This window comes from Felis catus, chromosome A1 (assembly GCF_018350175.1).
Source record: "Felis catus isolate Fca126 chromosome A1, F.catus_Fca126_mat1.0, whole genome shotgun sequence".
Classification (NCBI taxonomy): domain Eukaryota; kingdom Metazoa; phylum Chordata; class Mammalia; order Carnivora; family Felidae; genus Felis; species Felis catus.
In genome coordinates, this window is record NC_058368.1 from 235,268,036 (window position 1) to 235,401,100 (window position 133,065).

Consider the following 133,065-nt stretch of genomic DNA (forward strand, 5'->3'; position numbering starts at 1 on the left):
ATACGGGATGGTGACCAGCCTCTGAGTTACCTAAGCCACACTGCGCTTCCTACCAAAGCCTGGGTCAAGCTGGAGACCCTGCAAGCTTGCAAAGGCAGAAGACAAGAAGGAAAGGCATAGCCGTTCTGAAAAGGAGGTGGTTTTCAACAAAAGAAGATGGGGTGGGCTCCAAATAGGAGGAGGCAGGGCCCTGAAGGTCAGCTTCATTGCTTCCACCTGCCTGCAGACCCCACCTTGGGCTCAGTCCCCTGTCATCCTGTGGTTAGATCTGACCGTCACCTACACGCTCCAACCCTGCCTTCTTTTTTGGTGCTGCTAGGAAAGGCAGACTTCAGGGTTCCAGAATCTTCCAGCAACTTGTCAATCCCACAATCAAATTCACAGGGTCAAGGTCATTGCAGAAAAGCAGAAGCCATTCCAACCAAGACATTTTTTTACAAAGGAGAGCAGGTGTGTCCAGACACTCAGACATTGGACATCGTTTCTCCTGCTCATTGCTATGGTGCAACAGCACGTGAACGTGTTTTGGGCATTCGCCAGTGTTAGAAGACTAACTGAGGCCTACTAAAAAAATTTAAGAGCTTATTTGAGCAAAACAGCTCATTCGGATTGGCAGCATCCAAGCTGGCAGGTAGAAAGGAGATCTGGGGCGCTGTACAGAATTAAAGATTTTTAAAGGCAGAGGTGACTGGAAACAAGGAAGTTCTACTGGCAAAAAAGAAAAGCAGGTTGGCTATTGCAAGGTCACCTTCCTTTAGGGAATCGAAGGAGTTGTAGGAAAGGGAAAAAAAATCCTTTCTACCCGACAAAATCCTTCCATCTGGTCTACTAATTTGATTTGCATGAGACAGGTTAACAGGAGGAAAAAAGCCAAAGTTTTATAACATGTGCTCGGAGACCCAATGACAAAACTGGGACCCAAAGAAGTGACCAAGGCACCCAGTTTTTATGCTTTTTAGACAGACAATAAATCTGGGAGGAATTGATAAGACAAAAATAACTTAACTTTAGGAGCTTTAATTAGTAAGGAATTCTAAACAGAATTTGGGCTGGGGTAGTAAACTAGTAAAAAGTAACAAAGGGTGTTTATATAGCTTTCGGGCTGTAAGTTCCACATCTCTGGCGATCAGGGTGTCTCTTTACCTCCTGGTACAGGGAGGGTGCCTTTCACACGGGACATTTATTTCCTGCTTTCTGGAGGCAAAGTGGGGGGCACAGTGTTCTTTTTGCACTGGCTGTTCTTAAGTATCTCTTAATTCAAAAATAATTAATCAATATGTCAGAGTGGTGCAGTTTGGGGCAGGTCTTGGACCCTACAGGTGTATCAGGCAGATTGCCTACCTAGTGAAAATTAAGCGACTTCTGACTGACTTATTTCTGCTTCCATTTCTGAGAGCCCAAACTTCAAGTCAGTCAGTTCTCAGCTTGGTGACATGGGGCTCAGCATAAGCAACTCCGTTTTGAGACTGTTGTCTTGTTTTTGACGGCAGCCTGGGTTATTTTCTTTGATTGGAAGCAGGGTTTAAAAATCACCATAGCCAATGGAAGCTATCCAACCCTTAAGAAAAAATAATTTCCATCTTAAGATTGTCTCAAATGCTAAAATGGGTTTTGTTTTAAATGCTCAAACAACACCAGAAGGCTTTAATAAAACTGAAAAGAAAAACAAACTAACATATAAAGTTTCAAAAATCATAAACCCTCCTAGGCTCCTCCGGTGTGCACTCCCTATGCTTGTCTAAAAATGCACACATGGGGCGCCTGGGTGGCGCAGTCGGTTAAGCGTCCGACTTCAGCCAGGTCACGATCTCGCGGTCCGTGAGTTCGAGCCCCGCGTCGGGCTCTGGGCTGATGGCTCAGAGCCTGGAGCCTGTTTCCGATTCTGTGTCTCCCTCTCTCTCTGCCCCTCCCCCGTTCATGCTCTGTCTCTCTCTGTCCCCAAAATAAATAAAAAAAACGTTGAAAAAAAAATTTAAAAATACACACAGAGGGGAAATGGAGGTTGTTTCGAGGTATTACCCCATCACATAAACAAAGGCAAACACCTTGCTTAGTTACATGCATGGTACCTGATGGCCAAAGCCACAACGTGATCCCTCACACCGGTCAGAGTGGCTGAAATTAGCAACACAGGAAACAACAGATGTTGGCGAGGATGTGGAGAGGGGGGGACCCTCTTGCACTGTTGGTGGGAATGCAAACTGGTGCAGCCGCTCTGGAAGACAGCATGGAGGGTCCTCGGAAAGTTAAAAATAGAATTACCCTATGACCCAGCAATTGTACTACTAGATATTTACCCAAAGCATACAAAAACATAGATTCAAAGGGGCACGTGTACCTGATGTTTATTACAGCCTCGTCAACAACAGCCAAAGTACAGAGAGAGCCCAAGTGTCCTTCGACCAAAGAAGATGTGGTATATATATACAACGGAATATTACTTAGCCATCAAAAAGAATAAAATCTTGCCATTTGCAAGGATGTGGATGGAGCTAGAGTGTTAAGTTAGACAAATTAGACAAGTTAGAGTGTTAAGTTAGACAAAATAGACAAGTTAGAGTGTTAAGAAAGACAAATACCGTATGATTTCACTCCTATGTGGGACATAAGAACCAAAACAGATAAACATAGAGGAGGAGGAAAAAAGAGAGGGAAGCAAACCATAAGAGACTCTTAACCATGGAGAACAAACTGAGGGAGGTGGGTGGGAGATGGGCTAGATGGGGGATGGGCTAGATTGAGGAGGGCACCTGTTGTGACGAGCACTGGGTGTTACACGCAAGAGATGAATCATTGAATTCTACTCCTGAAGCCGGTGTTACATGATATGTTAACTCACTAGAATCTAAATAAAAACTTGAAATTAAAAAACAAATTGTGGTCCCATAGGCTACGAGAGCACAGTCGGGGGGAGGGGGGCAGTCACACTGCACGGCCCCTCCTGCCTGCACTGACCTAAAACCCCTGTCTCCTTAACTTCCTCCTTTGGAACTTGATCTATTTTAAGACTGGGATCAAATATACAGTTGTGTACTAGAGTTGCTCCAAGTCAGTGCCCAGGCCCTTGCTGAGGGCTGCGGTCAACTCCCACGGGCCACCACCCGCCCCTCCGCACCGTGACGGAGGACACCTGTAGATCGGTGACCGGAAGAAGAGGGGGAGTTGGTGTGTCGACTGGGGTTGATGTGGATCCCAGGTTTCTCGTCACCCGCCGAGGGAGGGGAGAGGGAGGCCAACAGGGACTTCAAGATGTAGGTGGGAGCATTTAGGGACTTCTTTATACATCTGGAAGATGCACTGAATGTGAGCGTGTGTATATGGTGCCCATGTGTGCGCACAAACTTGTAAACACATATAAGCTCATACAAAGATGGGGCTATAAGACACCACCGCCCCCTGTACGAGTCAGCTGGGCTGTCATGAAAAGCACCGTGGACTGGGTGGCATAAACAATCCATTTTCTCTCGGCTCTGGAAGCCCGAAGTCCAAGGCTCCTTCTGAGGCCTCAGGGAGAGTCATGCCTCTCCCCTCACTTCTGGCTTGTGGGCAATCTTTGGCCTTTCTTGGCTTCGAACACATCACCCCAGTCTCTGGCTTCACCCTCCCTGAGTGTATGCCTGTGTTCAAAGCCTCTTGTTGTCATAAGGGCGCCAGTCACGCGGGGTTAGGAGCTCACCTCCTCTGGTACAACCTCGTCCTCACTCACTACGTCTGCAAGGGCTCTATTTCTCAGTAAGGTCACGTTCTGAGGTACTACAGGCTAGGACTTCAACACATGAATTGGGGGGTTGGTCACGATCTCACAGTTTGGGGGATCGAGCCCCACATCGGGCTCCGTGCTGACAGTGTGCAGCTTACTTGGGATTTCTCTCTCTCTCTCTCTCTCTCTCTGCACAACCCCCCCCACACACACACCAAATAAATAAATAAATATTTTTAAAAAGGGAAAAAGTATTCATGACACTTGGCAAGACAGTAAGGCAGACTTTCTTGAAGGGACTCTCACAATCGCTCCAGGAATCACCACAGTAAGGTTTTGTAGAAGAGGAGGGAGGTTGGGCTCGACTCTGGATGTGAGAAGGAAACATGGGAAGTTACAGCCCGGGAGGAGTTCCAGCTCACCCGGCCTGACAGGACTCTTGTTGGAGGTGGGCCAGGGAGTCGGGCGTCACCGGGCCAGTGGGGGGGTCAGAGACCTGAGAGATATTGGGGGTGACTAGATATGCAGGGAGGGCGGTTCTGGCTAAACCAACTTAGCAGGACTTTGCTAAAAGTTCATGAAGCAGAGAGAGACAGGGAAGTCCGAAAGTCAGGGTCCAGTTGGCAAGAGGGCTCAGAGAGCCCTGACCAGAGTGTGGTCAGCGAGGGGACCACATTGGCCCATCGGGTCTGGCGAGTAACGGTCGTCTTCCCCATTGTTTCCTTGAAAGAAGCCCCCGCTTCTGAGACCAGCCCTCTCCTCCAGGTCTCCCGAACCATCTGACTCTGATTTCCTCTTCTGCCGGGACCCTGACTGATCCAAGCCTGGGGTCCGGCCCTGTCCGCGACGGCCACCAAAGCCATCACCAAAGCGCCCAACATGAGCTACTGTTTTGTTTCTCCCGGGATCATGCAGCAGAAATTTGAAGACCTCCTGACAACAGGCAGGTCCCTCCTTCAACACAGAGGCACGTGAGAGACAGATGTCCCCCCCGCCCCACCCCATGCTCTCAAGGCCTCTCAAAGGAGTGGCTTGTGAATAGGAAAGATTTATCACTGTCATCCCTGCTGGGGAAAACAAGTCCGCACCTCACATCAGAGCATTCCAGCCGTAGACAGCGAAGTGAGACAAAATCAGCCCGTGAAGGGGCGCCTGGGTGGCGCAGTCGGTTAAGCATCCGACTTCAGCCAGGTCACGATCTTGCGGTCCGTGAGTTCGAGCCCCGCGTCAGGCTCTGGGCTGATGGCTCGGAGCCTGGAGCCTGTTTCCGATTCTGTGTCTCCCTCTCTCTCTGCACCTCCCCCGTTCAAGCTCTGTCTCTCTCTGTCCCAAAAATAAATAAACGTTGAAAAAAAAAATTTAAAAAAAAATCAGCCCGTGAAGACGGCCGGAGAGGCGCCTCCCCACCGCCAGACGTGGGCTTGTCTCTCACGAATGCTGATCTGCCTCTAAAGGGGATGGCTCTGGCCTGCACCGCGGAGCCCGCACTTTCATTCTGAGCCTCCCTTTGTCACTGAGAACGAGGCAAGCCCACGAGCCCAGTGCGCGGAGTGACCCGTCTAGTCTTGCTGGAAAAACCCACCGCGACACACGGGTCAGTGGATCATAACTGGGCGAAACGTGGAGGCAACTGCTTGCTGGTTTTCTCTCACTCGAAGTGTAAAGTGACACCTTTCTTCGACTCATCTTCCTTCACTGACACCAGAGAACAACCACAGCCTAACGGAGGTAAATACTTCATATCACGGTTGCTCAAAAGCCACCTCCTCCGCCCCACCTTGAACTACACTCTGCCAGAGGCTCTGACAGGGACCCGGGGCTTCCTCCGTCCGCCTGGTCATCCCAGCTTCCCTTCCGGCCCCATCGGTCTTGGCCCTGGCGCGGCCCGTCTAGTTTTGCTGCACTTTCTGTAACTCAATGCCCCTGCTCTGCGATGACAGCTGCCGGGACCGCCACGTGAGAAAGCACCTGGCCCCCGTCCTTGCACAGCACGGAGCGAGAAGTCGGCCTGCAGGATTCATGCTGAGCATCTGAAAGACAAACCACCTTGAAGACAAAGACACTTGGAGCCCTACTGAGGTTGCTCCGTGTTCTAGAAATCCAACGCAGAGCAGCAAGGTGCTTCCATTAAAGGGAATAAAAAACTTGTGTTCAATGGAAGGCTTACACGAGTAAAAGCCTCACGTCGTCAGCGGTAGGCACTGTTGGCTGGACACTAAATAATGCCACCGCCCACGAGCGGGAGTCTACCCAGCTCTCATGTGTCCACAGTGCATCTGTGGCCGGTAATGTAGTGAATGCACACCAGACCAGGTGACAGACAAGAGGCTGGCGTCATGGCCCGTGAGCTAAGCCCACTCCGTCTCCTACGTTGCACGTGGCCCATCGAGTATTTGCAACCATTGATAAAATAATTTGGGGCTTTGGTATTTTCAAAAACTGGTCTTTCATTCTATAGTGGGTTGTTAGAAACGGTTTCCTAATGAACCCACGTTCCACTTACCGAACTTTTCCTCCTGTACATAATCTCTACTAAATGCGAGGATGTCTACAAAGGCCTGGGATTAACTCGGTGGTCTATTTACGAACAAAATACTTTTCCATATATAGTGTATTAGTCAGGTTGCAGAGAAACAGAACCATAGTGTATGTGTAGACAGAGAGAGATTTATTTTAAGGAACTGGCTCATGCGATTGTGCAGTCTAGCCAGTATGAAATGTTGAGGGAATGCTGGCAGTCTGGAGACCCAGGGGAGGGTGCACACTGCAGCTCAAGCCTGAAGGCTGTCTGCAGACAAAATTCCTTCATCCTCGGTGAACACCAGTCTTTCCCCCTAAGGCCTTCACCTGATTGGATGAGGCCCACCCACATTAAATAAGAAAATCTGCTTTAATCAAAGTCTTCTGATTTAAATGTGAATTACTTCTAAACAAGCACCTTCACAGGGACATCTAGACTGCTGTTTGACCCAACGCTGGGTATCGTGGCATCGCCAAGTTGACTCATTAAATTACCAGTTACACATACAGATATAGGCAGGTAAAAGTTAAGTAGTCAAGAATGTCCATAGAATGTGCTACCTGTCTACCTGCAGGTGCTAATATGTTTGAGCTTTCTGGGCTAAAGTCCTATTAAATAAAATCAAAGTCGATGGCATTAGACGTTCGTCATTCGTAACAATAAATACCTCTATGCACCTAAGTTGTCCTTTCTGGAAATCGAGGTGATTCGGTTTGCACAAGATATTTTAATAAAGTAGTGCAGTGCAAGACCCAGGGTTTTAGAGGCTGTCCAATCTGAGTTCACACCTTGGCTCCTTTATAGACTCCCTGCGTGATCTCGTACCACCGACCTATCTGCTGAGCGACCATAGAAGCATGGAGCTCACAGAGCAATTGTGAGGAGGTGTGCCTGAGACCCATTAGGGAGGCAGTGCCGGGCGCACAGTTGTGGCTCAGCAAACGGTGGCTGTAAAAGCAAGACGGACAGGGTTTCAGATCACTGTCTACTGTCCACAGTGGAACAAAGACAGACTCAGATGAAGGCAATGAGGATACCTGAGCGGTAAAAGTGTCTGAGCTTCAAGGAGGAAGAGGGGGGGGCAGTGATGGCCAAGACCCTGCAGAGTTTCTGGGCAGGCGGGGACCTGGGAGATGTGACCAGATGGTCCAGCACAGGGTTTACGGGGATGACCGTCTCCACGCCGATTTCACGGCCAGTTCAGAGCAGAAAACACAATCAAGTTGGCAGAGTATCCGAAAGTCATGAACATTCTAGAACAAAAATATTCCAGCGCTGGCACGAGAGCAGTCTTTATTAGTTAGCATGGTCATGGATAGCTGTGAAGAAGAAGGTTGGGGGGTAGGTTCGATTACTTTCCCGTGTATTTCGTGCAAACTTTCCATGAAATCGATTTATCTAACAAATGGTTAAGATATGGCTCTACAGTTGAGTTCTAGCTCCACTAATACCAGACTAACCCTTCTCCGTGAGAACACCCATAAAATCTGAGAAAATATCGTTGAAATGTATTTAAAGTTGTCGGAAAACTAACACAACAACAACAACAAAAATTACAGAAACAAGCTTTGAGACCAAAATTAAACAGGTGGGTCTAGCATTGGGGGATTTTTGCCCTAGAACCTTCTCCTCCCAGGGATAGAGACAGAAACTGGAATTCAGGGCTTTCCTGGTATGGAGGGTGGTTCTGTAAATACATCTAGGCATCGAGTTGGAACATCCGAGACTTAAAACCTAGGACTAAAGATCAACCAGAAGTAGACTGACCCTCACAGAAAGACTGTAGTCAAGGCACCTGGGTGGCTCAGTCGGTTAGGGGTCCGACTTCGGCTCAGGACGTGATCTCACGGTTCATGAGTTCGAGCCCCGCGTCGGGCTCTGTGCTGACAGCTCGGAGCCTGGAGCCCGCTTCACATTCTATGTCTCCCTGTCTCTCTGCCCTTTCCCTGCTCATGCTCTGTCTCTCTCTCAAAAATAAACATTAAAAAAAATTTTTTTAAAGAAAAAGACTATAGTTAAGCATTGATCCACGCCTGTCCCTGAGAGTCAAGGTAACCCCAGCTTTGAATCTGCTCACCTAGTTATGGTCCAGAAGTAGACTGAAACCCCCTGCATAGGAAGAGAGCATCATAAAGAACCTCAAATTATCTCTACAACTTTTCAAATACAATGCCTGCACCCTGTCAAAAATTACCACGCGTGAGGAGAAAAGAAAGCATTATTTAAAATCCAGAGAAACAGTCAACCCACGAGGGATGCAGACAATGGCATTATCAGACACAGGCTGTAAAGCCACAATGCTCAATGCGCTTATGGAAGTAAAATACAGGCTGAGAAATTTTATAGAACTAGACGCTCTTTTTGCAGAGAATTTTGTAGACAGCTACGAATTATTTTTAAAAGCCCAGGTGGATCTTCAAGAACCAAAAAAAAAAAAAAAAAAAAAAAAAAGCAAAAACCCCAAAAACAAAAAAAAATACAGTGACACCATGTTAACGAATTTAACAGAAAATTATGAAGAGCTGAATATGGAATTAGCAAACGGACAGGTAGGGCAGAAGGAATCATCCAGACAGTATAATGAAGACGACAGAAAGAACGTAGGAGATGCAGGGACATGGTGGGGAAGTCTACATGACCTATGCCTGAAGACCCAGCCCAAAAGGGAAAAATAAAGAGGCAGAGGAAATAATGATACTTTTCCAAAACAAATGAGAGACCTAAGGCCACATAGTCAATCAGCTCTACAAACTCAAACAGGGTAATTGTGACAACCCCACACCTACACACAACGTAGGAAAACAGAAAAACAAGGGAGAAATCAGGCAGAGAGAAAAGACGAGTGGCTTTCAGAGCGATGTCCGTGAGAGTTAAAGCTGACGGTTCACGCAAAGTGACGGAATCCAGGAGGAAATGAAGTCATGTCTTCAAACGACAACAACAACAAAACGAAGAATTGAAGTTCATCCGAGTTCTAGGAAAATACATCTCAAGGACGAAAGTCAAACGAAAACATTATGGCAAATGGGCAGAATCTATTAGCCTGGAACCCCACGGGCAGAAAGGCTCGAGTCCTCTCAGTGGAAGAAAAATGACTCCAGGTAACAGGTAATAATTCGTAGCTGTCTGCAAAGATGGTAAACATCAAACATGTGAGTAAATCTGAACAGAAGTGTCCATGTCAAGGGCTAATAGCGTCCAATCAACGTAAGTGACAACAGGAACACAGGAGGTGGGACAAGACTACATGCAGGTAGGATGGACCACCCTTCCTGCTGGGGGTGGAAACAAGTAAAAGCAGGAATTCATGTCAGACATCGCAAGTCACAATGCTTGTTGCATTCTCTAGGGTAATCACTTCTGTAAAAACAGTACATAACCGGGGCCCGTGGCGGGGTGGGGTGCTCAGTCGGTTGGGCGTCCGACTTCGGCTCAGGTCATGATCTCGTGGTCTGTGAGTTTGAGCCCCGTGTCGGGCTCTGTGCTGACAGCTCAGAGCCTGGAACCTGCTTCGGATGCTGTGTCTCCCTCTCTGTCTCTGCTCCTCCCCCACTATGAAGCTAATGAGGGTGGGGGATGGGACAATTAAAAAAAAATACTTAACCAGTTTAATAAAAAAGGCAATCCTAGACAGAAAAACATCTCCAGGTATCAAGGAAAGCGTTCACCAAGGAACTGCCATGCACTGATCATAGAGCAGAGTGTTTTGGCCCAGTATCATTTTTAAAAGTAGCATGACACATTGCGATTTTGCAGCCTCATATAGATAGTCTTATGATATTCATATACATATCATATAGATATAGATGACTGTATAGTCAGAAATCCTACTTGGGTCGGGAGTGGATGAACCACAGAAAAACAAAGATCTGCTAATGAATCAGATGAGTCACATTCTCCCTGAGAGCCTGTCCCAGATCAGCAATTTCTGAGACTCGGAGGGCCTGAGAGAGACAGCACGAGAAGCCCCAGCACGTCCTACGTCCCGAGGCTTTGCGCATAAGTACATAAGGCTGATCTTGCTGCTCTCTGCTCAGGAATCACTCCCTGAGCTCATCCTTCTTTCGCTCTGGTCTTTCCAGTGCAGGAAACAGTGAAATCACGATGATAGTTGTGCCCCAACCCACACCTTCATCGGGAACTCTGAGAGAGCCTCCCTACCGCGGACGGCGTAAAGCATGGGACACTCCCGGTGGAGACTGGCCTAGGAAGCTCCCTTCATCTCCTCCGACCCTCGTCCGAGTGCTTTGGCTCGGTCTCAGCCTCTCCCCCCATGGGTCATAGGGCAGGGATGGCATCCTGACTTCAACAACCACACACGTGAAGACAGATCCGTGAGCGGGCTCGTCCAAGAGGCCATGTGATAGCATTTCCAAAAGAATCATCCCAAACAAGGGAAATGATAATCCGTTAAGGAGAGTTTCCAAGTCTACTAGCTGGGCTCATAACAGTAACTATATCCTAGGGCCTGAGGCTTAAATTAGATTAAACTAGATGTAAGGCACCTGAAACAGAGTAAGTTCTGTAAACAGTAGGCATCACCATCATCGTCATTTCATTATCATCTCCACTATGCTTGTCCTCATCACCATCACAGCCACTGTCATCACCACAGCCATCATCATCATCATTCTGGAGCCGGTGTGCTATTTCTTAACTTCTTGGTTTTTTCCAGCCTCCCGCACTCTGGAGTGCTCCACCCCAGGCCTCCGGAACTAAATGTGCCCAGCCGTGCCCACCACAGAGGCACGGGCAAGGCGCTGCGTGCCCCCCGCCCTGACTACGTGAAAATAAGCAGGGATGCCTGTCGACGGCCAACGGCGCACCACGTTAGTCAGACCCACCACAGCCCGGCCTGGACACATGGCTTTGAGCTCATGGACACGGACGAGGAGGACCTGGGTCCCGGGAAGCAGCGTGACCAGATGGCTAAGAATAAAGATAGTAAGAAACTGGCTGCCTGTGATCTTGAAAGTGCAACTGACTTGTGGCCGCAGGGAGCCTGTTTTGAGACTCTTTGGCCTTGAGGCTTTGAATGGAGCTCATCGTGATGCGTGTCTGTTCTGCTTATTTATAGTGATGAGATAAAACCCAGGTGAGTTATTTGGCAGCAGGGAATGCTGCTGTTTTTAATCAAAGCCAATAAAAAGACAATCTCTTTATTGAAAAGATGTACCCTCAAGGCCTTTTACAGACTGCAGATGCGTGCACCTTAATCTCACATTCCTTTGAAAAGAGAACGCTCTTGAAAAGCAATCTATATGTTCCTAATGTCACAAGGAAATACCTGAATAGTTCTGTCCTTCTGAACCAGAAAAGAAAAGAAAGGGGGGAAAAAATAAGCCTGCTGGGACACGGGAGCCACCTCATGTCACAAGCTGGAAGGCCGCAAGCTGGGGGGAAAACCAAGGTCAAGGCCATCAAAGCGGCGGGCTGCTAAGAGGCAAATTCGATCTGGCAACAGAAACGCGAGAAGTCAAGACAATGGCGGACATGTGAGCACGGAAAGGCTGAACAGACCAGCAGAGCCCAGTGCGTCTGCGGTTATGGCTGCAGGTGCATGTACGTGCCGTCAGAAAAGACTTCACACCCACAAGTCAAGGAGAAGTTGCACGTCGGCTGATATCTCCTATACAACGACGACGAGCAACAGAGGCACATGGGTAATGGCTCTGGAAAAGCAGTAGAAAGCACATCGGCCTCCGTGCGTGCTCCCAGGGAGAGACCTACAGGGACAGGTGCCCGGGTCGTGCGCACAGGCGCGGCACGGTCTTCTGCCGAGCGGGGCAGAGGGATGATCTCTCTGGTGGTGTTGCTAAGGAAAACCATTCTCTCTTACCTATTCACTTCTCGCCCCTTTATAGACAACAGTGTATATAAAATATATCTTTGTCACTGGGTTTCTAATGTGATTTCTTCACCCAACTAGATCGGAAGCAAATCGTTATGTCTAATTTTCTTTGAACGTTTCGTTTATTTATTTATTTTGAGGGACAGAGAGAGCACAAGTGGGAGAGGAGCAGAGAGGGAGAGAATCCCAAGCAGGGTCCACACTATGAGCGCAAAGCCTGAGGGATGATGCGAGGCTAGGACCCACGAACTGTGAGATTGTGACCCGAGCCGAAATCGAGCGTCAGACGGTTACCCGACGGAGCCACCCAGGCTCCCCAGTTTCTCTTTATTTTTTAAAATACCGGTTTGTGGGGGCGCCTGGGTGGCGCAGTCGGTTAAGCGTCCGACTTCAGCCAGGTCATGATCTCGCGGTCCGTGAGTTCGAGCCCCGCGTCAGGCTCTGGGCTGATGGCTCAGAGCCTGGAGCCTGTTTCCGATTCTGTGTCTCCCTCTCTCTCTGCCCCTCCCCCGTTCATGCTCTGTCTCTGTGTCCCAAAAATAAATAAACGTTGAAAAAAAAATTTAAAATACCGGTTTGTGGTTGCAAATACAATTTCTCCATTTCTCCGGTGGTTTCACTATTCCCACGTGACTCTGACCGCCGAACCCAGTGATACCTTGAGGAGTTTTCATCACAAAAAGAATATGCAGAATGAGCGAAGCTGAGGGGCACTGGGACTCGGGGGGCCTGAGCTCCAGGGGATAAACGTGTGTGTGCTCACAGAGTACGGACCGGGTAGGAGAGCGCCTCTCCCCGGACCCACGTCCACCCTGGGCTGCATGGTGTGACTTTATTTGAAAGCGAGGTCCTTGCAGGTGGCATTGGTTCAAATGAGGTCCTTCTGGGTTCGGCTGGGTTCTCACCCAAGGACTGGTGTCCTCATACAAGGAAGACAGGGACGCAGCAACAACAGGGAAGAAGGCCACGTGAAGACAGGCAGTGAACGAGGTAATGTGTCCACTGGCCCAGGAACACTGGGGATTGCCAGCAACCACCAGAAGCGGGTGAAGCAAGGAGAGATCTCCCTTCGAAGCTTCAGGAGAACACAAGCCATCAAGCGTGTGGCACTTTGTTACCGCAGCTGCCGGAAAGCCGTGCCCGGTCCCGTGGCCATCTGGAGAACGGAGTTCACAGAACAGCACCCTCCAGGGACCCTTACACACTGAGCATTCAAGTGCCTTTTGGAATCTGTGAAGGGAAGCACCTGTGCGAGTAGATCAGGAAAGCCCTCCCTTGGGTGACTGTGCCAAGGCGCGGAGCTCTGACGGGTACTCTGTCCTGCCCTGCGTGACGTGCGCCACCGGGGGTCCGCCAGTGCCGTGCGTGTGAGGACCAGGCTGATGGGAAGCGACGCCTTTAATCATCTAGCCTGCGTTTTCAAAAGCCTGGACTGGCTTTCGCTCTACCGTCCGCGGTTTTTAGCTGAGATTCTGGAAGCCTCACCTGGTCTTTCCGGCCGCCTCCGCATCTGCCATGACGCCCATGCCGGTCCCGCCCTGCCCCATCTCTCCCTCCCCTGGCCCTTTCGCTCTCCCCCCCTGTATGCCAGGCTTCCTCCAGCCCCCTTGCACCTCGTGAGCCTTTCTCGTCCCTGCACACACAGGTGCATTAGTTTCTGGGTCACTGACGCAGCACCTCTTTCTTTCTCTGAAGCAAACTTCGTGGCCGAAACCCACAAAAATTGTACCCTCCCACAGCTCTGGAGGCCAGACGTGTGCAGTCAAGGTGTCGGCAGGGTCCCCGCGGGCTGCAGGGAAGAGTCCCGTGCCTCCTAGTTTCTGGCACTGCAGACGATCCTCGGGGGTCCTTGGCTCGTGGCCACATCACACTGATCTCCGCCTCTAGCATCCCCGTGCCGCTCTCCCTACATGTCTCCGTCTCTGTATTTCTCCCCTCAGAAGAACATCAAAGGCCGAGTAGGGTCCAACCTACCCCCGCAAGACCTCACGTTAAGCCTCGGCAAAGACCCTATTTCTGAAGAAACGCACATTCGCCCTGTACTAGGGGTAGGAGTTGGACAGGTCTTCGGTGGGGGGGGGGGGGGGGGGAGACACAGGTCAGCTGACGGCTGGAGACCTGGCCCTCTCTCCCACTGTCACCACTCCCTGCCTGCAGCCAGCCCTGCAGGGCAGGTGATGACCCTGTTTCGGAACCTTGTTCTTGCCCGCACAGGGTCTGGGCCTGGCGATCTCTGGGCCCCACCTGTGCTCTCAGCCCTTCTGCCCCTCAGGACACACACGGGCCCGTCTGCTGAGGGCCCGCCTTTTGGGGGGTCAGAGCTCCCCAGTGCCCTCGGCTTCAGGAGAAAGCGGCAGACCCAAGTGGGTCCCTGACAGACCACAGCTTCTGGGGAGGAGCGATTCTACACCCCGAATGACACGGTTACTCCCCACGCCGACACCAGCCAGGGCCTCCCGGAGCCCGCGTGGCCCTACTCTGCCTGCCGAACTTGAGCGGGTGTGCCCAGGGGAATGAGGCTGCTCGTTCGGGAAGAGGGCTTTGCCCACGTGGGGCCGGGGTCAGCAGGTGCAGGCCGACTCAGGCCACGGAAGACCCTCCATGTGCTCGGCTGCCTTCAGCAGCCCCGCGTCTGCCTCTTTGGAGGGTGTCCCGTGTACGGACGGTTCCCCAAAGGAAGCCCGAGGCGAGAAGGAGGCCGACACAGGAGAGTAAAAGCTAAACACAGGCACCAGTTGTGAAGGGCTCGCGGATGACCGGAGCCCTGCGTCATCAGAGCCTCGCCAGAGCCTGGAGGTGGGCGTCTGGATCCGATAAGGAGGCCGGGATGCGGGTACAGCGGCCTGGTCGGGCCCACGTGAGTCAGTCGAGGGCAGGGCTGAGGCCTGAAGCCCACAGCGTCTGACGCTGCAGTAATTAGCCACGGTGCCTCTGTGCCTCATCCCCGGGCGGCGCCCGGCTCAGGACGCTCCCACGTCTGTGTCATTTCCAGCTGCCACAAGAGCTTCCGTTTCAGCTGCAAACTCCTTGCCTCTCCAGCGAATGGGGTCAGGTGACAGCCGGAGCAGGGCTGCGGGTGGAGGTGTGGTGGGATCAGAGCTGGGGCCCCACGGCTGACGCCGGCACCCGTGGCTGTGTGACTCTGGCACTCTGAGACTCCAAACACCTGCTGGTTCAAGTGGGTGGATGTGGCCCCTGGGCTGGTGTCGCTGAGCGGGCGCTGGGGTTACCGTCGGCTTCCTCGGGAGCAGCGAATCACAACACCCGCTCTGCCGTGGGAGAAAAATTCCCAGATCCTCACCGTCCTGAAGGAGCCCCTACCACACCTTGCTGGGGCTCAGTTTCTTTCTACATAAAATAAAGAGACTGGATTGCGTCATCTTTGGGAGGTGACATTAGTCTTTCACTAGAAAATTTCCACCAAGACCAAAGCTGACTTTGCCTCCAGTGGGGACAAACCAAAGCAAACCACGTGGTCACTGAGCCAAGTGCATGCTGGCCTCCCCAAACAGCGGCCTCCCTGCTTGTCCTTAAAGTTGCCAGCTCCACCTCAGGACCTTTGCCTCTGCTATTCCCCCTGCCTGGGATGCCCCTTGGACAGCGGAATGCCTGGCCTCTGGATCCTACCCTTCCTTCAGGGACAGATGATCTGGGCTGTCCTGGGAGAAGGGAATGCATTCGGGATATGGGTCCAGGACACTGTTGTCCAGATTTACTGAGGGACAGGGACGTGGAGGGAATGAGAAATCAGTGTATGATCACTCTGAGTTCCCAGGCCCAGACAGTAGGCAGGATGGAGCCACTGGGAACCGTGAGAGCAGGAGATAGAGAGCGAGGGCACGTCAGGGGTTATATCTAGACGTGTCACATCTAGGATGCCCCTTGGACTCCCAGGGGAAGACACTGGATAGCCACTTAGAGATGAAAGTCTGGAGTCAACATATTGCTCATGGCTGGAGGTACAGATCGGGAACCAAGAGCTAACGTGCAACGTTTAAAACCGGGAGAATTAAGTGTGAGCAGAGGAGGGAAGAGGCATGAAGGCTTGGAGGGCAGGGAGGGAGAGCGCCCTCAAAGGAGGCTGCCCAGGTGGAGGGGGCTGGAGCGCCACCAAGCACGGAAGGTGCCGAAAGGCAGGAGAAACCAGCTCCTTGCAACGGTATGCAAAGTGCTTTTCCCTCTTTCATGCGAGGAAAGGAGACAAGTAACTTGCCTAAGATCACTGAGCCGGTGAGACACTGATTTGGGATTCAAATCCAGGTCCGCTGGAGTTGAGACACACAGACATTTCCACCACAGTATCCTTACTGCTCGATAAAGGTTGGCATATTCTCTACAGTTATCATGCCGTATGTCATAGGCAGAGGAGTCCCGGGGCCACACCCCTTCCGAGTGCACTGCTTTAGGGGTATCAATTCTTTGTTTTTCCAAAGTTTTTAAAAAATTAAATAGAAGAAAGGGGTGCTGGGTGGCTCAGTTAAGCATCCGACTCTTGATTTTGGCTCAGGTCATGATCTCACGGTTTGTGAGATCGAGCTCCGCATCAGGCTCTGTGCTGACAGCATGGAACATGCTTGGGATTCTCTCCCTCTCTCACTCTCTCTCTGCCCCTCCCCTGCTCACACATGCTCTCTCTCTCTCTCTCTCTCTCTCAAAATAAATAAACATTAAAAAAAATGCAGGGGTACCTGGGTGGCTCAGTCGGTTGGGCGTCCAACTTCGGCTCAGGTCATGATCTCGTGGTCCGTGAGTTCGAGCCCTGCGTCGGGCTCAGGGCTGACGGCTCAGAGCCTGGAGCCTGTTTCAGATTCTGTGTCGCCCTCTCTCTCTGACCCTCCCCCGTTCATGCTCTGTCTGTGTCTCAAAAATAAACATTAAAATTTTTTTTTAAAAATTCAATACAGGAAAATGCATCCAGATGTATACAGCTAGACGAACGTCACAAACTCATCATTCTCGATGAGCTCCTTATATCTGTGAATCAATGTCCTTCATCAGTTTGGGGAAATTCTCAGTCATCATCTCTTTAAAGATCATCTCTGACCCATTCTCTGTTTCCTCACCTTTAGGGGCACTCACTCCATCAACATCTGACCTTTCTCTTATGCTACTCTGTCCTTCCATTCTTTGTCATATTTTCCATCACTCACTCCTTCTGTGATCCAGTCTGCATCGTGTTTCTTCTGTGCCCTGGTTCGCAGGTGAAATTCTCCAACCTGACTTTTGATTCCTGAACATATTCACCAGTTGTTTTACGGTCCATGTCTGCTAATTCCACCCCCTCTGTTGTCATTACATCACCAATCTGCAGGGAAGATTACCTCTCTCGTCAGACTGGTGGCCAGCGTGGGGTGAATTCACAGTGGAGCTCCTTCTTTGGGAGACCTGACCGGTTTTTGGTTTACCCCTACCCTTACATGCTATCCTGTGAGAGTCTCACCTGAAAGCCTGGACTTCTTCGAGATAGTCTCTGAGACTCCTTTCCTGTCCTTTCAGTTCTACAGATGCTGAGACATTTGGCTCCTGCAGTGTCTTGAGAGGAAAGTGGCACCTGACCTCAGGACTTGCCTCCTCAAATCCTGCACTGTTGAGAGCTCTGCAATGGCTACAGACCGATGCGTCTCTTTCCTTTTTATTGTGTTCAGTTTTCTTATTGTTCTCGGTGGGAAGGTTGTGCTGCGCTATCTAGACTTCCATCACCAGGAATAGAAGTCTCTTCTGAGTTGCTTAAAACAGCTTCACAGACGTTCCCCTGAAAGCATTCATCCGCCCATCAGTATGGCAGACGCCTAGAAAGACACAGTTCACCACGCAGTTCCCACAGGTATAAACACAAATGACTTCATGCAGTGCCTTAAGCACATTATTTCAAGTAATCTCCTTAATGAAGTTTTCTTCCCCCTGCTTCATTTTGCATCATAAAGGGCCTAAAGTGTTCACTTTTTTGAAACAATAAATCTCTCTCAAGTTTCATTTGTGTTGTTGTGTTCATAGAAACTGTCCACTCCTCATTAAAGCATGCAGAGCATTTTACTGTAAGTTTCCAAGCAGCAGTTGGGCCAGGATAAGGGGTTTCAAGATGGACAACCTAGCCTCAAACTTAATAAATGTATTTTTAAGGGGCAAAAAAGAACTTTAAGAAAGCAAAATGAGAGATCAGAGAAGTATAATCAAGCAAGTCAATCCTACACAGCCTCATTTTTTTTATCCATTTCCTCTTGAGATCCAGCTTGGAGAATGAGAGCCAATGATCAGTTTGAGTTGAACTCTTCCTCAGAGTTAGCCTGTGCTCATCCCCCCACCCCCGCCCCCCGCCCCCAGTCCTCGTCACTCCCAGGACCCTGTCATGCAGCCTGAGTGTGAGGGCTGGGAAAAGAGGCAAGGAAGGAGAGCTCATTGTACAAAGTAGAGATGGGGGGCGGGGGGGCTGCCCCTGTATGAACAAGCAAAGATGTGCTCACAGATGCGTACGGGCAAGTCGGGGAGAAAACCTTGCAAGCTCCCTGCCTGATGAGTATTTTAGGTCACTTAGAAAACATACTCACTAAAAACATTAATCTCGTGTGCCAAACCTTATCAATTGGCAGGCACTGTGCTCAGAAAGATTCTGAGGCTGCATCAAGGTCAATGGCAAAGAACACTACCGCAAACGGGTGAAGTCAGCCACAGGCTCGGAGCTGCACCAGCCACTCCTCCCATTAGAATGTGTACAATGACAAGTATTCCAGAATTGCTGTGACACGTCAGGGTGCATCATTATTCTTTCACTTGTTTCTAACACAACCTCGTGATGTAGGTAAGACAGGTATCATACATCCCATTTTCAAGTAAGAAAACTGTACTATGGAACATAATGGAATTTGACCACATCACCCACAGATCCTTATTGACTATTATCCCAATTTCTACTCAACTTTGCCACAGTTGTAAGGAAGACAGCAGGCACTGGATGCCCGGGGCATCGTGTAAAAAAACTGACCAGGCAACGATATTCGCAGGGCTGGTCTCAAACAACACAACAAATAACTCTCTAAAGAATAGCAAATAGTTCTGCCCATTCATGTTACAAAAAATGAACAGATAATTCATATTCTTTTATAAAACATAATTAAAATCTAAAAATTATGAATAATCATGAATATAGACTTTTTTCATATTACTGATGGAATACCATAAGTGGTTAGTGCTGTAAACACATAAGAAAATATAAAAGGTGCCTCCAGGATTGAAAACTTTAGCTGATAATTATTGTGCATACCCAAAAACAAGGCAGAAAAAAAGCAGTTCACATCAGTAAAATAAATATTTAAGTGGACCATATGCCAAATGCATAGAGTACAATCTATGTATAGGATATACTAGAATATAATCTAGCATGGGTTAGATAAATGTACAAATAACTATAATCCAAGACTAGATATGATACATGGCATTGCAGAGACGCAGAGAAAATGTCATGGGAGATCACTGAATCAGGAGATTTGGAACTAAGCCTTCAGAATGATGACGGCAGGAGCATGATTTCATTTTTATAAATATTTAAAATTTACTCTCAAATTCCAGAAGGAAAAAGAGAGAGAGAGGGAGAAGGATTTCTTTCAACTTTGTGGATTGAACCTGCTCCTGTTGTCTTTCCTAGAATCCTCAGACGGGTATGAACAAACCAGGGCCCCCCATGTACTCCCGGCCATACCCAGGAACCTTCCTTTGTAGGACGGCATATAACAAGCATTGCATAATAAACCGATTTATCTCAGAACTCATGGCATGGATTGTAGTTTCTGCTTAGAGATCTTCAAAGGTGAATAAAAAGGAAAACGTCTTCTCCAAACGGATCCTAGAAACCAAGAATTGGATGTAATTCCTTCCACCTCAAATAGAAATATTGTTAGACTATGCAACCTAGACTATTACTCACCTTCTTTTATGGCTCTCCTGGAAACAAGATATGAGAACTCCTTGCATCAAGCGTTTGGGCACAAAGTCCCTTTGGGCTGTGAGCTCTTCTTCTTCTCTTCAGGGTAAACACATGGGCACCAGGCACGTGGAGAGAGACTTCAGAGTTGCATTACTAATTTCTAAAGTTGCCGGTCCATGGGCAGTCTCAACAGTGGTGTCTCTTTGTTGTTGCCTCCCCTGAGACCTCCCCCTCAAGTCAGGCAGGCTTGTGACTGCTTCAGGCTGTCAATGTGGCAGAGGGGACACCACCTGACTTCTGGAGGGAGGTCATACAAGCCATGCAGCTTCCATGTGGCCTCTTGGAACATTCTCTCCTGGAATGCTCCTCCTCAGAGCCTGACCAAGCCTCGTGGAGAGGCCCCGCGAGGGCACTCCCGCTTACCCGTCCCAGCAAAGCTCAGCCTTCAAGTCTCCCCAGCCCAGACACCAGATGTCTCAGTGAGGGAGCTTCCAGATGCTTCTAATGCCAAACTCAGGTCACCCCAGCCATTCGAGTTTTCCAGATGAGACCTCCAAACCTTCTGCATTCTATACAACTTCCTGAGCCGTTCTGGACCCATAGGGTTTGTGAGCATGATAAATGACTGTTGCTCTACCCCTCTCAGCTTGGGTTTGTCTGTTACACAGCGCTCAATAACTACAACACGTATCATGACTTGGGCCACGTCACTCAAACTTGCCCAGTGTCGACGTCATAACCCTCTTCTACCCTGAGCACATGGTCTCTGTCGGACCTTCTGCAACTTTGCCATCCTTCACCCAGTTTGCACCCGGACTTTTCTCATTGTCATATTTGGGTTGGCTCGTTTCCATCTGAAAGCTGTCTTAATATTGTGCTCAGGTTCACTTGCACCGGATGCAATTAGGGACGACACGATCACGAATAGCTTTGTATGTGATTCTGTGCTTGAGTTTGGGATTGGTTTTATAAGACAGATTTCCAGAAGTTCAATTACTAGCTGAAAGAGGATTAATGACTGTAGGCTCTGGAGGCACACTGTCAGATTTATTTTCAAAGAGTTGTAACAACTCAGAGTGACACCAATAACAGAGGAGCGTGTCCATGTCACGGCGCCCTCTCCAGCTAAATTAAGTTTTAAAATTAAGAAAAATATTAATTCGAAGCATCAAATGCACAGATTAATTTATCTCCCAAACACACGTGGATGAAGAGTCACAACAAGGGCGGCTAGAACAATAGGCACGTTCCAGTGTGGGATAAATACCAGATGACGTGTGATTTGGAAGTGAAGAAAGCAAAAGAAAATCATAATTGTCAAGCCCGAGGGAGAGCAAGGAGGCGGGAGGGAATAATGCAGCAGCAGGGAAACTCAGAGGCCATGGCTAGGCGGCCGTGCCTAGAAGGGAGAGAGAGAAAAGCAGAAAACTCTGGGTGGCTGCGTGCATCACTGTCTCGGGGACGATTCTGAGGCTCCAGTAAAGCCCCTGGAGGCTGAGTGTCGAGGTGTGCTAGACGCGACTTCACTTCAGGGGGTTTTCAGGATCTCTGTGTCTGACGAGTAGACCAGGCATTGACTGGAAGGGCCCAGACAGGAGTCATCAAGAGAACGAGGGGAAATGCTGAGCACTGGGGTCACTGGGATAAAATTTCCACCCTGTTTATCATCCCTTTAGATAAATAGCATTAGGAAAAAAAAAAATATTTGGAATGGGAGCGAATGTGGCCCGAAATGTGATTCAAATATCCCCTACCACCGTTTTCCAACTAACGGCTCGTCTTCTTTCAGGTAAATGTGGTTCTTAGAAGGAAGAAATTTATGAGGACGTTCAAGATGGCATTTTAGGGAGTGTGTTCCTTGAAATCCCCCTGTTCAATGGCCCGCGTGCCGCGCTGTCCTATTTTTTCCCGGACACCAAGGGTTTGTGACAAAAACATCTGGCGTACGTGAGCTGGGTTTTGGCAACAGCACGTTATGTAAATAAATATCTGCTTCAAATGCATCACACGGTTGCAACTGATGTCATCGGCTACCCAGTTTTCCAAGAACAATACGAAGTAAACCCCCAATTAAGCTTTCTCGACAGGAAGAGGACGACGGATAGGATGATCCGCGTCGTTCAGGCTCTGCTGTGTGCTCGCAAGCAGGACCCGTGTAATTCAGGGCACGCGGCACTACGGTACTTGCAGAGAGAAACCCAGCTCCCCCCAGATCACGTGCACGTGCTCCGCACATACACCCCACGTGTCCCAACAGAATTTGGGTTTCTGCTTGGCCGGGAGGTGGGTAAATTCAATATTCCAGTTGATAGGGTAAGCCATATTTATATACCAGGTGGATTGCCCATCACTAAAGATCACCTGTATTTGCAGACTGACCTGTGGTGTGAGAGACGCTTTCCCGTCTACCCCATTCCCTTCGCAAAATCCCGACAAAAAACGATTCATAGCCCCACTTTTCAAAAAGGTTCCCGGTGGGCCCGACTGCTCGTCTACACGTGAGGAGCCAGTGCTGCGGGCAGAAACCACACAAGCACCACAGAATGTGCCTTCAAATGTGCGTTCTCCGCGTGCACCTGAGCTCCCAGCCTCCCCACCACACCCAGGCCCCCGGGCCTTCACCATACCCGGGTCCCCACCACGCCTGGGCACACAGGGCCCCACCACACCTGAACCCACGGGCCCCACCACACCCGGGCTCCCAGAACTCCAGCCACACCTGGACCCACAGACCGCCAGGAGGCCTGAGCCCTCCTGCACTTCCAGCCTCCGTGGGGACTCTGTCTTCCGCCCGAGAGCCCCCCTGGGTTCGGCAGCCCTCGCCCACTGTTCCATCATATTCACCACGTGACCCTGTGGCACCTGCAGTTCTCCCGGTGAACCCAACACAGGCCCGTGGAGAATGAAAGACTTTGTAAGGTCTCAGGGGGTCTCAGGACAGCCTTCAACATCATTTCCTGAATCCCTGGTTTATGGGGGAACCCCTAATGGGACAGAAAGGCCTCTCTCCGCCCAGAGATCCCTGCTGCCCTCCGACCAGCTTTCTTCCCAGGTAGAGGGCATTCCTGTTTGGCACCCATTGATTTTTAACGTTTATTTATTTATTATTGAGAGTCAGAGAGAGACAGAGCATGAGCGGGGGAGGGGCAGAGAGAGACAGAGGGAGACACAGAACCTGAAACAGGCTCCAGGCCCCAAGCTGTCAGCCCAGAGCCCGACGCGGGGCTGGAACTCACGAACCGTGAGATCGTGACCTGAGCCGGAGTCGGACGCTTAACCGACTGAGCCCCCTGGGCGCCCCACAACATGGTGGCTTTTAACGCTGCTTGGCTAGAGCCCGTGGAAGGTGCTTGCTGGCACCAGGGCCGCGGACTGGCCCCTCCAGCGACCAGCAGGTGCACCTGTCTCTGACCTCAGCAGACTTTACACGCGGGACAGGAACGTGGGCGGCTATGGGAGGGACAGGGCGGCACGGTGGGTTCAGTCCCAGAATCCCCAGCGCAGGGCCAGGCAGCCGTCGGTGATGCCCAAGAAGCAGACCTGAGACACGGGGTGGCGTGCGTGTGACAAGAAAGGGGGCTGAGCAGAAGCCAGCGCCAGTCGAAGCCGGGCAAGGACGGGGAGCCAAGCGAGGGGAGATGCCAAGCAAAGTCGCTCGATGGCAGCTCGACTGACCCCACAGGGAGCCCGGGGTGTGAGCTCCGCCTCCCCCATCGAGGCAGCCGGCACCAGGCGCCGCACCTGGGGACACGGTCAGCGGTCACCCTGGGCCAGGCACTCCTGCTCTGTGCACCTGGGAGGACAGGCCCAGCAGCCCGAGGAGGCCAGTGCATCAGGGAGGAGCCCCAGCTTCTGGCCACTGAATGGGCGCTGAAGAGGGGGACCAGCACGGAGCAGCACCCAGGGACCCGGGGGGATCCGAGCAAGGACCTGGCTTCGTCCACCACAGGCCGTGACTATTTTTTATCATTTGACACTTAAGCAATGTATGCATAGGAATTCACTTCACCCTTGTAACAATCCATTTTACAGACGGGTAAGTTGTGCACAGAGAGGTTGGTTAAGTGGCCAGAGGTCGCAGGCCTCCTCTGTGGTCATATTCCTAGGGATGGAATAGCCGGGCCCCCAGTCCGCCCCGAGGGCCTGCGCTATGACCTTTCTGTTCTGCCTTCATGTAAGAGCGTGTTTCCTCCTCTGGAAAATGAAGTAACAACTAGCTAGTAAGGTCATACAGGAAGATCCTTGCTAATTACGAAACCACTGATGAACCGCATTCCGGGAGCAGGAAGAACCAGAAAGGGAACCTTGCTGGCCCCAGATGACCAGAGGCCTAGTCAGCTCCAGCCACGTGAGCCTCTGATCCCCGAGTCCAGTGTCAAGCTGGCTCATGGACAGGAACAACTATGCACATGTTTAACTCCACCCTCACGACAGCCTCTGTGCAACGGACACTTACACCCGTCCTCTTCCGCGTGCCAGGACCAACCTACAGAAGTTATCCTTAAAAACTGGCAGTTTTGTTTCCTTCACCTAATGGGGATTCCAGAGGCACTGGTTGCCAGCAATGATTCAGTGACTCAGTCCGGATGTCTGGAAGCAGTCTGCTAGTCTCTTGGCCTTCCCTCAAGGTCACAAGATGGCTGCTGTGATTCCAGCCATCACACCCAAACCGCAAGCAACAGAAAGAAAGAGCCGAAGGGCAAAGGGAGAATGCTAAGTGCCAGCTGAGCCTTCTGCCTTTTCAAGTTTTCCTAGAAAGCTCACCCCAGGACACGCATCTGTCAGAACAGTTTCACATGGCGACATCGTGAGCAAAGGAGGCTAAGAAATAATACTCCCTGATCTGAGTTCACTGCTGCTCGAGAATGCTGTTTCCATGCGAGCATTATTTTTCTATTGCTTCCCTAAGAGAATACCGCAAACGTAGTGGCTTGAAACAACACACATGTATTCTTCTCCTCCGGTGTTAGAGATCGGTGTCTGACGTGCCTCACCGGGCTAAATTGGAGGTGTGGGCAGGGCTCTGTTCTTTTCTGCAGGCTGTAGCAAAGCATCCGTTTCCTTGGCTTCTCTGGCTCCCAGAGGCCACGTGCATTCTCTGGTTTGGGGCCCCTTGGGTCTTGAAAGCCAGCAAAGCCTCGTGGAGTCCTCTCGAACTTTGGTCTCTCTGGTTCTCCCTCTTCTGTCTCCCTCTTCCACTTTCAAGGGCCCTGTGATTACTTTGAGCCAACGCTGACAACCCAGAATCCTACCCCCACCTCAAGGCCTTCAGGGGCCTCAGTGCCCCTGTGCCGCGTAAGGTGACCCATTCACAGGTCCCAGGAAGTAGGTCGTGGACATCTTTGGGGGGAGGGGTGTCATTTTCCTGCCCACCACAGTTGGAAAGGAAATAGACACTGGCTGGGCCACCAGCAACATCTACCCCTTGGGTAAGTGCCTGGATCCTTGCAGTAAAATGTTCAGTGAAAATAATCCCAGTTTCCTCTCTGGGCAGGGTTATAATATCAAGGAACGCAAGAAATAGCCACCAAGTACCTGGTTTTGTTTGGCACTGAAATTGGAAAGTGAGGCATGAGAGGGCTGACCGGCCTGCTCAGGTCACGGAGCAGCAGAGCTGGGGCTGCTCGTCGGGAATGGGGGGTGGAGGGTCGAGGTCGAGCTGGGACCTGGTCCTGGGTCTGCGTCCTCACGCCCCAGACGCGGCTCCTCCCCGGCACCCCGCCCTCCTGCCTTCCCCACCCAAGGCGTCAGGACTCCTGGGCCGTCCCTTTACGTTTGGGTGCACGAAGGGGGTGGGGGTGGGGACTGTGCTCGGCAGTCCCGCCCACCCCGCGCAAGGAATCAGATACTAAATAGTCACACTTCAGGACTCTGCGGTCTAGTCGCGACCCTCCCACCCGCGGTCCGCGAACGCAGGTGAATGGGCGTGGCTGCGCGACCAGGGCACTCTGTTCCCCGAGGCACCCAGCCCAGCCGGGGGCACAGCTGGCAGTTTGTCTCAGAAAGCTGCCGTGGACGCTGCGCTGGCCCGGGCCGAGCCTCGTCGCACCGAGTGGTCACGCCAGGGGAAATACGGGGGCCTCCGGGCATCCTTGTCAACCTGCCGGTACACAACCTTGTTTTACGTGCGTCTTTGTTTCAAGACAGCTTGTCTGCAGTAGAGTTGTTGCAAAATCAACCCCGCGATGAGATGCCACCTCACAGCTGTCAGAATGGCTGGAATTCACTCAGGAAACGGCGGGTGTTGGCGAGGATGCAGAGAAAGGGGATCCCTCTGGCACTGCTGGTGGCAGTGCAAACTGGGGCGGCCGCTCCAGAAGGCAGCCTGGAGGTTCCTCGAACAGTTAAAAATAGAACTACCCTGCGACCCAGCAATCGCACTGCTAGGTATTTATCCAAAGGATACAGGAATGCTGACTCCAAGGGGTCCACGCACCCCAGCACTGTCAACAATAGCCAAAGTATGGAAAGAGCCCGAATGCCCATCGACCGACCCAGGGATAAAGAAGATGGGGGTTTAGGTACACAATGGAACGTCACTCGCAACCAACAAGAATGGAATCTTGCCATTTGCAACAATGTGGATGGAATTAGAGGGTATTGCGCTAAGCGAAGTAAGTCAGGGAAAGACAAACGGGATTTCACTCAGATGGGGAATTGCAGAAACACAACAGACGAACACAGGGGAAGGGAAGGAAAAGTAAGATAAAAACAGAGGGAGGCAAACCATAAGAGACTCTTAGGTACAGAGAACAAACTGAGGGTTGATGGAGGGGCGGTGGGTGGGGGGCGTGGGTCAAATGGGCGCAGGGCATCCAGGAGGGCACTTGTCGTGATGAGCGCTGGGTATTAGATGCAAGCGATGCATCACTAGATTCTCCTCCTCAAACCAAGACTACACTGTACGTTAACTAAGTTGAAAATAAATTAAGCAAAAACAGAATAAAAATAATAATAAAATATAATTAATAAAATAAAATAATTTAAATAATAAATTAAATAATAATTTAAATAATTTAATATAATTATATAATAATTATATAATATAATATAATAATTATATATAATAAATATATTATATAATATAATAATTATATATAATAAATATAATAAATATAATATAATAAATATAGTATAATAAATATAATATATATTAATATATACAATAATATATAAATAATATTATTTAATAATTTAAATAATAATTTAATAATTTAAATAATAAATTAAATAACAATTTAAATAATTTAATATAATTATATAATAATTATATAATATAATAATTATATATATAATAAATATAATAATAAATATAATATAATAATAAATATAATATAATAAATATAATATATATTATATTGATATATACAATAATATATAAATAATATTATTTAATAATTTAAATAATATTTTAATAATTTAAATAAAAATTTAATATATGAATATAATAATATAATTTGATAATTTAAATAATAATTTAAAAATAATTTTAAAAAAGAATAAAAATAATAATTTTTAATAATAAAAAAAATAATAGAGTAGAGTTGCCTCATTAACACTGAAGCTGGGCCGCCTGGAGCCATCCTGTGGAGCAGAGCGGGTTCACCTGTGTGCACCCACCTGGCTGTGGCTCCCCCCCCCCCCCCCGGCACCGCTTCCCACCTGCTACTGACTGTGCCCCGCCCCCCCAAATTCCCATGCGGAAGCCTGACCCTCAGCGGGATGGTATCTGGAGATGGGGTCTTTGAGGGGACCTCAGGTCTCCCCGAGGCCCTGGAGGTGGCACTGCCATGGTGGGAGCAGCGTCCTCATAAGAAGAGACACCAGAGAGGTTGCTTCCTCTGTGTCCTCTCTGACACGCAAGGATGAAGCAAGACAGCCCTCTGCAACCCCAGAGCCACCCTCGCAGAGTCCGCCAGCACTTCGATATCTAGGGTGATGAGAAATACACGTGTGCCACTCGAGCTGCCCAGTCTGTGCTGACTTCTCACGGCAGCCCGACAGACGGAAACAGTAGCCCCGCCCCCTTGCTCCCCAACACCACAGGCATCAGCCAGCAGCACATAATCCTTTCCTCAGGCTCCGCCTTCTGGAGAACGCAGGTTTGGTTCCAAGCATTCCATCTTTCAAATGGAGATCAGAAGGCTGGGGACGGAATCACATGCGGAGAAGCCGACACTTCTTGGGCGTGAGCCGTATACTGACACTGTGCTCAGCCGTTTACATTCAGCACCTAGTCCTCAAACAACCCGTGCGGGGATCCTGTTTCACGAAGCAGGAAAGTGAGGCAGGGAGACTTGGAGAGATTTGGCCAAGGTCAAGTTGTGGGTTCAGAAGCTGCACAGGGCTCCACACTTGCAGGTCTGGCCCCGGACGGCCCTTCTTTACATGATCTCTAGGGGCGCCTGGGTGGCGCAGTCGGTTAAGCGTCCGACTTCAGCCAGGTCACGATCTCGCGGTCCGGGAGTTCAAGCCCCGCGTCAGGCTCTGGGCTGATGGCTCAGAGCCTGGAGCCTGTTTCCGATTCTGTGTCTCCCTCTCTCTCTGCCCCTCCCCTGTTCATGCTGTCTCTCTCTGTCCCAAAAATAAATAAATAAACGTTGAAAAAAAAATTTTTTTTACATGATCTCTAAAGCCAGAGGTGGCTCGTAGATGATGGCCTCCCTTCCCCTGCATCTGCGTTTACCATTATGATAGAACATGGGCTTTCTTTAGCTGAACGTACTTTTGTAACATGATAATCCCCAGATGCGTGCCTCTAGCTCCCATGACATCTCCTATCAGCACCCTCCCACGCTGGGAATGGAGTCTCAGAAAAACACAAAATGAATGGACTGTAGAACGTAGGCCATTAAATTATTCTTTTTTTTTTTATTTTTAAAAAAAATTTTTTTTCAACATTTATTTATTTTGTGGGGGGAGAGAGACAGAGCATGAACGGGGGAGGGGCAGAGAGAGAGGGAGACACAGAATCGGAAACAGGGTCCAGGCTCCGAGCCATCAGCCCAGAGCCTGACGCGGGGCTCGAACTCACGGACCACGAGATCGTGACCTGGCTGAAGTCGGACGCTTAACCGACTGCGCCACCCAGGCGCCCCAGGCCATTAAATTATTCTGCAAGATCCTTAAACGTGCCGAAGTGTCCATCTCAATAAATATTTATTCTCAGAAGCTGGTGTTATTTCTGAAACGACGTGCAGTGTATTGATTCTTATTATAGCCCTGAAAAATCATTCAGTTTGATCGTAGTTAGTTCTGCTTGACTTAACGATTTTGCAAGTAACTTTTTGATTCCAGGAAAACAGATGAATTAAAAGTCGACTGCAGGAATGGAGTCACACTTGAGTTCAGAGCCCTCACGCTTTTTTCCCCGTATTTTCTGCCCACACTCTCCTCTCGCCCCTTTCCTTTCAACCTTAGAAGAAATGTATTATCACTCGTGGGAAGAAAGCCAGCATGATACGCTATTTGCAGATAATTGGAGATATTGATGCTGGCTACTTTCCGTGGTTCTTGGGAGGTTCTCAGGCACAAGCTGAGCCCAGGGCCCCAGCGGACGGCCCCCCGGGAGAACAGCAGGTCGAGGAAGGCAGCAGGCAAGGATCTTCATGCCAGAACTAAAGGGTGAAAGCACAGAGCTTGGGCTCAGAGTGGGGGACAGGGAGGCAGCCTCCTCAGGAAGGCTGCAGGGGGTGAGCCCTCGGCTGCTGAGAAGCATGGTACTTGTCCAGAGACTCAAGGCAAGGAAATCCCAGATACAGGTTCCATGAGCAAAGCCACAGGGGATGGAAGTTCGCCCAGCTGGGTGTTCACAGCGCAGATGGTGTGTGACAAGATGGGACTGGAGACGCAAGGGGCGAATGCTGGTCTCCCCGCGGGCCCATCAAAGAGCCAGACTGGCAGGTGAGTGGAGGCAGGTGATCTGTAAAGGCAGTGAAATTAGCATTCTACCAACCAGCAGGGGAAACCGATCCAAGCCTGGAACGAGGCGAAGCCTTCCTGTGTGCCATGTCCAAGGCGAGGGAGGGGTGTGAGGGGATGGACGGGTTTCCCGGCCCCACCCGGACCCCCGTAGGTCTATGCCTTTGAAAGGGAGGGAAGAAAGAGAGGGGGCGAGGTGCCGGGACAGGAGCGCGTGCATCATCTGGAGGACGGCAAGGGAGGGTCCATCGTGGTGTGCAGCCAGGTCACGTAACGTCCTTAAGAGGAACCGGAGATCGGCTACTGCTTCAGCGTTTCTTTCCAAGCCCCAGCCTTCACCTTCCTTCTGCTCGGGAACCCGGGGCCTATCCCAGTTTGGATGCGACTGTCTTCTTCAACGGTGTGCCGATGACAACCCTACGCGATCGGATACACTGAGGATAGCGGGCTGCAGCTGGACCCCCTTGTGGGATTCTGCAGTCCACCTGGTGACCCCACGTGAGACGGAAGATGGCGCGGCTCTCAAGAGGCAATGGTGCGACTTGGAAAGGAGCTGCCGATCTGGGGACACAGAAGCAAAGGGCTCCATACATCCCGAGAGGAGGGGTGAGTGGGGAGGCGGAGGGTGAGCGGGACCACATGTGTGCTTTGTGTCGGCGTGGGCTGGGGTGGCAGGGTCCAGACAGGGTGGTCCAGCCCCCATACCCGTTCACTCCGGGGTTCCGGTCCCAACCAAGCAATTCATCCTATGATGACTCTGAGAACCGACATTCACCCACCCGGTGTATTCACTCTAGAGTAGCCAACGTGATTGCCCTCAGCAGGAAGTTTATCACACGGGTATCAGACCGAAACCCTCACAAACCAGAGATGAAGAGATTGCCGCTCAACAAGTTTGCAGTCAACCACGGCTTTTCATTGAGAAGGTAATGAACAGGCACATCATGAAGAAGTATACGATGAGCACTACAGCACTGTTTTAGGGAGTCTGGATTCAGAAAGATGAATGCCCTGGTCCCCCAAAATGCCAGCCTGAAGACGCCCTCATCAATCACTTTAAGAATGTTTCTTTCCAAATAAATGACCTTCCCACCAAGTCACCTGCTTCCTCTGCATTGGGAGTATGGGTTCTCCGGAGACAGAGACCAAGAGGACACGTATTGGTCGGGAACATGTAGTTCTGTGTCTCTGGAGAACCCTGACGAACCCAACACCGACAGATGATCAATAGATGATAGAAATTGGTCTCAGATATATCAGATACAGATACACAGACATAGAGAGACCTAGATATGACATGTAGATCTCTGTATCTATTTGTAGACAAATAAATCTAGATATCTATACACGTCTCTACATCTATATAGTTACCTAGATGGACACAGATTAGAGAGATTATGTCTATCTATAGACTTATATAAACCTATATATCTATTGCAGATGTGAACCACACTTGGAAAATACCCTCACAGGGACGTGGAGATAGGTGTTTGACCACAGCTGGGCACCACAGCCCAGCCAAGCTGGTGCATAACGTTAACCATCCCAGCTGGTACGTACTTTCTTCCCTCTAGAACTTCCATGGGGTGGGAACAGTCATCTTTCCCCAGAGAGCACACGTGCCAGTGAGTCCACCAGCCACAGGTCCCAAGGCAGAGGGAAGTCAGGTGGTAGGAAACTGAGGAAGGTGGGGGGCCTGGGAGGGCAGGCCGAGCTGGCTGTTCTGGGGGCATTCTGAAGGTCAGATGCTTTGTTCCCCAGGAAATTTCCCTGAAGGTGACTTCAGGTCTGCTCTGTGAACCTCAAGGGTGGAAAGTACCCAATTTCACACAAGGGAAAAAAAAAGGTCAATGTAATATACACACATTGAAATGCTCAGATCTCGAGTGCATTGTTCTACAAGTTCTGTGAATATCCACTGAGGCACACAGCACCTTCCTGCATGGAAAGTTGCCTCGTTCCTCCCTGGTCAATCCCTCCCTCCCTGAGGCAAGCTCTGATCCTGATTCCTATCACCATAGGCCTCTTTTACTTATTCCTGAAGTTTATATCTACAGAATTACACAGTATGTGCATTTTCGCGTTTGGTTTATTTCTATTATTTCTGAGACTTACACATCGCGTGTACATGTAGTTAATTTCTTCTCATTGCCGAGTAAAATCCCACTGTGTGGACAAAGCATGGTTTATCCATTCTGTTGATCAATAATCCACACGTGACTATTAGAAAGGTCTTATGAAAGACTTTCCATACACACGGACACGTTTATTTGGACAATTTACCCAGGAGTGGGATTTCCGTGTCATAGAAGCAGATTTACCACTTTAAGAAACGGACAGCTTGCCACAGCGGTTATATTCCCGCCTACAACGTGTGAGAGTCACCGTGTCCTTTGTGTCCTCCAGGCTTTTCTGTGGTCACCCCTGTGCATTCCAGACATTCTAGTGCAGCATGTGTATCATTATATTATAGCCAATGCTGCATTGGGTTTTTAATGTGCAAGCTTCTTGATGATTAATAAAGTTCAGTAGGTTTTCACAGGTTTATTGACCTGTGCGTGCGAAGTGCCTATTTGCCTTTATCGCTTTTGAAACTGTATGGCCCCTTATTATTGAATCCAGGAGTCCCTTATATATTCTGATTACAAATACTTGGACTTATGAATATGTCTTCATAGTCTGTGACTTGCTTATTTTATTGATAGTGTTTTGTGATGTAGAATTTTTTCTTTCCATGAAGTCTAATTCATCATTTTTTAAATTTTGTGAGCATGTCTTTTGACTCATTAGAAACCTTTGCTTACCCCAAGGTCACAAATATGGTCCTTTGTGTTTTCTCATTTTCTTGTTTACATTACCTTTACATTTTGGTCTATCTTAACTAGGATCTTGTATGGAGTGAATTCCATACAACGTTTTAAATGGATCTCATGCAAAGCACATTGTAAGACCTAAATTACAGGGTATTAATATAGAGCAGTGGGATGGTATACTCCTTCCTTCCTCAATTTGGCATTTAATACAGATTTTGACGACCTGGGGGCATAAGACAGCCCCCTGAGATCTGCCTGCTCTTCTAGCATTTCCAGCTACTCTCCAGGGCCCCACTCGGACCTATCGGCCACACTTGTCTATCGCTGTCCGTGTCCTTGCCACCGAAATAGCACTTCCTTTGCATCCCTTTCTTTGCATCTCCAGATGGATTCACCTCCCTTGATTTCTTCCTCTCTCTACTTCTAATACACACACACACTTATCATGTCCTTTATATGTATACAAATGCGTACCTTTTCTGGTGCTCTTTATCGCTCCCTACAGATTCAGAATTGGAGCTGGCATTATTCTTCAGCCTGAAGAAATTATTTTAGTGTTCCCTGTAGAGAAGATTCCATCGGGAGAAGTGCTCTTAGCTTTTCTCTTCTCAAAACTTATTTAAGTTAATCTTTTCACTTTGAGATAGAATTAGATTCATAATCAACTTTAAAGAACAGAGGGATTCTGTGTATCCTGTACTCAGTTTCCTCCAACGATAACACCTTGTAAAACTACCCTACGATACCACAGCCAGGATACTGACACTGGGGCAGTCAAGATACGGAGCCTCCGTCACTACAGGATCTATTATGGCGCCTCTTTTAAGAAATACCTCACACGCTCTAACCCGTCGGTGACCCCTAGTGACCACTAATCTGTCTCCCCTTTCTGCAACGTTGCCATTTCAAGAATGAAATTACACAGGCTGTAACAATTTGGGATTGTCTTAGCTTCGTTTTGTAAGGCTATTTTTCAGGATATTGAATTCTGGACTGACAGCTGTTTGCACGTGCACGCACGCGTGCGTGCACGTACACGCATGCGTGAACATCCTCTCTTTTTCCCGATCGGTGTTTTCCGAGCGTTTTGGAATCGTGCGTTGATGTCTTGCGTCAATTTTAGACCATTCGGAGCAAATATTTCATTAAATTTATTCTTCCTCATTCTCTTCTCCTTCTCAGATTCCAATTACAATGCTGCACCATTTGATATTGTCCCGTAAATTAAGACATTTTTATCTATTGTTTTTTTCTGTTGTTTTATTTTTTTTTAAATATTTTTCCTCTTTGCATTTCAGTTTAGAGCCTTCCAATTAACCTGTCCTCAAGTTGACCGATCATTTCCTCTGCTGACTCACTCTGATATTAAACCCAATAAAATATTTATTTCTGATACTATATCTCTCACTTCTAGCATTTTTACTTGATTTGTTTGATACTTTCCACGCGTCTGCTAAAATTCACCATCTGTTCATATCTACCGCACGCTTTTCCCAAGAGATCACTTAGCATATTTCTAGTTATTTTACAGCTTTTGTCAGATAATTCCAACATCTGAGCCATCTATGGGTCTACTCTTTACTGTTTCCTTTCTTCATCATGGTATATGAGAACAGTAGAGACTGAAGTAAATAGTATTTTTATCTCAAAGGGCACTTCCTTTCTGGCTCAGGCCACTGGTTCGGAGGGACCGAGTAAATGTGTCTCACCATTAAGCCAGGTCTGAGCTTCTTGGCAAGTGTAGTTAATTCACCACGACCTTCAAATGCCCGTGGACAAGCCCCCCAGGTCTCTTGCTCATGCCCAGCCCTCAGCAGCTGACAATCCACAGCGCCTCTGACTGACTGACGTCAGTTCTCGTGTGCTGCTTCTCCCCTCCTCTTGTAGGTGGTTGTCTTGGACTTGGAGGAGGTGCCAGGAACGTTGGGGGAATCTCCAGCTTCCTGTCCAGCCCTGATCCTGAGCACTCGAGGAGGGCCTGTGGGAAAGACCGGTTCTGCGACTGGGGCTCCTCGGAATTCCAATCCGTCAGCTTCGTGTGGCCGTGCAAAGACTTTTAAAATTCACACCCACTTCTCCTTATCCCCATCTACGGCAGAATCCTGTTTGCCTTGTATGTACCCCAAGAATTTGAGTTGCTCTGGGTCTCTTCTCGCCTCTGAAAACCTCGCCATTTCTTGGAATTAAGTTCCTTATGGGATTTTCCCCCCCACATTTTAAGCTCTCTCGCTGGTTTGGAAAGACCACGATTTCGTGGCTTATACGTCTTGTTTGGGTTATCAAGAGCATCGGTCTCTTGGGAGACATCTTCCACGCCTCTCACCCTCTATTTCCTATCATTTTTTCTCTTGAGTTGTTTTCTGTAATTATTTGCAGAGCACTCTTATACCAATAACTCCCGATTTGTAACTAATCTGCTTGTACCTGTCTCCCGGCTTTATGCTTTGAGATACACACGTGCGTGTCTGCGTCTTGTTTTTAGTTCTGTTTCGTTTTTCCCACCGATTGTCTGATAAACCTCCATCATCCCTTGTCCTCCTGTCATGCTTCCATCTTCCCGTCCAATTTCTTTGAAATGTGAAATACTTATTGTGTGTATTCTAAATCTGGGAAATAAGACATACACAAAGCCCATAAATCTGGAGTTTGTTCTTACTGGAAGCTCTCGTCTCTTCGGTAGTTTTATGGGTATGAGTATGAACTCATGCTCCTTGGAACTTTACCTGTGGGAATTCTTTAAGGACTGGGCTTTAAAAACTCTTTCCTCCAACAAGGATTTCCATCCGACTTTTCCAGGCGCTTTAGCACAGCTAAATTGAGATCGCTGCAAACTCACCTGGAGGGACTGGGGCCACACAAGTGGTGCACATTCCTATCCACACTCACGAGTGCAAGACGTGGGGTAGGAATTCTCATGCAAGATACTGTTTTGTGTGTGTGCTGGGGGTGATTTTTCCTGTTCCATCCATAGCTGGGATGGAGGGGGGCTCCTGTCCCTACCTTCTCCTTCTGTGGTTTTTTCTTTTCCTTGGCTTGACCTAGAATTTCATCCCTACCTGTGTCCTGGCTTCATGGGGTGCGGTTGTCACTGATGGAACCCGTGTTCTTCTCTCCCCAGGTCTTGTCACCTCTCCCCTTCCGTGTGGCCCGCACACCTCAATCTGTCTGCCACCTGAGACTGGCTTACTCCCTCCCATTGTCACGCAGGCAGATGCTGAAATGATGCCTCCCCGAGTGGATTTCAGCTTCCTTGTCCTGTCTCACCTTCAGCAGAGTTTCTTATTTTCTGCCAGCTCAACTGTGCACTATGTTTTAAATGTCTTACTCAGCATTTGTGAGTCTGCAATTCTGCAGGATTCCTTCTTTAACGTTTACTACCTCTATTGGGCTTTCCTGACAACTAGTGTGCAAGTTTGTGCTTTCCAGGGACCTCAGGATCTGTATTTTTATTTTTTTTTAAAATTTTTTTCAACATTTATTTATTTTTGGGACAGAGAGAGACAGAGCATGAACGGGGGAGGGGCAGAGAGAGAGGGAGACACAGAATCGGAAACAGGCTCCAGGCTCCAGGCTCCAAGCCATCAGCCCAGAGCCCGACGCGGGGCTCGAACTCACGGGCCGCGAGATCGTGACCTGGCTGAAGTCGGACGCTTAACCGACTGCGCCACCCAGGCGCCCCCAGGATCTGTATTTTTAAAGCACACTCCAGGACCTGGGTTAAGGGCAGGACAGTTGGGCAAACTTCCACACACTCGTCTGGATGACCACCTTCCAGAACTTTCGAAGGAGAGAGCCCGCTCCTGCCTCGGGCCACTGGCCCATTTTGACTTTAAAACCTTTGGGTTAAAGTGGCTTTTACATTAGCCTTTACTTTGGCAGCTGTACATGCTGAAGCGAAGGTAGATATTACTAAGTTTAAAAGCAAGGTTGAATAAATCCGTGCCAGCTTCGTAAAAGGGAAGTGCGTCATCGATTCTGGAATTACATGGAAACGCCGTGAGCCGGTCCAGGGTGAAAGTGGAAGTAAGTAATCTTGCAATTCTTCACACACGGTCATTTGCCCTTTTTGCAGAGAAGAAACGCCTCCTGCACGGATACGCACGCTGGGTGCAGATGATGGCACGGGCACTAGGAACGGCGGGTTCGAGACTGAAGTCACAGAGACCTGGCACAGGGTCTGGGGGCAGTGGGGCTGAGAGCACTCATCTGTCTGCCTCGTGTGGGCCACGGGCTGTCCCGCTCTACTGGCCGGGGCACACCGGCAGCTCCGTTCTTCTGAGACAAGGCGAGTGGCCAGAAATCAGGGCTGACCTCTCAGATACTTTTGTCGTGCCTTTGCTCAGTCTACCTGGATCTGACTCAGGAAACACCGTATCCATGGCCACTGACACTTCACGAGGCTGCTAGAAACAGAAAGAAGCTCCTACATTCTTTACAAGCCGTGCTGTCACTGACTGGAGGTCACCTAACCTGCCTGCCGCTCAGCTCTGGAGGCAGCCGCAGCGATGCCCTTCCCTGATTTTCAAGCAGGCTCTGATGCAGAGATACAATATGCCTCTGTTTTAATAAAATAGTTTGTCTTGAAAAGCTCTACCGAGCAAACAATTTAAACATTTAACCGAATGAAATTAGTGGCACTTAATTACTTCAATCATTAACACAGAAGATTGTGATATTTGGGTATAAACATGAACATGTAAAGCAAATCTCCCCTCTCCCCACCCCTAAAAAAAACCCAACCGGAATCAACAAGGAGACAATAAAGGCAAAAGAAAGCCATCAAAATCATTCCTTTCTGATGGTGAAAGGTTACTAGCTGTCAATTCCCAAACCACCAGGATCGTGCCCAAAAGCTATTAGAGCACTGATGGGCTTTGCTAATAAAAAGCAGTGTCTCCGAGGTGAATGTCTCCTTGATGGGGGATCATGGGGCAAGCTGAGGGCAAAATACAGGGTGGTACCATCCCCCCCCCCCCCCCCCGCCACGGTGTATGTGTGATATTCTCTGGACACTCCTGGCTACCCAAGAACCAAGGAGAGGGGTTTAAGTGCTTGCTATGGTGGTGTGGGAAACTAAGGCAAATGAAAAATTAAATTCCCTTACTGCCTGCAGCCCACTGACAAGTCCTTGAAACGGGCAGAGTGACCTCCCTCTGGGAGCTCAGCTGCCTCGATGATGACACTTTGCTGGGGACAAAAGAGCCCCTTAGCTTAACACTGTCCCAACCTCGAGGACCCTGTAAGCCTACTTCCTTTATCTCACCTGCCCTGGGACATATGCTGGCAATCCTACTCCAAGCTCATGGTCCCCGATACACATCTGAAAGGGCTCATGACTGAGGTTTTATTAAACGGTGATAAGTGGTGTTTCCCTAGCAACAACAGCTAGCCCCTCAAGGTCCTGGAAACCTTGCTTCCAAAATACCTTAGAGACTTTCTCTATCCCTAGCCCCCTCCCAACCTGAGGTTATATAACGAGTTACCCGTCAGGACCCCAGGGCAGCTCTTGTGCCCACGGGTCCCGTCCCCGTGCTTTAATAAAATCGCCTTTCTTGGGGCGCCTGGGTGGCTCAGTCGGTTGGGCGTCCGACTTCGGCTCAGGTCATGATCTCGAGGTCCGTGGGTTTGAGCCCCGCGTCGGGCTCTGGGCTGACAGCTCAGAGCCCGGAGCCTGTTTCGGATTCTGTGTCTCCCTCTTTCTCTGACCCTCCCCTGTTCATGCTCTCTCTCTGTCTCAAAAATAAATAAATGTTAAAAAATTAAAAAAAATCGCCTTTCTTGCACCAAAGACGTCTTCAAGAATTCTTTCTTGGTCGTCGGTTCCGGCTCACCCCACCATCACCCTAAAACTTCATCATCCTGAGCTCAAGTTCTCATGATCTGAATCGGCATCGTTCAGGGGTACTGTCTGTATTTTCTATAGAACAAAGTTTTAAGCCCCACCGAAATTTCTTGGGTGACTCACAGAAAGATGTGACGTATCCAATGCGCGTCTTCTGTCTCGCTACACCCAGACATAAGACAAGTCCCAGGGACGCCACAGCCTCAGGAAGTCACAGGAGAACACAGACATTCCCCCACCCACCCTCCACCTGCAGGAGGGTGCGCGCTCCCGGTCCCAGTGGTCCCACGCAGGCTGCCCCGTGATTAACAAGGAAGGGTGTGATCTCTCAGCAGGGTCTCTAAGGGTCCCGGCCAGAAGCCCCTGCCCCAGGGGGACCCCGCCACACCAGCTCACGCCGCCTGTGGGCCCCGTTCCCGCGGCCGGTGCAGTGCGCCCCCTGCAGGCCGGCCAGGCTCCGACGGGCACCGCCTGCACCAGATTTCTTTTAAATCCCAGGCACCAGGGTTTTCTTATTTTAAAATTTTTCTTCTCTCTCTCCTTTCTCTCCACGCGGCCACACTGGGATCTCAGAGTGAAAGGGGCGCAGGTAAAGGGCACGATGTAAAAACAAACCTTTCGCCGTATCGCTTCCTTGATCTCAAGCGGGCTGGGAAGGTGGGGGTGTGCAGTTGAGCAAAGCCAGAAATCAAGCAAAGTGAACCGAACAGTTCCTGGAATTGTATTTATCTCGCTTTATCCCCCCCCCCCATGTCAATGTTTCTATTTACAAATTAAAGTTATGTATTTCACAACGGCATCAGAATCCAGAAAACTAATTTCCCCATCACTAAACAGATAGGCTGTCCGAACAGAAAGACGCAGGAACGTTTTATTCTGGATGACGGCTTCAGGCTCCCTAAAAATACGAATCCGGAAAGGTCAGGAAGGAGTGAGTGCTTTAAAAACTATTTTCCGCTCCACCGCAGATTTAACAAACACGTCTCCAAGGTGCAAACGAAGGCTGGCCCTGGGTGGCGGAGGCAGAGAGGAGGCTGTCTGAACAGCCCGCTGAGTCACACCCCTCCTTCCGCCCGCAGGTGGCTCCCCAGGACAGCACGTGTCCCTGGGGCCTCAGGCTGAAAGGACACTACAGACCCTGCAGGCATTCCGGGGACCGCCCTCTGAAAGGAGTCCCCAGCATTCAAAAGAGCACTTCTTCTGCATTTGAAGCAGGGGGAGGTCCACCTGGCTTTCTCCATCAGTCTCTCCCTTGATGTCCCCAGAAGAGAAATGACTCTGGAGCACTGGCTGCCACCACAAAGGACCCCGACTCTGCCTTTCTAGAGGTTTCCACACTAACGAGACTCCGGAGGAAGTGAACACCCGACGACTGGCAGGGCCTCCCCCTCGGGGTCCCTTTCCTCTTCTCCCCAAGGTCCCCAGGGTGACGTGAAAACGGATGATGCTGCGGACGAAATCCTGAGAGCCTCCGAGTTCCTGGTGGGGGCGCCCGCCGCTCAGCTGGTACAGGGCTGTGGGGGCTTCCCCTTAACCCTCCTCAGCCCAGGGCAGGGGGTTGGGGGGGGGGCTGGCCAGGGCTCCACGGAGCAGAAGAAACCCCCGCAGGCTAAATGTCTGTTTTTGAAAGACTCTCCACTTTCTCCACAAACGCATTTTCCCCAAAGGAGAAGCATTGGTGGGAAAACCACAGACATGCAGGTCAGGAGACCCGACGTGCCAGTAGTCTTCCTGCGAGGGAAGTTTCCGCAGGTCAGACTTGGGTTGTCCAGACACCTGCAAACATGACTGCTGTTTGCTATTAAAATAAGGCAAGTCAGGGAGCCTCTGGGGGGGGCTCAGTCGGTTGAGCGTCCCACTTCGGCTCAGGTCACGATCTCGGGGTCGGTGAGTTTGAGCCCCGCGTCGGGCTCTGTGCTGACAGCTCGGAGCCTGGAGCCCGCTTCGGATTCTGCGTCTCCCTCTCTCTCTGCCCCCCACCCCCGCCCCTCACACTCCGTCTCTCTCTGTCTCAAACATAAATGAACATTGAAAATATGAAAGAAAATAAGGCCAGTCCTCAATTATCTGCTAGTGACTGATGGGCAGATCGAGGTGGGCTTTCCCCAGTGCCTGTGGGACCAGGTGCCTGGGCCCCCAAGGGACACGTGGCGGTGGTACCCAGGAAGGGCAGAGGGCCTGGCACTTGTGGTTTCAGCCCTACTGTCAATTGTTTCGCTAACCCCCCTCTGTCACCTTCCATTAGTCCACTCATTCAAGGTGGTCTTAAATACCGCATCAGACAAAGCATGTGTAGACAGACACTGACTTGGTTGGCTCATCATAAACACAACCCCCCCCCCAAAAGTTACTAGGTGGTGGTGTTTAGAGGACTGTCAGGAAACCCGAAGTAGGATTCCTCCGAGGTCAGAATGGTTCCCCTATTTGGGGCTTGCTGCACACTTAAAGCTGATTTTAAGAGTCTGACCGGTGTTGGCTTGGACTTCAGGGAATCATACGACGGCCATCCGCCCGAGTTGGGGTTCAGGTGTACGAGCCACCTGAGTGACAGCTGGGTTCAGAGCCACCACACGGCCCTCCCCGCCTTCAGGGGGAGCAGGACCCCAGAATGCTAAGGCTGGAGTGAAGGGACAGCCCTCCAGACCGGACTCCTTGCCACCTTCAGCTTCTGAGGGCGCCCACTTACAAGGGTACACGTGTCCCCCCAGTCACTGCGGGCCCTCCCGTCCCCGCCAAGCCGGCAGCCTCCCCGGAGGACCCCGCCCTGCAGGCAGGGGAGCAGCAGACAGGAGGGCCCGCAGCCCCGCTGTCAGTAAGCTCTGGGTCGTCGGCAGAGAGGGGTGAGGCGGGCACGCGGTCCCCCACGTTGGCGTCAGGCCATCCGGTGGGAGTCGGGAGCGGCTGGCGGATGTGGAAGGAGCCGCGGGCCCGGGAAGCAGGCCGGAGGGAGACTGGGGGCCAGCGTGTGACCTGCTTCCCTTTTTAATTTGCTCCGTGCACACGGTACAGAATTGACGCGGAAAATTAAATTAAACCTTGCACCGGGTCCCAATTTAAACGATTAAAAGTGGATACACGGTAACACACTTACGCACAGAAACATGGCAACAAGCAGATCAGCTGTGAACGCGAAAGGTGTGGAGGGTTCAGGGTTGACCTTTCCGAGGCCTCGCTTTCCTCTTCTGTCAGCTGCGCACCTGTGATGCAGGGTGACGTTATCCCACAGCAGCAATTACCGAGCATGTATTAAGAAAAGAATATTCCAGGGGCGCTTGGGTGGCTCAGTCGGTGGAGCGTCCGACTTTGGCTCAGGCTGTGATCTCACGGTTCGTGGGGTCGAGCCCCGTGTTGGGCTCTGTGCCGACAGCTCGGAGCCGGGAGCCTGCTTCGGATTCTGGGTCTCCCTCTCTCTCTGCCCCTTCCCCGCTCACGCTCTGTCTCTCAAAACTGAATAAACATGAAAAAAAAAGAAAAGAATAAAAAAGAAAGAAAAGAATATTCCTAACGATGCACCAACAACTTAGAACAGACCGCGGTTCCCGATGGCGGGAGGTTACTGGCCCCTCCTCTCCCGCTTCCCCTGAAGGGAATGGGGGGGGGGGCCGTGCCCCTCGCGGGAGGCCTCTTACCCATGGCCCCAGACCCCCCACTCTGGCACTCGTGGGCGCAGGGGGGAGGCCGGGCCCTCCGAGAACCAGGGGTGGGGGGATCGGCCCAACGGGCCCCTGGCCCCCGAGCACAGAGCCCCCAACAGGGCAGCACCAGCCGCCAGGTATGGGCACCAGGGGCCCCAAGTCCTCCCCCAAGAGCCGGCAGACGCGGTCACTCTCCCAAAACCAAAGTCACACCCTCCGTGCCATGTGAGCGCGCCGAACACAGGACCCGGCTCAGGACCCGCTCCTCACTTCAGACAGACCCATGAAAGTCAGTCTCCCTCAGAACTCTCTTCGGAGGTACGAGAAGGAACTTTCTGCGTGTCACAACCACGCGCAGAATTCCTCCCACCAGGTATCCGGCAAACGGAAGGAAAGAAGCGAGGAAAGTGTATTTCACTTAATGGCTCGGCCCTCCTTTTGAAACGCTTTCCCCTATGTTTCTAGAATGTTCCACACCGAACCCCTTCTCTTCAGTCTCCGGCAGGTGGATTAAACTTACCAGTCTGAGCTCCACGTGCGCCACTGACCGCCTACACTATGGTCCTGCGCGAGAGGGCGTGTGAGGGACGGCATCTGAACAGGACCCAGCGTGTTCAGGGTGGGCAGGGGGGTCTCACCGCCGTGCACACAGGACCGGCTCGTCGGGCGAGGGGCCCACAGCCTTCCCAGCCACTATCGCTACGGCCTAGGCACCTGGCCACCTTATGCGTGTATCCGTTCATGTCCAAGCCCTTTGCTCCAGGGTCGTTAAAAAACATCCAGGAGAGAATCTAACAGGCAAAGCGTGTGCATTTGTGTTTGGCGGGAGGGGTAGGTATGCTCTCGGGTACCACTGAGCTTACCTGTGACGCTTTCCAAACATTCTCCCCACTTACTGCTGGGGAGAATGGGCCGAGGCAGGGGAATCTCACTCGGGAACCAGGTGTCCCGGGGTGAGAGGCTCTGTGAGTGTGCACTGTCCTCATCAGACACATCCCAGGCAGGTGCCCTCTGTGGCCCGGCGGGAGTTGCTCACGGGCGAGGCTGCAGCGCCCTCTAATGGCCACGGTGCAATTCTTCCCATTCCCAAATTAATCCAGGCTCCTAATTCTTGCAGAAGTTCAATCTGTGAGTCACGCCAGCACATGTCTTGAAAAACGAAGCAAGCAGTGACCCAGTGCCATCAGGGTGGAAAATGGCAGCCTGAAGGGCCGCATGCGGGCTGATTTTCGGAACGAAGAGCGGGGACTTCCCGAGCAAAGTCCCTGCAGACAGGGCTCGGCAGTGAGTGACGATCACGGCCACACGGCTCACCGCCCCTGCTCACCGCCACTGTCCCGGGGACAGCTCCTCATCCTGTGCCCTTAGCGTTAGGGGGCCCAGCCCAGAGTGCGTGGCCTGGCCTGCCCTGGGCTGTAATCCTAAGCTGTGTGGGGCCCGGCTTGGGCTGCCCAGACCCTGTGTGGTTCCTGGGCACACAGGACCCCGCTCTAGCCTAACGCCCCATCCAACTCCAGGTTCAACTGCACATTCCCTTTGTTGTTTATTCGTTTCCCCTAAGTGATAAAACCTGCAACGGTGTTCTGCCTGGATGCCAGCCTTCTCCACCAATGACACCTACCGAGGTCCAAAAGCCGTGCTGAAGCCTATGACCAGTCCATTTACCAGGCAGATTCTCCCACAAGCCTGTCCGCGGACCCACTCTCCTCTCTCCCTTAACGCCCTCTCCTTCGGGAAAGGATCAGCGAGTTCCTGCCACCCGCGGGGGGCAAAACGCATCACCTCACCTGACCTCGCGGCTCCAGCACAGAGAGACGGCCACCTGCCTGCCTCCCTGCCTTCTCAGCCTCGGCCAGGAGACAGCCGCCAGGGGCCACCCCACTGTCCCCGGCCCACACAGCCTCAAATGTCAGGAGGTACCGAAGCTGGCAAGTTCTCCTTCCTCGTGATCACACACACAGCTTCAAAATAGCCTCCCTTCGCCGTCGACTCCCCAACTTCTGCCCGATCTCATCCACCCCCAGACTTCTGCCCGTAAAGGCTGCCCCCTCCACTGCCATGTCTCGTGGTCCCCACATCCCAGACGCACACCTGGGACTCGTGATTCCAACCACCAGCCTCTGCACCTGTCCCCAGCCCCGGTGCCCGACTCCGTGACCCGGGGATCCCGATTCCGACCTGCCCCTCCCGCAATGCATAGTTCAGCAGTGACCTTACTTCCAAGGGGGACTTGAAACCCCCCCACCCTTCGCCCCCTGCACTGCCGCCCTGTGCTCTCCCCCGACTTCCCGACAGGTCTCTGCTTCCCTCTTGCCCTCCTCCCATCATTTGCCACAGTGGAAGGTGACTTCGTGGGACACCTCGGTCAAACCTCCCTCTAAGCATGAACGCACCCGGGGCCCCCGGGTGCCGGCGACGGGCCCTTGCCTGTGTGACTGACTGAACAAACACCACGCGCTCCCTTCCACAGCGTGCCCGGGCCACACCGGCCTCCTTCCCGCACGCAGCGGGTTCTTCCCTCTCAGAGCCAGCCGCCTGCCCGGGAGGGTCACTCGTCTCCTTTCAAGGCTCGCTCCCTCCGCCCAGCTCCCAGCTTGCCGGCCACGGCCTCAGAGGGACCGGTGCAGACAGAGTCTCCCCTGCTGTTCCGGCACAAACCTCCACGTTGACCTCACTACACCTGCTCCAATTTCAGACGGCTGATTCACTGGGGGGCCGGGTTTTTCTCTCCCGGCAGCTCACAGGTCTTTGAGAACACAGCCCGGGCTGTCCGCTCCCCAGCTCCTCCCAGGGAGGCCCCAGCACGGAGCCCACGCTCAGTAAATAGTGGTAGAAAGAACAACCCGCCAACTAAAAGCTTCCAAAGGGCAGCGCAGAGTTATTTATAAATGTCAATTATGTTTGTTATAACTGTTTTAAAAACACGAGGCAGGAGTGACAAAAGAGTTGTCGGATGTGATTTTTTAAAGGGCAGCAATATTCGTAAGTAAACGAAGAGGGGCCATCAGCACTTAATTACGCGGGATCCGGTGACGCCAAGAGCATCTCGGAGAACACTCACGACCGGCATGATAACAGCACGTGGCGTATTCCTGTGTTGGAGCGGCCGTCTTCCCTTTGGTTAGAGTGGAGAATTTTCCATCTTTGGTGATAACACCCAGTGTCACCCTTCGCGGATGAGAACAATCACGTGCGCGGCTTACTTTTTATTTTTTATTATAAAAAACACATACAAGAGTTTTAAGAAATGATGAATATAAGACAAATCGGAACCACGGTGAGTTATTAAACCCATTTTCTATGTACAAATACTACAATTCCGAAAGTGGAATATCATCCAATGTGAAACACATTATAGCACTGTCCATATGTACACGGCACACACAGAGACCCACCCGCGCTGGCCTCTGAATCGTTTAGATACACGTCGCGGACACGACCCTGCAAGTGACCTCTGCTCGGAGGCGCTCCTGGTCCTCCTAGAGTGACAGGGTTTTAAGGAACCGCAGAGACAGGAAGAAGACGCGCTACAACGGGCCCGAAGGCTCTCCCCGGGTTCCCTCTCACCCGTGGCGCGCCCACCTGGAGATTAACAACGGAACAGTCCATTTCCAGCTAAGACCGCGGAAGAGTCTTCTAGCTCCTTCTTAGCCGATTTATTTTTTCCTAGTCAACCATTCCAGCGCAAAGTCCAAAATTAGCTCAGGAACCAAATCAATGCTTTTATATTAAATTCATTATAAAATGCCACTCAATTTTAAAAAGCGACTAAAAGGACACTTTCTGCAGCAAAAAAGGGCTAAGTTCAAGTTTTTGTTGTTTGACCAAGACACAATAATACAACCCACATGTCATGGAATCACAACAGCCTTAAGTGAAATGTATGCGGTTTGGGGGAGGGCGGCCCGGCCCCTGCTGGCTCCGGTGTCCTCGCCACAGTGACGGGCGCGCCTGGACATCCTCTCCTCTGCGACGACGTTCCGAAGCCTCAGTCGGGACTCTGCGAGCTGACTCAACTGTCCGGACTCAGACACGCGAAGGCACTTCTCTAGACGCAGGGGCGCACGGCTTCTTAGCCCACCTCCTCGGCGCACAGGCAGCTGACTTCCTCCAGGCAGCTGAGCACCGCGGAGGGAACGCTGTGAGAGGTCTCTCTGCGCCAGGCTTCCAGGATGCGGGAGATCTCCGCTGGGTTGCTGGGACTCAGATCGCAAAGCGCGTACACAGCTGCTAGCTGTATGCCCCACGGTATATCTGCAAAGAATTTTCCTATCAGTCGCTACGCAAGAAAATGCTTGTTATTCAGAATCTGAATGCCGTAATCTGCGGAAACACTCTTCAAACACAGGACACTTTCTGCCAGCAGTGAAAAGTATCAGAGAAAAAACCCACAGTGAAAAAATTAACGAAGACCCATCCACACGTGGCAAGAAACAAAATGGCAAGAGAGCCGTGTGCAGGCCGGCACCCAGGGCACGGCCGGGGTGTCCGAGCAGGAAGCTCCGGAAGGATCACGCTCCACATTTATGTTGCGATGGAAGCTGGATCCCGGAGCATTCCTCAAATAAATGATTCCATTACATAGCCACTGCAAGTGCTTGTAAAAGGGCTACTCTGAAAACCAACACAGACACGAGAGGAGAAGAAAAGCCCTTCCCCGGGGCCGCACTGCCACCCCCCCCCCCATGTGCCTGAGAGAGGCCAGACGGCAGAGGAAGGTAGGTTACAGCGAGGTCACAGGCCACGCGTGCTAGGCTTCTTTCTCATTTAGCTTACGTTTATTTACAAGTCCTTTAATGAAAATTTAATTTAGCTGAATTTCAGTTAAAACTACAAAGAACACAACACAAAACCCACATGTGTTCAAACGTCAGTTCTGAAACACAGCTTTAAAAATTACTCACCCCTCAAATAAACATTTTAAAAAGGTGGGGGGGGGGGGGGGCGGGGCGCCTGGGTGACTCAGTCTGTTGTGTGTCTGACTCTTGATTTCCGCTCAGGTCACGGTCCCAGGATCTTGGGATCGAGCCCAGTGGCGGGCTCTGCGCTGTGCGTGGAACCTGTTTGGGATTCTCTCTCCCGCTCTCTGTGCCCCCCCCCCCTCACGCGCACGCCTTCTCTCGAAAATAGACACACATTTAAGAGCATGAAAACCGCGCATTTCCCCCAGCCGAAGGGCAGCGAGAGGTGCACAGAGCAGGGCACACAGTGGGAACTCACAAGAGGCTTAACGGGGCCGCGAGGGACTCACAACAATCTCAGCGGACACGGGTCCTACCTTCGTCCTGGGCATGCTGAATAAACATGCCGATAACGGAGCTGATGCTTTTCACAGCAGACGGGAACCCTTCCTTCAAGCCCAACTGGCCCAACCGACCTGGGGGGAAACAAACCGAAACGTAAACGGTCTTTGGTTACATGACAACTTTTCCCGAGAATGTAAAATTCACGTTTTCTCTCTTATGCCGTTCCGCACATTAAGGTGAAGGATCCTCAAGCTGAAACGGCGCCCTGTCCTCACCCGAGAGCGGGTGGAACAGGAAAGCATCGGGACGCCTAAAGCACCCCTTGTCCCCCTGGGGGGTGGGGGCAACGGTGGCCAGGGTGACTAACCGTCCCTTCTTCCGGTCACACGAGGGCGGCACGCACGTGCGGCTTTCTTAGCCGAGGGAGCCGAGAGGGAGCTGAGCGGAGCGCGTGGTCTTGGCAGGCTCCACGCGACAGGGCTGACTTGTGATGGGTCGGGAGGACCCAGGCGAGGCCGCGGCGCCGGCAGCCAGGTTCTGGACCAGCACCCTTCCGAGCACGCAGCCCTGGCCGTGCCGCAGCCGGGAGCGCGCGGGCATGGTTTGCACGGTCCCCAGGGTCCAAATGATTTTCACAGCGGAACAACGTGGACTAAGAGGCGACCTGCCTCCTTTCCGATGCTGAGATAAGACCCAGGCTCAACACCAGCGCAGATCGGACGACTGGGTCCGCGGCACCAGTCACGGCAGCGGCCGCAAGGGGGCCACTGCTGCCACCAGGAGCTCCCGGTCAAAACAGCTACTTTCACGGAACGATGCCCCCTCCGAAGCACCAACAATTACTCTTGCGGCGGCCAGCAGCCCGTAAGCTGCTGTGGGTGTGGGGGGCACACGGCACACCGGGGGCCTGGCCAGGCTCGGACCGGGGCAACGCACCGAGGGGGCTGCCTGAACGGGGAGGGAGGCGGTGCTCTTCCGAGACACGCCCACATTTCTCTGCCGAATGACTGACAACCTACAGCTATTCGGACCCAGACAGACCTCTTCTCAAAAACGAATAAAGCGAGGAAATTTATCACTGCTGTCAGTGACAAAATGTGCGCTCTTAAGCCAAATTAGAATTTTGGAAAAACTTCCACCAGCCATCCTGCGCCTGACAGCTTCAAAATTTAAGACTTCTCTGATGAGATTGTGACGATATTAATGTCTGTCTTCTGGATGCTGTTGACGGCTGGAAGATCTGTGCAAATCAGTATTTTCCGAGGGAGCAGCGCGCCTTATGAAGTCGCCCTGGAGTCCTCAGGACCCGTGTCAGACCCCACTCCGTCCGTTTAGGGAGTCGGCACTTGTGAATTTTTACGTGCTGTCCCAGCATATCCACAATGATCTAAAAGGGCTATGAAAACACTCAGGAGCTCCGTACAAAGCCGGATTTTCTTTACACACTTCAACCAAAAAACCCACTGCAAGAGCCCGGTGCAGCGCGGACAGGCCCTCGGATCCTGGCAGAAAAGAGATCTGCAGCAAGTTAACCGTTCTCCTCGAGGTCGGTTTTGTTTGGCAACCACTTTCCACGGAGAATGTCCTTTATGTTAACCCCGGTTTATCATTACTGGCTTTAAGTGCTAACGGAAGCTCTCCCCCAGTCAGTAGGACCTGCAGTGACAAGCCCTGGGGGTCCTCACCGGGGGTGGGGGGCGGGGGGGCCACATCCCGCTGAAGGCGGAGGAAGCGCGATGATGCCACGCGCCTAGCCCCGCCCACCTGGATCCCTCCTGTGTTCCGCGGTCCGTGGAGGCGGGGTCCGTGGAGGTGGGGTTGCTTCGAGGGGGAACCCCGTTCCCTCCCTCCAGGTGCGGCCTCGTGTTCTCCGCCCCTCCTCTCTCACAGGAAGGGGATTCCAGACGAACTTGGATGCCCTTTTATCCAAGTCCTTTTCCTGAGTTTTTAGGACATCGCCCTGTAACCTCACTCTTCTGTGTCTGCGTTTTCTAAACTCTACACACACCCTCAGCTGTATATATATATACGAACCCAGGCCACCAGCTTCGTTGCCATTTTGAACACGGAGAAACTGAGACATAGGACACTGAAGTAACCTTCATCACTTAGCATTTCCTACAGGAACCAACTCAGTACTGGTTGCGTGCAGCCCAAATGCTGTCACAGACGGCTCGATAAATTCCTACTGATGGATGGATGCCTGGAAAATTTCGAATCCAGGATGAAACTATAGACATCTGGATAATTCCCGGGAAATCTCTCACCGAGGTTGAAAAGTAATGTACTTTAGAGATCAGGAATTTCAATCAGCGATCACTCAATTATCTGCTTCCAATTAGATCAAACTGCTGTCTGCCCCCATGTGTCCTCTGAGACAATCTACTAGGGGTGCTCAACATACACGTGGCAGCTGAGCAGGGGGAAGGGCGTGTGCCAAACAGACACGGGCTGGCTCAGCCCGGGATGCGCATGTCTTCCCAGATAATATAATGGCCCCTTTTCTTTAAATTAAAAGTACTTAATGAACTGGATTTTATAAGCTCTTTAAATGAATGGAACTTCCAAGGATCAAATGATCAGTAATCATGAGTCAGAGGTAGGTGGTTTGGGGGAAAGACCTTAATGCACGAGAACAAAGATGAGAGACAAATCTGCCCTACAGACAGGAGAAACGGTCCCCCCAGAAGGAACCTGAGTCCAGGGGATTCGGCCACGTGAAAACACAGGTAAGAAACACGGAGTTCACCTCGCTGTCAAAGGTAACAGCCCCCAGCACTCAGGGAAGCATGAGGGAGGCAGCTGGGGGCCTGCGGGGGAGGTGACCGAGTAGCCCCCCAGGGTTCCCTCAAGTCTGCAGGTGCAGGCAGGCCACGGAAAACAGGAGTTGAGGCGACGCCAAAGAAAGGGTGAAAGAAAGGCCTGGCAAAAGGCTGGGTGGAAATGGACAAGCAGAGGCTACTTCGGCCTGGCCTGCAAGCGCCTGATGTGGGCAGTGCTCCCCTGGCTTCTAGGCTGAATACCAGGTGGGCCCCGGAGGGGTTCCCCAGCTCTTAGGGGCAAAGGTGGCGCTACACGGCTTTGCACTCGACCGAGTCCAGCAGCAGACAGACTTCTGTCTCCGCTCGGCCACCTTCAGCGCCGAGGGACCTCAGACGAGGGCTTGACCTCCCCTAGCCTTACGGCTGCCCTGAAATGAGCAGACTGAAGCAGGTTCTAGCACTTCTCCACATCCCCCTTGACCTAGAACAACCCAAACACTCCCCAAAATGCTCTACTACGCTACCACTCGAGCACGTTAGAAGAAACCCCACTTACTAATCATGTACGACCACCTGCGGACAGCACTGCTCATCCCCCCATCCAACGTCAGGTAACCCCGGGCTGTTCTGACAGAAAGCGTCTTGGGTTTCCCATGGAGTGAAAATTCATTTGGGATTTTGCCAATTTGGAAATAAAAATAAAGACGACTCCTCTATTCTTTGAATGATGAGTGTGTCACTACTAGGAAAATCACGGCTCACCCGTGTGTGTGCCGACTTCCATAGCGTCAGCTTCAGAAACTGCAGGAAGGTTCTCCAATGGACCTTCCTCTCAGAAACGGCTCAAACTCCAAATGGGACAGCTGTGCAGGGGGTCCGCGCACATCCGGCCCGGACACAACTTCTCAGAGCTCTGCAGTTCTAGAGAACAGGCCTCACCCGTCTCTGTCCCCACCCCCCGCCCCCATCGCCCAGCGCCACGGCTTCAGCGCCCACAGACGACCAGAGCTGGCCAAGCTGAGCCGCCCTCTCTGGCACCGGCCTCTGCCCGCCGGCCCTCCCCCCACCCGCCTCGGGCAGGGGTGCTGCGGCGGCTACGCCGGGTGTCTGCAGACCCCGGGAGAATCCTCCAGGCCCGACCCTGCGCTCATTTTCACCCTTACCACTTCCTAGCTATCCATCCTCCGAATGACACTCATGTGTTTATATATTATCATCTCATCCCGTAACGCTGTTAAGTACACGTCATCGTTTACTCCTAGCTTATGTAACTTCATTACGTATGGCTTAATTATGTAAGTGTACACATATTCTTTAAGAAGCTTCTCAGGGAATCTGGACGACCGGCCAAAGGTGGAAGGCACGGACTCCGGAGAGCCAGCTTCAGGGGCGAAGCACGTGTGAGGCCGACCGTCCACCACAGGTGCACGGGGATCGCACGGAAGCCACCAGAAGCTCAGCCCTCCGCTCTCCCACGCCCGCTTCCTCTCCCGTCCCTCTCCCGTCACAACCAACAAGTGTGTAAATGGACAACCTCCTGCAACAACAGCAGCAAAAATCACACAGTATTTTGTAAGCGTGACTTCAAAAAGTTTCGTGTTCGTTTCAAAATCCAAAGATACTTTATGGAGGTTGATATATGTATTTATAGACTTAACATCTTTTCCTAATTTTTTCTTCAAGAAGGTTTCTCGGTTTAAAATAAATCAGTTCAAACTATGAACATCTATCTGTAAGAGAAGATGCTACCGAAGGGAGAATGTGCAGACACACACACGGCCTGTCTGCCGCCCCCTGGCCCTCGTGTCCTTCCTGCTGTCGCAGACTGTCCCGGGGGCCTGCAGGGAGGGGCTCTGCAGGGCCCGTGTGGCGGCAGTGCCCACGGAGCCGCTCGCCCCCTCCACTACCCACGCCTTATTCATCTCTGCAGGTGGCTCTCTCCTTCCGCGGTCGCGGGCAATCACTCCGGGCTCGCACACTTCACTCCAAGTGTATTTTCTGTCCTTTCCAGTGAAATTAGAGTCTTCCTTGAAAGCAGGTTGCCGTCTTGAACCATTTTACACATTTACTTAGCGCAAGGTTCTTAGGTTTGCATGTGAAGCAGATACAGAGCAGGAATACCTTCTTGCTGAGACGGTAACAAAAGCAGCCACAGACAGCTCTAAGTAGAAGACTTACTTAGACAACGTAAATAATACTCTCAAACCTTCTTTTGAGCGGTACTGTCTTCAAGTTCTAAATAATTCAACTGTAGAGATACTTGAAAGTCGCAGGAAGTACCTTCAAGGATCTGAGGGGCTACAATGCAGGTTATCAGACGAACCTTGTTTGTTGTGTGTCAGGGGGCAATGCTACATGCTGCAGACAGAGAAGTCAGTTCCGAGTAAGGAGAGCCTTCTGAAAGGTAACAGATGTCATCACGTAAATCCCGCAGGGCTTAGAGAGCACCTCAACAGAGATGAGGCAAAGAGGAAAAAATGAGTAACACTAAGAAATCAAAATCTGTGGCAGACAGGGAGGAGCAGAACCAAAAAGCCACTGAGGTCCTCCTTATCTGAGATGCCTCATTTAAAATACGTTTACACAACGATTTTCATTCCTACATATCAGCTTGGAGGAAAACAAAGTTGGTTCCCAGTCACGGCACCACAGGACGTGACCCTGCCTAGGCAAACAGGAAAGAACCCGGGTGCCTGGCGGGGAGGCAGCTGACTTTCAGGAACCAGATGAGACCAGAGTGTCCTTTAGAGCAACTCTGTGCCCCGGCTGGCATATGGCAGTGTGTGCCTGTGCGGCTACGAACAGTACGAACTGAGAAGCACACGTTCAATCATACACAAAATATACTGGCACGAAAACTTCATCTCTGGCAGAGTGGGAAAAAACAAGAATTTGTAAGAGTAGGAGTAAGGAGAGTAAGTGAGAAAATATCTACTGTGATGGTGATAAAGTCACTCGTTATGGTCAAGTTTCCCCCAACGTGTATTATTACACCTTTATTCCCCTACCAAGATACGATCAATAACAAGAAAAGGCTTAATAAAACAGACAACTCACCAATCAGCCTCAGAATTGATGCTATAATAATGTCGGGAGTATATGCAATGTTTGCATGTCCTTTTCGGTATTTTATCCACTTATCCATGACGGGCCACAGCTCTTTACTACAAAACAGTAACAGCACGCGTGCGTGTTCATGTGCATGTGCAGGAAAAGAACATATGTGTGTCACCGCTCAGATATCAACAACTTGAAACTGGCCCATAAAAGACAGACAATTAGTCAAGAAAAGGGACTTCTTAAAAAAAATTTCATTTGTTTATTTATAAAAACGGGCTCCATGCCCAACGTGGGGCTCGAACTGACAACCCTGAGATCATGAGGCACACACTCTACCAAGTGAGCCAGCCAGGCGCCCGAGAAGAGGGACTTCTGAAGATGTAACTTTTTAGGTTAAAATGAGGACAGTCACGGGAGGCTCACACACTCTCCAACTATTCGGGGCGTCTCTGCCCACACTGGCTTCAAAGAGGCTACAAAGAGCTATGTTTGCATCTTGAGTCTGTTTCCGCCCTTTTCCCAAGGCTTTGAGTGGAGAAGCTGAACAAGGTCTCCAGGTCCCAGAACTGGCGTGGGTGGGGGTCTGGATTTTCACTGGGACCCTCCAGACGTGCACGTGGCCTGTTTCCCAGAAGCCTAGCGTGTCCTCGGAGGAGCACGGAGCTCAAGAAAACCACACTTTCGAAACTTTCTACTGACTGAAACACTGCCAATTCCTCTTTGCCTTCTCTCCTTCCAAAACCCGATTTCCTTCGTACATAGCATTTGTAGTATTCGAAAAGCTGAGTGACAACACACAGGAGAATAATGTAACTTAAAAGTGCCCCAAATAGCACATTTGCAGAGAATGTTACTCCACTAACTCCGGATTTTTCTTTCCACATGCTTCTCCACGTGCATGTACGTAAAAACCTGGGGAGGTGACCACAGCCCTTAGGGCTCTGGGACTGGAGTTGCTCAGGCAGAGATCCCGGCCTTCCACACCCTCACGCCCAGCAGGGGGCACTGGCCAAAGGACCTCTGGTGAGAACCACTTCCAGTGGTCTCATCGGTCACCCTGCCCACTGGGCTCCCACCAAGAGCCAGGGGATGAGGCCCACAGGAGGCCCGTGTGCCTTTCCTGACAGCACTGGGCAGACGGCTGTCACTTCCTTACTTGTCAGCAAAGGACTGTGAGATGCCGTCATGTCACTACCCGAGCATCCGTTTGTAGCTGTGTATTTTAACACAGCCGTACCTCGTTATACAGAAGTACCATCGTTCAATTCCCTACTGTTTCACATTTAGGAGTATAATCTTTCCCTAGTGTTAAGGAGAAAAAAGGAGAGTACGCTTTCCCACAGAATACATTCAAGTATCTCCAGGATATGGACTATCAATCCTTTGTGAATCCTTTTTCGGGTCATAAACTCCTTTAAACCAGCCTTTCTGGGGCGCCTGGGTGGCTCAGTTGGTTGAAGTGTCCAATTCTTGATTTTGGCTCGGGTCATGATCTCACGGTTCGTGGGAACAAGCCCTGCATTGGGCTCTGCGCCGACAGGACAGAGTCTGCTTGGGGTTCTCCCTCTCCTTCGGGCCCTCCCCGCCCCCACACAACCCCCCTATGCACGCACACGCACACACGCGCACACGCACACACTTACTCTCTCAAAAATAAATCACCTCAAATAGATAAATTAATTAATTAAATAAAATCAAAAGACCCCCCAAACCCTTAGCCTTTCTAAGTCAGGTCCCCAGACAATTAAGATCTAATAAGAACAATTGTTTGAGCAGCTATTTTCTCCTTCCCCCCACCTCCCGGTCTCCCAATGATGGCACGCTGCCAGTGCCAGAATTCTCCAAGCCCAGAGAAAGGCCGATTCGTTACATAAAACAGATGCCTGGGACTCCGTTCTCTCCTGAAAGGCCAGGTGAGGAGAGCCGCTAATCTGGACTCTCACTCTGCCTGTTCGCGTGCGTTTCCCCAAGTATTTGAAGGTTAAGATACGATCGTCACACTTCATCCTACGCTACTGGCTGAGCACTTCCCTCGGTGGACACTGCTCCGCATGCCGGCTTATGCCAGCGAGCCCACACCCCTCCTCCAGGAGATTCCTTTCCCCTTGGGACAGAGGTGGTAATAAAACAATCTAGGGGAAGAAGTCACAGGCACCACAAAAAAACAACGCAAAGAGATGTGACGATAACACGAGTCCTTCAAGGGTCGTTTTACCAACTCTGACCCAAATCCAAATGTCACTTGTACATGTTTCCGCTGCCTTCAACAGCAAAATCTGCTCCAACCGACTTCAGCAGCCATTCAACAGACTACCTTCCGATCCAACACCCCAGCTCTGAGTCAGTGAAACGGCCGTACCTTATAATGTTGTCGTGTGTCCAAATCCACTTCTGGTGGCAGCACAGCAGGTCAATGGCAAATATGTACTCCCAAGTGTTATCACTCAAATCCTCACCAAACTTTTCACTGGACTGGAATTCTGTTTTTGGACACAGCTGTATGGTCAAAAGCAGCTTAGAAACCATGAAACCCACATCCACAGGAGCATTCTAGCAAACGAGAAAGGAAAAAAACAAAATACAATTTAGACTTTCAAATACAGCACCTTTCATTTGTAATCTCGAGTGTAACAAGCATCCCATGAGTAATCATTTAATTTTAAGACACCTTTTGAAAGCTGTATTGGAATAAGGAACTACGTTTATCTTAGTCATAATGCTTGTCCTAAGCTGATTATAAACCGGTGGTGGGTAGGCCACAAAAAAAGCTCCGGGCAGGATGCAGAATCCAGTCAGGTAGAAAACAGAGCAGCTGCAATCCAGATAGAAATGCAAATTGTCATTACCTCAAAGCAAAGAATTAAAAAGTTGTAATAAAAAAATTTTTTTAACTTCAAAAAAGTCCTTTAAATTCTAACATCTTCCTGACCCTAGATATCAGTCTTGTTACAGAAACTGATAAAATTTAGTTAGCCAGTACTGGACTCCTTGGCCTGGCTTCATTGACACCTGCGCGCATTTGTTGGTATTTAGCCACGTCCTTGTACCTATTGGCGGTCTGAACGCTCCTTGCTGCTGAATAGTTCTCCATTACATGACGGACCAGTGTGCTTATCCACTCACCTACTGACAGGCTTCGGGGCTGTTCCGGCCTCAGGCGATGCGCGAGAATGCTGCTGTGAACACACATGTACCAGTCTTCGCGTGGACGTTAATTCGACTTCTTGGATAAATACCTAACAGTGGACTTACAACTTTTTCTTTCTCGTCCTATTTTCCATTGGGTTTTGTTATCAACGGTAAATAGGAAGCTTTCAATCTTTTCTTATACTTGCAAACGACTAGAATAACTTGGTTCTTTATAAGGTGAAGCAAAATTCAGGTGGAGCCTATGCGTGCTTTTTATGTTTTACATCAACTTTTCCACCTATTCTATAAACGTTAGCTGAAAACAGCTGTTTCTTCAAGTGTTCTGCCCCAAAACCAAACCTGATACTGTTTATTTTGTTAGAAACCATCCTTGGCTTCCAAATCTGCCGCCATAGTTGTGGCTAGTGGTCTTCTCGTACTCTTTACCCTACGACCGTAGTTCGATTTTCTTTCTCGTTTTGAAATCTTCAATATTTTCCCTTTTCTCTTTTTTCATTAGTCTGACCTGAGAGCTATCTGTTTTGTTACTATTTTTTAAAGGCAATGTGTTTTTCTTCTATGTGTTTTCTTTTTGTTCACTGCTTCCTACCTTTTAAGCTATATTCTTTTTTTTTCAGATTGCTTCTCAGATTTTTAGTTTTTAAAATAATTATCAGCCACTTTATCAGCTTAATAATGAAAACACTTAAACTATGTTAGCGAGTCTAAGTTTTCCTAAAACTAGAGACCCTTGGTATGAAGGGTTTTCCTTTTCAATGACTTGCGAAACACTGATCTTACTTTTGAGTTCCTTATTCCCCAATTGTCCAGGATCATATATGCCAACTTTCAAGATGAGCGGGGGAGGGCACAGAGAAGGAGACCCAGAATCGATCGGAAGCAGGCTCCAGGCTCCGAGCTGTCAGCACACAGCCCGGCGTGAGGCTGGAACTCACAGACGGCGAGATCATGACCTGAGCCGAAGTCAGATGCTTAACCTACTGAACCACCCAGGTGCCCCGGGAATCTTTACTTTTTAAGAATTAAGGTTTTCACGTAACCAAATTCATGATGGGTTTGTACATGTGCTATAGGCAAACAGAAAAATAATATTCTTCATTCAAGTTTACTTTACATATTAATGAATTCCAGTGCGTCTACTCTTTTTTGTCTCTCTGAGAGAGAAAATCTGCAAGTCTTGTACTATAATGGCATTCTTCCCCCAGGTATTACTCGTTTTTGTATACCTTGGACTTGCTATTTTTGATATATGGCAAACACATTTCTTAAAATTCTGCTTTTTTCATAAAGAATGTCTTTTATCATCAAATCACCCGTATCTGGTTTCATCCTGAACAGGCCAGAGGAGCAGGCTCCAGTGCACAAGCAGGGGGACCAGGCAGAGGCACGTGGCCCCGCAGGGGACCTGGGGGTGGGGGTGTGATGGTGGCCATCGCGGTCAATGGCAGGAGACGGAAGGGCCCTTCTGACTCAGTGACTGATGGGAATCTGATGATGCCTCCCAGGACTACACTCTGCTTTGTCTAGACAAGTTGCTAAACAGATGATACCAGACTTGCTTTTAAATGTTTCCTTAACTTGTATCCACCAGTAGCCCTTTCCTGTACTTTTCATAAGAAAATAGAAGTCTAACGAATATTAATATGAAAAAGTACCAAAAAGGAAAGCAAAACGGCATATAAAATTCCAGTACGTGCATGAGCCAGGATAATATTAAGAGGATATTAATACACAGTCATTTAAAAACAAACCAAAGTCAACCCGTCACTGAATTCGACATCTCTTTGCGTTTCCCGCTGGCAATTCAACATCCAGATTCTCATTCGATAAAAGCTATACATAAAGGAATACCAATCTAGATGCCGTATTAGCACTCAGTTACCAAATAAACGCACAGGAACAAAGTACTTAAATAAATAAAAATCCCATCAACCACAAAGAAAAAGAGAGTACAGATTGAAAAAAATCAAAACGAGGAGTTGAAATTTTTCACCTCACCATTTTTTTTTTGCCTCTCCAAGTGCCTACTGCAGACGGCCCCTCTGGGCCCTGCACACATACACGTGGACTTCATCAGCGGTAAACCAGCGGACAGAAGAAACTTTTGTTAAATCAACACAACACGTAAGTCTACACTTCTTCCCAAGCTGGCCCGTGCACATTTCCCGAACTAAACGCATAAGCTTGGGCTAAAATGGTATTTTAAAGGATCTCATACAAAGAGGAATGTCTCTGAAATGCTGATGAACGAGTACGACCCGAGTGAGTACATTCACGTAAGATCTACGAGCACGGTTATGACAATAAGTAAAAGCCAGCCTCACCTTTTCCCAGTTGAGGAACGCTCTCAGACAGTTCCGAACCTCTCCTTTCGCACGCTGCCTGGCAACCAGCTGCATTGCTTTATTAATCACCGACTGGGAAATAAATATATCATGCCACATGTTTGCAATGAACAAAGTCAATTTTTCTGATTCCGGAAAATCTATGAGAAAGACAGACAGACAATAAACCTTTACGTCTGATCAAATGAATAAATTACAAGCTAAGAACAAATTTTAATAACTGTGCTTGTGCCTCGCAAGGCCTCCGAACAGCGAAGGGAGGGAGCCCGAAGAGGCCCCGGCCGCAGTTATTTCAAAATCTGCTTCCTTCTCCCGCAAACCCTTCGCTCTGGCAAACCTTCCTTAATTACATCTGAACCATGACAGCTCAGAAACACCACTGAATTATGAAAAGAGCCATGGAATCCAAAACACGAAGCCAAGGCAAACCGCTCTCTCCAGATTCTCCAACCCTAGAACCTTCCCGTTTGTTAAGTGTCATTTCAGGCCAGTTTTTATGCATCTGTAAGAAAGAGCTCACCGGTACAACACTTTTGTAAAAGGCTTTCGACTTGGAGAGATGTTTTTATACACTGCGGAGGATGATCTTCTATCGTGAATGCTCTTGCCCACGTCTGGCTTTGTTTAATCAACCTAAGCCACGTACAGCTCACACACAACAAAATGCACCCTTTTCAAGCAGACGGTTTGGTGAATGAATGGATCTGCGTGGCCCCCACCGCAATCAATTTAAGAACATTTCCGTCACCCCAAATTCCCATGGTCTGACCCTCTCCAGTGCGTCACTTAGCCCCAGATACGGACAACTCTGATCCGCTGTCACTTTCAATGAGTTGCTTTTTCTCAAATATGTACGAACGGGTTCGGACAGCACGCACTCCTTTCCGTCCGGCTCCCTGACTCCACAGAATGCTTCTGCGGTTCACCCGTGTTGCCACGCACATCAGTGGTCCCTCGCTTTGCGTGGCCAAACAGTGGTCAACTGCCTGATGTAGCACACTCGTTCTTTCACCTGCTGAGGGATGTGGGCTTCCAGCCACGGGCCACTGCAGACGGAGATGCTACGAACAACCGCGAGCCAGTCCAGTGAGCATATGTCTCTACTTCTGTTAGGTAAGGACCTACGAGTGGGATTCCTGAGTCACTTGGTAAGCGAGTATTTGAATTTTATAAGAAACTGCCAGTGTTTTGCAACGTGGCTGAGCCAGCCAACACAGACTTTTACCCTGTTGGGCAGGAAGCGCATCTCTTCCGTTTCCTGTTCTATCTCATCTAACGCTGCAACGTGTTGAAAGAGCAGACGACCAAAGCATAAACTCACTGCACTCTCTTGATCTGTTCTCTCTGAAATCTTGGGTCCTGCCCCAGGACCTCTGCACATGCCGCTTCCTCTGCCTGGCGTTCTCTCCCTCGCTTTTCTTGGATACACTGCCTGGCATCTTGCCACCTCAGGCTCAAAGGTCACTCTGACAAGAAGAGCTTCTCTGACCCCACGGACACTCACAAATCCTCCCTCCACAGCACTATTCGTTCACTCATTCAACAGATACTCCGTGACTGTGGACAGTGCATTGTTCTGGGGTCGGAATAAGTGGGGACGAGACGAAGTTCCTCCTTTACAGAGCATGCAATCTAGTGGAGGAGGAAGACAAACAGATTCAGACGCAATGGAAGCGGGGGTGAGGGCCATGAAGAAAACGCCAGGAGAAAGACCACAGGAGTCCGTGTGGGAGGTGCCACGTGAGCCCCAAGAAAGCTAAAGGGAAAGCTTCCGGGGAGAAAACTGTGCCCACGAGCCTGAGGGGCGCGGGCTGAACCCCGGAGGGGGCTCAGCAGAGCGCACGCAGCTCGCCTCTCTCCTGCCCACCACTGACGACACCCTACGCGAGCCGGGGTCACGTTGGCTTGTGCGCACCTGGGTCGGGCTGTGGCCACCACCCAAGCCCGAGGCCTGGCACGCACCCCGTTACCACTGCTGAGGAAAGCAGGGCCTGAGAGAGTAAACGAGGCGAGGGAGAGGGCGACACACAGCAGCCTCACTCGCAGCCCCCCAGGCAGTGGACATGTCCCGTCACCCAATGCACATGCCCCCCCCCCCCCCCCGTAAGATTAAAACATTAAAGGTTAAAAATCTTCATGATCCAGGTCAGACTTTCTGGGCTGCAGTCAAATCGCATTTATGCGCCGTGTCACCGTTCACAAACATTGCCACCGATGACGTGTGATCAGGAAGGAGGCTTCCGTGCTGACCCGTCCGTGGGGACAGAGGGAGCGGAGGGGCAAGGGGGGCCCAGGGGAGCCCTCCTAGGATTCCACATCTCTGGTCCTCGTCTCGTGGGCTTTACGGCTCCATTTCAGACGCTGCCTCTTCCAGCCAGCGACACGGCAGCACGCTGTGACACCGACCTTATAAAAGCATCCTCCCGTCTCGGGTGGCCCACACCTGACTCTCGAGTGGCTACACTAAGAACAGACAGGCACACGTCATGACGACACTCTATGCACAAGCGGGAACGCGCGTGCTGCTACGAGCAGGTAAGCCACGGAAACTGCCCCCCGGGCAACGAGGCACGGCTTCGCCCGGCCAAGGTTCTTCACGGCCTCGGGGAAACGCACCAACGTCTTGCGTATTTGCAAAGATACAAGCGATCCCTCGGCTGCAAGGACAGACCAAGTGTCATGGGGTAAGTACACAGATGTCAACACAAAACGACCACCGTGTGAACGCACCTTCCTTCAGTAGGCTGTAGCAAAACAGGCGGGCTCGCTCCAAGTCTCCCAGCTGCCGGCATATGCCCACGTACACCCTGCAGAGGGCGTGAATGTAATTGCGCTCCAGGGAGATCTTCTGAATCTTCAGCTCTGAGAGGATGGAGTGAAGCAAGCACTCTGCTAGATGCTGGGTCGAAACACAAAGAGAAAACACAACGTATACTGACATTTCTTCTGCTTACTAAACAACGGCTACAACTTACAAATGAAGTCTGTCGGGACCACACAACGTGCCCCGGAGCAGCAAGCAGAGAGCGATGGCTGCGGAGGACAACCCGCCTCGCTCGGCCCAGTGAGCCACGCGGCGCGGGGGTCAGGGGCCGCGGCCGCGGGCTGCCTGCAGGTGCCACGGGCCGCGCCCGAGCACGCCTGGGTCCCTGAAGCCGCCACCTCCCCACCAAAGTACACTTCCTTGCTTTTCGCTAAAGTAACTCTCTGATCTACTCCAGTTCCTGTTTTCTGAACTCCTTTAGATCTTAAAAACACCGGGCAACGTTTGTCTCACTTTGGAAGAAGGGCGTTAAATGATTTGGTCCGTGTGTTCGTTTCAAACGAACCTTCCAAAGTCACCCGTACTGCTCTTGCGCTTTCTGAAAGTACGCGACCCAGGAAAACCAAGTGTGCGTTTCCACCACTCCACTGCGAGGAGGTGCGGGTAAGCAACACAGCAGGGGCACCGGAAGTAATCCGCACAGGGTGTCGACATGGGCACTCAGAAGACACAGCCCTGTGAAGGCCCCACTAAACCACCTGTCGGTCTACACGACACTCCCATTTCTGTTCTCCCCATCTGGAAGCCAGCACGTGGTCCTGCTTCGTGCGTGACGTACCTCAAGGGAGGGACGGGAAACCCCGCGCTATCTTTGCGAGAGACGCTCGCTCTCGGGTGTGTATATGGTGCAATTCATGGAAAAGAAAGGCTCCACTACAGGAGACAAATCTGCTGCTTTGACACACATCATTTTGAGCCTTTCAACAGGCCAGGATCGACGGCAAATGTGCAACTGTGGTCCTGACAGACACGTTTTTCCTTCCAAATTATCAGGTGTTTGATAAATACAAGTGATCAAATCTCCACTGCCTTACCACATCCCGCGTGTGTAAAATGCTGACTAGAAACCAAGTATGGGTCACAATGTGGACACGGGCAACTGTCCACCTCTGGAATAAAAGTCCTGTTCAGGGCCATCTACCACCGGGCTGCGAGCAGACAGCGTCTCCGAGCACATGCAGTTCCTGACGCTCGTACAGAAAAGTTCCACATACCTTTTTGGTTGTGCTGAATTCGTGAACAACTTCCTTCTCTTGATCTCTCATTACGGGCTTTTTGGAGATATTTCCCACATACACGTGACTCCGAATGACAGGCAGGAGATCAAAAGACGACTCTGCAATCTTCTTCAGCGCGTCAGCTATGGCTTTGTCGTGGGACTCTACGGTTTCTTTCGGGTTTGGAGGCAACTGTGAGGCTGTACTGACGGTCGGAAGAGCACTTCTCTCCTCCTCTGTCGCCACGCCTTCAGCCTGAGGGAGGCTCCTCCGGAGGGTCTTGTGGACTCCTTCTGCGGCAGTGCTCCCGGGTTCTGGTTCTGGGGACCCGCTGTCCAGCCGCAGTCTCTTAGCGCTCCTCAGCGTAGATGCAGACAACGTCCTTTTCCCACCTGAGTCCTGGTGAGTCCCCGTATCTTTGGACTTATCCTGACTGCAGTCACTCCCAGAGCTGCCCCCCGTTTTCACAAAGGCGGTTGACGTTGACGTGATTGCTTTGAATCCTGTGATGGCGCCGACGGGCCCTGATAAGTTCTTACAGTCAGCAGGTGGGCCCCGGGAGAGCTGAATGTTCCCTTTGAGGATGTTGAGGGTGCGGGCCCTGGCAGACAACTCCGGGTACATGCTGTCGAGGATTTTGACGGAATTCTCCTGGGGTCCGGCCACAGCTGCGTGGGCGGCAGCAAAGGGGGGGAGGCGGCCCGGCACAGGGAGGGCATGCTTCGGCGTCGCAGCACAGAACTGCAGGGGAGACGACAGGATCCTCTCGCCGGCTGCTGCGGTGGACGGGGACGGGGACGTGTGCGGGGGCGAGGGGCATCCGGGCTCTTCCGGCAAAGGAGACATCGCAGGAGGCACCGGGATTTCACACAAGGGAGAAATGGGGCCGATGGGAGAGGCGGGGGAGGAGGGAGTGGAAGCGGCTATCAGAGGAGACACCGGCCGGGAAGTCCGTGGGGGGGTGGCAACCAAGGGAGCAAGCAAGGGTGGCAGAGGGGGCCCCACCTCCTGCCGTATTTTACTCAGGGTGTCAGAACAGTCCGTGGGGGTCGACGTGTCCGCATTGGCTAGGATGGTCTGAGTTTGATTTCTCTGGGTTTTTGTGTTCTCTCTTTCCCCTAAAAATGACTGGGAGCCTTCACTCTGATTAGCTTCAACTCTGCTTGACGCCGAGGTCTTTGCTGGCTTGTTTGACTGATCTTTGTTGGCCACCTTGGATCGATTCTTATTCTTGCCAAACGGCTCCAGTTTTGAGTTAAAATACGTGTGATCGGACGCAACTACCTGAGACTCGAAGTTCTGGTCGTAGATTTCGGAGCTAAGCCTCACACTAGGTTTGACCGGCCTGTTGCGCAAGCGACTTTTATCGAAGTTGGTGCTCTGACTACTGCTGGAGATTTCTTCCTGGGCACCCGGGAGGCTGCCGCCCTGGGGCTCCGGAAACGCAAGGCCAGGGTGACCGGTCTCTGGAGACTTGTCCACAGCAGTGACGGAGATGAAACCGGCTCCCGGGCCTCCCGGCTCCGGGGAGACAGCGATGTCCTCGGGAGTGTCGCACAGTATAACCTGGTCCACGTTTGGCATGAGAGCCACCCCGTTGATGATGGTCCAGTGGTCCCCCTTTTCAATGACTAGATTCTGATCCTTGTTGATCAGCACATTGATGACCTCGGAGGTCACTGTAGAGATCTGGCACTGGAATGTCGTTTCCGCCTCCCCTTCGGCACCGCGCTCCGCCGTCTGCCCCGCTCCCGAGTCGGCGTCCAGGGCTGAGTGCTCCGCCGCTTCTGACAGGCCCTCCTCCCCACCACGGTTCGGGCTGGTGACCTGGGAAGCGGCCTCGGGTCCGCTGAGGGCGCTTCCGTTCCCCGCGGGACCGCTGCCTGGAGAGCCGCCCTCGCCGGCCAGGCCGGCTGCTGGAGGGGGCGTACCCGTGGGCAGTGGCGAGGGGTCCCCCGCTTCCCGAGGTGGGCCGTGCTCTCGGACGGGCCCGGCGGTCACGGCGTCGTGCACGTTGAAGAGCACGAAATCGGCAGCATCCTCTCCGGCGGGGCCCTCGCAGCTGGCCTGAAGCTCCTGTCCGATCTTGGTGAGGACCTCTGACAGCGTTTCCAGAGAGCGCCGAGAGAGCCGCCGCGTGCCCCGCAGGGGCCCGTCCTCCTCCTCGGACTCGAGCCACTCTTCCGGGGTTTCGAACGCTTCGTCTTCACACAGCTGCTTCCTGTACTTTTCTCCTGATGGCTCACCTGGCTTTAACTCTTTGCTCATGTCCTTACTCAGGGTTCCTTTGCTAGAACATTCTGAAACAGAGTCCCCGGAACTATAATCTCTTAACTGACAACTTTCGAGAAACATGACGACCTCGGACGTAGAAAGTCCGTCTATCTCCGAGAGGGTACTGATGTTGAAGTCCTGCAGGGCCGAGGTCAGACACCCCACCTCCACGGAGGGCCTGCTCTCGGCCGCGCCGGCCCCCAGGGCTCCCCCACCTTCCCCGGAGGCGCTGGCGGCCCCGTGCTGGGCGGCCCCCGTCACGGCCTCAGGCTCGCTCTCGCCCTCGCTGCAGCTGGGTGCCTCGCTCTCTTCCACCTCCGTGTCGCCGCCTCCCGCCTCCCGGATGCCCGTGTAACAACACGGGGCCGCGGCCAGGGCACCCGGAGGGACGCCGCGTGTCTCTTCATCTTTCCCGAGACCCGTCGACGGGAGCGCCGTCCCGGAGGTGCCTGGGTCTCCGGGAGAAGCGCCGCCCGGGGTCGGCGACGGCAGCTCCAGAGACCCCCTCAGGCTCTGCCGCCCGCCAGGAGGGTCCTCGGACACGGCCAGGGCCCCCCCGCCAGATCTGCCCGAGCCCCCACACGGTGCTCCTGCACCAGGAAAGCTTCTCGACACGGGTGCCGGCGTGGCCGGAAGGCGTCCATCCACAGGCAGCCCGGACGAGTCCAGACTCGGGGCGCGGAGGAGCAGACCTTGCTCCTGCACTGCCTCCTGTGCCGGGGCTCCCGTCAGGACATCCTGGTTCGGGACTGGGATCTTTTCACAAGAGAAAGACAGTTTGCTACTTGTGGAACAGTGAGGATTTTCTACAGGTACAGAACCGCTTGGAAAATTGAAATCTAACTTTCTCCTCGAGGCAGAAACTTGTGGCGAGGTCCCCCCTGTAGCAGCCGCCCCCGGCACATTCCAGGCCAGGTCCTCTCTCTCTCCACCACGTCCCGCTCCAGACGCTGTCACAAAGGTAGGCTCAGTCCTCTGCGGCCCCCAGTGCTCTGACCTAGCCCCGTGTGCCGTTTCGGGTCTGGCCTGCTTGGTGATCACCGAAACTTGGTTAGGCAACAGTGATGGAGCGGCCCTGAGCCCCGCGGGGTTATTTTCTCTGGCGAGTTCAGGCCTGGACGCGGGTCCCCTGTTTTCTAAGGCTGGCACTGCCTTTTGTAACTGATGGTCAGTCTGGTGTTCGTGTTCTGATTTAGCTCTCAGCCTTTCCTCGCTACCTCTCCTTAACAGGTCACTCTGGTGCCAGGAAGGGCTTTTCACGAAGCCAAACCCACTCTTGGTCAAGCCGCACTGAGACTCCACCAACGGCGCGGAATCCGCCCTGGTCAGGGAGGGCTCAGTTCTCGGACCCTGACTTCGACACTGAGCCTCTTTCGCGGCCTTTATGAACACCGAATGCGGAAGTGAACAGACTCTGGGCATGCCTTTCCCAACGTCTGTGCCCTCGACCTCACTGCTACTCAGGTTATTAAAATGTGATGTTCCCAACTCGGCGCTCAAAGCATACAAGCTGTTTTCCAGATGGTTCTCTCCGGCAGGACACTCTGGGGGCTCGGGCTGCAGGTCCAGCAAGGTGAAGGCCTCAGCTCGCAGCTTCTGTTCTGAGCGCTGCAGCTCGGTGGGGGCGGAGTCAGGAGGAAGGTGGGCATCAGAGCAAGGCTGGGAGTCACTGCACACAGACGACGCCCCCGAGGTAGGAGAGGAAGAAAGCCTGGCGTCAACACCGAGCCCCGTGGTGCCCACTGTGTGACCTGCGTCGTCTGCTGGTTCAGGCGAGGCTCCTAAAATGAACCTCTGAACATCTCTGTCTTTTCCCAACACTCTACACATTCCCTGAAAGTGGTCAGAAATGGATACATGATCCGATTCAAAAGGGATTTCGTTTGTCAGTGTCCACGTAGTAAACTGTGGTTTGGGCGATCCTATCATTTCGGACAGCAGGGTCTTTCCTTCAGATTCCACGAGGTCACTGAATGGTCTGCTGCCGAGGGGAGGGTGATGCACGTCAGCCCTCCAGAGGGCCGCCGCCCCGTCCTGGGCCTGGCGGCCAGACGTCCCCCCACACACGCTTCCTCCGGTGTCATCGAGCGTGTTCTCTGTCTGCACCGACTTGTCCGCTTCGCGACCCTCTCTCAGTCTCTGTGCCTCATCTAAAATGCCTCTTTCCCTGTCACTCGTGGCTTCCGAGGACACTGCCCAGGGTTGCTCGCGAGCTAAAGCACGTGTGGCTGAAGGCTCTCTCAGGGCCGCTGTGACTGTCCCAAACCCAACCGCTGTCACTCCATTTACTTCCAGCGCAGTCAGAGTTCTGGAGGCTTCGTGCGATGTGAGCTTTTCCTCCCGCGTATCCCTCCTTCCATCACTTCTTCCGGATGAGCCAAAGTAATGTGATTCAGACGTCTCATCTTCTGAAACAGACGCGGCAGAATTTCTAGGTTGGGACGACTCATCGTCACTGGAATCCGTATACTCTCCGAAGTAGGTTTCCTGAAAAACGAAGGAGTTGTTCCCGTTAGTTAAGACTAACTGAACCGAGTGAACACAACTTACCAATCGCATGCATCACAGAACACACTTCTGCTTCCTGAAGAGCCCGTAACACCCATCCGCAGAAGGAGCATCTCCTCGTGTGCAGCCCACAGGCGACGGGCGAGCGGCAGCGGGAGCACAGATAGCACCGCCTCGCTTCCACCCTGACCCTGTCCCAGAGCCCCCCCCCCACCGCCGGCTCCTCCCACAACTCACAGCCCCACGTGGCCTGCGGTCTGTTCTCCTAAGGCCCGAACAGTCCCTCTCTCCAGCTCTTCCCCTCCGTTTCCCGGCACAGCGGTGTCCAACTCAGGACGCACTGCCCTCTAGTCCCCGGCCTCCGGGTCACTCTGGCCCAGGCGCCCAGCTCCGGCCCGGCGCCACCCGTGTGGGCGGTGCATCTGGCCCCCGCTCTGGTGACGCCACGTAGACCTCTCGTGGCAACAGCCCCTCTCACCAGGCTGCACCCGGGGTGCCACTAACAAGCGGACGGGCTCCACTCTTTCAACGGTGCACACACAACACTGCTCCTTCCCACACAACCCGCTCTCCGCCTCCGCTCCAGAAACCCCCCACCACCCCTGGGCAGCCCCACGGCCCAGGCGAACTGGCCCCCATCACACAGCACCTCCAGGAGAGCTACCTCCTCAACCGCGGGGCCTCATTCCACAAGGGAGACTACGGACAGGCGAAGAACAGCACGGACGTACGCTTGCCCCACTAAGCCAATCCTTTCCCTCCCGAAACCTTAGGCACTTTTATCTGGTTCTCTTCCTGTCCTGCCCCTCGTCCTCAACCTCCTCTCCTCTTTGATGGGGTCACCTACAGGCGGATGCGCTCCTGGGACGCCAGCCTCTGCTGCTACCCACCCACACCGAACAACCTCCCAGTCCCACGGCTTCTGTGACACCCCGAGGCTGGGGAGCCCCGACGTCTGGGCCCGCCGCAGCCTCCTCCCGGGCCCCACACCCGTGGGCCTAACGTCGCAACGCGTGTGTCCGCCTGGAAACCCACGCACACCTCTATCTGCACCTGACGCCGCGCCTTCCCACCCACGCAGGGTTTCTTCCTTCCTCTCCTTTCCAGCATCGCTGACTCCTGAGCCTCCCTTTCCACCACGTGGAAAACCTCGCCAGAGGCCGCTCGTTCGCCTCCTACCATTTCTCAAGCCACCCCACCTTGAACCCCAGTGCCGCTGCAGGGATATGACCTGTGGAGAAGGCCGGCAACGGCTGAGTCAGTCAGTGACGTCCCCGTCCACGCTCCCACCTCCCTCCGGACTCTCCCCACCGCCTACACTCTGCCACACGGCGGCTAAGTGGAACCTTCCAACTGAAAACCTACCAGCCGATCCGCCTCCCGGGATCCACCGCTTCCCAGTGCCCCCACGATCAACTGGGAAGTCCCGAGGCCCCAGACGGCCCTTGCACGCCTGGTCGACGTGAACATCCTCTGGCACGGGATCACCTTCAGTCCCACAGGTGTGTAAAGAGCTCCGGCACCGGACACACGCTGCCCTCTTGAACACTCAGCGGGCTCCTGTCCTCCCAGAGCTTCTCTGCCCGCCCTGGCCTCCCTGAGGGCCGAGCCTCCGGCCTGGGTCCACTCCAGCCCCACGGTGTCCATCACGGCCGCGCAATCGCCTGCGCCCTTCCCCACCCCACTGCCAGGCGCGACCCCGCCGAGTGGTAACCACGTCACCTCGCGTTCCCAGTGCCGGGCACGGCCTCCGGAACAGAACGGACACGCACTGCTTCCCAAATGAAGGGAGCGACTCAGAGGAGCAAAGCTTTTATCTACTCCTTAAGCCAAAAAGCATACAAGTCTGCTTTATCGAGACTGGCTTCCTAAGAAATTACAACAAACCATCGTGCAAACACACGAAAAGATGACGAATTCATCAAGCGAAGGTGGGGAATTTGGCAAACGTGGGTTAACGGGCATGCGTGCTACAAACAGGGATGCCCCATCTCTGAAACCAACTCTGTGCCTACACACATCGTTTGTAGGGACTCAGGATTTGGTTGTGAATAAACACAAACAGAACACGACCCTGACACAAGCCACCAGTGTCACGGCAGCCACGCTGGTCCCAAGAACACGGGCACGCCTTATGCAGTTCTCACTTCGTCCCCAATAAAATCTGGCCCGAGTATCACCGAACACCTCCCACCGAGCACGGCTAAGTGCCAGGATGGGCAACGTGCCCACTGAATAACTCAAATCCAAAGCGCAAACTCACAGGTGCGAGCGAAGAAGGTAACGTGCTCAGGTGTGGTAAGGACGCCAGAGGCGGGGACGGCACCGGAGACAAAAGAGGAGGGGGAAGTCTGAAGAAGTCGACTGCAGCCTGGAGATCTTCATCGAAAAAGCGATCACGATCAGAGAAGTCAGCGCTGTCCTGCTCACTCCTGTGCAGCGAGACCTCAGGATTCCGGCCCTCGGGAGACACGCGTTCGGGACGGTGAGCAGCGGCACCGGGCCCCTCTGTTCCCACACTCTTACAGGCAGAGAAGTCGCCCTCTATCTCCATGGACAGTTCCGTCAGGCACGTCTGCACGGCTGCGGCTCTGAGGGGACCGCCTCCCGCCGGAGGGGGTGCGCCAGCGTCCCGGGACTCTCTGGGTGCGGGGGGGTTTTCTTTGGCGGGTTTTTCTGTGGGAGACAAAAGCTGATACTAAACATCTATACTATCAAGAAAACTTACAAAAAATATGCTAACCGTTCAAAATGCTTGTATTATTGAGTAAATTCAAATCAACAGAAACATCCTTTAAAAGGCAACCTGCCAATCCCTCCCCACAGATCACCCTAGAAGACCCGAGCACATTTCCCATAAGCACAGTTCCCTAGCAACAAGCAAGCCAAGAGGGCCGGCAGGCAGAGGGAGGGGATGCCCCCCGCCCACCAGCAGCACGGTGCCTGGGCGGAAGGGCACCACGACGGCGGGTAACGGGCCTGGACGGCACGTGCCTTCTCTCAGTAAATCTTCCACACAGTGAGTAGTACTGGGGAGGAACGGCTCTGTGCATAGAGGCTGACAGGGAACATGATCTTCATGTCTGAAAAGCAATCAAAAATCAGCCAACATCAAGCCTATCCAGTGGTCATATTTATACAACGCTCTAATTAAGGGACTCGGCTAGGTCACATAAATGCTTTGTATCACAGCGCACCAGGAAAATTACAGTAAAAAGCCATTGGTTTGGGGGTCTTGATTTTGGTGAACTGTAGCGAACTGTCAAGGAAGATGTTTGTGTCCTGGGAAGTAACTGGAAACAACCATCTGTCATCTATGAAAGTTGTAAACATATGTTTTACACAAGGACTCAAGGCTGCCTGGAGAAGTGACTGACTGACTGGAGGGCTGGGGGAGGGGCGGGGACCTGAACATCTCACAGAGCCAGAAAGAAATTCTCCAAACAGGCTGGGGGTGCCTCAAGGGCCCCGGAGCCGACCTGAAGATGGACCCAATCACCAAGTGGGAAAAATCTGAACAATGAAATGATATGATGAGTTATGATGCAAATACAGAATTCCAATTAATGTGTGTAGAAGGGATGAGAGAAATGCAAGATCGCTAACAACTAAGTAGTAGTTGTAGCACAGGGGCTTTGCCAGTGGGCTCGACTGGGAGAGAAACAGACTGTCTGCACAGCATCCCAGTGTCCCCCTCCAGGCGATTCACGGCGACTTGCGGTGGAGAACCCTGGTGGACGCCACCGTAAAGCAGCAGCCCTGCCCCCCCACCCCGTACGCGCCCCCTCCCCTGCAACGGCCCGAGCACAGCGCCGGGCGCTACTGGGGACCTCTTGCCATAAACACAGTCTTCACCTAGCACGACACGACGGTACGCAGACGAGACTGATGGGTTTCCTCCCTCCCTGAAGGCGTCAAAGACAAGAGACAAAGCGAGATGGACGGACCGCGGACTGGGGGCCGAGATGCGGGCTGGGGGCGCTGCGAGGGGCAACGAGGGCTCGGGGATGGAAACACCTGGAGCGGAACTGGAGGCGTCCGTGTGAGGCCCAGCTCGGCTCAGAGACCCGCGCTGAGGGTGACATTCAGCGGAATCTGGATGAGGAGCCTGAGGGGATTCTCTGCCTTATTTTTATGAATTTTCTCATAGAAAAACGAAAAATTTGAAAGAAAAAGAAGATGTTCTAGGATTTAACATTCCAAAGATGCCATGTTTTCCTTTTTACTTGAGAAAGTTACCATTAAGCCATAGACTTACCCCTCAAAATAGTTTGCTTTTAAATAAAAACATCGGATTATTAAACGGAAAGCCCTCTTAATAACACCTTTAACGACAAGAAGTCGCGTGCTCATAATGAAACGCCACTACTACCTGCTGAGGCAGGCGGAAGAGTCCCAGGCTGCTTCTGCCCGAAGGCACGAACAGAGCGATTCGGGACCGCAGAAACGGACTCACGAGACGCAGGCCCCACCGGCCCGCTGGCGGTGCGTCTACCCAGAATGTGACGATCTGCTTAAAAGCACCCCATCACCGTGCCTCTCTTCGCCTCACAAAACCTCACGAGTTCCGAATCGAGCACTGATGAGAACCAGGAACTTGTCTAGCAACCTTTTTCTGCAGGAACTTTGCCTTCAGAGCCGGAGAGTAAAAACTAGGTCCACGTTTCTACAGATTTAGATCCTCAATGATCTGGCAACTCACAGCAGCTAACCGCAAGAAACCAGTCACACGAAAGAAAAACGGCCAAGAAACACTTTCCTCTAACGCGAGACCGCTAACTTCTCCCCATCCCCGCTGGTACGACCAACCCCGATTTCCAAATCCTAAATCCTGGGCCGGGTGCACGTGGGAGGACGCCTCCGCAGCTTTCCCCTGCAAATCGGGGTGTCCCGCAGATTAGGTCAAACCTCCGAAAACGCATCAGGGGTGGCGCTGCGCGGTGACCACGTGACGTGACGGCGTGAGAGGAAGCGGGCTCTCGTCTGACCACAGCGGTCCTGTAAAGGAGCCGACGCGAGCACGGCAGGTGGAGGCGACAAGGTCAACCACAGGCACTGGGTAAGTGGCAGGAAAACTGCGCGCAGCCGGGCTGCCGCTGGGCTCGGAAAGGGCCGTGCCCCCCGGCGTCCTGCCGGCTCCCGCCACCCGCGCTCCGTCGTGTGTCCGCCCACTTTCTCTGCACGTTCTCTGCTGGAAGCCGCCACTTGAACGGTGAAAGCCGAAGGCGCTTTTAATTTTCTTTTGATTTGAATTTCAGGCCCCGCTGAAGGGAAAGGAGCTCCGCGTAACGAGAAGCACCCACGCCAGCCCATCTCACTCTGGTAACGGGAGACGTCACAGACCGAACGGTCACGTAGGAGAAGTGCTTGCGGAAGCTGCGCTCTCACCTGGGACACACCTGCTGCCTTCACCAGGCAGTCTGTGTGTTGTGTTTATACAGAGCCAGAGTTCCTTCAGAAGCAGCTTTACTTTCCCTGTGAAAAAGAGCACAGTATTAAAGACAGGTCACTTGGCCCAGTCCACCCAAGGCCAAACACACTCGCAGGAAATCGGGAGTTCCCCGACTAGGTTCCCGCAACACCGCCCCCCGAGCGCAACCACCGCGCGTGACACGCTCAGCTGCGGACGGGAAGGCCTGCGACGCTTCAGCCCAACACGGAAGGCTGAATGCACGCTTGGTTTTGTTCGAGGGGCGGGGGAAGGAGAGGGCGCGGGATTCGAAGGACCAAATCTATTTGCTGGCGAAGGCCTCTATCGTCTTTGTATATGCGTGGGCCCAATACATCTCTGGCCCTGTCACGGAAGGCGGGGAGAGATGAGGGACGGAAGCACGGCCAGAATGACCGACGTCGGAGACGCCGGCTCCCCGTATACGACAGACAACGGCAGAGAGGCACCCTCGGTCACAACAGGGTGTCGGAGAACCCGTGAGAACTGACCACGCTGTAACTGACCCGGGGGCTTCGCGGATAATGGAAAAATCCATTAATGGTTTTCAGGGGTGACAGGGTGGGAGACAAAAATACGTGTGTATAAACACTTGGAAAGGAAGGGATCATCACACACACAAACAGACACACAGAGAAGCCTATGCTTTTATAAGGAAAAGTGAAAGTCTCTGAATTTGTATGAATTTTCAAAAGGGTCTGAATTCCTAAAATAGTTCAGAACCATCGGTTCAGGTTGAAAAGTAAGTATTTCTATAGATTTAGATCCTTGATGATCTGTGAATTCAGGTTTTTGTAACTAAGGCCTAACGAAATTCGTGTAACATTAAGAATATGACACTATGGGGGCGCCTGGGTGGCTCAGTCGGTTAAGCATCTGACTTCAGCTCAGGTCATGATCTCGTGGTCTGTGGGTTTGAGCCCCGCATCGGGCTCTGTGCTGACAGCTCAGAGCCTGGAGCCTGCTTCCGATTCTGTGTCTCCCTCTCTCTCTGACCCTCCCCCATTCATGCTCTGTCTCTCTCTGTCTCAAAAATAAACATTAAAAAAAAAAAAAGAATATGACACTATGGTTTTTAAGTGAGTTTAGCATTAATGTGTACATACATTCCAAAAAACTCCCAGAACAAAAATATCCTTAAAAACTTAAGTATGAACGAAGAGCCTGTGGTCAAATCTGCATCAAAAGACCCAGCACGCGAAGGAAAGTTCAATTAAAAATGCGCTTTAAGCGTTAGGTAATTTCAGGCCATCTCAAGCTCTATTATAGTTTCCCTGAAGCTCTTAAATTAGCCGGAAGCACTTATTGAAAATACTGAAATCTTTAATCCGGTTCTAGAGAGGATAAAAGACCAACCTTTTAAGCCAAAATATCTGCAAGAATTCACACTTTGAAATAGGTCGGCTCTACGGAAGCTGGTGGACTGCACGGCCCCAGAAAGGGGACCAGGATAAGTGGTGAGAACACGGTAACAGGCAAGTTTAAAAGTCTGACGTTTCCAACCTCTCCTGAGCCAGGTCAGCTTCCGACTTGCACTGTTTGTGAGCCACATCCATTCTTGAGTTCCAAAATTCTTCAACAAGCAACTTATCTACGTGGCGATTTAACCTACCCCAAAGCCTCCTTCTAAACACTGTAATGCCCTTTGCTTAAATGACCTGACCGGGATCCCTGCTTATTAGTATACCCAAAGCAGCAAACAAGGAACCTTAAAAAAAAAAGAAAGAGTTACTTTTCTATCCTTACGGAGGCTACTGCCCACAACTACGCCTGTTCTAACTGAGCATTCATTACTTCTCAACGGACAAACACAAAAGTAGCCCTTCCCAGTAAAGCAGGAAAAAATCCACCCTGTGCTTTCCTTACTCAGCTGTGAAGAGGAAACCTCATTGGGTCCAACTGCACACCTTCCCCCACGCCTGTAAAGTCCTCCCTGAATCAGAATCTAAGGCGTCGACGAGCATCTCTGAGCCTGTCTGCTCCACGGATTTGTCAGTTACACCACATGAACACCACGCTTCCTTCATCATGATGAGCTCGCAGCTACGTGTTGATGTCTGGGTGGGCGTGGGCTTTGCTCAGGTTCTTCCTTCCCAAACACTCGATTATTCTGAATACCTATTCTTCCTGATAAGCCTCGACCGCCTGCTTGTCCTTCCCCATATGAAACCGCAGCGGGGTCTGCGTAAGACGGGAAAACCCACATCTTTACACAGCGAGTCTCTGATCCAGGAACGTAACGTTCCCTTACACGTTCTGGTCTTTAACGCTCTCCACGGGGTTTATGGCTTTCCCCGCTGAGGCCCGGCGCACACGGTTTATAGGTTTTCTCTTCCTAGAGGGCTGACGGTCCCGCCGCCTTTGGAGGATGGGCTGTTCCTGTCCCGTCCCTATTCTGACAGGTCACCATCGGGCACCGCACATCACACTCTGCCAGCAGAGTCCACAAGACAGTCTTACCATCTGCAATGATGACAACTCTGAGCCTTCCTTATCGGATCTACAGCTCGCCCTCGTCTGTGCTGGCCCTGCTCCACTGCTGATGGCCTCCAGCCCACACAGAGTAGACGGCACAGAAAGCACGCGCGTCCGCTTCTCACGGTAGTGACAAGGCTCTTCCATTTCACCTTTCTCGATTTCAAAATGTGTTGTTCTCGGGGCGCCTGGGTGGCTCAGTCGGTTAAGCGTCCGACTTCAGCTCAGGTCATGATCTCGCATTTCATGAATTGAAGCCCCACATCGGGCTCTGTGCTGACATCTTAGAGGCTGGAGCGGGCTTCCCATTCTGTGTCTCCCTCTTTCTCTGCCCCACCCCACTTGTGCACCCTGTCTCTCTCTCAATAATAAATAAACATTTAGGGGGTGCCTGGGTGGCTCAGTCAGTTAAGCGTCCGACTTCAACTCAGGTCACGATCTTGCGGTCCGTGAGTTCGAGCCCCGCCTCGGGCTCTGGGCTGACAGCTCAGAGCCTGGAGCCCGTTTCAGATTCTGTGTCTCCCTCTCTCTCTGCCCCTCCCCTGTTCATGCTCTGTCTCTCTCTGTCTCAAAAATAAATAAATGTTAAAAAAAAAAATTAAACAAAACAAAACAAAACAAAATGTGTTGTTCTATTATTACCTCACCAGATATTTTTCCCTGAGGAATGGGTACTTTTTCTCTTCGGCAGCTGTTGTGGTATTCCTGAGACAAATCTGTGAGTTGTAACTTGTGTGTGTTCTCTACTACTAAACTTGAGTCCCCAAAACTTCATCTAGTGCCTTGCAGCCACGTTCCTGAGTGACCGTGCTCGGAGTCTTGAGGATGTGAGCACAGGATTCTCAGCCGCCTTTGGTACTGGCCTATTTGAGTTCGAGAGAATGACATGGAAAGCGGTCCGTGTTTTTCTAAGTTCTAAAATGAATGCATAACAATAAAGACATTCGTCTCATCCACCGGCGCCTTTACAGAGCTCCCTTGTAAGTCATCTGGATCTTCGACGGTGTTAGATCTTTATTTTATTTTAATTTCTTCTGGGTTATTTTTCCCGTTCAGGTTGACAACTATCCCGACTCAATCTGAGCATGCTTTCCTTGAAAATGGCCCATTTCACAAACATGATCAGATCTGAATATAAATCTGTGAACTAAGTAATTCTCTAACTGCAGTTCTGTTCCGGTCTTCCCAGTCCTCGGGCTTTTGTCCCCTCCTGTCTCGGTCACACCCGTCGAAAGGAGCTGTGGGCCCCACCGGCCTTGCAAAGATCCAGCTGTTCCACTTAATGGCCCCAAATCAATTGCTTTGTTTCCTACTTCGTTAACTTAGGTCCTTCCTTCCATTTTCCTTAGTCTCTGTTTTCCGTCGCATTTTCTTACTTTGTTATTCATCTTCTGTAGGTCTTGCTTTCTAGAATAATCACATAGGCCCATTCGTTCCTGTGAATGCCATACTGGCAGGATCGCAGAGACTTCAATACTGCCCTACTGTTTACTTCCAAAAGGGCTGAGTATTTCAGTTATTTTCTGTTATCCAAGAGGTGGTTTGTGTCTATGCACATTTAGTTACCAGATAGGTTTGGTAAGTAATTTTCCCCCCTTTGGGCGAGGGCAGGATTTTTGTTAACATCTTATTAAATATCAGTATCTTAATGATATATTAGGCTATAGTTCCTGTTGTCTAGTAGTCAACCTTCATATATGTTTGGAAAGTATTTTAAAGAATTCTATACGTTTGTGGTTTAAAAGGACTAGATGGAAATCACCAATCTACAATTATGAAATCAACGCTACCTCCTACTTTGTCTGCTTTTACAAAATCAACTGTTTCTGCGAAGAATACTAAGGCCTCTTATGGAAACAATGTGACTATTCCCTCTAGAATTTCCAGGCATTTTCACTCGATGCAGTTTCATGATTTTAGGTCTATGACCGTAGCATTTGCTTGGCGAACTGATCAATCACCAACTGATCAATCAACTTAATCAACCTGGATATTCCCTTTTAATTCATGTAAACTCATTTCCAGGCTGGAATTACTTTTTGCCTGATCACGGCTTCAAGTTAGCATTTGTTTGAAACTTCTTTATCCATCCCTCCATATTCAACTCCATTTGATTTTAAAAATACTTCCTATGACATGCCAAAAACAAAGGTCATGCACAAGAAGTCATACCCAACACCTGGAAGGCCTTTCTAACACGAATATCACGTGTGTGTCCTGCTCCTGAGTTTCCTTCAACTACTTCTTGCCGACCTTCTGTCCCGAGGGCTCTGTTCTCCCCTCCGAGAGGTCCTGCTGGAGGACCATGGGGACATCAACCATCTGGCTTTCCACAGTCGAGAGCCCCACTGGCTCAATTTCACAGCAGCGGCCGATGGGTATGCTCTTAGACTTTCTCTGACGACATTACCTCTATTTTTAACATTTTCTCCTCGTTCGTGATTTAATCCTGCTTCTTCAGGGTTCTTCTCCTTGAGTGTGGTGGCTTCCTTTCACATGCCTGCTGCCTCTCAGTTTCAAACGAAACTCGAGGCAGGACGTCTTTGAGAGCCAGCGTCTACTTCTTCAGCCTCCGTTTCCCTGGCGACAAACGCAGGGTCTCATCTCACGGACCTACAGGTCTCTACCTTCGGACGGAAGGGATGCAGAGTGAACCAGTTACGAGGATTTACCCGGAGAATGTAAGTAGCCCATTTTCTGGGAACCTGAGTGGCTACCCTTCAAAGCAGCCGTAATTCCTCAATTTCCTGATTTCCTTACATCCACACCCACTCCGAGTGCCTCCTGTGCCACAAATGACACTTCACAGACCCGAACCCTGGGCCACAGCATGTAGACAAGTTCCAGAAACGGCTTGTGACATGGAAAGGCTACAAAATGTTCACCCTTGAATCAATCACCTGGCAAACCTGTCCTGTCCTGCTCTTTCTCCCACTCCCCGTGCCCCTGAGTGGAAGCAACATAGGGCTTCTGTGATAAAACTTGCTTTTTGAGGGCTGCTATTCTCTGTCGTTTTGGGTTTCATCACCAACTGAAGCCACCTGCTTTACGTCTTCCTCCACTGCATCCACTTTTGAACTCTAAAGGAGACTTCTGTGTTATTTTTTTTTCCCCTGCTATTTTTAATGGAACTCAGAAGGAATAAAAGGGAAATGTGGCATTCAGGCAGACTTTTTAAAAATGAAGTCAACCCAATACTCCAACTTATGAATTCTTTCATAAGTATAGATGGCCCTTGAATCACATGGGGGTCAGGGGCACCAAGCCCCGGCAGCTGAAAATGCACATGTAACTGACTCCCCTAAAACCTAATTACTAATAGCCCACTATTAACCTGAAACCTTCCTGATAACATAACAGGCAATAACACATATTTTATGTTATACACGTTATATGCTGTAGTCTTATAGTAAAGTAAGCTAGAAGAAAGAAAACGTTGTTAAAAACTCAGAAGAAACACTCACAGTGCTGTACTGTAGTTACAGGAAAGAAGAATACCCACATATAAGCGGATACGTGTGTAATTCAAACAAGTGTGAAGGGCCAAAAGAGTGCATTAACTGAAAAAGTGTTACTTGGGAATTAAATCCACCAAGGTCCTCAGTGAAATAATCACAGATGCCCAAAGACCTCACTTACTTAGAAGAAGTGAAACGTACAGCAGACAATATGCTCAGCGTCACGGTGAGGGGAGGCAAAAGACCAAAGAAAAGAGAACACGGGGCTGGAGAGCAGCCAAGGGGATGCGGGGGGAGGGTTCGGTTTGAGACGGCGAGGCCTGAGCACATCAGATCCTCAATCACCCGTCAGCGCAGAAGAGAAGATGGGGACACCGGCAGCCGGCAGGTGGCTGCGAGAGGCCAGCCCAGCGTGCCCGCTGCTTCCCTGGGCAGCACGTCTGCCCGAAGCCTGGCTTCCCGCATGTAAGGGCAGGAAGAGCAGGGTCAGAGCACACGGAACGTAGCGAGAGCAGTGAATGGCCAACCGGGGTCCGGGCAACTGCAAGGCGTCGACTATTAAAGCCTCAAGCCCAGGAAAAGCTGGTCCTACGCTCGGAATTAAAAGAAAAAAAAAGGAAGCAGAGACAAGGTAAAGGAGACTTCCGAAGAGACACTATCTACACGCCCAGAACAACACGAGTGGTTTCAGTGATTTCCGTTTGGATGAGAAATAACACGCTGGTGAATGAAAATACCATTAGTTACTTATTTACCATTTTCAATCCATCCCTTCCCGAGAAAGTGTGAGACAGGTAGAGCAGAAATTCACAATCTAGGTTTTAAAAGTGAAAAACAAGGGCGCCTGGGTGGCTCAGTCGGTTGAGCTTCCGACTTCGGCTCAGGTCATGATCTCACAGCTCGTGGGTTTGAGCCCCGCGTCGGGCTCTGCGCGGAGAATGCAGAGCCTGCTTGGGATTCTCTCTCCCTCTCTCTCTGCCCCTCCTGACTCTCACCTTCTCTCTCAAGAAAAATAAAAGCGAAGAAAAAAGAAGGAAAGCAAATGGCCAAAGATCAAACAACAAAGAGGAAGATTAAAGCAAAAACTGCCAATTTCTCAACTTCCAGAGTTAGACCTTCTTGCCTACAAGGTAACACACCGAACGACAAACGCACACGGACGCAACCCCTCGCTCCCCCACGACTGCCCCTTTACTTTCCTGTATAAGTGCTGGCCTCCCCCAAATGCTTCTGTCCTCCAAAAACACAGCAGAGGGCTTTGACTCCAGTTTTCCTGCCTGACTTTAATAACGATTATACATCTGGCACCTAAGAAAGCTTATAAATTAACTTGAGAAACTTCGTAAGAAAACTATACTTATTTACTGACAAGTATGGAAATTATATCTCTGGCAGTTTCCTTTTCCAAACAATACTGCTTTCTGAGTCTTTCATTCGCTATTTTATTTGATCAGACAGCAAGGTGGTAACACGTGCAGACCTGAGGGAGACGTAAAACAGGACAGGACGCCTCGCACATGAACACCCGCTAAACCTCAGAATCTTCCTAATTACAGGTGAGAGCAGCGAGCCACCTCCCAAACCACTGAAATCACGCACAAGTAAAAAGAAATCTGTAATATACTCACTTTTATCTATGCTTCCGTAAGAATCGCTTGAAATTTGTGTTCCAATATGTCTCAACTCTAAAATCATGGAGGAGAAAACTGTTAATAAAGAACACTGCATGTCGAGCCAGGATTTTTAAGTAGGCATGAAGTGAATACTCACCCTTTGCAGTTTTCTGTTTAGAGAATTCATCCAGCCGTTCCTGTGAAAACAAAAGGCTGCCAGTGTCTGTAGGGGACAGAGGGGGACACAGAGCGCAGGCGCCCCACACCCAATGTGAGACAGGGAGCTGAGCGGGTCCTGCGGACTCTTTCGTGGGGTGGCCCCGCTCTTGACTCCCGTGGGACCAGGACCCGCTGGGCTGGTGGACAGTACGAAGCCCCGAGGCTGGCAGTTCCCACGTGTGTGTGCTATTATCTGTTACCTGTGTCTTCCTAAATTCCTTCTCGAGTATCTTCTTCTCAGTCCTCAGTTGCTTGAAGTCCTGAGTTTGCTTAACAGCAGCCTCTTTCAAGAGTGCAACGGAGAGAGAGAACGATAATTTACCAACTTTACAACTACCATTCGCATAATACTCAAAATATAATCTGAGTTTTCCTTACTTCACAGAACTTTAACACAAATTTTGTAAGTCGCTGCTCCTTCAGCGTGTTATCGGTCAGGGATAAATGTAGGAACACTTCGCATTTACCCTGTTGTCTGTGAAACCACAGACTTGGCTCAGACCCTAAGACTCCTTTCCGATCCCAGCACAAGCCAGCCCGTGCCCTCTGGTCAGGCAAGAACCCGATACACATGAACTTTCCAGAAGGAGGGGCACTGCTCCCCCTTGCTCTTCAGCAAGAAGCAACGTTCACGCTTCAGACGTGTCAGAAGCGTGGCTTCATCTCGGAATAGTTCCTACCATTCTCTGTGTTGGGGAGGGGGGCGATCTTTGCCACACTTCTTCTATGTTATGCCTTCCTGGAGTTCCCTTCAAGTACGTACTTCTAGCGAGTGCCTTTGCTCTAGACCTACTTTTAAGGAATTGTTATAGTTCTTCCCTGGATCTTCAGCAAATTCTTCAATCTGGCTTCTGGTTCTGAAGCACATGCTCCAAATACATTAATCAAGAATTTAGGGGAGCCTGAGTGGCTCAGTCGGTTGAGCATCCGACTTCAGCTCAGGTCATGATCTCGTGGTTCATGTGTTCAAGCCCCACATTGGGCTCTGTGCTGACAGCTGGGAGCCTGGAGCCTGCTTCGGATTCTGTGTCTCCCTCTCTCCCTGGCCCTCCCCTGCTCATGCTCTGTCTCTCTCTCTCTCTCTCTCAAAAATAAACATTAAAAAAAAATAAAAAAAAAAAAATAATCTAACCAGCATTGACTTCATCTGAATATGTTCAGACACAACTGCCATGAAAACTAAACTCCCATAAACCACTGCAGTGATGAGCCATCCCTGACTGCTCCGACAAGCCTGAGCATTTCCTCACCTGATTATTATGCCGTATCACTTACGAGGAAAAAATATTTTTGTCACACGGGAAATAAAGGCTACACTTTTGCTTCAAAGGAAATCTGTTCTAACAGCTATACACAGTCTCCCAGGCATTTCAGATGTCTTTGAAACATTCCCTAAAATAGACACTTCTCTCCACACACTAGCAAGAGAAAGCAATACTTAACAAACACAGTCATATCACGTTTACTACCGTATTGTCAGTGTTTGTGCAAAAACCCAATCAGAGGAAAACTTGTTAAAATATTTATAGAGTTTAAATCTAAAAATGTAGGCTCAGTCTAGGTTAAATTAACGATGAGAAATATTTTCAGCTAAGTCTCTTCTCTGTGCCCGATCCAACTACGTTGAAATTCTTGCTCCTCACTACATGAAAAATGAACCACGCTCTCTGAAGGAAGGTGGGATCAGCTTGATGAAACAGCCCACGCAGGAACGAAAGGGGGACGCGGAGACCCGCAAAGCCCCACTGGTCTCTCCCTGATGTATTTCCGTGTCCCAACCACATAACGAAAGGGGAAAGAACCCAAAGGAAAGATCTTGAGATCAGTTCCTGAAAGGGCTATTAGCTGTCCCGTGAGGACTTAGCTGACCCTCTCGCGGTCCCTCTGTGTTCTTCCTACTCAGCGTAGAATGAGCCCGAATCCAAACACTGGGGCGGGGAGGGGGTCAGAGACAAAGGGATGATGATCCCCAGGGCAGGCAATTTCTCAGAACCTTCCCACGGATGTGTCATAACTATCTAAAAACATCAAGTTTCCTGGCACCAGAAGTAGTATTTTCTTTCTAGTAACCTCTTATTTCAGGGAACAATGAGAAAGCCTCCTAAAACTCAACTTCCCGAATTAAATCCTTTTCCTGACTGCTGCTTTTGAAGGTGAAAACACGGGCCGCTCCTAGTTTGGGCCACGTTTCAGAGATTTGCCACACAGTATGCTCATATTCCTATTCCTCCCCCGGAAGGGAGCGTTGCCGTCGACCCTCCCGCTAATTGTGCCCTCGGCGCGGCCACTCAGGGCCCGCCCTCGAGAACCACGCAGCCACCGGGCCAAGCACTGCAACTCTGTGAAGTCACCGGTGGGACTGGTGAGAAGAGCAGTGACCCCACCAGCGAGGTGACAACAGTGCCCATTACCTTCCAGCTTCTTCACCTTGGCTTCTAGCTTCTTCTTCCTATTGAGACAATTTTATAAGTTAAAAAGGTAAAAACGGTCAGCTTTCAAACCAGAAACATGTACGTTACAATTCACGGTACATAGATTTTCTTAAATCGCTACAATTTACACAACAAAGGCACGTCGGTCATGATCAGTCATGACGAGCCTCGCACCTCGACCACCGAAATCACCAGCAACTGTTCTGAAGGCAGAGGAAACCCAAGAGAGAGCGCTACGCGGCTTAGCATGCACTGGTTCTAAAAAAACTCTCTTTTCGCCAAGTCTGGGGTTTCCCGGAACTGCAGCGGCCTCGCCGCCAGGCTGAGCCGAGGCGTGCGGACGGGCTCCCGCAAGCGGTGCGGTACGGATGCGGGCGGGGGGACTTCTGGGGCCCACGTGCCGGCAGTGCTCACGGTCCCACGTCCCAGGAGGCAGGGGCTGCCGAGCTGCACCGGTTTTCAGACAGACTTTGGAGTCAGAGCGAGTGGGAAACTCCGAGAAACCGTCTCTGAGTAACCACCGCGTCAGGTCGACGTCACCGCACTGTGTGTGTGGCTCCCAAGCTTTGTGAGGAGCGGGGAAGTGACCAACTGGGTGCCTTCAGACAGCTCTTTTTATTAATGGTAACAAAGACCCCACCGCACAGGGCACAGGGCAAGGAGCTGACGGTCGTGTCTGAAGGCACACGGAGACGCGTGCATGCACGCGCAGACAGACATAAAAACTCTGGAGTTCTTTCTCTGTGCAGCTCTTCAACGCGCCCAGGCTTCTTAGTCCTTCTTATAACCTTCACGTGAGGTGTGACCTCCGTTTTACAGATGTGGAGACTAAGGCTGAAGGACCAACTCGTTTACAACCACAAGGTTAGTTACAGGCAACAACCCAAAGACAGAGAGACAAATGGTACCGATGGAAGCATTAGCTCTTTTGGAAAAGGAAAACCGTATTTCCACAGTTATCTTAACACTTACTGAGCATCTGTTTTCAAGCATTCTTCTTTCACACGAGCATACTCCTGATGAGTGTCCTGGTACAACTTCAGAGAACTCTGAAAAAAGATAACATATCTTATCTTATCACCATCAGTGATAACTTATCTTGACCTTGACCAGCAAAACTATTATCACTTAACAGTAAGAAGTTAACCAGATGAATACATACATTAGGCAGGAAACCACCATATAATTCTTTGAACATTTTAATAAAGATAACCAGATCCTTAACGTAAATTTAACACGATTAATAGTCTCATCAAAGAAAGCTGCTAAGAATGTGAAAATGTACTAATTTTAGGGCAACTCCAAATCTCTGTAATACGGATTAGCAAATATTTTGGTCTCAACCAGTTAAAATTCAACAAAATCTGGGGAAATTTTAGAGCTTAATAAATATAAGCTATCATTTTTACTCTACAAAAATATAAACAAACCATTATACTTAACGATAACTGGGAAGAACGTGTTAACACCCATTAACGTGTATGTCCTGATGGCCAGCACAGAACGGGAAAGACTGTCACTGAGCGCTGTCTCCTACCACGTGCACATGCGGGGTCTCTAACTGCCACAGCTCCGAGAGGGGTTTCACGACCCCCTTGTACACATGAGGGGTCTGAGGACCCACAGCTGACTTATTCCTCTAGAGCCACAGAGAACGAGTGACAAATGAGGGCTTGTCACTGGGGTCTGACGCCAGTGTTCCTGCTTCCTCTCGGCTGTGGCTGCTGACACGATTATGTGTCAGAGGCAGCCAAAATTCAATGTTGCGGCTGTTTCCGTTTCACCTTCTTCGCATCATTCAACACAGAATAAAGACTTTCTACAAAAGTATTACGACCGGTCACTGTTGAAGCAGGTCAGACAACCGATCGGTGCACGGCATTGCTAGAACAGCACAAGGTGACGACTGGGAGGCACAGACACTATCGTGACAAGGGCTTGGAGAACAGGCTGAGAAGACCAGCGTTGTCCCAGCTTAGCTACGACATGTCTCAAGCAAACCAAGCAACCAACTTTACTGGCCTCTGACTTACGTTACCCATAAAAGCCATAAATTCTCTCCTAAGACTCCTGGGAAGAGTAAGCCGAAATTCATACTGAAGTGCAAGTTTACAGCACTTTTTTTGCACCACCCCCCAGGTTTACAGAATTTTAAGTAAACTGCAACTTGATTTTGAAACAGAGAACATGATCTCTCTTCCTTTAAGTTTGAATGTTTGCTTTTCATTTTATAACTAAAGCAAGACCAACGTGAATAGGCAATCAACGCAGGACACGCAATAGCCCTAAAAACCCAGAGTTAGCAGGTTCCTCCGGAGAACCTCAAAGAACACAGAAGCCATGAACACAGCATTACAGGGCTAGCAATTGCCATGAGGACCAAGCCTTGAATCAACCCGTGCGACCTTCTCTAAAAATAGTAATACGCTTAATGCTTCTTGACTAGCACCTGTTTCCTTTGTGAAGATGTAAAATGCCCCCTCATTCCAATGACAGTGAATAAGCAGACCTTAGTTTACGGAAGGTAAAGCTTTGTGGGAAAATCCCTTCAGGTACCTTCTTCTCCTCCAGCTCCGCTTTTAAAGATCCCAGCTCTTCCTGACATTTCTGCAGAGGAGAGATTTTCTGAAGCATCTGTTCCACTTGGTGATGCAGAGTACTGTTCTCTCTAAAAACGGACAATGCGTTAGCATCAGTCGGCAAAAGTATCTCCAGCATGTTACTAAACAGACCTACTGATGATTTCCTGGTTTCTCTAACTTGGAACAAAAAAGAAACAAGAGAATGTCTCATTTGAAATGCCTTCTCTCTATTTACATCAACATGACCTTCATGCTGCCCTTTGTTCCTCTGACATGATAGTCTATTTCTAATAAAAAGTATATGAAACAGCTACCTGAGACACTCTAAGTCTGACGGAGAATATATTAAAGAACAATCTGTCAGATACTCTGGCTTTTCCGATCTGGAAGTCATCTCCATTTACTCAAACTAAGTGACGGGCAATTTTGTGATCCAGGTCATAACAATGTTTTGCCTTCTTCTAGGTGACGAATGTATTCAGAGTATGAGACACTGCTAAATGTTAAGTCCATTTAAAATTGTTTAAAATGCACAAGATAACCGCACTTAACAGTCCAATTCATACAGACTACAACTTGATTAACCGTAAACTTCATTTCAATGGCAATGCCATGGGTTCAAGTATGGAAAAGTCAAATGCCAGGCTGTAATTTAAGACCTTGATAGCAAATTGATTTGGATAAAAATGTAAATCTTCTTCTATTATGACCATCAAAGCAACATTGTATACAATGGATCAATCCCATGTGACACTTCGATTGAGTCTGTTTAAAAAATCTAGTCTTTTAAATGTCTACCCCAAAACAACGATGAAAACAGGTAGCTTACCTTCTTGCAAACTGCAGCTGTGAAACTTGTTAAAGAAAACTCTTGAGAGTTTTATCTACTGACACTTGTCTGAAGATTAAACTCACTTTAAAAGTATCTGTAATAGGGGCGCCTGGGTGGCGCAGTCGGTTAAGCGTCCGACTTCAGCCAGGTCACGATCTCGCGGTCCGTGAGTTCGAGCCCCGCGTCAGGCTCTGGGCTGATGGCTCGGAGCCTGGAGCCTGTTTCCGATTCTGTGTCTCCCTCTCTCTCTGCCCCTCCCCCGTTCATGCTCTGTCTCTCTCTGTCCCAAAAATAAATAAACGTTGAAAAAAAAAATTAAAAAAAAAAAGTATCTGTAATAATCTCTGTTCAATATACGTACAGGCAAGATCACAATTCCTAGAAACAATTATTTCACGTGCCATTTATAACACAGCAATAAAAATTTTTACTACGTTATTCTATTTACCATACCATGTACCTAAAGTCAAAACACCTACTTCTCTAAATTGAAACAAGGTATTCAATTAAATACAGATTAATATGAAATTCCAAGAATAAACACAAGGTAACATTCAACCAACGAGCAACACCTCCAATCCTGTGAGTAACAAAATCCTGAAACAACTACCCTGGATTTCTCAGATGGTCCCCAGCATAATTCCAGCAAACAAGAGTTTAGGTTCTTGCACAAACCATCTACCACTACACTTAATGAGCAAGGAGAAGAGAAACACCGGGAGAACAGGAAATCTAGACGACCTTACTCTGACAGCGTCCATGGTATGATCACTTCACCCCCATCTCATGCTGCCAGGAAAGCGTGCTAAAAGAACAAAACAATTATCCCTTTAAATTTCACCTCCTGGAAGTTTCCACGTTTACAGCACAATGTGGCAGATGTCTACAACATCACACCTCCATCCTCCTCCCAGAATACAGACTGCTCCAGATCAAGGACTATATTCACTCTTACCAGTCTTTGCAAGAAAGCAAAGTTCAAAAATATCGAAAGGAAAAATAAAATATACTCTCTGCCCTTCAGAAAAAGGAAATAAACTTAACACAACAACCAGAATTACACAAAAAAGTAGGAAATGAAGTTACAAAATAAAGCCATTTAAACCTGCACCACGAGCACCGTGGGCTGCGAGAGCAAGCTACTGCCCACGCGAGGTACAGAAGTCCGTACTTGGGACCAACGCCAAGCACGCAGCTAGGCCGCAGAGGATCAGAGCACAGAACGCACATTCAAGAATTAAGCCCGAGGCTTACCAGTTTTTAATAAACTATTCTAACAATTTTGACTTTAAAATGTGACAAGTTTTTGAAAAGTAAATCAGTTTTCCTGCTAGATTACATGTGTTAATTACCTCAAAAATTTATGCCAAAAAAGGATATAATGAAAGTATATACTCTTCTAATACTGGAATCGCCTATTTCCCTATTCAGCTAATTAGAAGTATTTCTATTAATTGTTTCTGTTCAGCTTTCATGATCAAAGATATAAAAGATATTATTACCATCAAAGATATCATTGCTCTTACCATAATATACATTCAGTTAAACAGACTGCGAATTTCAACAAATAAAGCACAAGGGGCTTTCACTGACCTATTGTTTTTAACATAAAAATCCAGTACTAAAAATAAGTCTAAAGCTTATGCCTTCATTTTATTACTCGAATCACACAACTTAGATACGGTAGCACTGACACAAACAATCAGCGATCACACACAAGCTCAGGAAAGTCAGAAAGAGCATCGAAGCAGGCCTCAGGTTCCCGACAAAGGTGAACAGCAGAACGTGTCCCGAGACTGAAGCTGAACTTCAGCGAATCCTCACAAACACACCTGTGCTATTTTTTACAGGGGAGATTTCCTTCGTGATGAATGTTTTCACCACAAAATGCAGAAAAATGAATCACACACACCATCTGCACCCTCGCAACAAAATACTTCGATGGTTACTGAACAAATGCTGACCGCGAGTCCACGCCTGTCTTGTCGACACAAATTACCCCGATGAGGGATAATATCTATAGTAATTCTCTACAAATCAGAAAGCTAATTAACAAAAGTCAATTTTCCAACATTCTGACTATTCCTACAGGGCAAGTCTTTCAGAAATTCCGAAACATTCTCACATTCAGCTTCACGCTATTCCTAAACCCGCAGAACATACGTCACACCTCCTCAGGACAAATGAAAGAGACCCACGCGTTAGAAAGTTAGGAAACCTGAAGGAAACCGAAGCCAGGGACAAAACCAGACTGTTCTAAAACGGCCACTCACAGTCTTTGTCATTCCACGCGGTCACAGGAAGAGACTCACGTCCACGCTGTGTTCCTTCCTTAGAGGCTGTAAATGCCACCTTCCGAAAGATAGCTGAAAATCCCCACGGCTCATTAAGAAACTATAAAGATGTAAATGTTACAATTCAAAGGAAAAAGCTGGTAAAAGGATATCATCACATTTCTTCTGATATTCTGTTAATAAATTACTGCAACAAAGAAAAGAATTACGTTACCTTTTTGATCTGGAAAATACATTGTTAAAATCACATTTCAAAATACGCCAGGCACCCTTGTTCCTAGGTTTCTGGCAACAGATTTATGCTTAATATGTATGCGTGTGTGTGTGTATATATTGCAGCTGTATCATATATTGAATATATATATGTGTATATATATGTACACATCACCTTCAATTCCTTAGAGGCAGCGCTGCACTGATACATGAACTTTTAATTTAAATCCCTTTGACTGGAGTAACATCTTAGCCTATAAATTCATGTGACTTTTAGAATATTAAAAAAAAAAAAAAAAAGACTAAATCTCATCCCATGACTATGAAATACTTACTGCGAGGAAACCTGAGGTCCAGTCCTAAAGCTAAGAGGGCTTTAAAGACAGAAAACAGCTTGAAACAAAATGTCCACTCTGTCTAGCACAGATCACTTCCCAAGCTGTAAGGCTGGCTGTGAAGGGCTGTGGGCCAGTAACGCAATGTGAGTTGCACCGTGGCCCACAGCACGCGGGCTCCAGTGACAGACTCAAGGTCTCTTTGGCCCAGGGGTCTAACACACCACCTGCTCCGGCTTATCTGCTGGGTTCATGAAGTTCAACCAAACACTTGAAAACATACTCACTCTGTATTAATAATTTTTTGCTTCAAGGTAATTAATGCTTCAACATACTCGTTTAAATTCTGAAAGACAAAAACAGCTACAGTCAGCTACTTGTTTTATAAATTACACAGATTCTCTGTGTAACGTATTGTGAAACACGAACACGTTGTTCATTCACTCTGTGACATAAAAGCAGAAATGAAGACGCTACTCACTTTGCCTATAAACACAGACCCACAGACTCCAAGTGATCTTGAACCCATGCTGTATCTCTCTGAATTTTTACGTGAATGACACTCTCTCCCCGACAGCAAGGGAGCCGTGCAGAGGCTGTGACTTGTGCTCTCAATGACAGTCTGGTGAGTAGTAAGTACCTTAGCTCACCAACTACCAGTCATCATCAGTCTACAACTTACTCTGCATTGTTTCTGAAGGGATTGAAGACAACCGAAAAGACACAGAAGTTACAAACACACACACACACACACACACACACACACACACACACACTAAAAATTAAAATAACACAGGAAGGACAAATAGGAATATTAAAATAGGGACAAGATTCAATAAAAAAAATTCATTTTATAAGGATCTGTAGATTTTAGGGACGAACTACAAATCCGGCTCTACATTGCTGCTATCGACAGGGAAAACATCATTAATTACACTGCTCAAAGTGTTTCTAAGATTTAAAAGCAAAATTTTTTTTTCCTTAAGTGACTTTTTCCCCCTCAGGTCTGCACATTTCATTAGCAAATATTTCAGAAATAAGTACTTATTTTCACTGATTATACCAAAACACCTTTTTCTAGATAATCCAAATGATTTTGAGAATTCAAGAAACATCTCCCTCTACAGTACCACGTGCACCTTCTTCAGTCCTACATGTAACGTGATCGTTAAAATAAAAACCGTATACACTGAAAGACATAAAGAAAAAATCTTAGCTCTCTTCTGGCCCCACCCCCCAATGAAAGATCTCGATTCCACGTCGCCCATCTCCCTCCGGAACCGCTCCCACACACGACACTGGGTGTGCTCAGGGCACCAGGGGCCACTGCGGGACACGTGGGTTCTCCTCAGCCTTCACCCGCGACCCACGAGCGTCCCTGCCCATGCCCTGTGAGACGCTGCTCCCCATCCTTAGGATCAAGTGCAGACAGGCTCCTGCAGCAGTGACAGTTACGGGCAATGCAAATCTCAGGGCCCTTATTATTATTATTTTTTTTAACGTTTTATTTATTTTTGGGACAGAGAGAGACAGAGCACGAACAGGGGAGGGCAGAGAGAGAGGGAGACACAGAATCGGAAGCAGGCTCCAGGCTCCGAGCTGTCAGCCCAGAGCCCGACGTGGGGCTCGAACTCACGGACCGCGAGATCATGACCGGAGCCGAAGTTGGACGCTTAACCCACTGAGCCCCCCAGGCGCCCCATCAGGGCCCTTATTTTTTCATTTGTGTTTCTCTAGGAGCGTGACTGACAAATCTCTTCCGGCTACTCACAGTTCTTCTCCTCTTAGTTAACAGCTCCTTCCTACTGTTTGCTCACGGGGAAGTTGCCCTTTCCGAGGGGCTGCCACATCTAAGGCACGGTGACATTTCATTAAATGTTACAGATGCATATACGGTATGTCAGGTGACCACTGAAATACACCCACGCAGGCATGTATACATCTTAAATACTCAGAGTTGAATCTGTCACTTTTTACAAAATTTCGGCTTCCTGATGTATTTAGAAAGTCCTATCCCACCCATGACGCTAAAATTAAAGGATTCTCCTCTATGCTATCCTAGTACTTTTAGGCTTTCATATTTTGTATTTCTAGCTTTAACCGCTCCGGTGCTGTGTACAATCCAGACTCTCAAAGCTGAAGGTCAAAAGGGCAACAGGGGTCCCATTCATTTTTGTATTCAACGTATACTTGGCCTCCCACGTTGAAGAAACAATCTTTCATTAACAAATTTGGGGTGTAGCAACAGACTTCCGGGCCCAGAGGGTAAGGAATGCATCTGCTTTTAGGCCCTCCCCCAAAACCAGCTAAAACTGAAGTCAAGGAACTTTCCGCCAAAGGCAAGACCCACAAAGATGAGAGCAGAGTAAGAGGCCAATGGCAACCGGAAAGCAGATTCAAGAACACGGATTCAGGGGGCTCAAGAGAGCAGGGGGTGGGGGCGGGGAACGGGGACACCAGGTTCCTCTGAGACCAGAGGCCGGCAGACGGCGCTCACGTGAGAACTGGTCGCAAGCTCTCTTGCAAGCATTTCATCCTCAAATTCCTACCTCTCTGCCACCATCCAGAAAAAGGTCTGCTGTGAGGAATTCTCTGCCCGGGACACTGAACGCAGTGCCAGAAACAAAGGGACGAGCCGCTCCCAAACACAGAGGGGACGCTGACCGCCTCCGGGCCCCACGAAACTCCCAGACACTGGCAGCCAGTCCTTTTGCCCTCCGGGCAGGAGACTGACCACACTTTGTCGGAGGACGCGTAACCAGCCTGCAGATGAGATCTAAAGGTACTGACAGGAGATGTGCTTCAAATAAACGGCCCGCCAGACCTTCTGCGTGAAGCCCGGGGTCCTGAAGCCCCACACTCAGCATTTCCCGCAGCACCTTAGCCAACAGTTTTAACAGGAAAAATTAATCAAGGATTTCCGCCCATCAGAGAGAACCCTGAACGTGAGCGAGAGAGACCAAAAGAAGACCAAGCAACTTGGAGTAAATAAAGACCGAGACGAAAACCGCAAGAACAGTAGTATGAGCGGAGGTTAAGTGATGTTACATTCACGAAACAACATTTGTAAAAGGAAGGTACAGAGTTCCTAGGAACTTTATTATAGCTCTTAAAAATTAAAAACATATACACGCACGAGGATGGCTAAAAAAACCAAAGTGACAGACAACACCAAGTGCTGGTGAGGATGCAGAGACTGGAACACTCCGAGTCGGGGGTGGGGGGCAGGAAACGGTGCAGCTGCGTCGAACAGTTGGGCAAAGGCTCAAATGTCAATCACCTCACCATCCAGCAATTCCACTCCTAGGTCCGTGCCCCAAGGAACCGAAAACACATGTCCCTGCCAACCCCGCACACTGTGGTTTACAGCATTAGTCACGCTAGACAAAGAAGTAAAAAATAAGCTAATAGAACGGATAAACAAAATGTCACACAGCCACATAACGTGATTACTTGGCAATGAAACGGATGAATGCCACCCGCTACCACAGGGGTAAACCCTGCAAACACACGCTACCCACACGAGCTCACAAAAGGCTGTATGACTCCATTCACGTGAATTGCCCATAACAGGCAGATCCAGAGACAGAAAGGAGATTGGCGCTTGCCAGGGATGGGGGCGGGGGAGACAGGGAATGACCGCTAATGCCTAAGAGGTTCCTGGCAGGGGCGAGGTGGGGGACTCGGCTGGAGAGGAACGTGTTTTACAAAGTGGTGACAGGGTTGCAAAACTGTGACCGAACTAAAAACCACTGAAGCGCACACATAAAAAGGATGAATTTTATGGTATGTGAATTGTATCTCAATAAAACTGTCAGAACTAAATTAAAAACAGGAAAGCAAAATAAAAACCTCAAAAGAGTTGAGGATAAAGTTGAAAATAAAAGTTCCCCAGATAAAACGAAACACAGACTTAAGAATAAAGTAAAATAAAAAGCAATTAAAGTTGTCAGGGCAAGATGCCACATGCCCAACAAGTAAGAGTTCTAGACACAGTAACAGGAAAGATGGACAGATGATCAAAGTCATTCTGATACTCAAGGAAAACAAATCTCAGAACCAAAGCCAGACGTTTCCAAACTGAAAGGTCCCAGCACATAAATAGAAACAGAATCCAAACCAGGAAACATCAGCACCAGGTTTCAGGGCATCGGAGACACAGCAAAGACCCTACAGGAATGCTGAGAGAAAAATGAAACCAGCCAAGTCGCATGCAGAGAATCCGGAACCAGAATGGCTTCAGCCTTCACAACAATCTGGAAACCTAGAACCCTGCAAGTTTTGAAGGAAAAGTGAATTCCAAGGTAAAATTCTGTGCAAGCTAGCCATCAGTTGGGATGGTAAGACTGACACTCTTGTTTTTTTCCTCCAACAAGACTTTATGTAAATTCAAGTTAGCTGAAAATAGACTCTTCCCACTCAGAAGTTCTACAAAGTTCTACAAAAGTTCTACTTCGCAGACATCCTTACTGAGGGAGGTACTGCAAGTCATGACCACACGTGACCCCCCACCCCCAAACTCGTGGAGTAAACCCAGAGAAGGCGACGTGGCACAAAAGACAGAGGTGACGAGAATCGAGAAGGCGGCTGCACCCCGGAAGGGAGCAGGCCCCAAGGCTCTGCACGGAATTTCCCCCTTAAGGAGCAAAGGACAGAGCGTCTGGCGGAATGGAAGCCCTGAGGATATTCTGACCTAACTGGCAGAGAGCTGCAAGTCAACGGGGTTGGTTCGCACCATGCGTTTAAATTATGATTTTTTAAACACGAGTGATTCTTCCTTTTTTCCCGTCCTCTTTCCAGTTCTTTGCTAGTGGATTTCATCTTCCCCACCTTGCTTCCAGATGCCGTTCTATAGTGCTAAGTACCATGCAAGAGACATTCCAGAAACCTCTAGAGTCCCACACAGCTGGATTCAAATTCCTGCCCCACCTCCTTCCAGCCCGGGAACCTTGGGCAGATTTATTTAGCCTCCCTTTGCCTCAGGACCCTTTCCAATCCTATAGATAAGGAGACAGAGCACTGGGAGGGACAGAGCTGGCCTGCTATTAGAAGTGAACAGGATGAGCCAGGAAAGGGTCAACCCGTCGTCCCTGGCATACAGCAAAGAGTCCTTAACATGTTCAAGATGAGCAAGCTGAATTAAGGCTAGAATCACTCATCCAGGGAAACAAACAAAAAAACACAAGAAAGGAAAAGTAATCACGATTTACTCCAGAGTACAGCTCTGAAGACCACACAGTCAGAATAACCTCCGCTCGGAGCAGGGACGGAACCGAAATCACACACGGGCTGAGAAGGCAGGGGAGCAGAGGGGGGGCAGGGGCCTCAGGGGCAGCAGGGTCCCGGCTGCCAGGAGAGCTCGGCGTGCACCTGCCGAGGTCGGCCATCCGACAGGACGCCTGACACCGAAGAGCAAGAAGCAGCAACACAAGTCTGTCACTTGACGCTATTAAGGCTCGTTACAAAACGCACCGCGAACAATTCAAAGTGGGACGGGAGGGAGGTGGGGCTGGGGGCTGCTGGCTCTTGTCTGTCCGTGGACACATCTGGTCCATCTGGCCACCTCTCTAACCTGTGTTCGCCCACATTTGCTACAGGTAAGAAATGAAAACCACAAAACACAGCACCACACAGGGGAAAAGCAGACGAAGCAAAGACGAAACCACAGCACTCGAGGCCCTGACTTTTCCCTCTGAGCCCGCCTTCACGGCAGCTCAAATCTGGGCAGATCCTGCAGCACCCTGACAAGTCTCCTGTGCCTCTCCAATCCGGTCCGAACCGTCTCTAACCAGCACATCTCAGGGCTGAGTGTGCAGCGGGCTGTGCCTAAGTGACTTTCGCTCATTTACGAGTGCACACGGCCCTACGCCGCCCAGCCTCAGGAAGGAGGCAGGTGTGGGGAGCTCCCCTCCAGGACAGGCTGACGTGACGGGGTTCCCCGGGACCGCGGCTTCTCTCCCAGCCGTCTGGCTCTTCTGGAAGTCGCGCTGCAACGTCTGCCGGAAGGCTCGGGCTTCCTCCCGGTTGTCCCCCATCGCTAACCCCACCTTGAGTCTCCCTCCAGCCCTACGTCGCACTTACTCGTCCACCAATACGGCTCCCAGACCAGCACGTCCTGTCACCCCTACCTACTCCCCACGTACTCCTCTTCCACAGCGCGCTGTTTCAATCTTATCCACGAAAATCCTCTGGACGGTCACTGCGCATGTCTAGCACGTCTAGCACTTGACGAAAGTAAAGGGCACCACCATTTGCTTACCTTCCCTCCCTTCTCCCAGGGACGTGGAAAGGGAGCGGTGGCCGGAGGGCACAGGGCGAGGAGGGGCGGGACAACCTGGCAGGGGGCCGGCCCGCGGGCCTGGGGCAGGCGAGAGGCCGCCACCGGGGCGGTTAGGAAACTGGCACCGCCGAAGGGGTCAGCACGACGTGTAGACAGACAGCAAGTCAGTTAGCAGAGGTGGCGACAGGAGAAGTACGGTGCCCAGGCCGACCTCCACACTCACATCCGGGCTGGCAGATTCTTGTCTGCGGTGGCTGTGCCGTGCACTGTGCGACATTCGCGGCGTCTCTGGCCTTGGCTCACGAGGTGGCGGGAGCACTCCCTCGGCCCCCCCAGGGCACGTGTGGGAACAAAGGACACGGCAGGTCTGAGGCTGTCCCCAGAAAGGCCTGCTACAAGGGTGCCCGTGGTGGTGTGTGGGGAATTGGGATTCTAGAGGGTTCCCACCCTTCGCTCGATGCTAAGAGTGGCTCCCTGTGCTGACCTGCAGTGTGGTTTCTGCCGAAACTTACTTTCCTTCTGGAATCTGTGTATCCGCCCGACCAGCCCCCAGCAGACACTCCGTGTGTGTCACTGAGCACTGCTGGGTAACGTCACTTGAGTCCAGTCACCCTCGCTGGGCTTCCTCAGGGCCTTTCCGCCCGGCAGACTCTGCTTTGTGCCCTCCGGCCGTAAGGCCCCTGGCGAGGAGGGGAGCGCACTCATGTGCATGCTCCTGGCCAACCCCTGACCCCGGGTGTGGGCTCATGGAGCCCTGACACAGCGTGGCCCCCACAACGTCTGCAGACCCCGCCAACGAGAACACAGGCTATGCTCCTGAAGCTTTCAGGGACACGAAATTCAGAGAGAGACTCCACAGAGGAGGCTGAAGAGACACAAGTGCTCTACAACACGTTTTCCTGACCGGGCCTCGAACCAGCGAGAGGCAGAAGCTCCTCCTTGGCCCGGAAGCAAACTGCGAGGGGCCCAGGGACTGGGCGAGCGGCCGCACCGACGCTCGCGTCAGGACTGGAGGGCAGCGGGCTCACCATGCTGAAGGGTGCTCGGATTTCTGGGCAACACAGCCCGAAGCGTGCAGGGCAGGGAAGGCGTGTGTGCACAGCAGGGACGAGGCCCACGAGCAAACCCCTGGACAATCGGCGAGTGGGGTGAAGAGAATGCCGGAGTTCCGTGTGCTATTCTGGCGACTTTCTTGTACGTTCTAAGTTGAGTCGTTTTTTTTTTTTTCCCCCAAAAGAAATTATTTTTAAAAATCACAGTAATCCATTAACCCCTAGGCTGGGGGTGACGTGGCTCGCTGCTCGCCGTGAATCCTCTCCAGGGTGCCACACCTCCGCCTCCTCGTCCTGGCCAACTTTTTATCAACTGCAATCATTTAAAGTCCACACTGATCTCCACCAGAGCGGAGCGTGTCTCCTGAACGGTGAGTGAGGACCCCCCTGTGGACTCCTTGGCGTCGAGTGGCCGGGAACACGGCAGGAAGGTAGGGACGCCCCCCTCCAGCGCTGCTCTGGGTACTTCCCCGCCAGACCAGCTGAGTGCCTCCGCTTCCCGGGAAGGCAGGACAAGGTGGCCCCCCCTTCGGGCCACAACACTCTCCCTTCACTCTCTCTCCTTACTCAGCTAAGAATCATCCTCAGACCTCAGTTCAGATTCACTTCCTGTAGGAAGCCGCCTTCCGCTGCCCCGCCCCTCGGTGCTCTCGGGGTACCCCGTGCATCCCCCAACGTGGTACCTGTTTCCTACACTTGTTCTGTGGTTTTCTCGCCATCTGTAACCTGAACTAGAACACGAGCCTCAAGCCCCTTCTGTCCGTGACTGTGTTCCAAACTCATACCATGACGTGACACACACACACATTTGCTAAACGACCGACAATGCCGGACAAGGGAGTGTCCCTTGTAACACAACCACTTACAAACCACTTACAGTATGTCTAGAAGAGAACAGGTTTCAGGCTCTAAACCACAGGCAATTATCAGTGGGAGTCCAACACAAGTTTACATAAATCACAGGCTCGACTCTGCTCTGAGGACGTCCAGAGAGCATCTGTCCCGCATCCAGTCCAGTGACACGAGCGCAAAAGGATCACCATGTGCTTCGGCCTCTCATCAGGGTTCCCAGGGCTAAACGGTTTTGCTCCGCAGGGAGCGGAACCGGTGACAAGGGGGCCTCGCCTCCACCAGAACACAGCAGCCTGTGCCAGACCTAAAACAACCAGCTCAAGAACGGTCACTGGCAGCAGAGTAAGGACCCACACTGGATCCCGTGGCGTCCCACTCAGGAACCCAGACGCACCTGGGGCCAGAGCTCAGTGACAAACCATGATCACCACTGAGGGTGACAAGACACAGGAGAGGAGGCACGAGACTACAAAACACAGAGGATGCAGAAGATGTGGTTAATCCGCACCCCGCGGGACGCAGTGACGACCGCAGGGTACCACGAAAGAGAAAGACGGAGTGGGCAGGAGGAGGGGGGCAGGAGGGAAGATTTCCAGTGCAAGGACAGGACCGCGGGACTTAGGACAGACAGCCAGCTTCCCGCCACGGTCCGCCACAAAGGCCTAGCACCCGCCCCCCGCAGGGATGACACCTGCCTGCTTGCCCGTGGTGTGCGAGATGCGGGGAGCTGTGCGACACTACACAGCAGGCCACCCTCTCTGTGCAGGGCACCCCTTAGCTTCTCTGGCACGAGGTTGCCTCACGTGTGGAACCCGCTGCGGCCTCTCCAAAAGGCGACCCCGCTCAGGCTGTCAGATCCTGCTCCCTGTTCTCCACGTTCCCCACCCTGACTTCGCGGGGTCCCATTTCCCTGTGCCCTCTGTCCCCTTAGGTCCACACTTGTCTTCCGCCAGCAGCTTTCCCTTCACGGACCCCTCACGACAGCACCTCGTCTCATGATTGCCGCAGAAGTTTCCAAAGTTTCCGTAAGTGATAGAGCGTATCCCTCCGGGCCGCTTCTGTTTTCCTAGAAGTCCCCTGGGTACCTGGGGGCACGGTGTACCACACAAATCGCCACACACACCACGTGTGACTGCAGCTGGGGATCCCCAATCCCGCGGTCGTTCCAGAACCTCACTCCCACGTTTCCAACGTCTCTTCCGGCCGCGTTTCTACTTCCCTTCCCTCCACCAGTGCTCAGCTGCTCAGGTTTTACTCTCTGGTCTTCTAGTTCCCAGACCTGGGACCCGTCTCCTCTTTGTAGATTCTCACATTTAGACCTTTCTCTTCTTTGTTCCCGTCCCTGGGAAGCTTCAGTTCCCCCAGGCTTTTGTGGTCACTAGCACGTACCACAGCTGGTGGCACCCCCTCCAATCCAAGCAGTACATCACCACCTGCTATTTTGAGGGAAGACACGGCTACTACGTGGCGATCGTGCAAAACCTCGCTCTAGTCCATAAGCTGAGAAAACTAACGCAGAACTGTAAGGTGGTGACCATCGAGATCTTCAATCGCCTGCCACAAACCTATTTTCCCAGCCTCACTTTGCAAAATTAAAGACTTGCTCGAGGCTCCACGCGTATCTGATCCTCCTCTTCCCCTAAAAAGACGTTCCAGGAAAAACCCCAAATGCAATGGAGTGTCCTGATTTAGGGAAGAGGTCTCCAAAGGCAGGCCCTGCTTTTGTGAATCAAGTTTCCCTGGAGCCCAAGCATGCCCACTCCTTGCCTGCTGCCCGCACGGCGTGTGCCCTGCGATGACCAGGGGAGGAGCTGCCAACAGCCTGGATCTCGATGACCTTGCCCCCCACGGAACCAGTCTGCAGGCCCCTGGATTGAAGAGACTTCACAGGTCTCCTACTGCTGTTCTGAGACCCAAGTCTGGGAATGCGGCAAGGGCAGGAGAGGGGGAGTCCTCGGCAAGATTCAGCGGGAATCTCTAGGCCAGAGATCGCCTGGGTCACACAGGCTGGCAGCAGCGGGGAAGAGCAAGGAGTGGGGGAAACGAACGCTCGGTCAAGGGAATGGGTTGATAGACTGGATGCAGGATGGGAGAGAAAGACAGGAACCAAGGATGACACTTAGTTTCCGGCCTACACGATGAGAAAGCTACAGTTGCTACTTTCAACTACCAGAGGACGGGGAACCACGCTCCTGAAGGAGGACCAAATCCACAACTGAAAAGTGAAATTCACACCAGTTGTTCTGCACAGAAGCCTCCAACAGCTCACTGTTCTTTCAGAGTAAAAGCCAAAATCCTTACGGTGGTCCACAAGAGCCCCACAATCAGACCCTCCTCATTCTGCCTTCATCAGACTCCCTGACTGCTAATAAAATCCACCCAAAACTCACAGGTTGAAATCTGATCCCCAATGTGACAGCGTTTGGAGGTGGGGTCTTGGGAGGTGTTTAGGTCATGAGGGCAGAGCCCTCAGGAATGGGATTAGTGCCCTTTCCAAAAGACCCCAGAAAGCTCCCTTCCCTTTACACGGGGTGAGGATACGGCGAGAAGACAGACAGACACAAACCAGGAACAGAACCACGCCGTCCCCCCCCCCGCCCCGCCCTGAGCCCTAAATCTGCCTGTGCTGATCTAAGACCTCCCAGTCAACAGAACTATGAGGAATGAACTCCCATTGTATTTTACGGCGTTTTGTTGCGCAGCCTAGAAGGAGTATGACATCCACGTTCACTCCACTGCAGCGACACTGGCCTTCTCTTCCCAAGCACATCCAGCATGCTCCTGTGTCGGGCGTCCACACCTGATCTGCCTGCTGGACGGGACGCTCTCCTCCCAAGATGTCGACGGGGTTCATTCTCTCACTCCCTTTGCTCAAATAGAACCTTCTCAGAGAGGCCTTCCCAGGGCTTCCTACGTAAATTCCACCAACCAGTGGCCCCTTCCTGGCCCATCTGTTCTTTCTACCTCCTTTGCTTAATTTATCTCCAACGTATTTATTATTTTCTCACGTAACTTGCTTAATCTGTTCCCTCCCCCCACCTCCTAAAATGGAAGCTCAAGAAATCAAGAATGTTTGCCTTTTTCTCCTGCTGCCTAAAACACAGCAGGTTACCTATAAATAGTTTTGGATGAAACTGGCCCAAAGAATGCGGTTTATGAAAGATCCAAGAGACCTTCACTCAAGTTCCTGGGGTTTTGAGGGAAAATAAAAGCACATTATAGACACCGATCCAGCGCAGCAGCTGAGCTCAGAAACGCTGTTCCTGCCAGCGCAGGACTCCCTTTCTCTCTCCCCTGCTCTCAACACTTAACGTTTGGGATCACTTCACAGATAGTGCCTTAAAAAAAAAAAAAAAAACAACACCTTATCTCGATGGCCTATCTGGCCTACATTCTTCTCTGGTCTCATCCCAGCAGCCACTCTCCCCTCCACACTGTGCTCATGCCAAGCAGACGCTGCTCTGCTCCCCAAAGACCCACCGCTCCCTCCCACCTCCGAACATCCCACCTGTTGGCTCCTCCATGTTGACCCCTCCACGCAGGAAGGTCCTCTCCCGCTCTTCGGCTCAACATTCAGGTCTCCCTACCTCACCCCCTCAAAAACCCTCTGCCCCCACAAGACCACCATTCCAACTCCTCCTTTATTTTCCTCCCAATCCTTAAAATCCTGTAAAGTCTTACTTGCACACACGAGTCTTACTTACAAAGGCAGATCGTGTGTTCTGTTCACTATGTCCCTGGTGCCTAGAACACCAGGCAGAAGGAGTGACAACTTCGTGACATCTAGTAGGTAGGGCAGGGAGGGCCCCCACTTCACCACTAATGGTGCTGACAGAAGTTAAGAGACCCTCGATATCAGACAGCTAAGAGGATCAGGTCGGACACAAGTGCCTGGGACCGTTTCTACTACCTCACAAGACTTGGGGCCAGACACTAGCAACTCCTCTCCTGTCACCGTAGAGAACAGTCCCTCCTGCTGTTAGAAACTTCCAGTACGTGCACGCCTTTGATGAATGACCCTCCCCGCCAACCAGCACGGCCTGCCTCCGGGCAAGAAATATTTCAAGATGAGCCAGAGCAGCCCCAAACCTCGTCCTCGGAGAGGCAGCGGCCCCGAGCATTTCGCCCATCACCCGTCGGCCCCGGGGAAGCCCTGAGACTGGGGGAGTGAAGCAAGGGGCCCCGCCAGCGCTCGCTCACGCTGCCCCCCGCTCCCACCACCGCATCCCGGTAAACGAGTGCCGGGTTGCAAGCCTAAATAAAGCAAAGGAGGCGGTTCCCAATACAACTGCAGTAGAAAGGGGGGCGGGCAGGGGAGGAGGGGGAGCTTCCGCCGTGTAGCGGGCGCAGCGCGCGCGGCGGGACCCCCCAGCCCCACGCCCCGGCCGGCCGAGCTCCTCCGCGCCCCCGGCCCGGGAAGGCGCCGCACCTGCTGCAGGGAGGCGCAGCCCTGACACCGCGAGAGGTCCGCCGCCGTCCCGGGCGCCGCCGAATGGGTCTCGCCCGGCATCATGGTGCCAACGCCGGGCCCGGTGGGCCCGCGCGCCTCAGGGACCCGCGGCCCGGGCCCTGTCCTCCCTCTGCTGACGCCGCCGGGGCCGCCGCCTGCCAGGCCGCTTCCCGCCGGGTCCGGGCGGGTCCATCCGTGCACAGAGGTCCCCGTGGAGCTGGCGAAGGGCTCTCCCAACCGGAGCCGCCTCGGGCACTAGAGAGAAACGCGACCCGGCGCGGCCCCCGAGCGCGACAGCGCCCAGCCAGGACCCCGCCCCGCCCTAGCTCGCCCCGCCCCTCTCCGCGGCTTGGGGCTGCCCGCGGCGCCGCCTGAGCAAAATAGGGAGCGGAGCCGAGCCGAGGCGGCGGGAGAGGCGCCCACAAAGGAAAAGTCAGGGAGAGCAGAGGCATCGGAGGTGCACCCCTTGCGCCGAGTAGGGGGTTAATCTTTTATTGCCGGCTGGCTGTGTGGCAGGTTCCCATAGACACCTACAGCCCTCAGCGAGGGGGCGGTGACCCCCGTGATGACGTCACTCAGGCGCCTGCAGCAATGGAAGGTCCCGCGCCGGGACAGGCAGGTGTGCGATTTGGAACTGGAGGGAACCGCTCTGTCCGAGCCCGGCCGGGTACCCGGAGGGGAAGGACGGACTACGCTTCCCGACGCCCCGTGCGGCGGACGACCCCGGGCGAGTCCTCCCGCCGTGGCGCGGCCTTCGCGACAGCGGCCGCTCCTTCCTGCGGGACCGTCGTTCTTCCCGGCAGCTGGCCGCGCTTGCGGCGGTCGGTCGGTCGGTCTCTCTGCCAGGCCCCTCCCTGCGGCCCGAAGCCCTGGCTGGGGCGCAGCCGGTGACCCCAGTCACGGACGGTAGCAGGCCGCTCCCAAATCTCAAGTCTATACCCCTTGAGAGGGAAAAAACAAAACTCCTCCCCCTGGCCGCAATTCCTGGGTAAATTCGGGCCCTGATCCTCGGCTTGGACCGAAGGTCTTCACCTTATCCCCCGGCAGCAGAATTCTCTTCTTAACGATCCCAGCTCGTTGCCGTATCACTGCCTGGCTCAGAAACTTCCCGCGGCTTCCCAACGTCCAAATTCTTAGCATTCGATACGAGCATTGTATGTGCTACCTAGACACCCAGACTTCACCGGCTTTTTCCAAAATGTTCTGTACGGACGCTGCGACGGGAAACGGCCCTCCCCAGAGAGCAGTCTGGTTCCTCTACAAATACCGCACCCCTCCCCCTTCTTACACAATCTGTGGCTGCCACTTGCTGTGGAGCAAGGGACCAGGGCTCCGGACCTGACAGCCAGATTTCCTGTCGTTGACACCTAAGGCGGCCCAGTACCTGACGGATCCATTTACCCCTGAGCGGAAAACAAGACCAGGGTTTACGGGGAAAGGAGATGAGCAGCAGCGCAGCGGGAAGCAGATGTACCTCGGAAGACCGTCGTGTGACCCATTAGAGAAAGGGGAGAGCAGACCATGTCTGCGTCCTGGTGACTTTCCATCTCTGGCTTCTGATCCAGACAAACGTGTCTTAACAGTAACTTCCCTTTTATTTAAAGTTTCCCAAATGAGTGTTTTTTTTTCCCCCAGGTTATTTGAGTGGAGGAGGCACCAGCTTACCCTCCAGCCTTATCTCCCTCTACATTGCCCTCCACACCCACAGCGCACCTGCTGTTGCTGGAACTCAGAACTCTCACTGCTGCCTTTCTGCTTTTGTCTTTCGGCCCGTTTCTTCCCCTTGCCTGGAACACCTTCCTCCCAGGTCTACTGGTTGTCATCTACCAGGTAATCCTTCCAGGTCCCACATTTTATTCCACAACCTGAAGTGACACCTACCTTCTTTTCTTCCCCTTAGCACCAACTGATCTTTTTTTTTTTAATTTCTTAAACGTGTATTTTTTTTTGAGAGAGAAAGAGACAGAGCACGAGCAGAGGAGGGTCAGAGAGAGAGGGAGACACAGAATCTGAAGCAGGCTCCAGGCTCCGAACTGTCCGCACAGAGCCTGACGCCCGACGTGGGGCTCGAACTCACCAACCGCCAGATCATGACCTGAGCTGAAGTTGCTCAACCGACTGAGCCACTCAGGCGCCCCCTGACTGATCTTTTTGTAACCCCGCATTTAGACTTGGATTACAGTGATTGTCATGTCTTCTGAGACCTCTCAGTTTTCCTTATAAACCTCGTGAAGTGCTGTACACAGTAGGTACTCAATGAATGTCAGAGTGAATCAAATTTGCTGCAACTAATTGAAGGTAAAAAAAAAAATTAAGCATTTAACATTCAAAACTGAACGCGCATTTTCTTCTTTTCTCAAACCATTCCTGAAGACGTTCAAAGAAACGTTTTGTTCATATAACGTAGGGTAGACAAACTCTACGAAGGGCCACATAATAAATGTTTTAGGCTTTTGGGGGCCACGTAGATCTACTGTGTATTTGTCATTATTTTTTGGTTTTTAAAGAATCATTTAAAAATGTAAAACTTGGGGTGTTTGGCTGGCTTAGTCCATGAAGCATGCGACTCTTGATCTTGGGGTCATGAGTTCAAGCCCCAGGTCGTGTACAGAGATTACTTAAAAATATATATTTTGGGGCACCTGGTGGCTCAGCCGGTTAAGCATGTGACTTTGGCTTAGGTCATGATCTCGACATTCGTGAGTTCCAGCCCCGTGTGGGGCTCTGTGCTGACGGCTCAAAGCCTTAACCTGCTTCGGATTCTGTGTCTCCCTCTCTCGCTGCCCCTCCCCCTCTCACGCTCTGTCTCCCTCTCCCTCTCTCTCTCAAAAATAAACATGAGAAACAAATGAATTAAGTTTGTTAAAAGAAACGTAAAACTCATTCTTACCTTGCAAGCTGAACAAAACCACATGTTATACGTGGTGATGGAAACTGATGTAGGGCCACTAATTGAGGAATGCCAAAAATTACATTTTTCCTCTTTCCCCCATTTCCCACAGCCACACCTGTCTCATTGTTGTCATGGAAAAAAGCCAGCAAACGTCTACACTACAGAAAGTCGCGAACAGTGAATTTGGAACCACATACCTGCCTTTAAATTGTCAAGTGAGTGGCCTATTTGAGCCGGTGTTTTCTTATAAAGGATTACCTGTCATTTAGGGGAAAAGCAACCAGGACAGATCCAAATCCATAGGATCTATGAAGCAGAGAGTACTTAGTAACAAGTTATCGATGGTATCCATTTCGGAAAACAAATATGTCTTTAGCTTACTTGTAGAAAACTAATTTGTGGTCTCTTGGGTGTGGTTTTGTTTTTTTTTTTTTAATCATTTTTTCTTACCAAATTTACAAGAAAAACATTGCATTTTTCCGTTCGAGCGTCCTCAGGCCTGGCGAGATGTCTAGATTCTGGCTTCTGATGTGGGGGCTCCCTTGTACATGTGGAGCCCAGTCCGTTGTTTAGAGGAACTGACTCAAAGGCTCAGTTCTTGCCTCACGGCCTCCCAGATACTCAGTAACATCTCCAAACTAAAGCTTTAGAACGTAACATAATTTGGAGGTTAGTTACACTGATGACTTAATTCATTAATGTCGTCTTCCCCTGAAATGGTTAATAGATTTGGTCTAGAAGCCAAGGAGATATGAACTCAAAACGGAAAGATACTTGTTCTTTGCAAGTTCCTATGTTTTGCTTTACGAAGAGCTATTCCTTCATCTGATGCGCTTCTGCATAATAAAAATAAACCACATTATGTCTTTTAAAATCCCTGGCTACGTTTCATGGAGTGCTTTCCAGCTCTGACAGTTTATAATTCAGACAGCATCTGAAGAAGTTAATTTCTGGACCTGTGATGTCATGCTAACAAATGGCCACGAGATGTCAGTCTTTCCTTGTGTTTTTAGACACAAATGGACTTTGGAACCACATTTACGGTTCTATTTGTGTGGCATCCGCAGTGGAAGGCACTTTTCAGGGAGCATCTGCCCCCTCACAGTCCATCACGCATGGTCCTAAGCTCCCTTTGCTCTGGTGTCACTGTCCTGGGTTACGGCAGTGACTTGTCCCCACGGGCCACTATTCGGCCCTGGGCCCTCGCTTAGAGCCCAGCTCCCACCCTCGAAGTGATGCAGAGTTGGGGGGAAACGCAGCCGCTTCCTGGAAGATGGAGCTCGCTCAGAAAGCCGAAGAATCCATTTTTCAAGACAAGCATCATTGGGAGGAGAATGCAGAACCCATGTGAGTGTTGATGATGAAGCATGACTTTAAAGGACTTTCACGGTTGTATAATCCTTTCCACGGGAGTTCAGGCTCACTCCCCTCGTGGGGTGTTCTGTGAACACCAGGCAGCAGTAAACCGCTTGTCCCGAGTCGCTTCTGGGGATTTGCAGAGGGAGGTTGGGGTCTCGGGGGCAAGGGAGAGAGGCTTCCCTCAGGGAGGGCTGGTGGGCGGGGTGCGACCCACCCACCCCAAAGGAGAGGGAGGGAAGGAGGGAGGGGGCTGTGGGATGGCCCACCCCAAGCCAGGCACGTGCCCTGGTGTCATTCCAAGGGGACCCACTCCTGAGGCTGTGGGAGGTGGGGCGCGCGGGGGAAAAAAGGTGAGGGTTTTCTGCCCACTGGATATCGTGGGCCTGTTGGTGGAAGCCGCCCGGGACCCAGAGGGCGGCCCGAGGGAGGCAAGCTGCCTGGCAGGTGTTCTCGATGCCACGGCCAAGGCAGAGTGGAAGCAGGCAGCCGGACGTCCAACGTGGCTCCTCCACCACCGTCAGAAGCACTGCCGCTGGGAAGGGTCCGCTTGGGCCCCCTCCTGGGTCTTGTACCAGCTGCAGACCAGGGCAGGGCAGCGGGTCAACAGCGTCAGGTTTTCCGAGGCATTCGAGAACTCCCCGGCCCCCCGGCCCCTGGCCTGCAACTACCTTCTCCCGGTTGACTTTCAGCAGCAGGGGCCTGGCCCAGAAGACCCTCTGTGCTCCTCACTTGCCCCCCCAGGGGGCAGAGAGGAGCCCCAGGGCACTGAGGGGTAGGGAGCTCCCTCCTCCCAACCCCACCCCTCCCCTGCTACCCGCCCTGCGGTACTGGGACCCTTGAGCTGGGCCTGCTGGGCTCCCGCTGCTGGGGACCCGCAGACTCTGCCCAGAGGCTGCTCCGCAGTGGTGGGAGGAGGGAGAAGGGCCTGGGCCTCCCTTTTGGTACTGGCGGATTCCAGGCCCTGTCAGTGTCTCTGCCTCGCTTTGCCCTGGGCCACATCTGAGTCCTCCAAGAGTCCCTTCCCAGCCCCACAGGGCCCGTCCTCCCACGTCTGAACCTGAGCTCCAGGGGACGTCCTCCAGGCGTCCCTTCTTGCAGGTTCTGTCCTTTGCCTGAGGTCGCCTGCAGCCTGCGGGGTGGCAGGTGCCTCTGGCAGCACCGAGGTCCCCGTCCTGAAAGGAGGGGACTCCCCCTCCCAACAGCCTGCTTGTCCACGTCACACTCTGACCCTGAGCTGAGCAGCCTGTGAACCCAAGTCACCGCAGAACCAACCACGAGGGACCATACCTTCTCCTCTGCCTGGAGAGCCCAGGCCCTGGCTGCAGCAGAGAAAAAGCCCGCCAGGCCTCCCCTAACCCTAACCCCTCTCCCTTCCCCACCCCGCCAGGCCTCCCCCTCCCCCAGCCTCCCTGGGGTATCCCAGCACAGGCTGGAGCTCAGCCGGTGGGAGAAGTCAAGCCCAAGACAGGAGGTGAGCGGCCAGCAAGCTGTGCTGGGCTTCGTGTGGACGGAGACGCCTGCGAGGCCACGGGCCCAACACGGGGTCCAGGGTACCAGGGGCCCCAGACAGCCCGCGCCGTGGGGACCGGCGACAGAGAGCTCGGTCAGTGGAATGGCTTCGCGGTGGCTCTGCCCAGGGTTGTTCTTGCTCACCTGCTGCACTTGTGCGGACCCTGCAGTCACTGCCCTCCCTGCTCTGCCCTCCGGGCCGTGCCTCAAAGGGGGCTCCAGGCACCTGGCTGCGAGGCCTGCACAGGACGCCCCTCTGGGCCGCCACTGAGGGGTGGTGCCGGGCGTCCCGGTGGCGGCTCCTCCCCTGGGAGTCTCCTTGGTGCTGCCGTGCAGGCCTGGTGGCTCGTCCCCTTGTCTTATTTGGCTGTCCTCCCCGCTCGGCCCCCTCACCTCCCCACATGGCCGATCACCTGCGGGCCTGCTGGTGCCACGTCCCCGCCGTCCAGCTCCCCTCCACGGCCGCCACTACCATCCGGGGACCGGCAGCCCCCGGACGGCCCGGGAGCCCCCCCCAGCCAGCTCCCGCCCTTCGCCACCAGCCGAGATCGGTGTCCAGCTGTCCATGAGGACGACACCGCCGACAGGAGAGAGGCAGACAGGCTCTGGATCGATGCACCGTCTCCCTCTCCACCAGAAACAGGATTTGGACTCCTCCGTCGCCTCCTCCTCCTCCTCCACCGTCGCCAAGGCTCCCCGGGCTCCGGTCCGGGCCACGCTTCGTGCCACGTGACCCCACAGTCCTCCGGATCTGGCCGGCCCTCTGCCTCACCCGGTCTCAGCCCAGACGTTACCTGCTCAGACCTTCCAGGCCCCTGTGCCCGCCCCCCCCCCCCCCCCCACGGCTCCTGCGTTTTCCTTCCCCACGGTAGCCCCGTTCTCCCAGGAGGAAGGTGAATGTGAGATGTGAAGGGGCCTCGCCGGGTCCACGCCGGGCCTCGTCCGCTGTCCTCCCTGGACCGGGGGCAGAGGGGCAGCCGCCTCCCCAGCCCCTCTCCGCCTCCCCCAGCTCTTTTCCGTCTTACACGCTTCCTGCAAATGTACCTTAACAGGGGCCTCTTCCCTGCTCACCTCCAGGTGCCCTGAGACCAGACCCAGAGACCACGCTTCGTCCACCTTCTTTCTTCCCTTCCCCGGCACTCGGTCATCACGCGGCAAACGTCGCCGGATGACTGCGTGCGCCAGGCACACGGCGCCTCGGGGAGGGGAGGCCGGACGCGGCCCTGCCCTCGGGCCGCTGGCTCCCCGGCTTCCTGCGCAGCCCCTTTGTCTGCCTGGACCCTCCTCAGCGACTCGCTCCTTCCAGGCGCCCGCACCGCAGGCCCAGCCAGCTTCCGGCACCTTCCAGCGCCAAGACCTGCTACGCGATTTGCGTGGCCCAGTGCAAGATGAAAACGCCAGGCCCTGTGTTCACACGTACTGAGGCTTCGAAGGCACCGACAGCAAAGTGTGAGAACGAGAGCGGAGGGGGCACCGCACGCCCAGGGAAGCTCCCTGCCAGCGGCCTCCTGGCCACACCCCTCCCGGCCCCCTCGCCTGCAGGACCAGGCCTCCTCCCGGTCCAGAGTCACAGAGTCACCCCACCCTCGCCCTCAGACTCTGCGCACTGAAGGGGCGCTTTGCCTCTAATGGCCCAGCCCTCCCTGTTCTAGGCACGTCCATCCGGCCGGTCCACGGGCACCGACCCATATCACCCTCACCAAACTCGGATTCCAGGTCTCACATTGCCCTTTCTGTCTGTCCGTCCAGGCCCTTCGTGATTCCGGCCACACAGGAGCTCTCCTGCCCGCCCACGCTGGGTGTCTGTCCTCTCTCCTGGGGCCGTGGACATAAGACCCGAGGGAGCCCTGGGACGCCTGCCGAGTGACCCCAAGAGGAGCCTGAGAATGGAATGTTCCTAAGAGGGAACGTTGGGGGAGAGGCGGCTTTGGGAGCAGCTGACCTCACAGGATTTTTAGGCAGATGGAGTGACCACGTGAGACCTGGGGGACAATGGACTCGATATCAAGGGGGTCAGACCTAGAGGGTGGGGGACTCTGGAGGACAATGCAGAGATGAGCACAGAAGCCCAGAAGGCGGGGCCTGGCCAACGCCGGGTCAGGAGAGACTGTCACGATGGGAGGCAGCTACTGTCACGGGGCTCTGGTCCCCACCACAGCACACCTGCCACCAGGCCTCCTCCGGGACGCCTCCTTGAGGAGGGCTCTCACTCCCAGAGAAAACGGACCTGCGCCAGAGAGCCGAGGCCTGGTGAAGGGGGCTCCGCTCCAAGGAGGTCCCCCAGGGCGTTTCCACATCAGACGCCTGGTAAAGAATCTTCCAGCCTTACCACCTCGGGGCTGAGAGGGTGGGTCCCTGCATTGGGGTGACAGGAGCAAGGCAGGCGTCACAGGGATCCCTGCTCACCGATGCCCTCGCTAAGGCTGTCCGCTGCCTTAGTACCTGCCTGCTGGTTTAGAACTGATCCCCTGGTCCTTCTAGGCAAGTCTGAAGGAGGGGGTCTCTAAGGGGCGCTGTCCAGGGAAGGCCGGGCTCCTTCAAGGACGGACTCCCTCGTGGGAGTCCCAGCTGCTGAGTCGCCCAGAACCCAGGGCAGCTGTCGCCTGCCAGCTGCACTGCCCACCCTCTCCCCCTGCCGCGGCCCTGGAGGTCCCTCCCCGGGGGTCTGGTGCCACCTCCCTACGTCCAGCACAGAGGCTAAGCCCTCTGCTGACCTCTGGCCGTGGGCCTCACAGGGTGCCAGGCGTTCTGTTGTAGGGTTCCTTGGAGACCGCTCTGATTTTCCATCCCTCTCTGCGTGGGGGCCCCCGTGCCGTCCCCTCATCCGCTTGCACCGTGCGCCCTCCCAGCCCCGTGGGTTCAGGTCCCACGGCCTCCGCCCATGCGCCCACATCCTCATGGCCCCGAGCACCTGCTCTGGAACTGGTCTGTTCCTGCACTGCCTGACGTTTCCTGGGCTCCCCTCCCTTAGCACCCCTACCTTGCTTACCATCATCCACGGGACTGCCTGAGGTCTGGTGAGCCCTATTCAAGGTCTGGCACGACCTAGCCCCCTGGTGTCTTCAGTCCCACGCGGGCAAGTATTGTCACAGATTTGTGTGCTTGGTGTAGGGGGTTTCCACTGGGCTCTGCTAGGGGGCCTGAGGCTGGGGGCTACTCCGAGCGGGTCTCCTGGGTCTCCGGCCGGGGCGATCCTATGCCCTGTGCACCGTCCCCCACGTCTCACGCCAGCCTCCAGGAACGCCTGGCCCAGCCCCGTGGTCGTCGTAGCTGTCTCTGGACTTGCCCCACCACCCGGGGCGGAGGGGAGAAGCTCCTTGGTGGGGAACTGCCACTCTACATCTAAGCAGTGGCTTTTGAGATGTTCTCAGTGGCTGGAAGAGGGCCATTGGAGTCAAGAGAAAGGCTTTTTTTTTTTTTTTTCTGGAGAAGGAGTGAAGAAGCAGTCATTCACCAAAGAGTTGTCGAAAGGATCAATGAGCACATGAATATGTGGATATTCATCTGAATAAAAGTATAACCTCGTGAGATTAAACACCGGGAGCTCCGGCAGTCACACTCCTTGGTATTTAAACAAATGACTTGAAGACGTGTCTCCATGAGAAAGCCTGCACACATGTTTACAGCAACTTTATTACAAATTGTCAAGACTTGGAGGTAACCAAGATGTCCCTCAGTAGGCGAGTGGATAAACCGGGGTCCATCCAGACAGTGGAATATTATTCGGCACTAAAAAGAACTGAGCTGTTGAGCCGTGAAAAGACAGAGAGAGGAATCTTAAATGCATATTTTTAATTTTTTTTTTAAGCTTATTTATTTATTTTGAGAGAGAGAGGACATGATCGGGGAGGGGGCAGAGAGAGACGGAGACAGAGAATCCCAAGCGGGCTCCGTGCTGTCAGCACAGAGCCTGACGTGGGGCTCGAACTTACGAATTGTGAGATTGTAATCAACAACAGGACACTTAACCAGCTGAGCCGCCCGGGCACCCCAAATGCGTATTTTTCAATGACGGAAGCCAATCTGAAAAGGCTACATGTTGCAGGACTCCCAACTCTGTGACCTTCTGGACAAGGCAAGACCGCGAAGACAGTAAAGGGGTCAGTGGCTGTCACAGGTTGGGGGACGGGGGGCTGCATAGATAGAGCACAGAGGATCTTGAGGGCAGTGAGACTACTCTGTGTGGTGCTGTAATGACACATACACGTCATCCGTACGTGCATGAAAATCCATACAGTGTGCAACACCAGGAGTGGACCCTAACGCTCCCCATGGACGGGGTGTGAGGGTGTGTCCGTGCGGGCTCATCAGCTGTAACAGACTTAGCACCCGGATGCTGACGATGTCGGAGGCTAAGCACAGTGCGGGGGGCAGGGGCACGCGGGAACCCTGTACCTTCCGCTCTATTTTCCTGTGAACCTAAAGATGCTCTAAAGAGTAAAGTGTATTAAAAAAAAAAAAGTTGCAGGCGCTGGAGGTGACAATAGAGAGTCTCCAAGTCAGAAGTGAATTTTGCATGTCAAAGCATCAGAAACCAGCTCAGAGTCTGGAGTGTAGAGAGTGGGAAGCCACTTACCTGGTGTCGATTGCTTGGGGGGCAGGGTAGCACCTGCCGATGCCACCAGAGTCTTGGAAACCAGGGTAGACACGTTTTACGCTCTAGGCGCAAGGAGCCGCCGTAAAGAGTTTTCAGACACGGGGGTGGCATTCTCAGATTTGCATGAAAACCTTTGGTTCCGGCTGCCTTCTGGAAATAGACTTGGGAGCCTGGGTGTCGTCTCCCCAGTTGGGAAGGAAGAGTTGGTTCTGGGTAGGTGGGAAGTCAAGGATGTGTTGATTCAATGACGTATGCAGCCTAAAAGAGGTTTACTTTTTTTCGGGGAAAAAAGCACACAACACAAAACTCTCTGGACCCCAGGGTGACAAAGAGCTTTTTTGAAAAGCAGTGTTTTGAGTTTCTAAGTGGTCTTGAGAAGCCACGGGTCTCAAAACTACCTTATTTCTGAAACCGATGATTCAGATTGTGAGTTGGAATGGTGTTATTCTAAGATCGTGAGAATATAGTACATTCTGTAAATTATCCAGGCAGAAAGTTATTGCCAAGAAGGGGGTGGTGGCGAAAGTGTCTTTCATTTAGAATAAGTGTGTAGCAATTGTTTGAATTTTAGATAAAATGATACCAAACATTTTCGGCCAGAAATTTTCCTTTGGGCTCATCTTCAAACCCTGCCGTGAAGAAAAATGGTGCTGACTTGAACAGTGCATTCCAGATGTGTAGCGAGTGCTCCAAGAGTTGGAGACCATATACCAGAATAAAAAAAAAAAAATCGCTTAATGTTCTTTATCGAAAGAAAGATAGGGAAGTATGACCCCCAAATATCTCTTGGATGCATCCCGTTGAACTTGTGGTTATATCCTGCATTTCTATTTAAGAAGAGATTTTGGATCCAGTAAGGCATTTTATGGTTGATGAGGGGAAAACTTAAATCTCTGCTTGAACACCACTCTCTTTCTTCCCTTCTGCAGAGAAGATGGAATTACTTCTCACTTGCATGAAGAATAAACAAATCCGTCACGTTGGGCGGGAGCATCGGGAGTCCTCACGGCGGTGCGGAATCTTCGGTGCGTGATGGTGTGTAGACCCTGAGTGGGCAAAGGGGTTCCTAGGGCACATTTGGCACGTGGGCACTCCAAGTCCATTGGACACTCTCGCAAATGTGACTTCCCAGAGGTCCAAGGTTGAGGCGGTGTTTCTGTCATTTTATTCCAACTGCGTCACGCGGAAGTTAACTTCCAGGAAGCAGCCACCCACACCGGAGGCTGTCGCCCTGGCCCGTGGAGCCAGCAGGCAGGACAGAGATGCTGGGTTTCTGCGGCTGCAGCCTGCTCTCTGGGCCCTCACTGCCTGCACCCAGAGGTGGCTTTCTAGTGCCCAGGATGCAGCTAAGGGTGCATGTTCCCGGGGACGTGGCTAAGGCTGCGCGTTCCTAAAGCAGGCTTCCCGCAGCGGCCTCCCCAGGCCTCACCTTCCTGCCCCGGGTAGGGGACGTAGCTCTACAGAAGGCCTTCCAGACTCATTCTTGGAGCCTGGGGCACGGACCACTCCTCCCTTGGACACTGATGGCAGCACACAATTCTTTGCAGAAGATCTCTTTCTGCTTAAAATAGCTAGTGGGGCGCCTGGGTGGCTCAGTCGGTTGAGCGCCGGACTTCGGCTCAGGTCGTGATCTCATGGTTGGTGAGTTCGAGCCCTACGTTAAGCTCTGTGCTGACTGCTCAGCTCCTGGAGCCTGCCTCGATTCTCTCTCTCTCTCTCTCCCTCTCTCTCGGCCTGTCCCTGCTTACTCTCTGTCTCTTAAAAAGAAACATTAAAGGAGCGCCTGGATGGCTCGGTCGGTTGGGCGTCCGACTTCGGCTCAGGTCACGATCTCACGGTCTGTGAGTTCAAGCCCCACGTCAGGTTCTGTGCTGACAGCTGGAGCCTGCTTCGGATTCTGTATCTTCCTGTCTCTCTCTCTCTCTCTTTCTCTCTCTGCCCCTCCCCTGCTCTCACTCTGTCTCTCTCTTAAAAATAAATAAACGTTAAAAAAATTATAAATAAATAAATAAAATAAAATAAGACAAAATAAAATAAAATAAATTAAATTAAATTAAATAGCCAGTGATTCCTGCTGCTTGCGTGTTGACGTGGCGTGGCTTTGGAGGCAGGAGCACACGCTACTCCCGAACCCGGTCCCCAAGCTGGTTCCCTGCTCACCCACCTGACTTCTGCCAACGACAGCGCATTCTCCCCACCAGCCCACGCTTCCCCTGCTCCCTTCCTCCTGCCTCTGCTTCCCTTCCTTGCACCCCATCACAGCAAGGGTGCACCCCTGCGTCGGCTGACTTACAGAGCCCCACACTCCACCTGTTCCACATCCCTCACTGCTCTACACGCTAGTGCTCTTAAAGAGCTGCTTCTTTTTTTTTTTTTTAAGCAAGTCACTGTCTTGGCCTAAATACTGTCACTACAGTAACCTACAAGACAAAGCCCCGCTACCATAGAAGGAGACTCACAGCCTCCTCTCCACCCCTCGTGCAGCCTTCTGGAAGCCCTTTGGAAGCTTAATATCAATTAGAACATTAAGTCAGCCCTCAAACTCCCAATCATGCCTTGGATGATGTCACCTTTCATTCGAGACGTTTCCTTCCTGCCCATAACTTCGTCCAAATGCTGCTGCCTTTGACTCCATGCCCCAGTCCCCCACCCCGCCGGAGAGGAGAGGGCTGTACCTGGCCCAGAACAGCGCCCTGCCCCATACCTCCGAGCCCTGCGCTACATGCTTCGTCTCGAGCCACCCCACACTCTTCAACAGGTAGGGCGCGGCCCCTCAGAACCACACAGCAGCACTGTCTTCCCCAGTGCACATCGCAAAGTGACTCCCAAGGCTTTAATCTCCGATGGCGCGAGGGGAGCAAGCACTTGGGGATGATGGATGGAACTATAGCTCCGGCCATCAGACCTGGAAGATGGTGGCAAATACCTTATGTCTAGTACCCAGCTGGTCGTGCCTTTCCTGTGTGCTTAAAAATATTTTCTTCGCCCGTGTTTCAGATTTTCCGCCCAAGAAGCGGGCGTACGTATATTGTCTCACCGAAAAGGAATCCCGTGAAGTGCGGTGTTATTCATAAAGCACTCTGTTTCTCATTGATAAATAGCAACATGGAGAGGACAGGGTAATCTTCTTTATGAAGTATGTTTAAGTCACAGATCTAAAATTTGGGAAAGGCGAAAGGAGTTTGATAAATTTCAAACTTGACAAACATGATCTATCGTCTTTGAACCCAAGTGGTACTAATTTAGCAAAGAAGACCAAAAAAGAAAGAAATCTTTGTTCCTGCCAGAGTTTATGTTTTTAATTCACTTATCTAAGAGTCTTTCCTATTCGTTTGGAAGGGAAATTCCTGTTTTGCACCAGGTTTGATGATGCATCTGTATGTTCTAGGAGGAGAATGCACGATTTCCTCACACCAGCGTCTCCCCAGCACTAAGGGCTCACATCAGGGCCTCGTCTTGCCCCCACTTCGGCTCGCTGAACCATGCAGGCTGAGCGTGCGTTCAGGCGGGGCACTGCTCTGGGATGTGGACGTGCTGGGGCTGCTCTCCTGGCCTGGCACACACCTCCCAAGCCGGGACACTCTGCACTGTGCGTGACACTCGGGGAACAGAGGGACACCGCAGGGTCAGAGGCAGGAATCCCACCGGGTGTCCGGGGACAATTCACAAGAGCGAGGAGGAGGAAATTTCGAGGTGGCCACTTAAAAAGGATTTTTCCAAGAACAGGGCCATTCGGTCTAGGGCGCTCCCGGGGGAGGGGTGGCTTTGGCAGACGTACTGGCTTCAGGAGGGGAGCTGGAGGGTAGCACGGAGCTAGAAAGAAAGGCGTACTGGGCAGTGAGGATGGGCTCATAAACGTGGGCTGAGGGGCCCCTGGAGTTCCAGAAATACAGTTTGGCCACCAAGGACACCGTATTCTGTGGGAGGTGGGGGAGGAGAGGGGTTTTGTATGACAGTCTGGGCTTCTAAGGAAGGGAGCCTCCTTGGGATTGACGTCTTCTCTCTTCAGCGGGACAGAAATAAAAACACACATGGAGTACAAAGCGTGATTTATGGCAACACACGTATTTATAGGTACGTAGTGTGCAATTGCTGCAGAGCGTTAAGAGCAGACCTAACAGTGACTTTCCGGAAAGGCCAGGGGGCAGTATGGCATTGTGCAGAGGCTAAGAGTTTAGGGTTTAGCCACTCGCTGTGTGGCCTTGGCGGGATACTCAGCCTCCGGGAGGGTTTTTTTTTTTTCCTACATCTGTAAGGTGCGGCTACGAGACCTTTGTCTGCGCTGAGTTGGTTGCATATGCGATGTACCTGAGCAGCAGGTAGGTGCTCAGCGAGCGGGAGATGTTGAGCTCTGAAGAGACACTATGTTCGTAAATTCGATACTTGTGAATTTCTACTCCTTCGCCACAGGCTGTGCTCTCTCACTGGAAGCAGAAGGAGCTACCAGAACACTCCCCTGGTTCTGGATAATAAGGCGAAGGGCTCACGCCCCAGCGTGCGGCCCCTGGCATGCGCACGCCTGGGTGCAGGCCCTCCGTGGTCAGGTGGCAGGCGGCACGGGTCTGTGGTGGGGCTGCCGCACTTGCCCTTGTCACTTACGGAATGCTCCCCCCTTCTGTCTCCAGTTCCACACTTTCTGTCATTTGAACACACCCTTGGAAGTCATTCGGGGTGTGGGTTTGGGAAGCCATGTGGAGAAAATGTTCCGCTCGGACAGCTGCCTTCCTTGCAAACTACGCAGGTGACCCCCTCCTGTCCTCACATGCGTCGGACTCTCTCACTTTGTACTTCTGGGTTTCCTACCAAGGACGGACCTCCCAGAGGCATGCCCCGCTCTAATGCGATTCAGGAATTCAGGGTGGGCTGGTTCTCAGTAAGATCCGACACATCTATACCCATAACGGACTGTCACCGTTAACCTCTGCTTGCTTTTCCTCTGTCCTAAGCAGTCTGGCTTCACCGCTCTAGGTAAGTCTAGCCCAGAAAGATAAAATGTGCAAATAACTTCATTGCTAATATCAGGAACTTCCCCGGTATTAATTTAAATGGATATCAGGCCACTGAATGTACAATGAACAGCGATGCCCGACGGTGTGCTTCCAGGGCTTGTGGCGTCCGCTTCTGCTAAACTACAGGTGACCCTCCAACAACACAGAGGTCGGGGACGCCGACCCTCTCTCTGCACGGGCAGAAATCCACGTAGAACCTTGACGCTTCAAAACCTCACCACCAACAGCCTACTGTTGACCACAAGCCTTACCGCTAAGGTAAGCACATTGGCACACGTGAATTGGCACGTATATTGGCACACATTTTGAATGTGACCCATGTTATCTGCCGTGTTCTTACCATAAACGAAGCTAGAGAAAAGAACACGTTGAGAAACTCATAAGGAAGAGAAAATACGTTTACGGTGTTTATTAAAAAATGCATTTACCGTATTTATTAAAAATTCCACGCGTTAAGTGAACCTACATGGTTCCGACCCGTGTTGTCCAAAGGTCAACTGGATTATACCATGGATCATGACCGGTAACGCAGCTCCAGTTCCACTTGAAAGACCGGCCTTGGACCAGAAAGCAGAAACCTCACAACTATGTCGCCTTTGTCCAAGTCCCTCCCAGACACATCCGAGACCGTCAGGGCAATGCCTGCCTGCGCCAGGGTGAGCGAGCAGCCCCCTCAGCCCTGCTTGTCCCCAGACAGCACTGGTAGGATTTTTGGGGAGCCAGCCTTCAGCAGCATGACGCGCACGCACAGGCACTTTTGGTCACCTCCCTGGGGGCTCTGCCCTCTGTGCTGAGCACGTGGATCTCTGAGGACTGGCCACAGCCATGTGCAGGGCCAAGCGTCAGCAGCAGGGGGCGTCTAGGTGGCTCAGTCGGTGAAGCATCCCACTCTTCTGTTTCCGCTCAGGTCAAGATCTCACGGTTCGTGGGTTTGAGCTCCCACTCAGAGCTCAGACTCTGCGCTGACGATGAGGAGCCTGCGTGGGATTCTCTCTCTCCCTCGCTCTCTGCCCCTCCCTTGCTTTCTCTCTCTCTCTCTCTTTCTCTTTCTCTCTCTGTCAAATATAAATAAATAAACATTTTTTGTTTTAAAGCATCGGCTGTGGGTCCAGACTCCCCCCTTACCAACACCTGCTCTCCTGGTGAGCTGAGAAGTCACAACTTCCCCTCCCCGTCAGCTGGTGTGTGGAAGGGACTTTGCAGATGTGATAGGAGGGTCTTGAGATGAGAGGGGTTTCCCTTGATTCCCCGGAGGGGACCCTAAATGTAAACACAGGTATCCTTTTAACAGGGATGCGGAGGGAGGCTTGGGAAAGAGGAGAAGGCCACGTGAAGGAAGAGAGGCACTGGGAAGTCAGTGGAAGGAGCCACAAGCCCTTCAGGTGGCCGATGAAATCTGGGGAGGTCTAGGCCACAAAATCTCTGGTGCCTCCCGAAGGAACCCATCCTGCCCACGCCTCGATTTAGCCTGCTTGTGCGCTTGTGCCCTCCAGGCTGCAAGAGAGTAAATGCGTGTGGTTTCAAGCCACCAAGTCTGTGGTGATATGTCACAGCGGCAACAGGACACAAATGCAGTTTTCTCGTGTTTGGAGTGCACGGTGCAGAAATAGGAGCCAGGGGCGTTTGCAAGGGTTTGGTGAGGCGACTCACATAAAGCACTGAGGGCAGAGTCAGACAGTAAACACTCAGCGTCATTACTATAACTAGTATGTCTCTGTTTAAAACCAAGTTTCGGGGCACCTGGGTGGCTCAGGCAATGGAGTGTCCGGCTCTCGATTTCGGCTCGGGTCATGATCTCACAGTCGTGAGTTGGAACCCCATGTCGAGTTCTTTGCTGAGCGAGGAGCCTGCTTAAGATTCTCTCTCTCTCTCTCTCTCTCTCTCTCTCTCTCTCTCTCTCTCTCCTTCTGCCCCTCTCCCCTGCTCACGCGCTCTCTCTCTCAAATAAAAAATAAAATAAAAATAAATATAAAAAAATAAAAATAAAAATAAACCAAGTTTCGTATCAGATCCGCAAAGCTGCGTGTGGGCAGACGATCTGTAGGTTCCAACTCCAAGATGCTCCAGGCTGGCAGAGTGCCAAGTACACGGAAGAGCCTCTGTAATTACTTGTTGACCATCAGGTCCTGATGATATACAGCTTTCTCCACCATACAAGGTGTTCACCCCTTAAAGTGTTTTGTTAGTGAAAGAAGGCAATCACACAGATGCTTCCAAAGAGTGCGATCATGAAACCGTGTGACGGGGCACCTGGGCGGCTCAGTGGGTTAAGCTTCCGACTTCGGCTCAGGGCATGATCTCACGGTTCATGAGATCAGGCCCCTGCATCGGGCTCTGTGCCGACAGCTCAGAGCCTGGAGCTGCTTCGGATTCTGTGTCTCCCTCTCTCTCTGTCCTTCCCCCACTCATGCTCTGTCTCTCTGTCTCTCTCAAAAATAAATACACATTAAAGAAAAGAAACTCTGTATGATAGAGGGTCCTCCAGGAAAACAGGACCAAGAGGAGATTAGATAGATAGATAGATAGATAGTAGATAATAGATAGATAGATAGATAGATAGATAGATAATAGATAATAGATAGATGGATAGGTAGATGAGATGGATAGATACATAGATGGATACATAGATAATAGACAAATACATAGATGGATGATATGTATGTACCTACATACACTGATACATACGTACTCTCCGGAGGGAGGGCAGGAGGAGAGAGATTTTGAGGAGTTGGCTCACATGATTCCAGGACTGGATGTCATAATAACTCTCAACCAGAAGGTGAAAAGAGCAAAGTGAGGCTAATGCTGTCTGTTAAAAAGCAGCAGTCACCCACATGAGCCAGAGGAGACGGATGTTCAGTCACGTTTGTGGTTTTCATGAGGCACTTGTCTTTGTGTGCGGGATGATTTGGGAGGGGTCTTCATTCTGCCCGGCTCCACCATGTCCCCAGAGTGGCCTTCTGTAGCGCTGGTGCTCTGCGACACCGTTTAACCCCCACAGGGGCAGGAGCATGGCCAAGGGTGCCGGGGTCTGTCAGCACCTGGAGGCTGCTTTCCTCTTCTGAAAGATTCATAGGTTCTGATCCATCAGTTCTTGGGTAATTAAGGGCTCACTAGTCCCTCAATATAGACACAGCCGCAATACTTACAGAAGTTATTTGGCTCATGTGTTCTCAAAGGACAGAGAAGCCTCCCACATGTTTTATCTGTTGATTCGTCATAAATCGCCACAAATTTAGTGACTTAAAACAACACGCATTAATTATCTCACACTCTATGCAGGTCAGACATCCTGGCACAGCCCAGCTGGGTCCTCCGCTTTGGGTCTCACCACACTATAGTCAAGCATCAGGTGAGGTCGTGGTCTCATCAGAGACCCAAGTGGGGAAAGATCACCTTTCAAGCCTTCTCATTTTGTTTGGCCGGGCTTACAGGACGGAAGTCCCCACCTTGCTGCTGTTTGTCACCTGGGACCACTCTCAGCTCCTAGAGGCTGCACAGTTCCCTGTCACATGGCCTTTCTGCAGGCGGTCCCACAAAATGGCAGCTCACTTCTTCAAAGGCAGCAAGGGAGAGTCTCTTCCTCAAACTCTTACATCACCTGTAACCTTGGATATGACAGCCCATCACCTCTGCCATATTCTGTCATCCAAAAGTAAGTCACAAACCCCACTCACATTCAAAAGGTGGAGATTATATAGGACATCAATCATTGGACAGGGGGTCACCCTATGGTATGTCTGCTACATTATCTAAGACTATATTAAACGTGTATGAATCCTTCCATTTCTTAAGCATTTAGAAATTGCAAAAGGAATAAACATAGAAAATGCAGATGACGTGAATAAATCCAAAGAAGAAAATAAAATCATTCCTGGCTATTACTATTTCTACCATGAAGAGATGACCACTTACGACACTTGAATGTCGCAGACTGAGGACTCGTCAGAAACAGTCTGGGACCAAACAGGTTCTTGTAGGGCACAGAGAGGAGGCTCCATCTTGACTGGTGAGAGAGAAGCTTCTGGAACTCCTTCTTCCCCTGCTAGTGGAGGCCATTGGTCAACTGGGCCAGTAGAGCCCCCGGTGCTGTGACATTTTTGAATTTTTGGTTATTACACCGTTCGGGGTGGAGAAAGTGCTACTGGAATTTAGTAGGTGGAGCCTAGGGACACCGAGAAAAATCCCACGACACGCAGAATCGTCCCGGCTCACACATCCATGGTGCCGAGGCTGAGAGCCTGGTCTCAATCCTCACGCGAGAATGTGAAGCTGAAGAGGCTGTGGGGTGGAGGACAGTATTCACAAAGGTGTTCCTTCCTCTCTCGGTCATACCTCATGGCTCCGCCCAATGGAAGTGAAGAGTAAAAGTGACCTAGTCGCAAAGCACCTACTGAACTCAGCACCTTTAAAATCCCATAGCAACCTTGGGGAGACATTCACATGCATTAACAGATGAGGCAACATTGTAAGTGCGGCAGAGCGGGAGAAGATTTATTGGGCTTCAAGGAATTAAAGGAAAATCATGTTATCAAGTGACAGATCAGGACCCACCAAAGACTAGAGACAGAGCCAGCCTCCTCCGCCGCCTTCATGCCCACAGGAGCAGCGGGGCTGGCCAACCTGGATTTCTACGGCCACACTCTAGAATGTCTTGTAGGGAGACATTTCTTTGGGATGCTTGGGGCCTAGCACTTGGAGAGAAGTTTACCTCAGTTCTCCTCCCTGGAGTCTGCGATTGAAAGTAACAGGAGAAAGTGGTCAGGCCAAGGGAATGATCTCAACGGGGCCGTCAACGGTAAGGATGCTAACCGTTCATTCATTGTGAAATCGCAGGGACGGCTACATGATGAAGACCTCAGAGGATCTGGGCACTGAAAATACCTGGCCTCTGCCCCCCAGATGCCCACCAGCAGCCCTTTCCAGTGGTGACGACCCACGTTGTCTCCAGATGGGGCCAACTGTCCACCAGGGGCAGGCTCAGCCAAAGTTGAGAACCATGGATTTAAGTGGTTTTATTTTGTAGGTGTGTTCGCTTACTTGCTTTGCTGATCATTAAACAAAGCTGCCTGAACCTCCCCACAGCCTGCTTTCTGCCTCCATCCAAGTACACCCAGAAGGTACATTCCCAGCTGCTAAATTACCATTGCAGAGAAGCAGCATCCATTGAGAACTCTGATATATTTTTGCCAAATTTCTATCCAAGTATCATTTTTAGAAAGTTAAAAGCACAGCTCTGACACAAACATATAGGGAGCCTGTGTCCAAGATTTCTTTGTCTCATTTAGAGAGACAGCTGGCAGGCTGGGAGGCTGGTTCAGGAGGAAGAGGGGACACAGTGCCCAAAAGGGGGTTCCGCGATCACACTCACAAGGAAGCTCTGACTGTGCACAGCATCCTCCGCGAGGCTCCACAGCATTGGTCACTTGCGTTGCGGTCAGTTCTCTGTGTGTCAGTGTGGACTCGTACAGGGTTTTGAGATACGCTAGTCAGTGGAAACTAGTAAGTCATGAATGAGAGAGGTCTTAGGTGGTCCTTGCGTTCACCCCCGCGTATCCTTGAAAAGACACAGTCATCCTCTTGCCTGTTCCTGAGTTTCGATGTTTTCTCTCAACGTCGCCGTCCTGACATTGCGCACAGAGTTGTCTCCTTCAGTTGCCCCGGCTCCCATAACCACCATCCACGTGGGATGAACATTCCTTTCTCTTCCCGCCCACCAGACAGGTATCTCGTGTTTCACTTCCCTTTCTGTCACTGCTGGGACGGCCAGTATGTTTCCACACATTTATTGGCCATTTCAGCTCAAATTTATTTTGCCTTCCTGTCCTTTGTCGATTTTCCTTTTAGAGAGTTCTGCGTTTCCTCATTCATTTGCAACCCATCTATGTGTCATTTGTCTCTTACAAATGTCTTTCTAAATTTCCCTTTGCCTTTTCATTTAGTTTTTCTCTAATAGAGAAATCGATACAGAATCCAGTTCACCAGTATCTGTCTTCATGGGCTCACATCTGAGATTTTATGTTGAAAAGTCCTTTCTCAGGGCACCTGAGTGGCTCATTCTGTTAAGCATCCAACTCCTGGTTTCGGCTCAGATCATGATCTCACGGTTCGTGGGATCAATCCCCACGTTGGGCTCTGCGCTGACAACAGGGAGCCTCCTTGGGATTCTCTGTCTCTCACCTCCTCTCTCTCAAAATAAGTAAATGAACAACAACAAAAAATAAAAGTCCTTTCTCAATCCCGGGATTAAATCTTCACCTATGCTTCCTCCAACTATATTTAGAAGTGGTTATTTTATACTTAAGTTTGTGTTCCATTCGAAGCCCATTTCTAAAAGAAGATGAGAGTTGGAGATACAACTATTTTTCCCCCAAAGAATTATCCAGTTTTCTTGGCTTTGTTGAATAATTCATGTTTTTAAGCCATACTGTTCAGATGTGAAGTCTCTGTACAGAAGAGCCTGCTTCTGGACCGTCTGTTCTCTTCCCTTGATCGACCTGCGGTCTTGGCCCCAGGCCACAAAATGTAAATTGCTAGTGATCACGTGCCATACTTCTTTATCTGGCAGAGCAGGTCTGATTTTAAATATCACAGCCTTTACTTGCAAATGGGAGAGTGACCATTTGTATCGAATTTACACGAGTAAAAGGGTGTTCTCTCTTTTTCGGTGGACAGTGGTGTTCCATCATCTTATCAAACCAGCTATTTTCCTATTAAAAAGATATTTTCACTTCTTAGTGAATCCTTTGAGGGCATGGCATTTCCCTCTGTGGAATGAAAGGCACTGCCATTGACCTTAAATATTCTTACCAGGTGCCCTTTTCCTCTGCCTGAGTGTCTGGGAATGCTTAGGCCCAGAGTCATAGGGGGGTGTCCAGAAATTGGCTGAGGGAGGGGGGGAACTGGGCACTTGAGAGGGTGCAGACTCTCATATGCTCATGACACAGCTTGATCAGAGTGCTTGCAGTGAAGAGTCAGCTGATCTTTATGTATTTGTTTTATTTTTTTTAAATATTTATATATTTTGAGAGAGAGAGAGAGAGAGAGAGAGAGAGAGAGGGAGAGAATGAGACGAGGGTGCAGAGAGAGAAGGGGACAGGATCCAGAGCAGGCTCTGCACTGACAGTACAATGTGGGGCTTGAACGCCCCAACCATGAGATCATGACCTGAGCCGAGGTTGGACGCTTAGCCAACCGAGCCACCCAGGTGGCCCTGTTTGTTTTTATTAACTTCTGAACCAATTTTCTCACACTGGGCTCCTCAAGTTCCATGAGATTTATCAGAGTAGCTGGAGAAAAGTTCTTTCAGAGTAAAGTTAGAAAATACCCTGTTGTACCATGTCGAACAAGGTTCTCTGCAGCGGGACTTCTCAGGGCCTTTAATCTGTTCGTATCCTGTGACACTCCAAGAGTGTTATTAGACCCTGGCACCCTTCTCCCAGAAAGGCTGGTTATTACACCCTGGCACCCTTCTCCTAGAAACAATAGTCAACATCGCAGTCAACACTAGGCTGTCTAAGCTCTGAAGCCTGGGAAAGACTATTTCTCCGATACTATGATTTTTCACACAAAACTGAAAAAGACAAAATGTCGCCAACAGAGAAAAAGAAAACAGCCGTAATTAATGATCATCATCGACAAGGAGGCGGCGATCCACTCTATCTCTGGTGGCGGTTTCAGCTTTCCCCAGTGAGTTCTGTACTTTTTCTTGGCGGCCCTCCCTCCTCCCCGGTGCAGAGTGCAGGCGAGGCATTATCATCCCTCTTTGCTGAGAAGGCTGACTGATGTCCTCCGGCCGTGGGATGCCGGAGCCCGCACGAGCGTTGCGCCCGTGGATTGCACGACAGATTTTGTTAGCTTTCCTTTGCTGTGTCAAGCGACAGGACTCAATGGCAGAAACCAACAGCCATTTATTAGCTGACAGTCCTCCAGGCCAGAAACACGGCAGAGTGAAGCCGGGTTCTCCGCTCGCTCAGGGTCTCACACAGTGAAATCAGGGTTGGCCTGGCTTCCTTCCTTTCTGGAGACTCAGGGGAAGATTCGGCTTCCAGCTCATGTGGGTTGTTGGCAGAATTCATTTCCTCACGGTTGTAGGACTGCGGATTCCGGGTCCTGGGGCCGTGCACGCTCTTTGCCATGTGAACCCTCATCTTCCAAGCCAGCGACAGGGAGTCCAGGTCTCTTTGTTCAGGAGGAGCTCTGTCCCTTGTATGGGCTCACCTGATTAGGTCAGGCTCACCCAGGATAGTCTCCCTGCCTAGAAGTCAATTTACTTGCACCTCAATCCCATCTGTAAGATCCAGTCACGGCGGTCCCTTAAGACCCTTACTGGTCCCTGTAAGATTCAGTCACGGCGGTTCGTGTGGATCGAACATCTGGGAGACAGTTTGTGTACCGGATGGGGTTGGGGGGAAGTAGTGGGGATCCGGGGCGTTCTGCCAGCCACATTCACCTCTTACTGGGTGGGGCTCCAGGATCGGGCTTGCTTTAGAAACTCTGTGTGTTGCTAAGGTGGTCCATGTGTGTTTGGGGACATAAAAAATGAGTCACAAGAGATTTGATCTCAGTTAGAATTCGTAGAACACACGAGGACACCAGAGAGGCTCCCCAGAAGCTGATGCTGACAACCAGGCCATGTTCTTTCCACGTCTGGCAAAACCGCGTTCCTCGCTGCTGCCTGTCCGTGTTGTCCTGGGGTTGGAAAGAATCTGTGCAGCGTTCAATGGTTGCCTTTTAGTGACTATTTTAAGAAGATTCTGTTTGAAACTCCACTTGTTGTCTGTGGCTGAAATAATGCTCCATGTACTGGGGGCAATGACATCCTTAGCCACCGTGGCCCGGCTGTTCTTTACGGGATGTTAACATCATTCACGTTTTGTTTGTCGTCGATGATCAATGGCTAGAGACTATGGTTCCCAACCCACCCCCCCCCAACTGACCCTTTGTCACATGAATGTCACATCTCCAGCTACCGCTCACCTCACCATCCGAGTTCCTAATCGCGAGTTTGTAAATGTCACCCTACGTTTTTAGTGAAATCTAGCAGGAAAACACTTAGCCAAACCAGACTCCCTGGGCCCATTGATCGGTGGGTCACAGGTCCCCGCTTTCAGCCACCATTGCAGGGTGGGTTGAACTGGGGAGATGATAAAGGAACAGCGCCCCCTGCCCCCCGCCCTCCTGTTTCCCTGCCATACTCCCCCCTGCAGGAACCGTCAGCCTTCCCACCGGCCGGGAAGTGATTTCCTGTTACAACATGAAACAAGCCTCCTCTGGGGGCTGAGTGGACAGGCCCCACCGCACGGGCCCCCCGCTCCAGGGCCGGTCCCTGCGTCCCCCGCACTGCTATCCCCTCCGAGCTCTGATGTCATGGGGACCACGGGCCCAGAGCCTGGGGCCGGGCTCCGTGTCCCAAGCAGGCCACGCTAATATCATTAAGCCGCCTGGTTTTAATTTGCAAGCACTTCCCAGCTGTCTACTTAGAAGTGTTTAAAGCCAAGTTCTTTCATTCTTTCCACCATTTACTGGTGATCGGAGAAGTTTAATGATTGTCTTGTGAGGCGGGGGTGGGACACAGGTCAGAGAGTGATGAGAAAGAAGAATTATAAGCTGGAAGAGAAACGCAAGATAATAAAAGTGTCATTTAAGACACCATACTTGCACAATTACCGCTGTGTGTCACACTTAGCAGGGAGTCTAAATTTATCTCACTGCTGATAGTCCACTGTGAGAAATAACTGTACAGAAACCTGGGGGGGGGGGGTGTTCCAGAATTTCTCAACAACTTTATCTAGCAGTTCAGCGTGTGGGCAGGAAAGTGGGGGAGGCCTCGGGGCCTTCCCCGGTGCTCAGCCCGCAGGATCGCGCTGTTCCGGGCGGAGCTGGCCACCCCCCTTCCCCCCACCAGGGCCCGCGGAGCCCCCCACCTCCGGGGCAGAGAGCACAGAGACGCTGAGGCTCCGCCCCCCGGGCCAGGCCCTGTCCCCTCTGAGAACAGGGTGGTGGCTCTGAGATCAGTCATTCCGGACGCCTCCCTCCCTTCCACATGCCCACAGAGATGCCTTGTGGGTGTGGCTGGCGGTCGCCCCGCCCCCGTGTGCCCCACATCTCACCCTTCTCGGTCTGCAGCCCAGACACCTCTCACACCTCACTCGGGACGTGCCCCTGGGTTTCTCTCATGTTCTCGGAGCTCAGATCCCATGACGGGATGTCCTCCTGGCCCCGTGTCCCTCCGCCTCCCTCCTCCGGCCAGGCCGCTGGAAAGAATCCCGCCCCAATACCCAGTGTCCCCCTCCACCCAGGTGCCAAGGGAACGGGTTTCAAACCCACATGACGTCATTCTGTGCCCTCGCTCAAGGCCCTCCAACAGCTTCCCGTTTGGCTTAAAATAAAGTTCAGATATGACAGCGGCCCGCAGCCTGCTTTCTCTGATGCGGCCTCCTCGACCCCCTGGCCTCCAAGAGCCTCCTCGCCTTTCTGTCCACTGTCCTCGCCACGTCCCTTCCCACCTCGGGGCCCGTTCAGGTCCTGGCCCCTCCCCCTGGAACCCACTCCCGCCAGATGGTCCCATGTGCATAGTTCTCTGTGCAGATGTCCCGGTTCCAGAGAGCTTCCCTCCCCCACAGGATGGGGCCCAGTGGGACAGGTGTCCCCAAGGCAAGAGGGCATCTGGCTCGCACGGGCCAGTCCCACAGACGTTTGGGAAACGAGAAGACAAAGACGTGTAGCTTCCCTGAGATCTCGGAAGATTTAACTATTTAAACTAAGAACCAACATGGATTTTCCTCCTAAGTTCAGTTCACTGCAGGGCTAAATACTCTATTCCAAGCAGTATGGCAGCTTCTGGAGCTGTGTTGTCCAATCTGGTGGCCACTGGCCACATGTGGCCATGGAAATAGAAACGTAAACTCCTTGAGGCAAACCACAGTTAACCCAGTTCCTTAGTCACACTGTGCGCATTTAAGAACCCTGCAGTCACACGTAGCTAGTGGCTGCCTGTTAGGGACTAAATACTTGTGTCCCTTCCACCCCCGCCAATTCATGCTGAGGCCCTCACCCCCAGCGGGACGGCCTCTGGAGGCAGGGCCTTTGGGAGGTGACTAGGGACTAGGGTTAGCTGAAGTCCTGAGGGTGGGGTCCCCGTGATAGGACTGGGGCCCTTACAAGACGAGGGAGAGACCGGACCCCTCTCGTCCATGCCGTGTGGGGACACAGCCAGGCAGCGGCCATCTGCCAACCGGCAAGTGGGTTCTCAGCAGACGCTAAATCGGATGGCACCTTCAAGTTAGACCTCCGGCCTCCAGAACCGTGAAAACACGTCTGTGTGTTGGGCAGCCCAGCCTGTGACGCTGGCTCACGGCAGCCTGAGCCGACGACACATCACCCCTCCGGCACCCGCTCCCGCGTCATTGCTGGAAGTCCGAGCGCTCAGAGCTGTGTGCCGCGTGGTAGAAAAGACCCAGTGGCCCTCTCCGGAGGCGTCCGGAGTCGGCTGCCGAAGGATGGACGGGAGAACGGTGCCCGATGAGTCCCGGCAGACGAGCGCACAGGTGCGGAGCGCTTAGCACGGAGATGCTGACCTTGAGCCAGGCTTCCAAGGATGAGCGGGAACCACCAGGTGAAGCAGAGCGTGACAGGTGAGCGGCTGACCCTACCCAGGGCCCTGAAAATAAATAGAAACGCACCCAGGTGTAAAACCCCAAGCTTGGCAAGATTAATACAGGGAGAGCGTTCGCGCAGCATGAGTGCTGGGGGGATGGAGCCACGTTAGTCGGAGGGGAGGCCGCTTAACTAGTGTCCATGAGATGGAGAAGAGGTGGTGTGGGATTGGGGGAGGAAACGTATCATCACGGGGACAAAAGGCTCTTCGGCAAGACCCTGAGGGCCACTTGGAGCCCACGCCTCCTGCAGACCAAGCACCTTGCGGTGAGCGGCCGATGGCACCTGTAGGTCGGGCTCCATCCACACAGGCGGGTCCCCGAGGTGGTGCTGGCATCGCCCCCCCCCCCCCCACTGGAGACAAGTAATTCAGCCTTCTCTCCGCTCACCCGATGTCACTTTCTTGCCAGGGTAACTGATTACAAGCTCGCCTGATATCCGGGAGCCTCAAGTACTCATCTGCCTTCCCGCTGTGACTTTGCCTCCTGGTGGCCAAGTTCGGGCAAAGTGTGCACAAGCATCGGTCTTCCTTTGTCCCCGGCGCCTGGCGGGATGCCCCCGCCCAGGGAGCAGGCACCTGACTGCCTCTGAAACCTGTGAGTGGTAAGTGGACCCCAGCCTTGCTGCTTCTGTGCCGGTTCTCAGCTGGGGGCTGGCCTTGCTCTGGTCGCCCTGAACCCCCTCCACCGGGACGGCGGGGAGCAGGGAGACGAGACTGGGGACTTCGGGTTTTCTGAGAAGCTCCAGAGGGAGCCGGTGGTAACTGAACACGCAGCTCCAGGGACCTGGGTGAGGAGTCGGCCAAGGAGGGAAGGGGGCGGCGATCTGAACGTGTCTCTTGGGGTTGGTTGGCGGGAGGGGAAGGGGACCCGGCACACGGGCCACTGGCTCTGTAGCTGCTCACCCAGAGAGCAAGCTCTCCATCCACCTTCCCGACATGTCTGTGCCGCTCGCGGGAAAGAGGACGGCGCCTGCAATACGTTCAACAGATAAGAACGCTTTTCCCTGCCTGCCTGGTCCACGCGGGCCGTTTCTCACGGTTTCTGGAGGCTGTGATTGCCGCCACTAGACGCCGAGTTCGAGAGGATACAGCCAGCTGAGCCTCGTGGTGAGTAAATGCTGGCGGCCACACTAACTTTAAATTGATATGAATGTCACGGTTGCTTTTTATAGTCTTCCTGAAGGCTTTAGCAACAATAGACCAAGGCAAGCCGCACGGTACCTGAACCCGAATCGAGCCCGCATTTTTCTGCTGTGTATTTAATTTGGTTTTGGCACAGAATCTCTGTTTTTCTTGGGTTTTACATCATTTATGAGGTTGCATGGATACACTCTAACAAAACATCATCTATAATCAAACGAGGCTCACAGAAGAAAGAAATGTATGCCAATTCCGACTAATCTTAGCCTTTATGGGAATAGTGATTTGCTCGGAATGATTAGCCAAACATCTGTGTCAACACTTTCTGAGCTGGAGAGAGAGATGTTCGTCGCCACATTTACGATATTTCTAGTTCCACAGAGGGGAAATGCTCATCGCAAACAAATGTCTCAGCTAAGCTCTTCCGAGTATAATCGACTCTCCTAATTAATTGCAATAATTAAAGGCACAGATACTTGCAAGGATTGCATGTGTGTGGATTGCATGTGGTTTCAAACTAAACTTTCTAATAAAGTGACCTCCCGTCATCCCCTGGAGTCATTTTAGGAAGAAAGTCATTTTCTTTTCCCCATTACACAGAGGCATATGGTCTCACCTACCCCTCTAATCCAGGCATCACTCAGCATTTTCTGGGTTGAAACGGAAGAGGCATATAGGCTTGTCAAGGATGGTTTATGTGATTAAGGACAAAAAAGAATGTCAATAGTTGAATCCATTGTCAAACATCTCCTCCAAGAGACAACATCTGCACCCAGTTGTCCACACAGAGGGCAGTCCTCAGTGTTTGTGGCGGAGAACGTATTTCTCCCGGTGACCACAGACACACAGCGGCCAGACGAAGCCGCCCCCGAGAGCACGTTATCTGCTGCTTTGGGGGGCTAGGGAGGATGGTGTGGGCCACACCGTGGGCAAGGAACGTCTTCTGTCCTGTGCTAAAGCTTCCCCTCCAGGGACAGGTTGCGCCCTGCTGATGATCTCTCCTGTTCCTTCGTGACATCCGTTTATGTCATCCCTCTGCAGGGCAGACATCGCAGGAAGGAACGCGGTAATGAAACAAGATCTGCACACATGTGGCAGCCGGACCAGCCTCTCAGTCTAGGAAGAGTCATAGTTGTAGCTGATGAAAAACCAGGAGAGCAGAACGGCGTTCCTAGCCCGGGGCAAGGCTGATGCGTCTCTGTTTCCCTGCACTGGAGAACTCTGTGTCTCTGGGGCATTTCTATCCCGTTGGAATCATCCGAAAGTGCCCATTGATGTGGGGGTGAGCAGTGTCTCTGTTTAATCAGCTGTGTCTTCTGTGGGCACCCGAGGCTTTCTCAAGGCCTCAGAGGAGGCCAGCGTGAAACCTTTGAGTCACGGGATCAACTCTCTAAACCTAGAGACAAATTCCTTGAGTTTAATAAAATGAGGTTTTAAATAAAATGAGGTGTTTTTTTTTTCCTTCCTTAAATGTCTGTCCCTATTGAATTTGGCTCCTTCTTAAGCCCTTGTAGTATGGAGGGGCGAGTGATGGAAATAGAACAGTCTGAGATATTTCAGTCTCTAATTGCGGTGGATTCTTTGAATTAATCACGTCAGTTGGATGGAATCCAATTTCAGGTTTGATCTCACTCTGAACAAGCAGTATTATCTTTTTGTCTCCCGAAGCCTGCCTTTTTGTTTCATAGAGTTGACCTGGGAGGCAAGTTACCATGCAGCACGACTGGGAAAATCGGCCCAAACATACCTACGTGAACTTGGTAAGGGTTGCAAGTGTCTTTCCAGAGTGCTCTGGCTTACTCGAGAAAATTCTGGCTGTGGACCAAAGTCATCGTATTTCCAGGTGGGTTTGCAATCAGCTACCTCACCATCATAGGGCTTTAGTCTGGCCTTCTGCGTTTTCCCCACTTGGGGTCATTACAAACCCTTACGTTGTTATGGTTGTTGAAAATTTGACCGGGAAAACCATCGGCCAACCTTCACCACGGAGCCGAAAGCTGACAGAAGAGAAGTTTGGGTTTTATTTCACTTCGAAGATGGCCATTCGGGAGGCCAGGAGACGGTGTTTCAAGGTTGAGTAAACCCAACCTCCGGTCCGATGGCCATCCAGAACATGGAGGGCGCCCCTGAGCCCTGCACCCCTGCCTCGGAATTCACGTGCTGAGCAGGACCTCGTTCAATACGTCTTCATGGAAGCAGATTTATGTGTCAGCACCAAATCGGCAAGGGGCAAAACCGTAGCTGGAGAGAATGTTCAGGTGCTCAAATGAATGTCACTGGGATGGAAGTCTTTCCTGTTTTTCCAGCAAGTTTATCGTCATCACCCAGATCTGCCGAACTCCTCCCCTCAGGCGTATGTGTGACTTCACTGGATGGTAGCTGGGTCTCTTCATAGGATGACAGCCTCCCTAGGGGATGTGTTTAAGGACAGGAATGATTGTTGAGTTGTGCCATGATCCAAATCCACCCATCCCGCCCCCCTCCCCAATCCCTTCCTTGATCTCTCAGAAGATCGGGACCTCAGGTACCCGCATCCCTCTGTCCATTTAGAGTACTACTACTTCCGAATTCCTTGGTTTAGAAAATACCATTTATTGCCAACAGATTTGATCAGTGACCTTCTTATTGTTCCAGTCTTCAGAAAGCTGAACAGCTCACTTCGGCACCTTCTTTGTGAAACGAGTTGCTTTTGAGTCAAATCTAAGCCAGGCCCCCACCTCCCGACATGCTGCTCACCTCTACGGGAACCCCGGAGGAAGCCCCGGGGCAGGGGAAG

The 133,065-nt window shown here is 51.4% G+C and overlaps 2 protein-coding genes across 17 annotated transcripts; one reads left to right on the forward strand and one right to left on the reverse strand.

Moving 5' to 3' along the window:
• Positions 1–45,400: 45,400 nt before the first annotated feature.
• On the reverse strand, positions 45,401–102,430 carry ICE1 (interactor of little elongation complex ELL subunit 1). 6 transcript variants are annotated; one of them, XM_023239720.2, is made up of 19 exons: positions 102,103–102,429; positions 89,777–89,835; positions 89,094–89,128; positions 86,645–86,663; positions 85,790–85,901; positions 84,206–84,282; positions 83,213–83,250; positions 81,002–81,084; positions 80,740–80,779; positions 80,598–80,654; positions 72,976–73,062; positions 69,851–70,263; positions 62,803–67,566; positions 61,495–61,663; positions 58,744–58,904; positions 55,629–55,819; positions 53,267–53,373; positions 47,480–47,578; positions 46,133–46,455 (listed from the first exon to the last, which is right to left on the reverse strand). In XM_023239720.2, exons 1-19 carry the CDS (start codon positions 102,184–102,186, stop codon positions 46,274–46,276), a joined length of 6,777 nt encoding a protein of 2,258 aa, XP_023095488.1. In that variant the 5' UTR covers positions 102,187–102,429; the 3' UTR covers positions 46,133–46,273. The 6 variants fall into 6 exon arrangements, with proteins under 6 accessions (XP_023095486.1, XP_023095488.1, XP_023095491.1 ...); XM_023239723.2 differs by lacking the exon at positions 46,133–46,455 and adding an exon at positions 52,533–52,606 and having other exon boundaries at positions 102,103–102,430; XM_023239718.2 differs by lacking the exon at positions 53,267–53,373 and having other exon boundaries at positions 45,401–46,455.
• A 177-nt stretch (positions 102,431–102,607) lies between these two features.
• LOC102900202 (basic proline-rich protein-like) lies at positions 102,608–114,174 on the forward strand. 11 transcript variants are annotated; one of them, XM_045039111.1, is made up of 7 exons: positions 102,608–103,705; positions 103,832–103,953; positions 105,126–105,231; positions 106,228–106,363; positions 107,763–109,333; positions 109,634–110,191; positions 111,317–111,424. In XM_045039111.1, the coding sequence occupies exons 1-5, from the start codon at positions 103,592–103,594 to the stop codon at positions 108,779–108,781; spliced, it is 1,497 nt and encodes a 498-aa protein (XP_044895046.1). In that variant the 5' UTR covers positions 102,608–103,591; the 3' UTR covers positions 108,782–109,333; positions 109,634–110,191; positions 111,317–111,424. The 11 variants fall into 11 exon arrangements, 8 of the variants coding, with proteins under 8 accessions (XP_044895046.1, XP_044895051.1, XP_019668593.2 ...); XM_045039116.1 differs by having other exon boundaries at positions 102,611–103,658; positions 103,759–103,953; XM_045039119.1 differs by having other exon boundaries at positions 102,622–103,953; positions 107,763–107,978; positions 108,334–109,333.
• Positions 114,175–133,065: the final 18,891 nt, after the last annotated feature.

Bases quoted from the DNA above. Each gene is read 5' to 3' on its own strand.
- ICE1 (XM_023239718.2), bottom strand. From the start codon at position 102,186: ATGATGCCGGGCGAGACCCATTCGGCGGCGCCCGGGACGGCGGCGGAC. The intron at 80,655-80,739 runs GTGAGTATTCAC...CCATGATTTTAG, and splicing joins TAAACAGAAAACTGCAAAGG to AGTTGAGACATATTGGAACA. The intron at 67,567-69,850 runs GTGAGTTTGCGC...TTCGTTTTTCAG, and splicing joins TACCTTCTTCGCTCGCACCT to GAAACCTACTTCGGAGAGTA.
- LOC102900202 (XM_019813034.3), top strand. From the start codon at position 103,592: ATGTACCTCGGAAGACCGTCGTGTGACCCATTAGAGAAAGGGGAGAGC. The intron at 103,954-105,125 runs GTAATCCTTCCA...CATTTCCCACAG, and splicing joins TACTGGTTGTCATCTACCAG to CCACACCTGTCTCATTGTTG. The intron at 106,364-107,762 runs GTGAGTGTTGAT...CCACCCCGCCAG, and splicing joins GAGGAGAATGCAGAACCCAT to GCCTCCCCCTCCCCCAGCCT.